The sequence below is a fragment of the Misgurnus anguillicaudatus genome, chromosome 8 (genome assembly GCF_027580225.2).
Source record: "Misgurnus anguillicaudatus chromosome 8, ASM2758022v2, whole genome shotgun sequence".
Classification (NCBI taxonomy): domain Eukaryota; kingdom Metazoa; phylum Chordata; class Actinopteri; order Cypriniformes; family Cobitidae; genus Misgurnus; species Misgurnus anguillicaudatus.
The window spans coordinates 24458078-24602256 of record NC_073344.2 but is presented as its reverse complement, the minus strand read 5'-3'; the positions used below and the strand labels follow the sequence as shown (position 1 = coordinate 24602256).

The following is a 144179-nucleotide window of genomic DNA, read 5'->3' as shown; positions in this document are numbered from 1 at the left end:
CTAAAAGCCCAACTCACAGCACACATGACAAGATGTTACAACAACACAATGCCTCCCTATGGACACGGAGCGTGAGGAAGCAGCGGGAAGTGTCAACAAACAAACGGAGAAAACGGCAAACATTATACAGATGAAATAACGTGTATAAGTAAAGAGAGAGTTAGATCAAGAGTAGTGCTAAAATATAATTGTTGCTCTGCATAAAAAGACTTTCTTACTTAGTATTTTTGTCTTGTTTTGAGTACAAATATTTAAAAATTCTTAAATCGAGATTTATTTTCTTGATGAGCAAAATTACCTAAAAGAATAATTGAAGAGTTTCATTGCAAAACGAGATAACTCCGTTTTTTTATTTTTCAGAAATCTTTTTTTTTTTTTTTTGGTTGTGCATTCCAATTAATATCAATTCAACTGCAGTTGGTTTGTTTTGATTTAAACTTTCATAACTTAAAAAATACAGCTAAGTAACACCATAAAACAAAAGAATAACATAATACTAAACATGTTTTGACAAAAAATGTTAAAAATTTATTTATCTCGTTTTGCAACGAAATTCTTCAAGTCTAGTTTTTAGACAAAAAATATACAATTTAGGACTACACTCTCAGAAATAAAGGTAGAAAAGTTGCACTGGGACTGTACCCTTTCAAAAAGGTACACCTTTGTACCCAAAGAGTGCATATTAGTACTTCAAATGTACATATTGGCAGTTCAATGATACATATTTGTACCTAAATGGTACATATTAGAAACTTTTTTAAAGGGTACTGCCCCAGTGAAAGCTTTGTACCTTTATTTAAAACAAGCAAAAAATATCTGCCAGTGGGGTGAGAAAAGTTTACTCTTTTCTTAAAAACTTAATTCAACAAAATTTTTCTTACCCCATTGGCAGATTTTCATTTATTTATTAATTTTTTTGCTTGTTTTAAGCACAAATTCACTTAAATTGTTAAATGTTTTATATTTGTTGTTTTATATTTATATTTGTTAGTAAGACAGTCATTTTTGGCAGTGTGTTATCCATCCATTTAAGTTAAGATAAAAAAGTATTGTACAGTCTTGCTACGCATGTAAAGCACTTTATTATTATATATTTTTTTCAGATGCCCAATTACAGTTACTTGCACTGCAAAAAATGATTTTCAAGAAAAAAAAAATAGTATTTTTGTCTTGTTTTCAGTAAAAAATAGCTAAAAAATTCTTAAATTAAGATGCTTTTTGTTGATGAGCAAAACAACCCAAGAAAATAAGTCTAGTTTTTAGACCAAAAATATGAAATGTAAGTGATTTTGTGCATAAAACAAGCAAAAAAAAAATCTTGAACATTTTTCTTAAACACTAAATTCAAGAAAAATTCAAGAAAAATTTGCTTACCCCATTGACAGATTTTTTGCTTGTTTTATGCACAAAATCACTTAAATTTGATATTTTTGGTCTAAAAACTAGACTTATTTTCTTTTGTCGTTTGGCTCATCAAGAAAAAGCTTCTTAATTTAAGATTTTTTTAGATATTTTTAATGAAAACAAGAAAAAGACTAAGATTTTTTTTCTTGCAAATCATTTTTTCCAATGTGCAGTCTTTTCTAGAAATATTTGAATGGTTGAATGTAATGTTGGTTTATTTCTGACTTCTGAGAAATAAATGTTTTGGTCCATTTTTTGGTATTAAAATGTGAATTCAGTTTGACATCCATCACTCCTGCACAAAATGGTAAAAAGTGGAGAACTCTCTGAAAAGAGTCCACATTAAAGCACATCATGATGCTGGATGATCGATTTGTGACCCAGTCTGTGAAAAACAGGCTAAAGTATCTGCATCAAAGTTTGATTTCAACCATCACTTTTAATCTGTGACATGACCTTACTTACTCAATAAAAAGTTTTGACTACAGAATATTCAACATTTAAACTGTGAAACAGGAATAACAGCTGTACTGTTATTTTATTATTAGTAGAAGATCTTTATTGTTAAGATTATTTTATTTGTATCACACTAATTGTACAACTTATCTCTGTTTTCAGAAACATTGTATTTAGCAGAATTACAGTCATTACAGGGTGAACAGAAGCTCTTCACATCCTCAGAAATGATTGGTTTCCATGGCAACATTCATAACGCCAAGGAGGAGAGGTGTTGAGTTTTCTGTATTTGGAGCACAACTCTGTGATTCTGGATCTTCATCATGAATGTATTTTAACACGAGGTGTGTGTAGAGATGCACATAGAAAGTCGGATGCAAATATTTGTTTACGCGATTGCCTGGGCTGACATTAATGCTGACATTTGTTCGACTTCTCAGCATTGTATTGTCTGTGCTGAAGCCCAGTTTTTTTATTGAATTTATAGCAGTGGGGAACATAATCAAACTCTTTTTATCATGCACTGTAAAAAATACTTGTTGCACTTAAATGTTTAAGTTTAAACAACTTGAATGAATAAGTTATTTCTACATTTTTTTCTAATTTAGAAGTTGCTTTAAATTATTAAAATAAAGTTGTAATATTTTTTCATTTATACCAACTCTTCAATAGTCAAGAAGTTTAAGTCAAGTTGTTTAAACTTAAAAGTGCAACAAAGATTTTTTTACTGTGTGTGTGTGTGTGTTTAGTGATTATGATCCAGTCTTTAGCCAAACCAAATCCCCAGGCACTAACAGCAAATATGTCGATCACCATTAAAAGGTGTGCATGCACCAGTCGTAGTGTCCAACCCTGCCTGTCAAATTTTATTCACTTTGTCAGCATCTTTATGAAGAATATATAAATAAACAACAAATGACTGTTTATCATTTCATATAATAACATCACAGATATGGATGACTTAATGCACATCTGGGAAAAAGCAATAAACTATTTTCTTATTGCATGATAGATGAAAAGCAACATAATTTCTTTGGAGAAGCCGCATGTATTAGCATAATATAATTATCATGATAATATGCTGCTGACATAAGTGCTAACATTAACTAATGACAACCCCCCCCCCTCCAACAATTATATTTACTCTCGATAATGCATTTCATTTACAGAAATAATCACATTAGCAGAACTCACATTAATTACAATGACTAACAGGCGAAAACCTTCCAACTAGATGTAATCTAAAGCTAGAGACACTTATAAAGATATTAGTCGAATTTATGTAACGCTACACACATAAATTGTGTCTCTGTCAGAGGATAACAAAGGAGGGAAAGTGTTAACGTGATGTAACTAATGAAGAGATGTCTGGTAATTAAGATGGAATCTTTTCTTATTGTCTCGTGGAGGTTTCAGGGCGATCTCATCCGCCGTTATTATGCGCTTCGTAGCGCGTGTTAATTTGTAATGCAGTCTGATCAATGCGCTGTTGTAATGGCCTGTAGGTCAGAGACCTTGGTTTTACTCTACACGTCAAGAGAAGTTGTTTTGCTCTGCGTTTGCACACCAAAAATTATTTTGAAGCATAAAGTGATCAACGTGACCACCATGAAGATACTTCAGAATTTCTCAAGTGGATTTGAAACATGAGTATAATGATAACAATAAATACAATCTCTTTTATTGGAATTAATTTATATTGGTCTCTAAATTTTATATACATTTAATGTGAAAATGTTTCTTCCTCAGCATCTCCACACGGTGAATATACAGTATCAGACTTTTCCCTGTGATGTTTATGAATGCTGTTGAATCCAGACAATGTTCTCCTGCAGACTCGTGTGTGAACCCTGGTTCAGATTAATATGAGATTCAATCTTCTTTGAGATCACAGGCTCGACCGGCTTTTCAATCACTTCATCTGATTCATAAACTTAATCATTCAAGTCTGGAAGACGACTAGCAGAAAGCTTTACTAGCTCACTATTTCTACTGATGAAGAGGGAAAAGTTTTCAGACAGGTCAAAGATTTTCAAAATCTTTCTTATACCCATTTATTGGCAAATAAGCAAGGATTTAACCACACTAGCTACGTGCAACCAAATAATCATTTGAAATGTATTGATGACACAATCATATTGAAAAGCCTTCATGTAAACTTTCAATACGACTCGAAGTTGATCGGATGAAAAAATTTACATGAAAATTTTGATTGTATTGAAAAGGGTGGTGTAGTCAATCAGATGCAAAAATACCTTGTGCACATACGCAGAACATTTGTGCTTAAGTTCACGTCTTATATTTACCTGTTATTTATGTATCACATGATTCTCGTCACAAAAACATGCAATAGCAAGGCAATGGCAACACACATTATTAAGGTAATGGAGTCACGCACTGTGCATTCTATATCTAAAACCAACTTTATCCAACCCAGCTTTGACTTTTATCCAGAGATAAAGTGTGAACTCAACAAGAGATGCAGTGCACAGCGTGGCGTTGCCAAGTCCTCTGCTTTTTTCGAGTTTTAGATTTAGGCTGTTTCAGCGAGTTGATTTTTTTCTGCAGGTTAAAGGATTTAGGCTGTAAATAGTCATTTGGAAGCTTTTGGAATAGTTTTGAATGTCCATTGGGCTGGTTTGGATATGCAAATCTGGCAACCCTGGCTGTGCACTGTGAAACAGAGTTTAATTGCTTAAATCAGTGGTCTCAAACTCCCGGCACCTTCAACAATATACCATAATCTGGCCCGCAGAAAGATTTTTATTCACTTTTAATTTAAATGTTTAAGGGTTCGTTCACATGTCACGTCAAACAACGCGTGTTAAAACGGTCAAGGCGTTTCTTCAGACATGGGGACTTATGACTTGGTGACTTGGACTCGAGTCGCTATTTTTGTGACTTGACTTGACAAAAAATAAAATACTTGAGACTTGACTCGGACTTGAAAGTTAAAGACTCGGGACTTGACTTCATTTCATTTTTTTTCATTCATTTTGTGTCACGTCCGCACTTGGATTCATTTCTTTGTTAATTCCTTACACTATATTCAGTAAACCTCCTTTAATATATATATATATATATATATATATATATATATATATATATATATATATATTGCACCGTGACCTACATGCATTGTCGTTCATCCAATTGTTCTTCTGTGCACTTGGAGGACTTTGCTGAAAATCAACACTGCAATGTGAAAATATTTAGCTGCCTTTTTTTGTTTAATCAACTCAGATTTGCAAGTCATTTTAACTTACTATTATTTATCTTGAATAGAGATTAGTTGTTATAATTCATAAAATATAGTTGAAATATAAAATGAAGTTGATATAAGTTGTAGCAACTCATCTCTTCAAAATAAATAAATCTGAGTAGATAAAAAAAATGATGACAATAATAATATGCGTTAAGTCAATGTAATTGTCTCATTTTTGATGGAGGTGGCATTAAACAGCTTTTGCATCTGAGCTTCTCATATATTAATTTTAAAATAGTACAATTTAGACTCAGTATTGCTTCATTTCATTTTTTTCTGTTATGAAAATTACATAAACTAACAATGTGTGACTTTATCACTGGCCTGTTAATAGTATTCAATGTCTTGGTATATAAATATAATCTGATTAAAACTGTGGGCAATGCAAACTTGTCTATGAGTGAAATGAGTCATGATTTTACACATCAATTAAACTCTGTAATTACACTGTGATGTGATTAATTACACATAGAAGGCAAAGAGTCAATGATCTTTATAATAAACCACCATGTATATAACCATTCATTGACAGCGGAGAGGACCATCAAAGGTTTTGAATTAGGCTAAATCAATTAATGTTATTACAATTGTTTAGCTAATATGTGAAATCAACAGCCTAAATAATCTAGTGCTCGTAAATAAACCAAGGGCTTTGTCAAGACTGATAATGTTTTTCTGTGCATGCATTTAAACAACAGCTCCCAACTAGATGTTTGTACAGTTATGTGGTGTACTGGTGAGACACGAACGGTCACCATTCATTTGGATCACCGACAGCTAGTACATTTAAATTAAAAAAGCAAAATTAGACGTAATTGTTATAAGCTATAATGTCACCAAATTGCTATCGTTAATACTTATAACACTGTTGGGTTGTTTAACCCATTGGTTGTGTTAAACATGGACAAACTAATAAATCTATGCTGGGTTGTTTCAACTCAAATGTTGTTTTTTTAACCGATAAAAACCCTAGATTTATTTATAATCCAATGGTTGGGTTTGTCCATATTTGATGCAAGCATGGGTAAAAATAACCTTTTTTTTTTAAATGCATTGTAAGTTTTTTTTCTCAAATACAAAAACTCAAAAATCGAATAAAAATTTGATTTAAACATTAGCCGTACTTTACAACTGCAGCTAGTTTGTTAATAAATTGAATTGTAATGTCATTTCCCGAAGGCCGTCTGGATTATCTGAGTCTATAAACTCGAGTAAACAGCGCTGCCCTCCAAAGTGAGTTACATTTTACACATCACTGCTTTCAGTTAATCAGTTTCTACATGCCAAACTGTTTTGCAATGCATTTCATAGTTCACCCTTTTGCTGATGAAAACTTTTCCTTTAACTTTTTTAGGACATTTAAGGCGATCTCAACATGGTACTGTAACTACCAACATGAAGGGACACCTGTGTTTTTTTGTGTAGTTTTCTGGAGTCTAGAAACTTCTTGTTGAACTTTCGCGTTCAATATTGTATATTCTTCATATTCATACCTGTCAACCTCTCGTTTTTCCCGGGTTCAGGAAATTTTCCTTATTTCAAATCCCAATGTTGACAGGTATGTTCATATTCATGAAAACACATTCATTTGTTAGGTGAGAATTGACAAGGTTGACTACACTGAATTAAAACGAACCAGCTATCGTGCAGTGCAGACCGGTCGAGTCACTGGCTCTCAGTATAAACACAAAAACATTGACTGAATTCTTCCGAAATAACGGGCGACTCATAGCCTCATGGGGAAAGAGATTTAGCCAGCAGGACTGACTTTGGGGAAAAATACTGTATTGGGTTCAACGCTCTTAAAAGCACCATCACACAGATATAAAGTTCTTTGTAAAACTTTAAAAGAGCTGTGAAACCTTTTTTGTTCAAATAGAAATGTTATTTTAAAGAAATAAGATTTAATCAAAGACTTTTTGGACTGTGAGAAGAATAAATAAGAATCGTACTTGTTTGCGAGCACTACTGTAGATTTGGGATATAAAAATAGCACTGCATGTTGTACATTTTAAATGCATGGACAGTCACATCAACCACAGTTAACACACAACATCAAACCCTTTCTTTTATCTTTTCTTGGTTTCTTTGCTCCATAAGTAATTGATGGTGCATGTTTTTAATGCATAATTTAACTTTATGTACATACAATAATGCACTGGTTGTCAACCATATATTTATCACTTAAAGACTAGACATAAACAACAAATGGTTAACAAAAGAACATAGGCTGCACAATGGCATGGCATGACATTGGAAGGTGTTGTCTTACCACACTAGGGCCAGATTTACAAAATGGGGCAAATTAGCACGAAAGCATACAGGTAATTCCAAAAAAGTGCCGATGGGAGTATTTGCGGGTTATTTATTAAAAAAGCGCAAAATAAATAACACAGGCGCAAAAGATGAATAACACAATGACCAACGCAATCTACTAAGAGCGATGTAAACTTGTTCAGGGTCGCAAATAAGCAGAGCTAATGAGGTGCGGGTGATCTACTAAAGCAAGATGAAGTTTTAAAACACTCCTATTGACTAATCTTTTACTCCTCCAGCAACTAAAAAAATAACATGGCTTGGTAAACGATAGTTTTGAATAATATGTTACTCTGGCATTCCAAATAAACTGTTATGCTGCGTTCAGACCAGTCGCGGTAGAGGCGTCAGGCGTGAGTGATTTCAATGTTAAGTCGATTTGGAGATGCATTGACGCACGTCTGGAGGTCTCGCGTCACGAATGAGGCATTTATTGTGGCACAGTACCCGCAATTCTGCCTCATTCGCATGTCTAGTTTGCGCGAATGGTGCAAATTGAGTGTTGCGGTGGGAAACACGCAAGTTGAAAAATTTTAACTTTGGGGGAAAAACACGCCACGTTAACCAATCAGTAGCTTGCTCTAGTAGTGACGTGATTACAGGAAGTGAGCGAAGTTGCAGAAGCCCCTCCCATGATGCGAATTTCCGCGTGAATGTCTCGATAACTAGAATTTCACGCACGTCTTTCACGCGTAAATGAAGCAAGTAAACTCAAAATGTTCAAGCGGCAAACTAGATGCGGTAGACGCAAATTTGACACCTCAAACCCGGCTGGTGTGAACCCACAGTTACGTGTAAAAAACTCCTCTGCCTTGTACCACTGTCACGGTTAATCCGTGTCATGTCTTGTCTCTGTTCTGATTGTTATCACCTGGACATTCATTGATTAATTACCTGCCTCATCACACCTGTTTGTCATTTAGTCTGTGTGTATATATACCTCTGTCTTCTGTTTGCTCACTGCTGGATCATTGTCATTGCTACCCCGTCTGTTCCCTGTCTTGGATGTTCCTGTGTTCATGTTCCTGAGTTTCTGTATTCATCTTGTCAGCCCTCGTGTGTTTATTATTAAATGTTATTTATTTGGAACCTTGCGTTTGCGTCCTGTCTCTCCCACCGTGTCGTGACAGAATGATCCAGCCAAACTGGACGCAGCAGGTTCACGGAGGGCGGCTCCCCCAGGAGTTTCGTCGAGGGGGAGTAGTGACATCGGGGTTCATTCCCCATCAGCCCCGATGTCTCTTGGGGACCACCGTGAGCGATCGCTCGCTCCTGTGGGTCTGCGGGAGGAGGATCGGCCCAGGCAGTCCCCCAACGGTTGAGTCGTCGTCGACGGTCCCTCGGAGGACCACCATCCTGCTCGCAGGGGGATCCGGAACGGACCACGCCCGATCATTTCCCCGGGGTGGCTACCGAACAAGGGTCTCCGTTTCCGCGAGGGGATGGGAGATGATTTCCGGGGGCATCTGATCGTCGACGATTCCCAGGAGGGGGGTAATTCGTCTGCCTCGGTTCTCAGAGCGATCGCTCCGGTTCTCTTGGCGCTGTCCGGCCAACCGTCCTGTTGGTCTCATCCCGGCGGCTGCCGGCTTCGCCAGGGTCCCCAAGCCCTCCACCCCTCCCTTGGACTCTCGCTACCAGACTTTGTTTTTGTTGTGTTTTATGTGAGTGTCTGGTAGCCACTCGTAGAGGGGAGGGTAATGTCACGGTTAATCCGTGTAATGTCTTGTCTCTGTTCCGATTGTTATCACCTGGACATTCATTGATTAATTACCTGCCTCATCACACCTGTTTGTCATTTAGTCTGTGTGTATATATACCTCTGTCTTCTGTTTGCTCACTGCTGGATCATTGTCATTGCTACCCCGTCTGTTCCCTGTCTTGGATGTTCCTGTGTTCATGTTCCTGAGTTTCTGTATTCACCTTGTCAGCCCTCGTGTGTTTATTATTAAATGTTATTTATTTGGAACCTTGCGTTTGCGTCCTGTCTCTCCCACCGTGTCGTGACAACCACACTCTCGCTGATCTATGCAATGCCTCTCTTATCAGCAACAATCGCAGCCATTTCAAATGCAAAATAATTTTAGAAATGCTTTTTCTGGCATTAAATTATGGTGCTACCAGTAATATAACACACAAACATTAATTAAATGAATAAATTAATAAACATTAATGCGTGAATCATTAATTCCCTGGGGTCAACGGCAGTGCCTACTCTCCTCTCATAAATTTTGGGTCTGAAAGGGAAACTCCTAGAAGGGCAGTTGCAAAAATAATAGGCCACACCTTTTCAGCGCTAATTAGCCTTCGCGTGTCTTTAGTTAATCTCGACAGACGTTATTTAATGCCAAAATGATGATTTGTGCTGGTGCAAGCTGTTAAATCTGGCACACATGTGACCCTGGACTACAAAACCATAAGGGTAATGTTTGTATAAAAAAATGTGTATACATATTCTAAAAAATTAAATAAGCTTTCCCATATATGTTTTGTTAGGATAGGACAATATTTGGCTGAGATACAACTATTTGAGTAAAAAAATATATATATATAATATTGGGAAAAGTGGTCAAAATGAAGTCCTTAGCAACACATATTAGTAATGATAAATGCATGTTTTAGATATTTACTCTAGGAAATTAACAAAATATCTTCATGGAATATGATCTTTACTTAATATACTAATATTTTTGGCAAAAAAAATATAATTTTGACCCATTCAATGTATTGTTAGTTATTGCTACAAATATAGTCGTGCACTGCAAAAAATGATTTTCAAGAAAAAAAATTCTTAGTATTTTTGTCTTGTTTTCAGTAAAAAATTCTAAAAATTCTTAAATTAAGATGATTTTTCTTGATGAGCAAAACGTCTAAATTTTTGACCAAAAATATAAAATTTAAGTAATTTTGTGCATAAAACAAGAAAAAAAAATCTGCCAATGGTGTAGGCAAAAAAATCGTGAACAATTTTCTTAAACATTAAATTCAAGAAAAATGTAAGAAAAATTTGCTTACCCCATTGGCGGATTTTTTATTTATTTATTTATTTATTTTTGCTTGTTTTATGGACAAAATCACTTAAATTTGATATTTTTGGTCTAAAAACTAGACTTATTTTCTTGGGTCGTTTTACTCATCAAGAAAATACATCTTAATTTAAATATTTTTAGATATGTTTACTGAAAACAAAACAAAAATACTAAGAATTTTTTTCTTGAAAATCATTTTTTACAGTGTGTGACCTTTGTGCGTTTTGTGGTCCAGGGTCACATATAGAAATGGCCTTCGAAATCAACAGTCATAATGAAATAAAAGATCAACTCAGACCTGCATGGATGATTTCAACTAGCAAGCCGAACCATCAGCAACGTCTTTCTGATGAAGTTGGATTTCCAGTAGGGTAAACCAGACAAAGACAAAAAGAAACATTTGGAGCAGACGGTGTTTAAACAATTGTGTGCCTCTGATACAGTATGTGGCACAAAGGTCTGTTAGTGAAAATGTCTCAATTTAATCTTATTCATGTCATTTCTCTAAGTAAACTGGAGTGAAAATAATTATTTGAGACTGTCTACGTCCCCTTTTGCTTTGCTGACAGCATGTTGGCATGACTCCACAGATTTGAGTAAACCCCGATGATTCATTTCACACCAGCATGGTTTGTCAAAGCTCCAAACTGCTTTCCAAGTAGCAGCATCTAAATATGTTGATAAATACACATTATATTGTTTTGAGAAAGTCCCCCGGTATCATGAGGTGGTGTGTAATGATCCGGCGAGTTCACACATATGTGCTGTAGCACACAGTAAACTGAGACAGCTGCGTTTATTTTAAGCTCTGCACGTCTCAGAGGTCCTAGTCACTTAAAGCAAAAGGTGTTCATGTTCCGATTAAATATACAGTGCATTTATACGGTAACAAACCATTGAGTGATCTAAACTAGGATACTATATTTCTCCAACAGAACACTCAACAAGGCACTTCGGTGTTCAAACACACAACTGTATTCGGAAAGTACTACGGATAATTCATCAGGGAGCGTAAAGAATCCCCAGACGGCCCGGTGTCTTCACACGCAGGCCCTCCGTATAACCAAAGCTCTTATCGGAGAGAATATGTGTGCGAGTCCAACCCGGTCCCATTGAGACCACTTAGGCCTGTGCTGAGCAGGGTGCACACGGGTGGTGCAAAGCTAAGCTTGCCTTTGCATGTTCCTCCGCTTGTACCAAAAAAGGCTTGAGTCACCACACAAAGAAAAAAATAGGTACCAACAGGTAGTTCACAATTTATGGCTATTTTGGGGAAGTCCTGGTGTCACTGAATGTTGTTAGTTTGAGACAATGACCACGCTTACATGCACCCTCATAATGCAATTATAATGGGATTTTGGCAATATTGTAATTATACTTTACTTCATAAAAACAAAACTTTGAGAAAATATTGCGATTAAGCTCATAATAGCAGCAATTATAATCGTATTGAAACGTGCCGTACGTCATTTTTTATCGCAGTATGCGGCCATGTAAACACTTTAATCACATTTATACCGCACTAACGTCCGCATGTGTTTTTGACACTCACCTCAAGCGCAAATTCTTTTTAACATTTTTCGATTCAAAAATTTGTTTGATATTAGTCTGCCTTCATCCACAAAACAGCTCAAATAACGCAACAGCAGCATAAAAAAACAGTACAGGCAGTGTGATAATATTTTTGTTTTCATCATGGCACCGAATAATTAAATACGTGTAAACAACTTACTGCGAACTTAGTCCTTTTCTGTTTTTTTTGGAAATAATCGCTGTTTGTCAAAACAAATGAAGTTAAATTTCAAGTTGGTTTTATAAGTTATGTCAACTTTTTAAGTCAAAACTTAAAATAGTAGGTTGAATTGACTTGCAAACCAAGTTTTTTAACTTTTAACTAGTGATAGGGATATTGTACAAGCATACTATAGAGCTCTTGCAGTTTGATGTCACACAGCCTAAACTCCGCCCCTTTTGGCAGGCAGAGCGCTTGATTGCTGTAGAATTGGTATCAATACACTGCAAAAAATGATTTTCAAGAAAAAAATTCTTAGAATTTTTGTCTTGTTTTCAGTAAAAATATCAAAAAATTCTTAAATTAAGATGCTTTTTCTTGATGAGCAAAACGACCCAAGAAAATAAGTCTAGTTTTTAGAGCAAAAATATCAAATTTAAGTGATTTTGTGCATAAAACAAGCAAAAAATATGCCAGTGGGGTAAGCAAAAAATATTGAAATTTTTTCTTAAACACTAAATTCAAGAAAAATTCAAGAGAAATTTGCTTACCCCATTGGCAGCTTTTTTTTTTGCTTGTTGTATGCACAAAATCACTTAAATTTGATATTTTTGCTCTAAAAACTAGACTTTTTTCTTGGGTCGTTTTGCTCATCAAGAAAAAGCACCTAATTTTTTAAATTTTTTTAGATATTTTTACTGAAAACAAGCCAAAAATACAAAAAAAAATTTTTCTTGAAAATCATTTTTTTGCAGTGTACTGGTTGAATAATAATTGTTTATACCTTACAAACCTTGTTGTATAAGCGTTTAATTATAGTAACCCTGAAATGACAAGTTCAAGAGTTCACACTTACAAATAAGTCAGATAGAATTAATGATATGCGTATTTGGCGTGCTGTCCGAGGAGAGGGCTCTGAGCTCGGCATTTGGACTTGGATTTGTTATCTTACACACCCAACTTAGAAACCGAAAAAACATATGATGAAAAAAATTTATTTACATGCCAACAAAACACTCGTTCGTCAGTAATTCTCTGGAAAAACATGATACATTTCCATAAATTTGCGGGAGATCGTCTTTTGGTAGCTTGAAAAAATACTGGAAAAACAAAACGCTTAAAAGACAATGTAAACAACAATGTCTGTGTTACAACAAACCCCGTGTTAGTTTTGCCCCGCGCCCCCCATATCTATATCTTTTGAATTAAAGTGCGCAGTGAACTCTGTTGCCATGAAACTCCTGCTGGTACCATTTATTTAATATTCACTTCCGGCTGTCCTTACCTGGCAGTATGGTAGCATAAATAGAATAGGTCACATGACATCTCTATAGCAGCATACTCTTGTTTAAATTTGCAGCTAAATCTGTGTTAAAATGAAAAATAAAATGCATTGTTTAACACTACTATTTAGGTTTATATTTTATTTCAGTTGACATTTTTGCGGTAGTGCAGCACTATCAGAAGATCTCAAATAATCCTGGAGCCCCTTGTGCTCTTGGAAGCACAAAAATCTTGTTTTGTTTCACACCGTGATCGGTGAACTGTATCGACCCAAAGGAGCGTTTCAATTATCTTTCAAAATGATTCCTCAGCGGTTTGCATATCAGCAGAGCCATCGATAGAGTCAAAGCGGGTTAAAAATGAAACGTTTGTTTCCTCTCATCCGCTTTCATTTGCTGTCAGGAGGGAACGGATGCTTTTATTGTGTTCTCCTTTTAAAAGTTCACCTAAAAACATCACAGCGGTGGAGCCAAGTATCATAATTCTCTCTCAAAGTTTTTTGTTATTATTATTCAATGCCATGCTGAATTATTAAAATGAAGTGATCTCTGTTTTGTGTCTTACGTACACATGGCAGCGTTGCTTATTTATCTTCAAGGTGAATGCATTAAGATTTTCTATTGAGAAATTAAATGGGATGGAGGCGAGCAGGGAATTCAAGCTCGTCTTATGTTGTCGCGACAGATAAACACATTTCCCGCTTTAGATTAGATAAATAAATTCATGTAAATTTGGCTGATTTATAGTCATCCCTGCTCTCGTCTAACCTTATGTTTTCCACTTCACCCGTCTGTGTGAAACTTTAGGCGTACTTTAAGGGACAGGTTTTAGATTAAGCCATTAAGACTAGGCCTTAGTTATATTAGGACATTTAGATTAAAGGCGAATTGACGCGTTTTAGACCATAAAACATTTTTTGTTACATACAGCAAACATCTCCTCACTATCTGCTTGCTGCCTGTCCGCTGATCAAACTGTAAAAAAACGCGATCTCTGTAGACAGCTCAGGCTCGACAAACGGCAATATCAACATAGTGGCCAAACCTAGCACAACAAAACATAACAAAGTGTTCCAGCCAATAAACAACAAGAAGGATTTGGGGGTGGGGGTTGGGCGCGTTCATGAAAGCACAGACGGGAGAGGGAGGGGGAGGCGTTAGCTACGCTCCGTTTGTTTGAAAACAGTTCAAACATCAACAGGAAGTGACATCGCACATTATTCGCTTAGAGAGCCTTTAAATCAATGCAGATCAAACATACATTTTAGTCTGGACTAGACTTAAGCTCTGTCTGCGAACCCTCCCCTAAAATGTAAGACCAAAGACAGTTTATTCCAACATTTTTTTTTAAATATATACTTTTAAAATTAAGCTATACTTATATGCTAAATACATACACTTGACTACAAAATCAAAATGATTACAGGTGGGGGGAAACACATTTGATTCTCAAAAAGAAATACTACAAATAATAAAACTTTCCTGTGGTGCAGGTGAAGCGGAAATTGTAGTACATTAAATAAACGAGTGAAAATTGAGTTTAATGTCTAGAAGTCCACAGGGCTGTAATCGAAGAAACCCCATTTATGATGTGTCTGCTGTGTGTGACATCCATTCATAAATAATACATGCCCTTAATCATTTAATCATTCAAGTGTAATTATACAAGTTTTGCCCTTTTCTCCTCTCTATCTAAAAAATCACTTTCATCTCAGGAACGTTCCTTTCCTTGGGGAGTCCATTCATTATAATTATAATTTCATTTCATAGTCATTTAATAGCAAGGTCTCCTCCTAAATGATCTTCATATAGAGCTATAGGCCTAATGTGTGCAGGTTATCATGCAGAACACATGAGATCTGATCATAGTCTCATAACAAAACTCAGTCAGATTTTTACTATCCTGTGCATAATATCCAAAGACAGATTTACAGTATTATTGTCTGATTTATATTATTCATATAATTCGGCAAAAACATTTTTCAAATATAATTTAAAATATATTTCAAAATATTAAAAAATTGCCAAAAAATATATCTGCTAAAATATATTTTTGGCCATTTTTTATATTTCGAAATATATTTAAAAAAAAATTATATTTTAAAGCATTTATATTCTACCGAGCCCCTAAGGTGACATTGGAGTAAAAAAATCTAAAGTTTAGTTTCATGTGCTCACGTGAAACTTTCGCGTGCGCACGTGAAACTTCCATTTTCACGTGCGCGCGCAATAGTTTTATTCTCATCTATAATGTTTTTGGAATTAATTTAGAGGTTCTCCTGCTCTCTCTATCTCTCATCTCTGCCATGTCTAATGGCATTGTTACGGTTCTGAGTGAGATTTGTGTTATGATGTGTTCAACTTCATGCAGGGTTGCATAGACCCATTGGTAGATTAACTGAGCGCATAGTGACATAAAACAATTGATGCATCGTGCAAATGAGCGGTAAAACCCCGTTGCATATTTAGTTTATTTCATGGGTGTCCCGTGCCGCCGCCCCACCGCAAAATGCTGCCCTTGGCAGCTGCCCATGTCACCCATGCCTTAATCCACCACTTATGGGCTCGCGATCTACTCGTCTTTTTACAACTAGAAGAAATTCCTATTTGCAGGTAGCACATGATTGTAAAAGTGCTTGCGCTGTCTTAGAAACTGGCCTTAAATTGTGTGTGCTCGCTTCGTTTAGGAGTATGTAGAGTGTCCCATCTGTCATTTTTACGCTCCGTAGTGTGCTCATCAACAGCCCTGTTGCACCCTTGATGTGGTCTTCAGCGAAGCCCGCACTACTGCAAGCTTTATGCACTTTACCAACCCAGAAGTCCTTGCGAAAGGGCAATCAGACCAATCAGATGACAGATGGGAGGAGTTCACACAGATTGGCAACTTCTCTTCCTATTTCCGGCCTGAAGCTCGAGTCTGTCCCAAAATCAATGGCGTCTCATGACTGCTCATCTGAGGGGCGCTAATAAAAGTGTTTGGAGTGTCATGTGTGTTGCTTGTGTTTTCATATGTGTTTGTTGCGTCATGTGCATCACGTGTTTTGTCAAAATAAGTGGCTGCTGCACACGTCACTCAACGCGCAGAACACATATTTTGAAATTAAAAACCACACACATGACGAGCTACATACATGTTGTGACAAACTTCGTATCAAGTGCCCTCGAAAAAAGAAGTCTCCAGCCGTCACTGCCTAAAATACAACTCTGGTGCACCCTTGTGGATTCGCGTCAAGGTTCCCTAAGGTCTGCACTACATTATGTCATCAACATGCGGACTCTGAGGAAGTCCTCAAGTCCGGAGTATGCCATTTGGGACATGGCCTTGGTCGCAGTCTGGAGCTCTTGGTGACCCCCTATTGGCTGGTGCCTTAGGGCAATCGCCCAATCCCATCGAGGAATAATCCGGACCTGCACGTGGGGAGACTTCCAATCGTATATGATCATTGCCCATTTCCCTTTGAAGAGCAAAGCTCTTGATGTGTTATCAATCCTAATTGGGCAACGTTTCTAATTTTAATCTTCATTATCTCAATATCACGACATGAAGCAATTAGACATGGGTTTCATTTAACACGCTTTAATTTTTAAATGATTCCCTCCAACAAACAGTGTAAAAAATTTCCATTCTTTCACGACGGCGTGAGATTAAAGAGTCCGTGTGGTGCATTTAACCGTGATTTGATGTAACAATTCCCATCTGGATAGAGAAATGTCTGTTAACTTCATTCACAGAGTAACATCAGGAAGAACAAAGCGCTTTCTAAGCAGTCTGAGTGTCGTGGGAGACGGTTTAAAAGAATCTGAAGGTAAATCTTTCACTTCTAAGTGGTTCAATAATGTGATCCCTCCCTCATTCAATAATGTATTCCCAGGAGGCTTTCACAGACACGCTAAAGCATTCAGATCGCGTAATGTCTTCTTTACTGTATTCAATAATGTAAATTTTCTTAATGGCCTCTGCAGAATGGGAGTGTCAGTAAATTCCTGCCTGACATGAAATCATAACTGCCCTCCTCTGGTCTGCTTCTATGTATAGCACCATCATGAATTTTGCATTATGTTGAATGACTCTCAAGGATATTGACTGACTGCAAGTGTAATTTGTCAGTACGGCGGATGTGAGCATACATCAGTCCGGTTGGACCGGTGATCTGTCTTAACTCTGGGGTTCTGATGGAACGACGCAGGTGTCGGATTGACCAGACGACAGATTCGGTTAAGATGGAATTAATGGGCTAGCATGGAGGCGGATGCTTTCCAACCAGTGCTAGATTTCACACAAAGAGCATGTTGAATAAATCTCTTGTAATGTTAAAATGACCTTGGATAGAGCAGTGGTATTCCTTTAAAACTTTAATAGGATCCTTTTTTTTTTGAGGCATGCAGTTATTACTCTTGTATGTCGTGTGATTAGCACCCCGCTAGTTTTAATCAGAAATATAGACTAGCAAACAAGAAAAATCTCATTTGTTTCAACAATATTGATTTTTATGAGGCTAGATGAACCTTTATTGGTAAAATGTAAAAATACCCATGCTTTCTTTTGATTCAAATTTACTTTCTGGTAACAAAAGTCGGTTTTGTTTTCCACAGAAACAACATGGAGGTGACTAAATTATTATTTTTAGATGAAACCTCTTGAAGGGCAATTATTATGCAAAATCTACTTTTACACAGGTGTTTGGACATAAATGTGTGTTGGCAGCCCAACCACCATAAAATAAGAAAAATCCACCCACTCCTCCTTTTTTAATCCTCATTAAATCAAAGCAGTCTCATTACACTGCAAGAAATGATTTTCAAGAAAAAAAATCTTAGTATTTTTGTCTTGTTTTCAGTAGAAATATCTAAAATTCTGATTAAGATGCTTTTTCTTGATGAGCAAAATAAGTCTAGTTTTTAGACCAATAATATCTAATTTAAGTGATTTTGTGCATAAAACAAAAAGCAAAATTGTCTTGATTTTTTTCTTGAATTTAGTGTTTAAGAAAAAAATTCAAGATTTTTTTTGCTTACCCCATTGGCAGATTTTTTACTAAGATTTGTTTTTATATATTTGGTGTCTTTCTAGCTTTTACAGAAGGATTTTTATCCAGCCCGAAACTTGTCCCTCTTTTCGGAGTTGTTCAGCAATGCATCCAAACTCTTACATCCTAGATGTATCCACTTGATGTCCATAATTTATCGATTTTTCTATCGGGTTTACCGCTAGCTAAATGCTACAATGTCCACTGATGCTTTCTGTTTGTGTGCGTCATCACGCATGTGCGCGTCATCACGCATGTGCGCGTCATCACGCATGTGGCTTGATAATAATAAATGTCATGAAAACGCCTGGACTTTTTTTGTAAAAATGTAAATAATTTTTGATCTGTATAATTTATAATGTTCATTGTCTCAAATACATGAGACAACTGTTTTACAGAGGAAAAATGCTTAGCTTTTATTATTTTGTGTGTGATTACAATAAATATATAATTGATTCAATTTCTGTTTTATTTTTTTATTTGTCTTTATGATCCCATAACTTATTTTACATGCATGTGACATCAATACAACACACATATTCTGACAGTCCAACTTGTCCTGAAAAAAAAGATGTTTGTAGATTGTCTGTGCACTACAGGGTTGATGTTTTACAAGCTTTTTAAGAAAATAAAACCAGACGGACAATACATTGTAAAAATGACCTTAGGGCTCTTAGGGTTAAAGGCGCATCAAAAATGGACATAGCGTAAGCCAGTCAACAACACAAAAATACTACAACAAATAAAACCCTCAACAATGTCGACTGCACATGTAACAGTCCCTGCAACACCAGCTCAACCGAACAATGCCAAAGCACCATATTGTAGAAAACAGCAGCATGTTAAGTCAATCATCACAATGAAATTCATTACCAAAAATATTCACTGCAAAAAATGATTTTCAAAAAAAAAATGTTCTTAGTATTTTTGTCTTGTTTTCAGTAAAAATATCCAAAAATTCTTAAATTGAGATGCTTTTTCTTGATGAGCAAAATGACGTAAGAAAATAAGTCTAGTTTTTAGACCAAAAATATTAAATGTAAGTGATTTTGTGCATAAACAAGCAAAAGAATTTGCCAATGGAGTAGTCAGAACAAAATCTTGAAAATTTTTCTTAAACACTAAATTCAAGAAAAATTCAAGAAACAATTTGCTTACCCCATTGGCAAATATTTTTGCTGGTTTTATGCACAAAATCACTTAAATTTGATATTTTTGGTCTAAAAACTAGATTTTTGCTCATCAAGAAAAGCATCTTAATTTAAGAATTTTTAGATATTTTTACTGAAAACAAGACAAAAATACTAAGATTTTTTTTCTTGAAAATCTGACTTTCTTACTTAGTATTTTTGTCTTTTTTTCAGTAGAAATATTTAAAAATTCTTAAATTAAGATGTATTTTCTTGATGAGCAAAATGACGTAAGAAAATAAGTCTAGTTTTTAGACAAAACTATACAATCTAAGTGAATCTGTGCTGAAAACAAGCAAAAAAAACCTGCCAATGGGGTGAAAAATTGTGCTTAAATTGTTTAAGAAAAAGAAATCTTATTTTTAGATTTTTTTCCTCACCCCATTGGCAAATATTTCTGCTTGTTTTAAGTCCAAATTCACTTAAATTGTATATTTTTTAGGTGTGTAACGATTAACCGTGCAAATGCGCGTTTTCTCAATGAATGAATTTGAATAAATTACGGTGAAATCCAGGCACATCCGAACGCCAGGGGGCGCTCCCGTGCAGAAACTTCCTTTGTGCCACAGAAGTAGCATTACGAATGCTTTTCCAGGAAATGTCTACAGGAATATTTATATCACTCTTCTTCAAATTATTTCTGGTATTTTCATGATAATATTGAATATTTTAAATGATTTTGTTTAACGAGTGTTGCTTTTTTAAATGCATGTTATAAACGAATCCGACTCGTTATGATTTTAGATTGATAAGGACTTCCTACTGACCAAATGCCGTAGTACACGCACAAGCTGTGCATGAAACAAAGAATCGCAGCCTTGCGATTCAGAATCGATTTCAGACAGGCATTTTTAATGGGACCCACGGTTGAATCGTTACATCCCTAATATTTTTTGTCTAAAAATTATAGACTTATTTTCTTGGGTCATTTTGCTCATCAAGAAAAAGCATCTTGATTTAAGAATTTTTAAATATTTCTACTGAAAACTAGACAAAAATACTAAGTAAGAAAGTATTTTTTGCAGTGTAAGTCGCACAGGTATTGTTTGATTTTTCAGAAAATTTTAACCAAATGCTTTCAAAAAGTGGTGGGGACATGTCCCCAGCGTCCCCAGTGTAAATGACACCTATGCCCGTATTCACAGGAAACAGATCTATTTTAATCGAAAACAGAAACTCATTTGCATTTAAAGGTACACACATCAAAACAGCACTTTTTTCTCCCGCAGAAATATGGGCATTTTGGACATGCTATAATAAATAATCTGTGGGATATTTTGAGCTGAAACTTCACAGACACATTCTAGCTCCACCTGAGATTAATATTACATCTTGTACAAATACGTATAATATTGGCCCTTTAAAGATGCAATCCCACATGTTCAGAGCTAGTACGTATTTGATAAATACAAAATAACCACAATTAATCACCCGCATTATCGTTCATGATCATTCTTAAAGCTCTTGCATTAAAGGATTGATTTAAACAGATGCAGGGTTGTTTCAACGGTCTCGGGACATAAGGAACCGGTGACAGCCCACCTGTCTTGTAGTCTGAGCGGATACAGCGTTCTGAGATGAGCTCTTGCTGTGACAGTAAGACAGCTATGAGAACACAGAGAGCTATAGAGCCGAAATCAGTCAAACAGAAGACATCCACGCCAGCACAGATCGGAATTCTGCTTCTGAACGGGAATGTCAGGCCTCAAAGCAATAACTGCACAGCAGAATGCTTGTGAAGCCCCCGGTGGGCGATGTTTCATATTCAGTTGCATGAAAGGGTTTGGTATCAGAGTAATGTTTGGATACACAGCGATAGACTGCAGACCACAGGGGCAAACTGAGTATTAAACCTCGGTTTCACACAAATGTTGCCAAGTTTTGTTTCCGAACAATCCTGATGCTTCATGCAACATTTGACATTTCAAAACAACAACTGTGTCATTCATTGAAATATATTGTTCTTAAAAACCATATCCTTCATTAAAAGAAGCTTTATTATTGGGGGGGGGGGGGTGTTCCCGGACAGGGCTTAACCTAGTCCCTGCCTTAATTTAAAAACAGCTTGCACTAACATATTTTAAAGGTCCTGTTCTTTCTATGTTTTTGAAGCTTTGATTGTGTTTACAGTGCTCAATACAACATGTGTTCATGTTTCACGTGTAAAAAAAACGCAGTATTTTTCCACACAATTGACTTATCTGTAGAGTGCTGTTTTCACTGTCCTAAACACGGGCTGATGTCTTCCTTGTCCTATGAAGTCCCTCCTTCAGATAAACGTATCGAGTTCTGATTGTGTAGTTTGTTTAGTGTGTTGTGATTCGATAGCAGCTTAGCTTGCCGTTAGCTTAGCTGGCGACTGACGTATTCCTGTGGGCGGAGTTTAGTCAAAAAAAACCATTACGTCATTAAAGCAGGAAGTAGAGGGCTGTAGTCCAAACCGGACGTTCGCTGTAGGCTTTGAAAGGCGAATTCTGTTAAAGAAACAGTGAACTTTCAGCTTTATCATTTTACAGTTATTATTAATGCTATTATAGCAACATTACACATTAGGGTTTAAAAAATGGGATCAGGAAGAACGTGACCTTTTTTCGTAAAAACTACTTAAATGTCCTAAACGGCCTAGTCCTGGATTAATTTAAACACTGTCTGGAAAACCGCCCCATAGAGTTAAAGGAGATCTCTTTATAGGGCATCTATTATGCAAAATCCACTTTTACAAGGTATTTGGACATACATGTGTGTTGGCAGTGTGTGAACACATGAAAAAAATCCACCAGCTTTGTTTTTTAACTCTTTCCCCGCCATTGACGAGATCATCAATTAAGAGAAAACGCTTCCCTGCCAATGACGAGAATTTCCGGCTTTCTGCAATACCGCTATTATCCACCAGGTGGCACTTCCGCAAATTATACAACCCAGAAGTAATACCTCACGTGAAAGAACTCCATGTATGTTTGAGGATCGCTTTGAATCTGATCTCTATCAAAAGTCCTTCAAAAAAATATAATTACCTCAGCTTTTTGCTCACAATTGGGTGTTTGTGAAGAAATCTACCCATATTTGAGAGGTGATTAAGAGAGAACTAATGAAGGTAGGATGAAACTTTTTTTTTTTAAAGCAGAGGGTCTGTTCTTTCATTTGATATATTGTTTGTTTATATATTTAAAAAGGAACATTTTCTGGAAGGCATTAAACTATTGTGAAAATCATGAAAAATGCTGGCGCTGGCTGGCACCTTTAAAAAAAAATGCTGGCGGGGAAAGAGTTAATCATTATTAAAACAAAGCAGTCTCATTAGACATGCCGTTTTGATTCTCTTATTAATGTGAGGTCAAAATGATAAAGCCCCGCCCACTTAAAGTCCTGCATTACCATAGTTTCCACCCTTAGCGAGTCGTACTCTGTCCACTAGATACTATTGTCTCAGACTGTATTAATCAGATCTCTTTGAACTGAAAGCGCTCACTGTCTGTTTTTTAAAGAAGGGAGGAGCTGTAGCTCATTTGCATTTAAAGGTACAGACATTAAAACGACGTGTTTTTGCTCCAAACCACCCAAATAGATGCATTTTGAAAATGCTATAATAAATGATCTGTGGGGTAACTTCACAGACACATTCTGGGCAAACCTGAGACTTATATTACATCTTTTAGAAAGGCCATAATAGGCACCCTTTAATATCTCTGTTGTTTCTCCTACAAAGCAGTGAGATGTAAACGTAAAGCAAATTTTTTTTCTCGACTTTATCTCCACAAAAACAGACATGAACATAATTTGGGTAGTTATAACAATTCCATTTCTCTATTTGCTTTTTCAGTTGGTACAAAAACAAGTCTTATGCTGAAAAACAGGTTAATGATAAAAGTACATTTATGCCTTTTAAAGTAATTATGGGTTTTAAACGTTATAAGTAAAAGTCTGATTATGGCAACAGTCCTTTCTATAAAACAACCAGCATCATGGTCCTGCTAAAAAACATGCTTGGTTTATAAAGTAAATCACAAAATATATGTTAAGATAACATGGAGAGCAGATGGTGACTTTTGCTTAATTCTTTCCTTCTTGTGTGTTTCTGAGTATCTTAGTAATCTTATACAGTATGTCTCCTCTAGAGATTTCAGCAGTAAAAACTCTCCTCAGATTTCCCACGACTCAGAGTCTGCCTTCTGAATAAAGTCTGCCTGCATAAGATCTGTAGTTTTATGTAAGTATGCATTTTTCTCATCAAATTCTCCCAAGACTGAATAGTTTGAGCTATGCATACTAATTTTATATCTCTGCACTCTTTCTGTATGTTAACGCTCGTCTTGTTTATTTTTATTTCCCTTTCATGTGCGCTCTTGATCGTATAATCATAGGGTGAAGAGGGTAAACAGATTTGGCTTGCTGTCTATAGCTGAAGGCTGAAGCATTGAATTGAGATTGACCGCTCATTTCCCCTCCTGCCGGAGAAATGATGGAGGATGGATGCAGGGTAAATGTCACGGGAGAGAGGTGAAGCAACTCCTTATATACTCTTAAAACCTGACTGAATTTAGGAGAAACATGTAAGACTTAAATGAAACAATATGTCACAAATAATTGATGCACTATATTGGTGACATTTTACATTTATATACATAAACAACAATAATTACTAATATGTATTTAGTATAATCATATTAAATACATGTTAAATATTTATTGCACAATGTTTGAAGTTGGTAGCTCATACCAAGTTGCCACAGTTTTACCATAATTATTAACTAACTGGAAAAACAGTATTTTGGTGTAAACTATGGTTACTAAAAATTGTTACAGACGGTTATTTACCGTATTTGGATTTATTTCAGTTTTGCTGTTTTATTATGCAAAATTGTTGAGTTAATTTAAGCCCAGACACAACAAATCTGAACATTTGACATTTATGCCATCTGCAGTCGGGCACATGTGCTAATGTCTGATATTAATCACACAAAACTCAACTGAATGCATTGTGGCTTTTGTGAAAGAGGCAGGTGCACGTTCCAGTGTGATATAATAGTTTTTGTTGTTATTTATTTGCTTGTTTGTTTTGGAAATCCTGATGTCTTGCACTCTGGAGAGCATTTCATCTTAAAGGAATGCATGGTGCTTATGCGTGAGTGTGTCTGCATTGAGTGCGGCCATGACAGTAAATCATTGCGGGAATGATTTATATTGGGTATGAATGCAGTGCTGTTGCTTTATAAATGTTACTCCAGACAGCTTTCTTTCACTTTACAGAGCGTTGCCTCCACCAAGTGGCCAAAACTGTACACTGACGCTTATAATAGGTTGACATGGTGCAGGGTGATGGTACTACTCTTACAAAATAAGCACTCTGGGTATGTCCAAAAAACACTGTAATACTAAACATGATAACGGAAAGTTGATTTTTTGCAAGTGATACAAAACTCTAATACTACAGTATTTTTCAACTAAATCATGCTATTACCATGGTAATTGTTGACACTCATTTTGTGGTAGGGGACACCACATCTAGTACTTATGGGAAACTTCATGGCTTCCAACTCGTCTGTTGGATCGGACCACACGGTGGCAAAAGGGGGGCCTACAAAATATTATGGCGTATTGGTCATAGTGGTCATAATGTTATGAATGATCAGTATATATCTGTAAGCTATATCTCAATAAGTCAGAATGTTCATACACAGCAAAGATTTCTGCTTAAAACAAGCAATGATATATCTGCCAGTGGTGTAAGAAAACGACTAAATAAAATAAAATTGAAACATAAATATTTATTATACTAATAGGCTTTATGCCCAGCTGCACTACTTCCTGAACTTCAGCCAGCTCCTTGTTTCCTGTCTGCCATTATTGGACAAACTGATTAATCCAGGTCTGTCTGATTAGTATTGTTGTGACTACTGAGGTCAGGCACACCTGGATTAATCAGTTTGTCCTATAATGGCAGACAGGAAACAAGGAGCTGGCTGAAGTTCAGGAAGTAGTGCAGCTGGGCATAAAGCCTATTCTCTTAAAAGCCATTTATTTCTCAAATAAATGTATATTATTTATTTAATCATTTTTAGTTTTTTTTTTTTTTTGCAGTGTACCATGTAATTTACACTGGAAAAATGATTTTTTAAATTTTTTTAATGTAAATGGTTGCAATCAATTTATATAAGCTACATTTAAACAAAAGTTTTATATTTTATTTTACTTTACTAATCTTTTTTGTTTAAATGTAGCTTAAATAAATTGATTGCAACCACTTATCTTAAAAAATTGAGTAAATTCAATGAATCATTTTTTTTCAGTGTATGATACTTTGTTATTTGTTAAGTGAATAAATTAATTAAAATAGTTTTCAACAGCAACAAATGTGAATAGAAGCAGCAATTTCTTGACCACTAGATGGTGCCCAAAACAAACATTAGACATCAGAGTCTCTCATCACATAACAGTATACAATAAACACTATACAACAAAAACAAAACGTTTCTCACCTACTTGAATTTATGATCTGACCATGCAGATGGTTTTAAAACATTAAACATGCATGTGTCATTGTTTGTCTTATAATCACTCATATATGATGTTTACCAGATAATTACTTAAAAGGCAGATCGGTGTGCATCAGATGTCTATATCTGTTCTAACATGTGAAAGACTACAGTATAAGTAGATTATCGTCTATGTGAAGACTTTAATTGTTTTTTTATCAGTTAATGAGAGAGTTAATTGTGTCTTTTGAGTCTGCATGCGATGCAAGTCTGCACCTGAAAGACTTCAAACATTATTGTGACATTTGTTTAAATTAAATTTCACACAAAAGCATTGAACGTTCTTTTCTTTATTTATTTCAGAATTGAAAGCAGAGCTTTAAAACTTGTGAATAGGCATTATTTTTATGAGTTTTGTGCTGTAGGCATTTGCCTCGTTTGACACCATCAGTTTTGAAAGTGAGGTTGGCCCACATGATCATTCAGAACAGAGGTCTTGTTGTGTCTATCTGCTGTGAACATTTATCAGTGCATATGTATTTTTTGTACTTTTGTTTAATAAACTTAAGTTTAATAAGTTTGATAAACGTATTGCTCTTCGTAACAAAATAAAAAAAAACATTGTCTTTAGTAAAAGGTTAATCTTTTGATTAAAATTTCCCTTCATTATTGGAGTCATTTTATAATGTATGTGATGTGGTTGTAAAGTGTGGCTTTGTAAGAGTTATAATAAAAATAGGATGGCATTGGAAGTTTTGGTTTGGAGGACAGACTTCATAAAATTGCATTATTTATTTGAACTATAAGTTTGAAAAGAGAAAGAAAATAGTAATGTATGATAATTCATCTTCAGTTTGTGAGAAACTTGCTGTAAATGTATTCGAACACATATGACTATGAATGGCAGTGCATTTTATAACAAAATGTATAAACCCAAAAAAATGTATTTTGATAAAAGCCAGCACACTTTATAAGCAAATCGTTTCACACATGATTTGGCAAATGTTTAGTAATATAGTCTTTAAGATTAACACACATTATTTTATTGTAAATGCAATGAATTGCATTAGTGCTTACATCCACTAAAATAACTTTAAAGTGAGGTAAGTGCAAAGATAAGCTTTAAGTTTCCAGATTTATGACCCTGTGAAACCCCAGTTAAAGTCATGTTATTGACTGTTTTAAATTCATCCTACATAATATAAATAACATTCTGTGAATATATATGACCATGGACCACAAAACCAATCATGAGGACCTTTTTATTGAGATTTAGTTGAATAAAAAACACTCTCCATTGATGTATGGTTTGTCGATGCAAAAAAAAATCAAAATATTAAGAAAATTGCGTTTAAAGTTGTCCAAATTAAGGCTTTATCAACACATTACTAATGATACATTTGTAATACCGATCAGATAGGAAACCGATTGCCTTAAACCATTTAAGTTTAAAAAACATACATATGTGAACTGTAAACTTAAATTAAATATATGACTCAATATAAGTTCACAGTACTCATATCTATGTTCAGTTTCATTAAATGGTTTAACTTATAATGTTCATCATATTTTGGGCTATTGCTACAAATATACCCATGCTACTTATGACTTCTTGTGGTCCAGGGTCACATATAATCTTGACATCTTTAATATTGACTGAGTAAGGTCACGTCGAAAAATGAAATCAATGAGAGAAATCAAACTTTGATGCTCCAGATCTCATCGTTAGATTATGAGAGTTTAACCTGGACAGGCTCGCATATTGATTTTAGTTTATTTTAACCAGAATTTCTAAGTACAGTTAATGCATGATTTACAAATGTGTGTACAGATGATCCTGAACTCCTTTTCAGATACGTGAGAACGTCTGTAACTCGGCTCTTCTTCTGCTATGAGTCCAGTTTGTTCACTAGAATTCCACAGAAACCTGTCCTGACAAGATTGAACAGCATAAATCAGACAACCATAACCTAGATAATGACCATCCTGTAAGTTTTTTGGCACAAGGAAATCAAAATGAAATCTAATTTCCTACTAGGACTTTTGAAATCTATATTGAAATCCATGAAGGATGTGACTCTAAAATGATAGACGGATCTAATCCGACACAGACACTGAGCAAAGGAAACCAACAAGCACTGCTGTCTTTTGGTTTTCCACAATTCGGACTTCACATAGACCAAACCTCTTCATAGACACCTCTTATAGGGACGTTTCTAGGAGCGATCGTCATTTACATCCAGGCCGAATGTATGCATGATGTCGATCAGTGTGGCCCGGGGCACGAGAGACCGTGCATGGCTCTTGTTTCTCTTCTCCATTTCTGCCCTTCGGAGAAGATCTGCAAGGGATTGTGTACATTTGCCTCGGTGTTGGACTTGAGATTGAAAACACATTGTATGTTGCATCATGGAAAACTGGATTTGGAAATACATGAGAATGTTGGTATACAAAGTGTCTGATGTAGACACACCCATTGCTAAACACATTGAAGGTATTGCATGAGATGATACATAAAAATCTTGACAAGAAAGATCAGCAGCTCAAGCGTTGGGTTCACATCCGTGTCTGTTTTTAGTTCAGATTGTCATTGAAGATTGAATGAAGTCATTTTAAAGCATCTACCAAATGTGTAAATGTAAATGATCTTCTATTAAAAAAGTGTGACCATTGTAAATTGTCTATAATATGTATAGATGAACTTGCTGGTATCACTGCATATGTTTAGCCCTATAATACGTTCATTATGAGTGCATAACTTTGAAAAGTAGAACTGCAAATCATCAAATTATTTTATTTTCATGGTAAAAATATCACAGATTCTTGTACTGAACCCCAAAATGATCTTTAAAGCATGCTCTTAAAACGTTACTTGTCTTCTAAAATGCTGTCTGCTAAATTAACATAATGCATCATTTCCGCTCTAAATGTCGAAATTTCTGCTTTTAGCCTTTTACCGCAGCTCTGTTTTAACCCACACAATATAAGCTGACCCTCTCAGACTATTTCTGTTCATAAAAATGGTCCGGTTGTGTTTTGGGTAGCAAATAAGGTCAGATTGACCAGATTGTGTTTACCGCAGAACAATGGCTTTTGCTTTTGATAGGAGGCTTTTGGGAAACAGATCCGTGGCACGGTCAACCCCCATCTTCATCCAGAATGACCCCTGGGCTCTGTCTCCGACACACTCTTAAAGTTCGGATGACCACAGACGCCAGTCTCGACCTGTGACTGGATAACGGTTCGCTTGTCTTTAGGTGGGATCTCACATTGCATGTGTTTGTGTTTAAGAGGAAGACTTTCTCAGAATAACATTCTCAAGTCTGTGGTTTATGTTAATGTGATATGTGTGTTATTTTACATTCCCTATTATTCCAAAGATGACGTAAGTAGGGTTTGTTCGTGCACAACACCTTAGCAACTACATCACAACATCCTGGCGACCACCTATAAGAGGCTTGCGTTATGATTGTGACGAGTGGTTGCCAGGAAGTTACAATGTAGTTGCTAAGGTGTTGTAATTCATTGCTACTGTATGTGGTTGCTAGTGTGTTCTGGGTGGTTGTAGAGTTTTTTTAGTACATATTTTTTTATTTTTAAATGGCTCATGACTTGCCTTTATTGTAAAATTAAGATTTTGTTGGTTTAGGTTATCACATTGTTTCCATCCACTAGGTCTGATTGCTTAAAAAACTGTAATAGCATTCTCAATTGCCTGAGGGACATTTAAGTATCGTCTTTGTATCAGATGTCTTGAGAGAAAAAAATAGAAACAATGTTTGACTTAAAATATCACTATAAAGTAATAAACTTCAAATAGATGGTATACCTTAGATAATTTCAAGAATGGGAATTCTTTATGTTTGCGCTCCAATAAAAATCCTATAACTTGAAAACTTCACCAATCTCGCAGTCCAGTCGACCACAAACTTCAGCAGAGCAAAGATTGTGTTGCCGTATTTTATCGCGAATGAAATAGATGCAACCGAAATACCAATAAATGCATTTATTTGATGATGTTTATAAGGAGAATCAACCCATTACTGGAAGAGGCTACTTGGTAAATGTTAGGATGTATAAATTTAAGTCTAGTGGTAATACAGATGAATATGAAACAGCTCACAGTACACCAATACAAATTACAAAAGATTAAATGATTTCATTAAAAAGTTAAATGTCATAAGTCAATAACAAGTTGAAAAAATATAAAAACTACTATAGGAAGTGGAGTTATAATTTAGAAGCAGGGCTTTGAACCAGATTTTTTCCCAATTGGCTCGTTCCGAACAGAAACAGTATTTTAACGTTTCCGGTCTTCGGTTCTACCCTAATATTGACGTTCCTGAACCAGTTAGAACAAAATATAAAGTTTCCGAACGGTTAATAACGCTCCATGTCAGCTGTTGGACATACAAATAAGTAGGCTGATCAATAGGACATTAAATTTAAATTATTAGTCTACATAATTTTCCTTAAGTCTCTATCTTGTCATCAAACATTAAAAAAGTCGCGTCTCTCTGTGTATGCACTTTTGAGTGCACTTAAACACGCACGCACACACAGACAGAGGACAAACTAATTAGTATTAAAAAAACATTGTGAGATACTTGGTAGCCTACAATATTTACCTCTTATGACTTGGGCTTGAGTAGGCTACTTGCTGGTGACAAGCTTCTCATTTCTCCGATGAGTCAATGACGGAGTCATATTGCACAAAAATCTTGTTAAAGAACAAAAAAAAGGCATTAACCGGTTACCATTATTTTAAATAAACGATTCTGTTCCGGAACAAATATTTTTTAAGTTTTTGATTTCATTTCTGTTCCATGCAAAACATCAAAAGTTTCTGGTTTTCGATTTCGTTCCATTAACCGGTTCAAAGCTGTTTTAAGAAGTAATCAGCTGACAACCTCAGGCCAATAAGCATTAAGCTGTGTCATCAGCAAGTCTTTTCCTATCGTGCATTTCGTCTGTGGAGAACAAATGCGTCCGACTGCAGAATCTGATAAGCCAGACTTGCCATCGCGAGAGTTTTTTGGCCACGTTAGCGTGACATCAGAGCAAGTCGATCGTAACTTGGACACTTTTCTAACCGGCATGCATCTCTGTGATCACCCTGATTGATTCTGCACAAAGATTTGCGCATTTTAAATGAGTCTATTAAGATATTCCAAAAAGTTCTGAGAACCATCAGATTTTGTTTGCGCCCTATTTACTTTTCCTTCTTGGTATCTGTTGGCCGCATCAGGCGCCTCTATATATCACATACATTCAGTCTGTCAGTGGGGTCTGAGACAAAATTGCTCCAATGGTCACAGGAATAAGATTTAAAGACTTGTGTGGCTGTGTTCAGAGAACGGTTATGAAACATAACTCATAACAGTCTCAACGGCATGCATCAAAAAAGGCTTCAGCAAAAACAATGTTGTCTTTGATATTTCTGTCTCTGGACCACAGAAAAGAAGAGGTTTTTCCATGTGAATGCTGTAGAAAAATGAACCCTAATGTGTGAATCGAAGATGCTTTAGAATGTGGGAATAAAGAAAAAGAGAAGAAAAAAATTTTCAACTTTGATGTCTTGGTGATGTCACTTTGAGTCTTGTTTTGTGACCATCGTGGTTGGTCTCTCTCTCTCTCTCTCTCTCTCTCTCTCTCTCTCTCTCTTTCTCTCAGCATCTCTCTCAGGAGAGTGTATTTTCGTCTTTTGAGAAATATACAAAGTTCAGTAACAAATGCAAAACTTTATTGTGCTCAGAGTACTTAACAACCTGAAATGGCTCATTCAGATTGCATCAAGCCAGTCATTTTGTCTATAAAGTCCCTTTCATAATCATAATCTGTTATTTTTACTACAATTGCAGCATTGAGGATAGATAAACACATTTCCAGAAGGTCAGCAATGATGACTTAGTTACTTCTTTATCATTTCAGCCTCCATCATTACAGTTTGTCCAAAAGAAAACAATCCCATGCATTTGCCCTTCCAGCAATCAGAGGTTGCATCCAACTTAAAAACACAATTGTTCCCTTTTAACTTCACCACAGTGTAATTCAATTTGCAATTCATTATGAGCATATAAAGTGCATTATTCTGCTACTTTACACATAAAAGACGAGCCCTCACACCATGACTGTAACATGTGAAATTAATTGTAAGAGAGAAGAGGATGGAAAAACCCTTCAAGTGTTCACGGTTCAACCCGAACCACAGATCTCTGTGAATAAAACATCTAGAATGACATTCAAATGACATATTGTTGTCTGGGACATTTACCCTCAGTGTCATTTGACTAAATTAGACAGCTGTGAATCTTTTGAAGAGCAGCCCGCCCTGCGTCTCTCCCATCCAGCAATCACGGTGGCATGGACATTCAACCTCTGTCCTGAGATCAACGGCTTCTTCAGTTATGATAGGAACCATGAGCCCTTTCCATTTGCATCCCTGGCTACCCGAGGACAACTGGGTCCTGGTATTTGTCAGCGAGACTCTGTTTTTTGCTGTGGGAAAAGGGACCGCAGAAAGCCCCAGAGGCCCGGCTGTGTTGTGCCTGTTGTGCGCACAGGCCAGTAAAACTCCATTCGGGGCAGGAAAGAGCGAAAGTTTAGTGAAAACATGTTTCTGTATACAACGCTGACATCTTTCAGAGCCGGCGGTAATTGGAAAAATGTGAGATGGAAATGGTAGATTTAACAATGAAGCCGTTTCTTTTACAGTACATAAGACCTGGAATCCCTCAGAAAATCCATTATTTCCTCGTGCGGCGCTTTTTGGTTTGCATTTAGGACGCCAAACAAATTTATGAACCTTCAACACAAATTGCTTGAGATGCCGCATGCAGGGAACAAAATAACTCTTCATCTTTTTCTTAAATTTAGGCCGTGGCGTGTGAAATTGGTGAGGCTTGTTCTTTGTCATTTAATGTTGTTGCTTTGAGCTGTAAAAACTTTGTGTAGTTGTCGTCCATCACATGTACAAGGTTCCCACACCTTTGTTAACTTCAAATTTAAGGACCTTTCAAGGACTTTTCAGGTCCAATACCCTCAAATTCAAGGACTAAATGTGGGGACACATTTCAAGCGAGAGCAAGGTTTCATCATGTTACCTTTTAAGATATATTATTACAGTTCTTTTTTTGAGGGAACTCGCGCTGCGTCACTGCGGTGACACTTTGGGGACGTAAGTGCATCTGAATGTGTATATCAAATTCAACCAATGGTGAGGCTTAACGACAAAGACAGGGTGATGCGAGAGCCAGGAAGTATATCGCTATATGAAATATTGCCAAAGACGGCGTTACAGGGACGCAGGATGTATGGCAAGGGAGACGCAGCGTCGCGTTCCCTTCTCAGGTTACATACGTAAACCGAGACGTTTTCATGTGTCAAACACAACTATGCAAAAAAGCATTTTGGTATAAATCAACATTCGCATACAGAACATATAAGCATTTAAAGTGAGCAGTTTAACACGTGTGCTTAAAAGGCTAGACATTTTATGGTATTATCCTACACTACACAGGGAATAATATGTATTTCTTCCCAGGAAACTTCTTGCATAAAATAGATTCAAGCACTTTCTGTATATGTATGTATATTTTAAAAAACTTCCCAGTGGCTTGAATTATTTCCCCCAAATTCACAAACTTTCAAGGATTTCAAGGACCCGTGGGAACCCTGCATGTACTAATAGTAGGTATTATCAGTATAAAAAAAGTAAAAAGGGCCAAAGAATGCATCGTAATACTCTGTTAAGTTGTATTCTGATATCTACAAAGAAGGTTTGTAGCTTTTTTAAGTGCAAAATGATCCAGAGTCAGTTTTACATGTCCATTTACAACTCTAGGATTTGTCTTTAGAATGAAATGGTATATAATTACCTTATTTGAAAGGGTCATGAATAATAATGTTGAGCTCTGCTCTGATTGGCTGTTTCTCAGAGCAGCTCCTTCAGTAGCTCTGTGTGTGTGCAAACAGACATTATGTTTGAGTATGTATCAGATGAAGATACAGATTTTGAGGAATAATCAATTGTTTGGAGATTGTTAATAGACGTTTCTGAGAGGTAAGTTTGTGTTTTTTCAGTATGGACCCTAACCTAACCTAACCTAACCTAACCCTAACCCTAAAAAACTTAACTTATGTCAATAGGAGAACTTCAGGCTAAATGTTAGCATAGCATTAACTAGCATATAGTTTTGTAACAACATTGTAATTATTTTATTGTGTACATACATGTACATCTCGACTATAATGTCATAGTTGGTGTTATGTTGAGATTGGTCTGTTTTCCAGCGGTCTTTTGCATCTACAAGGTTTACATAAGAAGGAGGAAACAATCGTGTTTAAGGCTCACGATATGTCATTACCATGTACACAACTCTTATTATTCATCTATGCCTAGATAACAACAGTTTTACATTCTACTACACCTTTAGGCACACTTTGTAATATTGTTGAGATCTCTAAATGGGACGCATATTTTGTGGTCTTTTTCTTAATTCGCTCTCTATTTAATCTCAATGGTGCGTAGAAGAAACAATTAGGATATGTAAGACGTCTCATTTGTGGTTCTTTCCTACAGCTTTGGCCGTCCAGTATTACAGTAATCAGGAAATATTGACTCTCGTTGGCTTACGGCGTTGCCGCAAGTGCTTTTATTTAAACCCAACTAAGTTAAAGTTGATTTATTCACCCTGGGATAATTGAAAACTTTAGTCAGCGAGGTCTTATGAGGTTATAAAGCCGCTCCATCATCAGCGTTCGCCCACTAATGGCTTTCAAATGTCCCGGCTGCCCCAACACTAATTTTCACATCAATTTATTGCATGTAAACAAGCTGACGAAGCAACGAACTGTGAAACAGGACCGTAAAGACGGCCAGAGCGGGGTGGAAAAAAGAAAGCGGCCCGTGTAAATGGAGACCAGGGTGAGGATTGAGGTTAGCCCAGTACATGCTCATTTTCTTGATGCACATGTGTTGCCGGGACCGTGGGACGGAGAGTAAGACTCTCTAACGAGTTAATTTGTATGTTTCTTAGTTTCTGGTAAAGAAATGACCAAAGTCCTGACCACATCTTAAAGTTTTCTCCGCAGTTAAATGATGTGTCGTTTCACTCAAAAGAAAATTCCCACTGTTTGTGAAGCTGTAGAAATGGCCACCTTAACAAAGCTAAGTAATACAAATAACTTTTGTTTAAATTAACTTACAGATTTCCCGCTAGCTAGCATCCCTTAATGTAAATTTAAACTTGATGCAACTTGTGCAAAGTTACAGTATTATCGCAACCAACCTCACCACTGTTTATTTACATGGCCTCAAACTCAAGTTTGCTAAGCATTTTGAAATGGTAAATTAATTTGACAAGACTACAATGCAATTATATGTTTACAAAGTTTTTTTGTGGTTTTGTAAATTAGCTAGAGGATATGTACATGCATATACTGTATATATAAATGCATTTCCTTTACAGTACAATCAGACTTGATTTCCAGATATGCAATTATTCTGTGCATATGTTTATTCTTGCTCATTTTAAGGTCACAGAGGTAGATCTGCACAACAAAGTGTTTCTGAAGTACGGTAGATAACTGTACATACCTTACAAGACGCTAAAGCTTTAAAGCCGACATATATGTCTATACTGTATATATGAAGAGAGGAAGGAGTATTTATTACATTTGAGTTTTTCTTTGTGCACATCAGTGAAAGCGTAAATTCTGCTGCAATCTTCCCATCACACCCCCCTCGCCCCTCATCGCCTCAGGAGGAAACCAGCTCAATTTCGTCTGATTTCGTGCCAGAGATCCACACCGGCAATTTGACCTGTCAGCTAAGTCATGAATCACACTGGAAAGGCGTGATTAGTCAAGTTGATTTATTAAGAACACATAACATGCATTTTCATACAGACACGAGGAAGAAGTGCAGGAAGATGAAGGTTTCTTAGAAGAAAGGTCTTAACACATTAGCACACTTAAATGAAAGCAAACGCAACAGTCTTTTTTACTAAACTATGCACAGAAGTTTTGATTGAGATTATTTGATGTTTTCAAAGTTTGATCCTGGTCATATCCACCCAGAGGAACATTTTATTTTTTGGAGGTGTGAATCCTAAAATTCTTTGAAAACCTAAAATTCTAGGAAAACCAATGGGACCCAACTGCAGCAGTGTTGAGATTGAGTCAAAGTACACAGCTATACAATTAATACAGACAGCAAAAGCTGAGAGAATTTGATGAGAAATCTTTGAGTTCATGTTGAAATCTCATTTCATATTAGAAATCCAAGCCTGGTCTCACTGTTAATACGTAGTATTAACGCGTAACTTTTAATGACACAAAACATACTTTATTTAAAAACTATATACTATATGTTTATATAAATGCTTAAGCATACAATGTAGACGTATTTGTAACATTTAATCGTAGCATTATTATGTTTTTACAGCGACAAACGGTGAAACATTTACAAATCTTTCATACCATAAAGAGCCAATGAGCGTTTCATATCATTGCCGTAAAACAATGTGTCATAAATCTTCTTGAGGCGCAATATTTGAAATCAAATTCATAACAAACGCAAAATTTGTCATTCACAGTCCAGTGACTAGTATGAGAACTGGGATCAAGATCGTTGGATAAAGAGCTGAATTTGGATCTGTTCCTCTCAATCGTATGAATTTTAAAGATGTGGATTATAGCGAATGAAAAAAATTAACATCTTTTTGTGAATTTATATTGTGTTTTGGTGTAATTATTGTTGCATAGGAGAAAATGCGCTCTTGTGTGTTATCCTAAACAAACTAAATATTTCAAAATAGTCAAATGATTACAGAAATGTTATTTATATTAAAGGGGACAAATCATGAAAATTTTACTTTTTCCATGTTTAAGTGCTATAAATAGGTCCCCAGTGTTTCTATCAACCTAGAGAATATGAAAAAGAAAAATCCAGTAAATGAGTTTATGTAAACCATTCTCTGCAATCATGTGAAAAAATAGCTCATTGAAATTTGTCTCCCCTTGTGATGTCAGAAAGGGATAATAGCGCCCCTTGATCTGCACTATCCGACCACGACACTGCAGTTTGGTGCGGGGATCAGCTCATTTGCATTTTAAGGGACACACCCAAGACGGCACATTTTTGTTCACAAAGTGTCAATTTTAACATGCTATAATAAATTATCTGTGGGGTATTTTGAGCTAGAACTTCACATATGCACTCTGGAGACACCAAAGATTTATTTGACATCTTAAAAGTCATGAACATTTCATTAGGTAAATGAGTAAACTGTCTTAAATAACTAAGTCAGGAAATATGACTGAAAACATGTCATTAGTATGAGTAAGAAATGCCCATGATTTTAATATGTACTGTATACATACAAATCTGTACAGTACGTCTGTAAAGCTGTACATACCTAAATAATTAATGTATAAGTCATGTCAACACATCCATATTATTTTTTCAATGTCTTTTAAAACATAGGTAAAAATACACACATTTTCTCATGATGTTGACATGAAACAAGAAAGTGCGTTGTGAAACAAAAAGTGAACACATTTTTTGAGCGAACAAATATTCATTCACTTTTTTAAAAGAACTACAGACAGCTTAAGTAAACAGTGCTCAATATTAACATTAATATAATAAGAAAGGCAGTATTCATATTCAATGCATTGTGCTAAACATCTCTCTCTTACACTGGTAAAGCCTGGTTGGACTACTGTGTGATTATAATTTGTGTGGTTCGGCTGTAACAAGAAACCACACAGTTACTCCATATGTAAATGAAAAACAATGAGCCTTTTGAATCAACAATGACATAGGCTGAAAACTTTTACATTTAAAGCATAAAAATAATCACAACATAATTGTTGGTGTTTTTATGCACAAAAGCATCACAAAGGAGTTGTATTACTCTTATATCCTAAATGTGTCTTGTAAATAATAGTACACAAAGTTTTTAATATATTTGTGCCACATTATATTTGCATACATTAGCATATAAAACATATTTATTCAATTCAATTTTATTTATATAGTGCTTTTCACAATTGTTAATTGTTTCAAAGCAGCTTTACGTGAGTAGATGTAGGAGAGAACACAGAATAATCAATAGATAATATAAGAAGTCAAATACAGCGGCTAAGAATAAACCGTACAAGCGAGCCTAGTAATAATATAATGTATACAGTAAAGTGCTATAATGTATACAGTAAAGTGCTTAGTTAAGCCATATATATATATATATATATATATATATATATATATATATATATATATATATATATATAAACACGATAGGGATAGGAAGCGGGTAAGCGGATTAAACTGGTTCATATTAATTTAATTATAATTTAGACCAAAGGCTCTCTGGATTACTTGATTCTGATTGGCTGATTAATGGATATCTGTGTTCAGTAATGAAACTTTACTCATATGATTGCAGTTTCTATTATTTCATATTATCGACAGAAGAATACAGTAATTCAGATTGACTCACAGCAGTTTGTAATAGTGTAGTAAAAATGTCAACTTCAATATCACTTAAAGGCATAAAACATTGCATAAATTGCATTATATATATATAGCATAAGAATGGAAACATTGATTCAAGTATTGTAATATTATTGCAGTATTTATTTTGTTGTAAAAGCTCTGGAATAATCTACACTTAGGAGAACATGGTACTGTCACTGGCCCCACGGTACTCTTTAAAAGGTCCTAATATCTACCATTTAGGTACAGAAGTGTGTACAATTGGTAGCAATATGTTCCTATGTGGTACTAATATGGTCTCTTTAGGTACGAAGGTGTAGGCTAGTTTTAAAAGGGTACCGCCCAGGTGACAACTTTTGTACCTGTTGAGTGTACTAGACTAGTAAGATAATACACCAATTTAAATGCAATATTTTAAGTCCATGTATTTATTTAGTCTGTTTGTTAAGCACGTGCAGTTAGTCATCAACACAAAATAAACGCCTTCAGGGTGACACAAGACCCTCTGCTTTGCATCGGAGTGATAATAACGTCCGTTTGGCCGTCCGTTCTCGCTTATTTGCTTGACAGTACAGAAAAGTTTTCATTGGCTGACAGATGTTTACTCTGTAGCACTTATATTGCCGCTTGGTCTTGTGAGGTGGAGCGTATTGTCCTTTAAGATAATGCGTGCATCAAAACAATAGCAATAAACCTTCAGGGTATTTGTCAGACATACTATATAGTTTTCCAAAGCTGTTAAAGGGAGCATTGGACTTTGTTTGAGTGAGATTAAACACCATTTGACAGTGTTGACACCCATATTGACATGCACACAGACACACACACTTCTAACCTCCCGTCCCGGAAAGCTTGTCGGGACAGCTCAGCTTTACAGAATCTAATGAGTGACACTCAGAATCGGCTCAACGTGAGCCAAGAAGCGAGATAATCACGCACCAATTACCTGCCACAACTGACAGCATCTTCTCTCCGAGTTCATAAAGGAGTTTAATTAAGTCAAAGAGTGACAGAAAGAAACTTTACAGACTCAGTAAACAACATTCTTCAAAGGACTGAAAGCTTTATAAAGTGCTAAAACAGAAATTAGGTTAAAAAGTACTGACTCATAGTTGTTTTAGGTGGGCAATTAATATTTGCATATTAATTGGATGGAAGGATGGATAGATGGATGGATGAATTAATGGATGGGTAGATAGATGGGAAGGTGGATAGATGGGAAGATGGATAGATGAATGAATGGGTAGATGGATGGATGGATAAATAAATGGATGGGTATATGGAAAGATGATAGATGGGTAGCTGGATGGATGAATGAATTGATGGCTAGACGGGTGGATGGATGGATGGATGGATGGATGGATGATAGATGGATAGATTGATAAATGGATAAATGGATATATAGAAAGATGAATGTATGGATGACTAAATGGGTGGGTAGATGGATAGATGATGGATGGGTAGCTGGATGGATGAATGAAAGGATGGATGGATGGATGGATGGATGGATAGATGATGGATGGGTAGATGGATAGATGATGGGTGGGTAGCTGGATGGATGAATGAATGGATGGGTAGCTGGATGGAGGAATGAATGGATGGGTAGATGGATGGATGGATGGATGGACGATAGATGGATAGACTGATAGATGGATGATGAATGAATGGGTAGGTGGATGGATGGATGGTAGATGGATGGTATATGGATGGATGGATGAATGGATGGGAAGATGGATGGGTAGTTGGACAGATGGATGGATGGATGGATGGATGGATGATAGATGGATAGACTGATAGATGGATGGATGGATGGATGGATGGATGGATGGATGGTAGATGGATGGTTTATGGATGGATGGATGAATGGATGGGAAGATGGATGGGTAGTTGGACAGATGGATGGATGGATGGATGGATGATAGATGGATAGATTGATAGATGGATGGATGGATGGATGGATGAATGGAAGAATGAATGGGTAGGTGGATGGATGGATGGTAGATGGATGGTTTATGGATGGATGGATGAATGGATGGGAAGATGGATGGGTAGTTGGACAGATGGACGGATGGATGGATGGATGGATGGATGGATGGATGATAGATGGATAGACTGATAGATGGATGGATGGATGGATGGTAGATGGATGGTATATGGATGGATGGATGAATGGATGGGAAGATGGATGGGTAGTTGGACAAATGGGTAGGTGGATGGATGGATGGATGAATGGATGGTATATGGATGGATGGATGAATGGATGGGAAGATGGATGGGTAGTTGGACAGATGGATGGATGATGGATGGATGGATGGATGATGGATGGATAGACTGATAGATGGATGGATGGTAGATGGATGGTATATGGATGGAAGGATGAATGGATGGGAAGATGGATGGGTAGTTGGACAGATGGATGGATGGTATATGGATGGATGGATGAATGGATGGGAAGATGGATGGGTAGTTGGACAGATGGATGGATGGTATATGGATGGATGGATGAATGGATGGGAAGATGGATGGGTAGTTGGACAGATGGATGGACGGATGGATGGATGGATGGATGGATGGATGGATGGATGGATGGATGGATGGGTAGATGGATGGGTAGATGGATGGATGGATGAATGGGTGGGTAGATGGATGGGTAGATGGACAGGTAGATGGATGGATGGATGGATGGATGGATTGATGGATACATGGATGAATGGATGATAGATGGATAGACTGATAGATAGATGGATAGATGGATGGATGGATAGATGAAAGAATGGGTAGATGGGTGGATGGATGGGTAGATTGATGGGTAGATGGATGGATGGATAGATAGATGGATGGATGTGTAGATGGATGGGTAGATGGATGATGGATGGATGGGTTGCCATAGAAGAACCATTTTTGGTTCCTCAAAGAACTATTAAGGTTCTTAGAAGAACAATTTATTTTATACTTTTTATAATCTGAAGAGCCATTTTTCACCACAAAGAACCTTTTGTTAAAAAAAGATTCTCCGGATGATTTAAACCCCCTTTCCAACAGAAAGCACCGAGTGCTAGTTTAGAGCTAGTGCTGTGGGTATACCCAATGCCATCTTATAAAGAAGTGGGCATACTCCATAAACCTGCATAAACACTGCACTACACGACACCACCCCAAACACATCATTAACAATGTTGGATGTTGCATTATTATTAATGGTCAATCGCTTTGCGTACCTGGCTACATTGGCATCCAAATGTGGCAAATCCAGCGCGTTCGTGCAGCTCAAACTAATCTATATAAACACAAATAATGATCATGACTTTACATATACATAAACATAGGTTGTAATTGAGAATAATGGTACGGCCATAGCATATTTTATCATTTACACAGAACAACATTAGCCTTAGCATGTAGCTACCCTCCTATCATGTCACAGTAACCCTGACCCCAGTCCCTGATGCAATTGGTTCTTTATTCTAGACCAGCAATGTTTCTCTGCTACTTAAGAATCACTTTTCCTGATGCTTTGGGGGTTGAAAAAGAAAGAACTGATTTGAAATTAGGCTCTGGCTCTGAAACAACACTCAAACTGCTTTGGTTGAAAAAGGGCACATAAAACGATTCAGCCAAAAATGGTTCTTCCATGGCATCGTAAAGCACCTTTATTTTTAAAAGTGAGGACCTATTGCTACTACTCAATGTAATGCATTGGTACAAGTTCAACTTTTCATTTGATTAATTTTATTTAATCTGAGTTCATTTGTTTAAAACATTAATTAAGTTGTAACTCAATTAAGTGATCAAGCTTATAACAGTACAGTTTTTCACACAAACCAAGTTTAAGTATCATGGTTCCCAGCATGCGTTGCATGTGATTGGATAATAAGAGGAAATGTAGAAATAAACTCATTTTATGCATTTTTAAAAAACATGAGAACGGAAAAAGACTTATTAATATAGTGTTGTGTTTTTTGGTATTTTAAAAAGTTTAAAGAGCGTTTGCTTAGCTTAAGGACAGGCTCGTTGTTCTCATGTTGTTTCCGTCAGAAGGTATTTTGCTGTAAATACTAGATGATGGTTATCTTTTTTGACAGCATTATTGCTTAATAAAAATGTGTTTAGTTGTTTTGTGTAATGTGTCCACACTAAATAAATAATATATAAATATTATAATAATATTACATAATAATAAATATATAAATAATAATTAATTAATTAATTAAAATAATGTGAAAAACAAGTTGGAACAACCAAATTTTTTTAGCACAACAAACTTATCAATTGTTAGTTTTAACATAAAAAAGTACATCTAACTCAATATAGTTTGTTGGTTAAACTTAATTTTAGAAGAACTTTTCTTAACTTTTGTTGACTTTTTTTTACTAAAAAAAAGAGATGCAAACGGTTAACTGATTTTTTTCTTTTTTTTTTGAGACCAAACAATTTTTAGAGTGTAGATTCCTTTAATTATATTTATTATATTTAATTTCAAATTTATTATCAAATGTGGTCTCTCTCTATCTGACTTTGTTTTAAACGCTGAACCTTCAGGCAAAAGCTCATTATGGTCAATATATATGTATGCAAAAACACTTTGACATACGAGCTTCGGTTTGTTTCACATGCAGATCAGAATCTTTACCTAACAAACCAACTCTTCAGTCAACTTCAAATGCTGTTATTTGACTCGACCAATAGATTTCTGGTTGTCACTTCATACACACCTAACTGCTGACAGAACTCGTCCCAATAAAATGACATATTACAAATTGACTCTCTTTTTAATGATTCTGTCTTTTGTGATTTAAAGGTGTGAAGCTGTTAATTTACATACTCCGGCGGTCTATTCAAATGATCACGGTCTTAATTAGTGAGATGTTAATAGCATGTTGCAAATGAGCATACAAGTATATATACATAGAGTATATCATTTTAAGTGCTGAAACGGATTACATTTGCAAACACCTTTGGCTGTTGAAATCATCCGATACTTATTTTACTGCATAATATCCGTACATTATCACATGCATTTGTGAGAGCAGTGACTTTAAACTCCCAAAAACCTGTAATACTTTGGGTTCAGATAGCACAGAGAAGCGTCCAAATGAAAGCAATATTCCTCATTCGTTTGAACATCTTACTGGCACTTGGGGTTGCAGGAGGCATGCGATGGTCGGCCTCGGGCTGTATGGGTGTAAATTCATCAGTGTCAACACAGCTGCACAGGGACGACTTTGAAGCTAACAGAAGCATGCTAATCATGTCAACACTAAAAGACATGATTTTCATTACTAAACACTGTTAGAACAAAATATGTCATGCATATCTGTTAAAATGCTACGCATTTATTAAAAAGTATTATTTGTTATGAGGAGTAATGTTGCTTTACTGTATTTTTAAATGCACATCCTCGTGGGTACACGGCTTTATAGAAACTGTAGTGTTCTTTGCACATTTCCAGAATATTTTCTTTAATTTGTGCAAATTAAAGTCAAGCAATAACTACAAATCAACATTTAGTGCCAGTTTAATTTAGCGTAATTCTAGCGTAGGGGAGAGCGAGGGCGAAAGTAACATTTTTCAGAAAAACTTAATTTTAAAAGATAATGTTATAGACAGAGATATATTTTTGCTGTGGTCAATAACTCACAAGTGTGGTCTATCAATACAAGGTGAAATTTAAAAAAAAAATGTAAAATGACTTCAGTATACTTTCTCTTTAAACATAGTGAATTGTTACTTTCGACCCCACCTGCAGGGACGAAAGTAACACAACAAAACAAGATAGATTTTTGTGTTACACATGTTTTTATTAAATATACATGACTATGACCTCATTAATATATAATTGCAAACATATTTTGTCATTTGTCTTTGTAAAAAATAATGAAATTACATTTTCATTTTAAATTTCAGTTTCTCAAATGTTTCAAAAGCAACCAACAATACAAACTAAAATTGTTGAGAATAAAATATTTTTTCAACATTTTGAACACTATGGGGGTGGTTTCCCGGACAGGGATTAGACTAGTCCTAGACTAAAATAAATGTAAGAGCTATCCAAACTGAAAACAACCTGCATTGGCATATCAGTGCCCTTTGTTTTGCCTCAAACTGAACAAAAGTAATGTTTTTAGTAAGGCATGTTTGTTAAAACTAGTTATATTTCCTAATTAAACTAAGGCCTAGTCCTGGCTTAAGCTAATCCTTGTCCGGGAAACCACCCCTATAAAAATAAAATTAAATCAAATTAGAATAATATACATTTTCAACATGTACAACAGTATTAGCAGCGGGACAAAAGTAACAAGTGTATATATTATATTACTTCCTAACTTTTTTATTGAAAATGAATAGAACTCATTACTGCTCATGCAGTATTTATTTTAAACTCTTAAAGTTGATGTTTTCCTGTAAGATGTAAGCTATCAGTTGGACAAAGAGGAATTAAAGTTTTTAATGCTTTAACTCACGACCTCACCTTTCCTCTTTTTGTCTTTTAAGCTCTTCCCATCATTTTTTTTTCAGTGAATGGATCCCTGACAGTAAGTTGATTTACACAGAGAAATGTAAAAATTTAATTACCCTACGCTTTAAAGGCCCTCCCACCCATAGGGGTGTTGTTGTTGAGGTGTGGCGCTGTTGCCTGAGGCATTGTGGGATAGAAAGGGTTTGGGGCGGGGTGGAAGCGCAATCATCCTGGTCAAGCACTTTAAAGACTGTCAGATAAACTCTTTTTTTAATTTATGCAAAGGCGGAGTGAATAAAGCCTGTTATAGATCAGGTCACTCTTAAAGTCTTTAATTGTTTCGTTCTTTTTTGATCTCTTTCCCACACACACACAAAAAAAACGTGGTTGCATAATCTCCCAAAGAAACGGCCTTCCTTTCATATCCTCCCTGCGTTCTTGGCAGAATTCGAATGTGTTTTTCTTTCCCAGATTTCTGCTGTCTATCATAGTTCATCCAATTCTTCCTCTTCATCGCCACCCCAGCTCGCATCAAGTTTTGACACGCCGAGCTTCTCTCTTAGATCTTTGGTGTCATATTGGGATGATCTGTAGGGAATCTGACCCCTGTTGTAGAAAGTGGTAGAGTCTTAATTGCGGTGAATGCATCGTGGCTGGAAGAGCCTGGGGCAAAAATTCATTTGCATCCTGTCGGTTCTCTATCTGCTCATCATTATGACACACCTGCCAAACTGCAATTACCAGTGATGTGGTTACCAGCCCTGTGTGTGTGTGTGTGTGTTTTTTTGCGCTTTATAAGAAAAGCCTTTTTTTTAAAAGGTGAGACTTTTTGCCCATTAATTAGAACGATGCATTCCTGAAGGACGCTTGCACCTTTAGTTTTAACATTTAGCTTTACTGTTTTTATATGTGAAGCAGTTGGAAGGAACCTTAACTAACAGCCTACGTTGTGACGTCATTTGTACTTTGCAAATGCATTGCTCCTTTTGTGTTTTATGTTACTTTAAATTTTCTTCATGCTAAAGTTTTCTTACACTTGCCAAGCTTAAACAAGGTGAAAACAATGTTAAATATTTTACATTTAAGATGGCAGTACAGCACTTGTGTGTGTGTGTTGGGGTTTTTTGTTTTGGGTCCTGCAGGAAGCAAATCTACAGGAAAGAAAAATCAAATGAGATTCCTTTTATCGCTCACCTTTATCTCCAATAGACACCAGTGAGATTAAATGGAGAGTGAATTGTCTGGTTAGCTGTTTCTCACAGGTTTCTACTGTAGCGTTTTATAAGAGATATCAACAAAGTCTCAAAATGTGTTTCTTTAAAGCCACAATATGTAGGATTTTCACCACTAGAGGTCGCTTTTACACAATAACAAAAGCAAAGCTTAATGAAATTATAGCACTTTTTACACAAAAATGCACAGAAAATGCGTCCGGGATTTTTCCGGGATCGTTTGATTTTTGGTTCATTCACACTGCCAATGATTTTCCGGAATGTGCGCGTGCATTCACACACATACCGTAAAGATCCCGTAAATACACGTGAGTATTTAAAATGCACTTGGTAGGTTTTTTCCACAGCATCTGAAGTTTGCTAATTGATTTCTCTCTCGAGAAACCATGCGTGTGCATTTTTGTTTATGAAGCGATCATAAGGAGCGTTTGATGCGTTGGTCTGTTATGCTGGTGAATAAAAAATCTCTGCTTCAATCCAGCTTGAAGACATTTCTCATCGTGAATGTTTATCTGCGTTTGTGTCAAAGAGCTGAACCATAACTTCTTGTTGCGATAACACGCGTGTCGTCTCTACAGCTCGCCCCTTAGGCATCTTGTTCACACAGTTTGCTTTCTGTGAGTGTTACGGAAATGATACTAGGTCCACTTTACGGAAACAATCCCTGAACATTTACGGGACGTGTTTGTGTTCACGCAGAAGCCAATTTTACGGAAATGTTCTGGGACCAAAGTGCGGTGGGAATGGGATTTATGAAGGTGAGTGAGACTATGTAGAGACTAATTCATTCGATAATTATGTTCACGGATGAGGTAATGAATTATTATTTGTTTAAATGTATGTTTGATCATATTATTGTATGCCATCATAATGCATATTAGGTGCTGCGTTACTGCCACTTTTGCATTTGTTCACTCGAGTTACCAAACAGAAACAAGCTATTTTGGGATACTAAGTACACAAATATATCACACTGCGCAAGTGGTTGTTGTATATTTTGTGGCTTTAAGTCTCTTGAACTATGAAAGCAAAACCTCAAAAGCAAAAAAATTAATGTCTTTGAGCTACCAATACCGTATATAAATAGGCCTGCAGTTTTATGTGTCTATGACTTGATAGATTGTGGTTGATATGCTTCATATATAGGTCAAGAATTTGTGGCATCCTCGGCTACGACCAGAGGCGATGCTGTCATTCTTAAAGAGTCAAGACAATTGAATCTAAGTTCCTTCTCGCAGGTTTCACAGAGCTCTAGATGACAACCAAATATGATCTGTCACTCACCGTTCAAAACTACAAAGTCAAAGTTGTCACGCTAAAACACAAACATACGCAATTTACTCAAACTTCACCTCACCTTTCTGAGGTTCATTATACTTTATGATAAAGCATCTTTATCGTTCTCCACAGCTGCCGGTTCGAGACACGCGAACAATAATCATCTCCAACCCCTTTGTTCGTTCGCATAACGTATTGTTTTAGGTATTGCTTAACTCAGGGGTAATTCAAGCGCCCGCGTTTGGCTCCAGCCCTCGGGCCACTATTCTCTTCATATGCTTATCTGCTTGTTTAGGGCTAAATAAACACTTAAAGGATGATATCTGACTGTTGCTTTTAGTCAAAGCTGACTGAATGTGGGGGCAGTATGAACGACAGCCAGGGATAGAAAGACAAAGTCCTCTTTGTCTCTGAACTGCTAAAAACAAGGATGATTAAAACATAATGGAGTCAAAATGTGGAACCGGCCCACCCCCTCTTCCACCGCTTTAAATAAATAAAAATAACAACAAAAAACTCTTACATGGATCCAAACAGGACAGAGGCTCTTTGTGAGACTTTTTCCATGCACAAAACTGTGTACTGAGCATTTTAAACCAATCCTCACCAGATGAGAGAGCTTGCACGAGAAGCTGCATGCATTTAAATCCAAAGCAAATGTCACTGTGTTTTGTTGCAGTCTTTTTATTCTTGAGGTGGTCTATCTATCTATCTATCTATCTATCTATCTATCTATCTATCTATCTATCTATCTATCTATCTATCTATCTATCTATCTATCTATCTATCTATCTATCTATCTATCTATCTATCTATCTATCACACATCTTCATAACATGGGCCTTCTGGCTATTGGCAAATTGCACGGAGGTGATGCGCATACACAAAGAGGAGGAACCTATGACTAATTTAATCCCCGTTTTGAGCCGAGGGCAAAAGTTGACAGAAGCCACTCTGACGTGCTTTTGCCTTGAACTGCAGTAGTCTTACCTCCACTTAGTTAATTACAGTCTTTGGACTCACCTGGCAACCGTCCTGAGGATGAAAGAAAGTGGTTTTATGTCTTATATAGAGTACAGTATATGAAAACCCACACAGGATGTGCCACAACTTTCATCCCGTGATCAAACATCTCTACACGACTTTCTGAAGAGCAAAAGCAAACATACCAGTAGCAAGCGTTCGTTGCACAACGTTTTGAAATGTGGACGGTCTGCAAAGTGACACCTTGAACAAAAGAGATTTCTCTCCTTATCGTGGCCAGATCTTGGCTTTAAAGGGACTTTGTAGCAGTTCCTCTAACTGCACCCCACCTGCTCTCATTCACAGTAATTATAAAGGCAAAAGGAACAGGTATGTTCCATTGTAAGACGAGTCATTATGTAGCTATGCGTTTAGTGTAGTTTGATTCTTTTGTGCGGGTACTCCCCCCACCTCACTGACTAAGGCTTGTGTGTAATTATCAAGAGATGCTGATCGAGGTGACCCGCCACACCCCACATTTAGTTTGGCATGTTGTATGCGCTCCCTGGGTCGTGCCTGCGCGTCTGTGCATGACAATAGGCCGGGCAATGGACCCGGTAATTACAGACCAGGGCGGCTATTCAACTGCCCAGCCAGAAACACTTTCTGAGGGACTGAAGTCATACTGCCGCTGACCCCGTCTCAATCATGCAAACAATCAGGTCTGGGTCAACCTTGGAATGCTATTCGGGTTGAACAGGCATTTGTATCGGCTATTGTTGTGTATATTGTTGCTCCTTAAATGTGTATTTTATGGTCCCTGTTAAAATTTTAGGACTGATTCATTAGGTCACCTATATATTAAGATTTTTACCATCTTTACCTTTGCATGGTATAATTATAAAGCCTATCAATTAATATAAGGTGGTATAAGCATGATTATTTAAAAAAAAGTCTTTAATATATTTCTCTATAGAAAAGATGTCAACTTTTTGATCATGTAAAGATAATTTAAATAAGCTAAATTTTTAAATGAATAAACTTAATAAACAACCAAAAATAATTAAATAACGTAATCCAGTCAAAATCGTTGCCATTGCTATAAACTCTGTGTGCTTGCACTTCAGTGCATTGTTAAAAATAATAAACACTAGAGGTAGCAATGAAGCTTGACTAAACAATGAGAGATTTTATTGTATGTGTGATTATGTTTTAACACTAGAGGACGCTGTTAGTCTCTGTGAGCAGCATTTTTAGTGGTTTTTAGACTTTATAAATGAACAGGAAATAAAAGGAAAATACAGTTCTGTCCTTGTCTGTTTTTCATTTTAACCACTGAAATTTCATTGTTTTACAAACTAATAACTACTCACTTAAATGGCCCATAAATGTTAAAACTTGATAAAGCACACAGACCAATAAACATTTGGTAGATCATTAAAAAAATAAGGCTTCTTATTAAAAATGTTTAGAATAACATAATAATATCATTGTTATTATTTTATTGTATTTTATTTATTAATGGCGTTAAATGACAGCATCAAGTGAACCTTTTCTCTGTTTAACATGAAATTATTTAGGATAAATAAAAAAACAACAGCATGAACAAAATGTAACATTCTGATACCTTTAAAGTAACATTACCATTTAATAACATTAGTAAAGCGTCTCTGCTTTGTTAAAGTTATAAACACAGTTAACGGAGTGTGTTTAAGTCTGCTTTGTGCCAAATGATGTTCAATCCAAAAGAATATGGAATTACGACCCTTACAAAATTAACCTTGGTTTACTGCACTAACCATAGTTTAATTATGGTATTTGTAGTAAAACCATATAACCACAGATTTACCACGGTCTCACTGTAATCATAGTTTAGTCTAGCTATGATATTTGTAGTAACTCTAGAAATACGAATCAGCTTGTGCCAAAAATATGCATGGTTACCATATTTTTACTTTAATAAAAACATGGTTAATTTTAATACATCTGATGCGCTTTTTACGAATGAGACTTATGCGCAATTTTACCTTTGCTGATGTGAGCGCGCAAAGATCTTTTAATTCATTAACACCGCGTCAGGCCTATGACGTAAATAAAACTTCTTATATTATTATTATTATTATTATTATTATACTTTGTATATTATTTTTACGTTTTTGATTAAAGGATGTCGTAGATTTAACTTGCAAACTTTATAAATTAAGCACCCGTTTTGGCAACATTATATTATTCATATATAGGCTAATTACAGAATGACTTAACTGATGCACTAAGTCGCTGCTGCGTTCAAGCATTATAAATGTCCAAAAATATTGATTGAGGTTTGTTTATACGTTGTTTGTTATTTAGATCTCCAGTTTATATGTATTCAGTTTAATATCTGTCGTTAAACTCGGTCAACAAGTTTCAGGTCCAATCACCTTCACATAAAATGTTGTGACAGTTTGACAGTTTAACAAATACTGTACTGAGATACAGTCTAGGCTACATCAAAGAGAGTATTGTGGTAATGCTCTTTATAGTGTTGCGTCGACCTTAATGTCTTTGTCATATAATTATTTTAATTATATGTCAAGTATAGCTTTATTTAAATGTGAACTGAACTGAACTGAAGTCTGCATGTGTTCGAAGTGCTAGCATGCGCGCGGGATTTGCGTTCTGCGGGGACGCAGGTGGGCGGAGTCGCGTCGTGTGAACGCGTCCGACGTGACGGGACGCGCTGGGAACTAACGACACCACAGTAAAGTTTGAGAGATGTTAGTGGGGCTCACCACACTTAAACACAAACCATCTCTCAGACACGTGTACTTATCTCTGCTGTGGGAATATAAATGTAATGAGACGTTGTATGTGATGCCATGTGTGGAAAATCTTTGAATAATTAGAACTAGAAAAAATTGAAATAAAGCTTTTTCAAAACACACAAAAATCATAAAAACAGAATAAAAGTGAACAAAAATGGATTCGTTTAGAAACACTCACTCATTATATTTCATAATAAAATTTTGGAAATTTGGAGAATTGTAGTGTTGTTAAAAAAATGAAAAATATAAAGTTCTGTGTAGTTTCTCAGTTTATTTGCTAACTCTGGATTTCTCTTTCACAATGTGATGTGACTCAAGTTCCCATGTGTGCTGGACACTAATCAGCTTGTCATTGTCATTTGGTTAAAAAAAAATATGTTTGTTTTGTAACTAATTGTGTGTATATATATAGGCACAATTCCCATTAATTTCAAGCATCTAAGCATATGCTTTCAGAAGAAAAAGGTTTTAAGATAATATGAAGATGAATGCAGTCAAGTGTGCCCAGGCTTTTGACAGGTAGTGTATATTTTGCAGAGATAACAACATAATTTACATGTAAATGATTTTCCAATGAACTGGCCATTATAGTCACTGTACATTATACATCTGTTACTCCTATCTGCTCAGGTTAAACAGCCCATCTGCAGGTCTCTTATGCATCTTTGTAAGTCACATAGAAATAAAGACACATATAAAAAGTAATTGGTTAAAATTCTCTTTGAAGTTCAAGTTCAGATCAGCCTGATAAAGAAATGTGACGCCTCCTTCACCTCAGGGCGAAAGCTTTTCATTCTCATCCATCTTCTTTGGCTGTTCTTAATCCTTCTTTAAAACAATTACTTATTAGTTGTTTTAGTCTTTTAAGTGTTATAAAGGTACATTTTAAACTTTAAACTCTGGGTATTGCTTAGTGGCTGCTATTTCATAGCTTGGTTTCATTTAATATCAACTTTGCCTTAAAGCATAATTTAATTGGAAAAAGTGTAGAAATCTTTCTAGAGGAGACACGTGTGAGATCTTTCGTTAGAAGTTAATAAAAGCAAACACAGGAGACTTAAGGGAAAATCTCAGTTCTTTCAAGGTAATATTAAAATATAAAAAATGGCAAAACAGGTGAAGTTTAAGACAACGGTTTTCTATTCTCATCTCTTGTATTATGGAAAGAAAGCAAGCAAGCCAATTTTATGATCAACATGTTTATTATTTTAATCTGTAGAATCTCAAGTCAAATATTTACAACAAAAGTATGTTATTTGTTCAAAACTTGCTGTCTCGCAAGATTTAGTTTCAAACACTGTTAGCTGTAACTTTAGGCCTAAAGGTTTTTTGTTTTGATAGAAACAGATCTGTTTTTAATCTGCCGTATACTGTCAAACATATCCAAACAGTTTATAACCCTGGTTACATTAGTTATCATTCATCTGCCTCTTAAAGATGAAATAATATGAACTTGAATGTTAGGTTTCCAAACAACTTCTCATTTATCGCAGACAAAAACATTTTGACTTTTTTTTAAAGCAAGCGACTTTTAATGGATTTGCAAGGGTTTAAAACATCAAATGTGCAGATACTGTATATGTAATATGTGCATCTGTTAATCATGCACAGGACCATAAATTAAAGATTTTTATGTTGACTGTAATTGTACATTTTGTAAGGGGTTAACCTCTAGCTCTCCGACTTTCGAAGTTTTTCCCACAGGCACATGAAGGCAGCAGGAAGCGTGGAGGATGGGTTGAGAAAATCACGATAGAATACAGAAACTGATAACACGCTTGAAAACATGACACTGATATTACTCACTGTTAACATGCTCAGAATTATGTTGAAGTGCAAACAGAAGCCGTTCATTTGATGGAGTTTAACTGTAAACTACACTGATGGTGAATGTTTCAGAAATAATCACAGCTGTAGATCAGTAAACAACTGCTGATCTTCTATCAGATGCTAGCTGTTTAATGAGAAAGAAAGCTGCAAGTGTGTGTGTTTGTGTGTGCATATGTGTATGCATGCTTGTGCGTGCGTATGTGTTTGAATGCGTGCTTGTGTGCATATGTTTATGCTTTGTGTGTGTGTGCACTTGCTTGTGTGTGCGTGTGTTTATATGTTCAAGCTTTGTGTGTGCGTATGCTTGTTTGTGTGTGTGCATGCATGTGTTGATGCTTGTGTGTGTGTGCATGCTTGAATGTATGTGTTTGTGCGCGCTTAAAATTTTGTGTGTGTGCATACATTTTTTGTGTGTGTGTGTGCATGCGTGCATTTTTTTGTTGTGTGTGTGTGTGTGTGTGTCTGTGCATGCATGCATTTTTCGTTTGTGTGTGTGCATGCATGTGTGTGTCTGTGCATGCGTGCATTTTTCGTTTGTGTGTGTGCATGCATGTGTGTGTGTTGGTGTGTGTGCGCATATGTTCATGCTTCATGTGTGTGCTTGTGTCTGTGTGCCCGTGCACATGTACAGTTGGGTATGAAAGTCAAAGACAACTTTAAGTTTTATTCAATTTAAATGCAGAAATTAGGTTTTAAATTTTGGTAAATGTCAAACAAATTGGAGTTATACTCAGAAATATATAATACTCTGTGTCATTTCTAAGAGACCAATCAAATGTTCTGATGTGAAATTCTGCTGGAAAAAATAAATCAGCAAGTTTTGTACTTGTCATTTAACACAAACATAGTAAGACATTTTTAAATTCATGTTAAAGTAACATGAAACACTGAGGTTTGTTATAAGTACTTTTGGATGTTATGTACTAGAATAAATCCATATGTTTGGAGAGGTTAAAGAGAACGAGGGATTTAGCTAAACAGAAGCATTTACATTTTAACAAACACAAGTCACATTTTTAGAGTTAAGGCAATGTTTATTCTTTACAATTTTTTAACGTAAAACGCTTTTAAATCTTTAGATTTTTATGATCTCTTTCAGACTCTCCCTCTTTTCTCTCTCTGGTCTCGCTGGGATGGAAACAATTAGCAGAGAACAAAGCAAAAAAATTAAGTCACGAGGAAATGTTGAAAACATGAGTTTGGTAAATGACCTCATAAACACCAGTCTCACTACCCCCCAAAACACACACACAAACACACACACACACACATACACAACTCCTGAATAGCAGTGTGTCTGCATTCAATATCTCTCTCTCTCTCTCCGAACCCCTGTACGTCTGTTTCATCTGGAATTCATATGGGCTTCAAATCGACCCCCCCTCGTGCAATCCTTCTCCAAACTATTTCCTTTTTCAATTTCCAGAGGAAGTTGTTAAATGGTTCCTGAACCAAACAACCTTTTTTCTTTTCTCCTCTTTCTAAACTCTGTTCTTTCTTTGCCCAAAATCATCAATGGTGCCCGAACCAACAGCAACTCCCACTGTTATATAGCTGCATTTATAAGTAACTGTTGTTACATTAATGACATGGGAAAGTTTATATATATATACACTTTACCTAAAAATAAAAATTGTGTCAGATCAGTTGCTTGTCTGAAGGAGTCAAACCTGTCGTCATGCTCTTCCTCCTCTTGACTTTAGTGTCTGTGGGACACAAAAAAGTTTGAAAGAGTTTTACACTTCCAAAACACTTTCAATTTTTGTAAGTCTATACAACTGTGTGAACAACAAAGAGAAGTTTAAAGAGGACACATCGTGAAAATCTGACTTTTTTCATGTTCAAGTGCTATAATTGGTCCCCGGTGCTTCTATCAACCTAGAAAATGTGAAAAAGATCAACCCAGCAACTTAGTTTTGGTAAACCATTCTCTGCAATCATGCAAAAAATAGCTTATTAAAATTTGGCTCCCCTTGTGATGTCAGAAGGGGATAATACCGCCCCGTAATCTGCACTAGCCAACCACGGCACTGCCATTTAGTGCAGAGATCATCTCATTTGCATTTTAAAGGACGCCCAAAAACATTTTGCTGACACCTACAAAGTGGAAATGTTAACATCTTATAATAAATTATCTATATGGTATTTTGAGCTAAAACTTTACATATGTACTCTGCGGACACCAAAGGTTTATGTGACATGTTAAAAAGGTGAAATGTCCCCTTTAAATCATTATTTGAATAGTTTTTATCATTTGCATACGTTTGAAAATGTGTCGTGCCAAGTTCAATGTAAATGCACGTGTGTAAGACCTGATAAAGTGTGATCTCTTTCATATGAAACCTAACACAACTCGTTTTGAGGCACTGTATTAAAATGTATGCAAACATGAATTATATGGTGGAAGGCAAGATTTTCAGCAAATAATGAAAACACATTCAGGCAGTTCCTTCTGAAACATACAGAACAAAAGTCATTGCATTTTTATTATTTTTTTTTTTTTTAGTTTATAGGGTCTATTTATATCCTCGCTGATAAAAATTTCTGTAGAAATTACTGTATAACTGGAAGCTGTTTGCTTACTGTAGATTTAAATGTATGTTATTTACTGTGAACAGTTTGTTTAAAGTTAAATGAACATTAACAATCTTTATCTTTACAGAATTAAACTATAAAATAACAGCCCCATGCAAAGCAATCTGGGAACCAAAATTTGAAGGAGAAAAAAATAGAAAAATTTTGATGAGGATTTCCCAGAATGCTTTGCATGAGGCTGTTTATTTTAAAGTGTACAGTATGTAATTTCTGTTGTGATGCAGACTTTTAATGTGTAAAAATATTTTGTCGCTCTCTCTGTAGCTTTAGTCTTTTTACACCGAAGGGAATGTTGTTTGAAGGACGTGGCGTGCTGTCATTCCGAAGGCAAACATTTGCTATCGAAGCCGTCCTGCTCTCCAGAGCGTGCCCGCTAACCCTGCTTGGAGATTGGATAAACCCAGGCCTTCTCATCCCTTTCCTTAATCTGCCTCCAGCCTCATCTCCCATCGGCCCAGCTGCGGTACGAGGGCGATGCTGGAGGTGTTAAGCGGCAGGTTTTAACTCTAAGTTAGGGTGACAGGTGTCAGTAGTGCACACGGTCACCGCTCTGATGAGCGTCCCTCTCGCTCATGATCGGATGTGCAGCACTTTTCACAAGTCATAGAAACACACACACATAGACGCTGAGATGGTAATGTAACCTGAGGCTTTGTCCTCCTGGTCTGGCACCCTACACACGCCTGCTGCCAAATCTGCTTGTGTTACGAAGCATGAGAAGGAGAGAAACAGTGTAGTAAATTAGAAATAGCTTTGTGTTTAACAGGCTGCTTTGTAGATAATAAAGGTAGCGACAAATGCTATACATCGGCTACGTGTGCTGGATACGTCTGGGTCCAGAGTTGCCCTGACACACCAAATGGATGGCAGCCAAGTAGCAAATCTATTCTGCGCCTGCGTGAGGTAAGATGACTTTCCGTACCAGCAGGTGGCAGTAGTTGGTGTTCATTGCTCAATAGCTGTAGACACCAGTGATGCAAAACATAAACACAGTAGCACTTGATTACCAATTTCAGACAAAACTTGTTTACAACAGATGGATACGTGATATATCTGTAATGTCTTAGGAGCCGTATCTTTATAAAATTTTCACATATTTATATTGGATGAGCCTTCTGTGCATTCCCTCTTGACTTCATCATTTGCTTCTATTTGGCTACGTCGAACAACCAATCAGAATGATCCGACTACATTATGAGCACCCCCACCGATTCACCATCATCATGGTGAATTGGCCAAAGAAAAGCAACACTTCATTTTCATTACAATTTAAATTGCGCAGACTGAAATTGACATTCACATTTCATGTAAGTCACATTAGAGTACTCAACGGACTCAGGTCGGGTCGGACTTCGGGCTTAATCTTTTCTGCTCAGTGATTTTTTTTATTAATCGACCCTGTCCCAAATGGCGCACTTCATGTGGACTTTCAGTCTCGTGGCCTTAAATTGCATGTGCTCGCTTAGTCTACGAGTCCATAGGGTGTCCCATCTGTCATTTTAAGCTTCGAAGTGTGCTCACCAGCGCCCCCATAGCCCCATTGATGCGTTCTTCGGCGAAGCTCGCACTGCAGCAGGCTTCGCGCACTTTACCAACCCAGAAGTCCTTGCGAAAGAGTAATCAGACCAATCAGACGATGGAAGGGAGGAGTTCACACTGACGGGCAACTTCTCTTCCTATTTTCGGGTGACACTCGAGTCTGTCCCAAAATACGACTCTGGTGCACCCACGTGGACTCGCATCAAGGGTCCCTAAAGTCTGCATTACATGATGTCATCAAAGTGTGGACTCTGAGGAGGACCACAAGTCCGGAGTTGGTGAAAAGTAAACTTGCCGCGGGTGAATTCACCCTCGCTTTTACAGGAGGGGTAGCCGCTGACTGGGTACATGTTTGAGTTATTTTTATTTATTATTATGTGATTTTTATTTAAGGCATATTCATATAGCCTATTTATATATTTAAAGTTTATTGTTTCAGTTGTTTGTATTGTTAAAAGGTGTGAATATTAAAGGTTGATTTGAATTCCCGTCTGCTGGTCATGATAATACGTGTATGAGAAGAAAATAAGAGGGGGTCCGCGGCATAGGTTGTAATTTTCAGGCCCGTTGAAAACTCTAAGTCACATCATTTTTATTTGAAGATGATGCGGTATGAACTTAAACCTCCCAGAAACACCTCAATACGTGTCTATTATTGGCTTTGCCAATAATATTTGGATAACACTCCTACACATCTCTTTTGATTTAAAATAATGTACTATTACCTCCTAAGCTCCTAAGTATAAGGGTCTTTTCTTGGTATCAATGTTAAGATAAAACTCTTATGTCTCCTCAGGTTAAAAAAAAGGCTAGTGCAGTGCATGCGATATTAGTAAACAAACCAACATCAGTCGATGTGATGTTTGCATTGATTTATCACGAGAGGAAAAACAATGTTTCAGTCACATATCATCAGTTAATAAAAACGTAATTTTAGTTGGTTACTATGGTGTTCTGGGTGGTTGCTAAGGTGTTTTGAGCAGTTTTTAGCATGTTCCTGGGATGTTGCTAAAGTGTTCTGGATGGTTGTGTAGTGTTTGGGTCCTGGTCCAAGCCCCTCAAGTCGCTGTGATATATTCCCTTACGAAAATTAAACAGTTTATTATAGTAAAGTGTAGTAACCTTTTTGCATATTGCGTACTAATTGTAAAACCATGATTAAACTATGGTTATAGTATCAAAACGATTAATTATCCCTGTAGTTATAGTAACCATGTTTTTTTTGTGTATTATGTAAGGGTTGGTCTTTAGCTACTTGTTGAGTTCCTCCTTTAATGGTTTTTTTTTTTCACATTTTCTCATCTGAAACTCTCTAGATCTCTTCTCTCACCTCTCCTAAGCTAATTGAAAAGTTAATAAATTAAATGCACTGTCAGAAAAAAGGTCTAGCTGACATAGGGGCGGTACCCTTTCAAAAAGTACACCTTTGCACGTAAAGAGTTCATATTAGTACAAACTGGTGCCAAAAATGGCATATTAGTACCTCAGAGGTACATATTCATACCAAATGTAAGTTCAACCGACTAAAAAAGGTAAAAAGCTTATATTGGAGAACCCAATTTTTTTCTATGACATCAATGCCAAGAAATTTTAGGAAAGATGTAGTTTTGAAAGCCAGCTGTCTATGTAGGCAGCAGGGTGCATATTGGGTTTTGGAACAACATCTCAGACTGTCTGTTTCTATCTTTTCATCTGCTCTCCATTCATCAGTTTTCCTCGTGTGTGTATATCACAGGACGGGGTGTGTAGAGGGTGTGTGTGTGTGTTTTAAGGGTCACAGTGGGGGTTTGGGTTTGGCTCCGTTCATGTGGAGCCGACATCAGATCATGATAATTAGCTATTGGATCTCAGTAGGGGATCAAATGCTTCTCAGGACCCACACACACAAGTAATGAACACAACCTCTTGATTTCTATTCTCCTCATCATCTCATTCACACACTCGCTTTAAACTGACGGTCCTTGGTGCACCTTTTCATATGGCTGAATGCTCTTAAAGAGGCGGCGTTAAGATACAAAAGCACAGTGTTTATTTAACATTCCTTTGGAACCCCGACTTCTCGGTTAGGACCCAGAATTTAAGTGTCCATCCCTTTTCCGTGGGTCTCTATGTATGTTGGAAAATAAATCAAATTAAATTGCAGTATTGTTTAAAAGTGGGCCATCTTTAATTATTTTTGAATCTATTTATTAACCAGATGCTTTTTAAACCAACTTATTCATGACACATAATTGTTTTTTATACATTAATTTAAACAAATTTAAATTTCTTACATATTTCAGGTGATTTAAGGATTGTTTTGCGTTTTTGGCCCATAGGTTGCTTAAATCTTTCTGTGATTGCGTACAATTACACAGCCACACTGCTATAGAGACAGATTAATCTCTTTAATAATTCACTCAAAAAACATGATTCACACATGCGTAGACAATTTCACATGCATGAAATCTAATTCACACACACAAAAATATATATTCGCAAAAAAACGATGTACATATACAAAATAAAAATACATATTCATAAAATACGTTTCACAAACGAAAAAAAAAACAATTCACAAATGTAGAACTGTGTACGAAAAGTTTTAAATTTTAAGTTTATCATAACTGTGAATGTACGAATCGTCTTTTTCGTGTGCGAATTGCTTGTGTTTTTTGAGACTTTGGTAGCAGCGCGCTTCTCCAACGTGGGTCACTCGTACTCTTTAGCCAATCAGATGCAAGATTACCATTCAACCGATCATAACCCGCCAAGAGAGCAGCACTCATGGAATTCAGCATTGTACACCTTTTGCGCAATCCACTGAAATTAAGCTTCACGTCATCAACCAAGCATGGCGAACGAATGCGGGATATACGTGTAAGTTATTACTTTATTTCATATTGTTTCATAATTTAATATTGCTAAAATAACACACATTGGAAGATTAATCTATCTCCATACACTGCACTGTAAAAAATACTTTGCTGCCTTAAAATTTTTTGTTGAATCAACTCGGATTAACAAGTAATTTCAATTTACTATTATTTATCTTGACTAGAGATGAGTTGTTATAACTACAGGTAAGTTGTTTTAACTTATAAAATTTAGTTGACTTTTCTCAACTATATTTTATAAGTTGTGACAACTCATCTCTGTTGACATGACTTGTAAATCTGAGTTGATTTAACAAAAAATGTTAAGGCAGCAAAGTATTTTTACAGTGTCATAAACTGTATTGCACTTTTGTTAATATCGCTGTACATAAAAGTTTATTGATTTATTTATTTATAAACATGTGTGAACCACATTCATGGCCTGTACAAGGAGAATTATATAACGCATGAAACGTCTACATAAGAATATTTCTTTCTTCAATTGTCGAAGTAACTGCTAGATGAGTTTTGAATTGCCGTGTTTTGTTTATTTATTTGCGCAAACAAATTCAATGTAAATAGCACGGCCTGTTTTGTATTTTTTTCTTGAGACAAAGCAGATTTGTTGTTCTCTTGCACAACGTGAGAAAATCAGCCGCAGTCCATAAGGATAATTTGTATTAATGCATTCATATTCTTTGTTGATGAGATTGTAGAAGCGTTCTTTTAATTAAGACTCTTCGTGTCCCACTTATTGGCATCGTCAAATATTGCGTCAGAAGAGAAAAGTTGATTTTAATATTCGTGAGAAAAACTGCAGCAACGTTTTGACAAGTTACTTTCTCACCCGACAAGTTTTTTTTGCAGAGAAAGATATTAAATTACGTTTGACGTTTTCATGAGCTGAGCAAAGCTAATCCCAACAATCTCATTTGCATTTATGCAGATTAATCTTCTAATCTGCATATGCTGTTAATGACCAGGACAGAAATCGTGTGTTTGTGTGTGTGTGTGTGTGTGTGTGTGTGTGTGTGTGTGATAGAAAGAGAGAGAGAGAGAGAGAGAGAGAGAGAGAGAGAGAGAGAGAGAGAGAGAGCTTGGTTAATTAGCAAATCTTTGCTCTTGGATTCCTAAAGGTCAAAGTGCTGGAGGCTCATAAACACTCAGCCTTTAACATGACATGCTTGAAGTGACAAGTGCGCAAAAATTCTTTCTTTCTATCTTTCTTTTTTCTTTCTTTCTTTTGCTGATTTACATACATGAATGTTGGGTGTTGGTTTAGTGTCCCGCAATGTAACATGTTACTATTTTAAACGCATTTATTAGCACGGGTAGCAACACCAAAAATACATTGTACAGGTTGAAATTATCGATTTTTGTTTTAAGCAAAAAATCATTAGGATATTATGTATAGATCATGCTCCTTGAAGATATTTTTAAATAACCTACCGTAAAAATATCAAAACACTTCATTTGGACAACATCATAGGTGATTTTCTCAATATTTCGATTTTTGCACCCTCCACTTCCAGATTGACTACAAAAAAAACTACACAGAATATTTTTATTTCATGCTTCAGGACTGTTTTATAATGGTGACATTTATAAAATTATAAACGGTGACCTTAATATTACCATAAACCAAACACTAATGTGTACCATTTTGGTACAGATGTGTATACCTTTGGTACCAATATATATCTTTGAGGTATTAATATGAACTCTTTTGGTACAAAGGTGTACTTTTTGAAAGGGATTTGGATTTAAAGGTGCAGTGTGTCATTTTTAGAAGGATCTCTTGACAGAAATGCTAAATAATATACAAAACTATATAATCAGGGGTGTATAAAACCCTTTCATAATGAACCCTTAGGTTTTTATTACCTTAGAATGAGACGTTTTTATCTACATACCGAGGGTCCCCTTACATGGAAGCTGCCATTTTGTGCCGCCATGTTTCTACAGAAGCCCTTAACGGACAAACTTTTTTTACGAAGCTGTCTCCGAAGATGACATGTTTGTCTGGTGGGGGCTATCGTAGCTTCTCTATCCATTTTAAAAGCGATGGGTGAGCAGTTAACTGAGCCATTGGTTGCAATTCGCAACCTCACCACTAGATGCCACTAAAATTTACACACTGCCCCTTTAAGTTGGGTGAATTTACAGTACTGTGCAAAAGTCTTACTGTGGGTTTACACCAGATGCGAGTTCAACGATTTGCGCGAGTAGATTACATACAAAGACACGATCAGACGCGTCATCGCGTGGGGCGATGCGAATGACGGGATATTGGCGGCACGTTTGCCGCGAAAACATGCGCTATTCGCCTCAAACGTGTTTTCGCCCAAGTTGAAAATATTCAACTCGAGCGAAAAATTCATATGACACGAAGTTAAATCCCGCGAGTAATCTAGAGCGAGCAACGCTTGGTGTAAACCCACAGTTAGGCCACCATGCAAGCATTAGATTTGTTGTTTTTGCAATGTTATAGTGATCATATATAATTGTTTCTCAGTCTCTTTATTAGAAAGCTTCAAGTATTTAGGGTAAACTCCCCTTCACTTGAGCAATAGCAGGAAACTGCAGGATCTCTTAAACCTAAATGAAGTTATATCATAATTTCTAATTCTAATCGAATTACTTCAGGACTTCAGTCTCCTCAAAAAAGCTCAAGATGTGTTTCGTGCCAAGAGAGGGCCACTAAATACTGACTGATGCCTGAAGAAGACATTTAGTTCTAAAATTTGTTTTGTTTTTAATTTTGTGTACATATTTCCTGTATTTTCTGTTTGTATCTTGAAAAAGAATAAAAATAAATATGGATGGGCATTAAAACTTTGCTAAAACAACTAAGCTGGTGATGGTGGCCTAAGACTTTTGCACAATACTGTATGTAAATACGACACTGCCTAATTATGTCTCGGTTTACCATATTTTATTGTTTTATATGATTCAATAAAACACATGTTCAACATAATTTCTGAAGTCATGCATTTGATTTGCTAGATGGTAAGTTTCACAGCTAACAGGCCGGTCAAATGTTTTGAAGGATTGTGTGTGGTGGTGTCGTGCAGGAGGATGCGCTCTGTAATGATATCCAGCTGAAGCGAACATTTCCAGAGTAATTCCATGATTACGCCTGACTCCAAACACACAGCGCTCATTTTCCCTGTCCTTAAACAACCTTCCTGAAAATTTCAAGCCTTGAAGTTTAGAGTTTATTTCCAAGCGATGTTTAACACAGTGTTTGTGTCACAGTTGCTTTTCTCCATTGTTTCATCGATGCGTTTTCGTCACGTTTATTTATTTATTTATAAACCTCCTTATTGCTTTTTATATTTGTTTAATTTTCCAGTGGTATGTTTGGAGTAAGTTCCTCCTCTTACAAAACACTATTGTTTGTGCTACGGTATCAGATAGTAATACCATGGGACTTTGATATAGGGGAGACAGGGACAGTCTCCTAAAAGTCTTGGCTACAGAAAAGCTTGTAAACATTTCCACACTAATGCCCCTTAAAAAAACTTTGATCACTTGTGACAATGTGCCCCGGCAGCTTCTATACAGTACTACCTGATATGCCATGGTACATATCCATTTTCATTTGCATTAAATTAAATATGGGATCCAATCATGCATTTTCTTTTAACTTGTAAACAAATGCATTAAGTCTGTGATGACTTTAGTTAGTCGAAACTAAACATCGGTATCTGGTCTCTGAAACACATCAAAGAGCTCATAGCGTCATTCTCGTGCTTTCACTCTCAGAGGAATGTTGTGTTTCTGATATGATTGACAGCTCTGACAGACGCTGGTGGCAGCCGCTGGAACATTGGGCAGAGAGGGCAGGGCCAGAGAAAGAGAGAGAGAGAGAGAGAGAGAGAGAGAGAGAGAGAGAGAGAGAGAGAGAGAGAGATCCCTTAAGGCCCTTTAGAGACATTCGGTGAGTGTGTCTGGATGGAGAACTGTCAAAAGTGAGTTGCTCCAATTGCTTAATAGACAGTTGACAATAGAAATCACATTAACGAATAATGATGTGCTGTGTTGTCCTATTATTGTTACACAATGACTAAATAAAAGTTGTGTAAACCAAACTGAAAGTGAAAAAATTATATTACAGTGTTTATTTTAAAAGGCACACTCTAAAAATGCAGCATGAAGTTAAAACAACTTAGTTTTGCATGTCAATTCAACTAACGCTATCTCATGGCAATTCGTACTTATTTTACGAGCTGGCTAGTTTGTATTAATTTGTACAACCACACATTTTTGCACAATTTGCCTTGACCCCTGTGACGTTGGGGTAAAGGGCAGGGTTTCATTACTTTTTTATGATAATCGTATGTTTTTGCACAATTAACTTCGTATGAATTCATCCGAATAAGCCAAATTGTAAAACATACGAATTCTCGTGAAATCAGGCTTATTCAACATACTGTAGTATTTTAAGTTTTGACCTGTGATAAGTTGACATAACTTATAAAAACTTGTTGAAATGGTTAAAGTAACAAGAATATGTTTATTTGGCAAAAATGCTGCATTTTTTATTTGGAAGAAGACCGAAAGCACTCTGAAGTCGTCATGACTAGTTGTCTGTTTAGTGTAGTCAGAGTCAAGTGTATATTCTGCTATCTTTTCTAGATTATTGATCTTCATTAGCCTGCAGGCATGTAAAGGCTTAGTACACTGAAGCCGAAGCATTCAAATGGAGACAGAAGTAAAGTGGGACAATGGGACACACGAACATGCAACACAAAAGTCAGATTTTGAGAGTACTAATGGTCTTTAAAAATTGATTTTGTTGAAATTTAATAAACATCAAATCCATCATGAAGGGGTATTCCTCTAATCCAGCATTAGTAGTCTTTTAAAAAGTCTATTACCCGTAACCTCCAAAGAAATCCAAAATATTTGATGATTTGTGATCAAGGAAGTAAGATATAATTACAAAGAGGAATGTCATTTCTGTAAACAATATAGAAAAACAACAGAAGTGAAAATGAGGTTTAAGACAACTGCGTAAAATACTTTGAAAATGTGATATTTAAATTTCCAGGACAATGACGTTAATAAAGTCTGGTGTGTTTTGACATGCATGCATTCACGTATATGCATCTTAATGTTTGTGTGAGCGTGCATGCGTGGAGAGATGGAAAAAAGTTTCTCTCACTCTGTCTGTTAAAGGTGAGTTGTATCGGTGCTGATGACTTCAAAGAAAACAACCACCCTAGAAATGACAGGATGGATTTCATAAAGCAACAGATACGATTCAGCATACAACTTCTGTCTACACCTCGGGATTTCAGAGTTTACAAAGTGACAAAAGCCACCCACTGCCAACAGCACTGCCGACAACATTACCCAGAATACACCGGAGCTCAGTATGTGACCTGCGAACGCCCAGCGGTCCGATCTAAACTCTGTCGCTGCAATGCTTCTCAAAGGCAGCTCGGATAAATGGCATATTTAAATCAAAACTTCAATTGAAAGCCTTTAACGAGCGGTATTTTGAGTGACGTGCTGCGTGTGGTATGCGAGAAGGTGAGCTGTGGAAAGTTGAGTTCTCCTGGAGGGTGCGAGTCTCATGCCTGTGGTGAACGGGACATGTTGCTGCAGGCTCTGCTGTGTTCATGCAACACAGAAGTCAAACACGCTATTATCAGTAAAACTGCACTCGAAGAAGTTTAGCCGCACTTTATAACCTGCGCGTCTGTGTATTCTGGATGGAAAAGGTGACTAAACTTGGCATTGATTATTTTGAGGCGGTGAGGATTGCAGAAAGTGTTTATTTCTCATGTGTGAGGAAAAAACATGCAAGCAATCCAGTCTGTCAAGCTGCTCTCGTAAAACTTTTAACAGGTTGACTCACTGGCTTCATCCTTGCGAACAGGCTTCTTGATGCTTGCTTTGTTTCCCATAACGTACTCATACATACTCTCAACATATACTGTATGTATATAAAATGTAGGTCATGTTGGTTCTGCAAAGTTTTTTTCACATTTACTGTTTTATATGAATTTAATATAACCAGCGTAAAGAGGAGTAACAGGACTGCAATTTTTATTTGAAAGTTTTAAAAAATAGGTACTTGCAAATAGGTTAAATTGTGCAAGAATGTAAATTCTGTTATGATAAAATAAACTACTAATCCCATGATAAATCATTGCTGATGATGCAATCAAATGTGATATGATGCCGCAATATAAAACTATTGATTAACTATCATTCAAACCAAATCAATGTTCACAAGTTGGAATTGTTGCAAAGCAGAAATAAAGAAAAAAAAATAATTTTAAAAATTAAAGTTTTCATACAGCAGACGATTCCAGGCCAGATCTGCAGCGGAACTGCTGACTACGGCACGGATCTGGTGCAGATCCGGCCCGCAGTCATCTGCTGTCGTTTTTTTTTTTTTTTTTGTTAATTTTTCATTATCGATTACATTATCAGTCCTAACAGTAAAAAATAATTATAAACTACACTCTAAAAATGCTGAGTTTTCTTTCAACCCATCATTGGGTAAATATTAGACAAAACACAATGCTGGGTGCATTGCTTCAACTCAACTGCTGGTTTATTATAACTCATGGCTAACAACAACACAGCATTATTTACCTTTTAACCCATCTGTTAGTTCTGTCCAATATTAATTAACACTGGGTTGAAAATAACTTACCCAGAGTGTAAAGTTTAGTAATATGGGTAGTGTCATTCTTTTTTTTAAGTGTTTTTTAAGATTAAATTATCTACAGGTTATTTTAGATGCCTAATAAGTTATTAAAAACAAATTTTTCTATGGCCAGCATGAACAGGTTTTTCCTCAGAGAACCCTACTGTTGTGCTCTATTATCTTGTGATCTTGCCAGCACAAACCCACAAAACATCCATCCACCCCCTTCTCCTCAGCATGTCCTTTGATGAAGAAAAAACTGGCAGTAAATTCCAGCTCTTTCTGCATGCTCCTTCTGCGATTAGCGAGGTTAACAAGCTTCCCCGCTTAAGCTAATGAGAAGCGTCTATATGCAGGGGTCACTGCAGGGCCCCTAAAACTAAGAGCCAAACCCTTCACCAGCTCCTCCATTATGTGCTCTCTCTCTCTCTCTCTCTCTCTCTCTCTCTCTCTCTCTCTCTTTTTCTCTCCCTCTCTCTCTCCTGCTGGGACATATGTTAGGCTCTCATTAAGACAGGATGTATCAGTGTGCTGTAAACGGCTTTTTCCTCTTCTTTCCTTTTTTGCTTTCTCTCCCTGAGAATCTTTGCTCTGGTTGAGATCATTTGCAGATGTAGAAGGCAGAAAGCAGACACACTGTCGGCCATCGCAGACAGAGTCTTGGAGATCACCGCAGAGGGGAACAAACATCTAAATTTACATCACACTGTGTGCCACTGGACAGTTGGAGAGCTCATCTGTTGTGTTTTGAGTCCTGTGTTTATTTTTGAGTTATCTCTTAAAATACAGAACTTCTTAGAATCATAAAGTTTTAGATTATGTAATAGTTTTTTTTTTTTTTAAGTTGATGTGTTGGTTTCTGGGTTCTTTAAAACATAGATGTTTTCAAATTACTATAAAACATAAACGTATGGTTTAAGACATGGTGCTCTTTTAAACAGGTCTAGAAAGACTCAAAACACGCTAGCATGAGGGAAGCAAGTTTTGCAAGCAGCATTCAAACGTAAAGTATGTAAAAAATGTAAAAATTTAGGTATTTTTAGTTCACACCTGACACATGATCCATGATATATCAGCATGATCTCATGAGAATACGAGTGTATTTTTACTTCAAGTGGGGTTGTGCCACACGTACATTTACTTACTTTTTAATACACACTGAAACCTATAATATGGACGTGATGACAGGGCTAATACGTTAATTATTTACTTATTAACAGCTTAACAGACATACAAATTTGTAGGTATTCCTATTCATAAATATTAAAATTATACAGCAATCTTTATGGTATGAAAGATTTGTAAATGTTTTACGTTTAGTAGCTGTAAAAACATTTTTTTAAGCGGTTATTTCGTTTAATTGAATCACAAGAGCCATTAAAAAAAACACAAAACTTTACATCTCACCAGTAAAGTGGGCTAGCAAGCACATGTGCACCCAAATAAACACTCCTGATTATTATTGCTTTCATGAAATCTGGTGTTCATTCTTCAGTAGTTTACCCACTACTGAAAAACACCTCAGTCTAGCAGCTGTCAATCAACGCAATACTGACTCAAAACAGAAGACTTCAGATTGAGTAAGAACATGCCTCATCTTGCATCTGTGTGTGTGTGTCATATATTTACATAAAATGAATGCTGACGTTCCACATTGAGCAACTGAAGCCCATAAACAATGAGCTTTGATGACTTTTAAGTAACTGAATGTAAACTATTATAGCTTCGACGTGCATTTATGCATGAATCAAAGAACACACATTATGATGCACGTACAGTATGCATGGCATGTACTGAAAGTTGCAATGCAAATGTTACTTTTATCACTGCATATGTACATGCATATAATAGAAATTAGAATCCCACATTTTCAAAGTGCCTTTACAAATATTTTTGTTATTATTCTGCTATTGATATAGGTGCACATAGCTTTACACCCAGTCATATCTCAGATCATGGCCTGTATTTGTGTCTCCCTCTCATCTCACATTACGCTCGTGAGCTGTCGCTCATGGCAGAACGTCTAACACGATGGACGACAATGTGATGAGAATAATCAGGACAGGGCGTAATGATAATTCAATTAAAAGACCCCAGCACCTCCCCCTCATCCACCCAGAGGAACTTAAAAAAGCTTCTGTTTAGATCTCATTGAGTGCTCGTCCTGCGGCTGGGGGCGTGGCTTAAATCCTCAGCGAGACTCAATTAGTTTACTAATTAATCTTCACGAGCTTCATCTGCATGGCCACAGGCAAATAGAGAGACAGACAAAAAATAAACACTACCGTTGAAATCATTATGACCTTTCCGTTTCTTATCTTCTAAACCTGAGCCGCCAATCTAGACAGCATTTGTAATATGTAAGCACTTTAAAACGAAGATAGCAACATTCTTAGATTGTCAATCTGTTAACACCAATTTTGCAATAGAAACATCATAAAGGATGCAATGGGCTTTTCTTGCCACAATTACCTCATAACAAATGCATGGCGTACAACCCTAACAACTGTTTAGCAACACCAACGCAACCGCAGAGCCTAACCTGCAGACACACATAAGGACATTTTAAGATTGAACACAACACACTTAAGGATTGCTTTTTGTGACTAAATTGCATCCATAATCTGTGTAAAAATCCTTTAGCAACATGTTAATATAAAACTATGTTCAAACAAAATCTTTTAAAGGAAGTCGCATCACTGCGCCGTCATGTTTGCAAAGATATTTAATATTGTCAAGATGCCTTTCTGGTATTGATATGAATGGGGGAGATTGCAAGAGTCAATATAGCCGCTCTAGTCATACCTTCCAGTAAAGCTGTGTTTTTTAAAACTTTTTCTGCTATTACCCACTTTGAAGGTAGGTAAGGGTTCTCCCGTCAACCGTTCCCCAATCGCCCCAACAAAATGGTAATCAACTAGGCTTTAAGTTTAACTGTTGAAATGTATTTAATCACATCAAAACATAACAACATTAAACACTTTCAAAAGAAAAAATAAACATGCAAACGTGTTATCACTTTGAACGAATAATACTTATTTTAGCTGGCTTTTTGGGTGATTAGGTCCACTGTCTGTCTTGGTTTTCTCTACTGGTGTCGAATCTCCAGTTTTCTTTTCATTCTGTGTCAAAAACGTATCAATTGTTAGCTTTTATACCCACTACCGCCTATACCGCCTCTTCACATTAAAGTTTTTCTTCCACTTCAATAAAAATTCTGACGATAATTCATTCTTGTAGGCTATGGTTCCTCTTCACAGTCTGATGTTGTTTTAAGTTAGGCTTATATTTAAATGTGTCATTTTGAGTATATGTTTATTAAATAAATGAGTAATAATAGAGATCACCAAATTTCCACCCAATTGGCTCTGTTTTATAGGAATGCGGGGCTTAATTTTCTAGAGCGGCCATATTGATCTTTGCAATCTCCCACATTTAAAGCAATAGGGTGATTCTCACGAAATCCAGAATTTAGAAGGTGTCCAGCATCAGTTTGTTTTAAAGCCCTTGAAGCCAATTTTTTTGCACATATAAGTGAAGGTCTGAACTTACTATAACCATTATTTTTAGAGGATTTAAAAAATATTTCCTATAGAATTATTTACATTTTTTAGATTATCATTATTAAAAATTATCATTACCGCAATATGATATTACATTAAATATATGCATTTACAAACTCATGTTTCGGTAATGAGATCTTAAAAGTTGTCCAGGTACTTTGACAAACAAAATGTTAACTTTTATCTGAGGAGAAAAAACAAGAACTGCTTACCTGGTAGCCATCTTGAGTGTCAATTATGTCCCTTCCAACTATTTTTTATGTATTTTTTTGAAAATGTTAGTTCATTAAGGGCTTAAACAATGATTGTAAAATTGTTGCGGAGGATGAGAAAATTGGTCTTGGACACATTTATATTCCTTATTATTGTCTCTACATTTACCAATGATCACCAAATACCACATGTTTCTTTACTGTAAATGTTTATAGTATATAGATTTTTTAATTGTAAATATTTCCATGACAAAGAACCAAAGTCCAGTCATGGACACATTGCGGTAATGAAAATGTTCCCCTTAAATGTGGAAAAAACAACAAAATTGGATTGTATGATGTCATTTGAAATCATGTGCAAAATAGTACATGAAGAGATGTTTGTAACTGTATGCTTCTTATTTTGATACTCTTACTTTGCATTTACTTTTTTTTATCAAAATGTTTTATGACACCTCGCGAGAATCACCCAATAGCAGTTTGTATCTTTGGTAAAATATATTTGGTTCAAATCAATGATGAGTCAAAGCTCTATGTATTGTGTTTCAAATCAGTCACTTTTAAGGATCCTCATTTCACATAGTATGCACAGGTAGCTTACAATGTATTTTTACTATACTCTAAAAAAGTTTTATCCCATTGTCGTTTCAATTGTAAACATTTTCTGGGTTAATTTGACCCAACTCTGGGTTGAAAATAATCCAGCTTTTTTAAGCGTTAGATAGTTCTGGTTTAAGTCTCATTGGTGATTGTGTGATATTAAAATGATCCCAGTCTTCATTATGTTATTCTTCATTGAATGTTACCAGCCTGTCTTACTCTATTACTATACGACACAAGGAGTTTATCTTCTGTATAAGGATTGTGTGTGTTATTATGTGTATTTTGAGGTTACACTGAGCTCTGGGGAAGGACAGCAGTGTGTGTGACAATGTGATGCTCATAGAAAGAGACAGCGGTGTAATTTGCCCTTCCAACACCACGGGCTCTTGCATAATGTGCCTTTCTTCACTGACAGTGTTAGCTGCAAACACTACAGAGAAACACAACCATTTAAAGAAACTGGGCACCCTAAAACCGAAAATCTTTCCTTTTTTTATTGCTTTTTAACTGACTTTCTTCTGAGAAAGAGATAAATCAAACAAATAATCACTCATCTGCTTACTCCTATGTTGTCTTAGTTTCTTCCATTCTGTCACTTTAGCTCCAGTGAAACCGTGCGTGTTTCAGCACGTCTCTTTCCAGCACATCGAGTGGCAGTACAGTAGACCTACAACATATTCACACAGTACAGTAAGTGCTGTTTCCCATGCAGGAATCTTCAACACAAACCATTAAACTTCTATAAAGTGATGCCTCCAAGTGAAAACCATTTCAAGAAATCAGGCAATGTTGTGACATTCAAGCCATTTCAGAAAGACACGAAATTGCAATAACAATTTCAATGCTTTTATACAATTACACTGTGACAAAAATCTTTTGATTTAAGACTCATCAATACAGTACATGTTTCTCTTTTGAGTGATTCTTGCAAAATTAGACTTATGAGGTGTCATGAAACATTTTGATAAAAAAGTAAATTTAAAGTAAGAGTATCAAAATAAGAAGCATACAGTTACAAACATCTCTTCATGTACTATTTTACACACGATTTCAAATGACATCATACAAACCAATTTAGTTTTTTTCCCACATTTAAGGGGAACCTTTTAATTACGACAATGTGTCCATGACTGGATTTTGGTTCTTTGACATGGAAGATAAAAAAAATTAATATTCAGTGCATGTTATACTATAAACATTTACAGTAAAGAAACACGTGGTATTTGGTGATCATTGGTAAATGTAGAGACAATAATAAGGAATATAAATGTGTCCAAGACCAATGTTCTCATCCTCCGCAACAATCACTGTTTAAGCCCTCAATGAACTTACTTTTTTTTTTTAAATTGTTGGAAGGACATAATTGACTGTGACATTCAAGATGGCTACCAGGTAAGCAGTTCTTATTTTTTCTCTCTAGATAAAAGTTTAAATTTTGTTTGTCATAGTACCTAGACAACTTTTTAGTTCTTATTACCGAAACATGAGTTTGTAAATGCATATATTTAATGTAATATCATGTTGCGGTAATGATATTTTTTATAATGATAATCTAAAAAAATTCAATAATTATATAGGAATTTTTTAAAATCCTCTAAAAATAATGCTTATAGTAAGTTCAGACCTTAATCTTATATGTGCAAAAAAAATTACTTTAATGGCTTTTTAAAAAATCTGATGCTGGACACTTTTTAAGTCTGGATTTGGGAAAATCACCCTTTTGGACTTTGGCAGAACTACATTTCATCAGTTTTTGACACAAAGTCTGCCGTGTGTGTGTTTCTGACCGTATAACATGCCACTCAAACACAACAATACAGTTTTAAATCTACTCATCTATACCTTTGTTTACATTTACATGTTTGCAATTGGCTTTACATGCATGACACTTTCATCACAACGCATTTAAGCTATACAACTGTTTATCAGCATGGCAGTATTTGTGTTACCTGGAAATTAAACCCACAACCTTTTGCGCTGCTAATGCAATTTATTCCGGCTATATTTTGGCATTTTGATATTGGTCATCCTAGTCTGTAAACATTTGCATTACTTAAAAAAAAAAATATCTTTTGACTATCAGAAAATGCAGTGTTGTATAGCACAAAGTGTGTAAACATGAGTATCATTACTTGTGACCCTGGACCACAAAACCAATAAGAAGTCATAATATATACTATATACAATATAATATATATACAATATGGGTCAAAATTATTTTTCTTTTATGCCAAAAATCATTCGGATATCAAGTAAAGACCATATTCCATAAAGATATTTTGTAACTTTCCTACTGTAAATATATAAAAAAAAATGTACCATTAGTAGCATGTGTTGCTAAGGACTTCATTTGGCCAACTTTAAAGGTGATTTTTCTCAATATTTCGATGTTTGTGCACCCTCAGATTCCAGATTTTTTAAATAGTTGTAGCTCAGCCAAATATTGTCCTATACATCAATGCAAAGCTTATTCATTTTAAATAATTGTCCGTATGTGTTAGATCAGAATGCATTGTGTAATTTTTCAGTGTAAAGAAGAGCTACACCACAGGCCCTGCCATTACAGATATACATACACCTAACATGGTATGTAAAATATATGCATGCTTTAATATGTCATGATCTCTGCTATCACATGTTTTTGTGTTGCCATTCCAACTACAGTAAATACATATATGCTCATCCAGATGTTATATATGTTGTGATTTTTTGCATTTGTGTGGTACATAAAAACATGGATGTTAGATAAAATGCAACCATGCAATGTTCTGAGATGAACCTACACAAGCATTCACACATACACACATAATGTGCTGCCCTGGGTTGCTTTCTTCACCTCACAAACACCCCAGCGCTTCTCCATTCTGCCCTCCAGCTCCTATGTTGCCTCAACCTCCCTCCTCCTCCTCTTCTTCTTCCCCACCCTGAAGCTTCACCTCCCAGATACCCAACCAGCATTTTCTGTCCTCATGCATTTATCCTCTTCTTCTTCTCTGTATTGTCCTCGTCCTCTCTTTGTCTCATGCCCTCTTGAATAGTTCAGCATCTATCACCATCATTTAAGAAGTCGTGTGGATGGTAAGTGAGGTGTTGGATGTGACATCATGTAAAAATACTGAATTTATGATGAAGTTAATGTACATTTTGTATCTTTGTTTCTAGCATACATCATACATTTTTAAATCATGCTTCAAATAAGAAAATCTGCTGTGATCACACAACAAAACTCCTGAGTCAACATCTGCATTTATCAACTCGTGTAATTGGTTTATTGAATGCTATTTGTTAAACCATGGTTTTATTACAGAAACATGATTAAATTATTCTGTAATAAAACCATAGTTAATGATCAACTTATTAAGGGATCTCTTAGTATCAGACACATCCCTTCCGCCAGATGTTTTGTTTAGCATTAGACAGGAGTGGTGGGGACTAAATGGCAATGGCAAAAGATGCCCATGATACATGTCACCTCTGTCATTTGCCCATTACTGCACACACATACACACACTTTCTCTCTCTCCCGTTGCTTTCCTTTCCTCTGTATCTCACTTGCCCCTCCAATACCTTTAGATTTTGTGAAAATTGCTGAGGGCCAGATGAAGGGTTTGGCTGCCTCTTTGTGTTACCAGCTAAAATAAATAATTCTCAGGATGACTCCTGTTGGCCGCAGGATGTTTACGCCCTCCCCCCCATTGGCCTTGCTTGGCGTCTTTTTATCCACAGATACACATCGGACAGATCACCTTCACACACTTTCAGCTTAAACTGCTTGTGATACACCGGATTTCAGCTTGTAGGCCAGGGACACAAAACAAGCTTTGTTTGTTAAAATAGCACAGCATTGCATGCCGGAGCCTTTCAGATGACAACAAACACAAAGATGCTAAGATACTTATGACATCTAATAAACAACATACAGCACTAGATCAACAGCAGACTGATGTAAGAATGAAAGGTATAGGGTAGAGCGGGACACAAAGTAACGCTTTTTGGCTTTGGCTCTATCATTCAATTACACTAAAAGTGAGTGAAAATGTGACAACTTACCCCATAGATGGGGTTCATTGTAACAAACAGAGGGTTTGTTGTAACACCTGCTAGAAAATTTAGTTTAAACACAAATAATTCAATCAAATTCTGTCTATATGCTAAAGGCGGATATTGTTTATATATCTGCCTATTATAGATAGATATCCACACATTCATCTATCCTTCATCTAACCATCCTTATGTTATGCATCAATGCATAGAAATAGATTTTTGGAAAGGGCCTGATATTGTATTAACAGTTATCATTTTGATGAATAGCATTTACATTGTTTTCATTTTCATTGTATACCTGAGGCTTCATTGTAACACTGTGTGACAACTAACCCCGCTGTGTAAAAATGTTTTCAATCCCAGCTATCAGTTACTAAAAGTTGCTGACATGTTTCAAAATTGTGTTATGTTTTAGATAACAAGACAGTGATTAAAATAATATAAGGTTGGATTTGGTGACTTACACAAACAACTCAGAAATCGAAAAAAAAACCTCTTTGTTCAATATCTTAACCAAAACACTTCAAAACTTTTCACAAATTCACAGGAGATCTTCTGACAGTAAGAGAAACAGATTGCTCGGCCCTGTTGAAATATGTAAAGTAGCCGTGTTACAATTAACCCGACGTTAGTTTTTGTCCCACTCACCCCATATGTTAATATAAATCCCAGACTGTATCGTCTACAAAGTGTCACTTTTATGTTTGTCAAAACTGTTTACGGATGTCTAACCTTGCAGATAAGATAATGGAAAAAAATGTATCATAGTGTTAAGGAAGTTCTGCATTCCTAATGAAATGGATGAGAGTTAAAAACATGTGATAATATCTTGACAGTCATCGTGATGTATAAAAGGCTGGTTCAAAATAAATGTGGTCACACAACATACTATTTTGGGAACAATACATTCAACTATAGAACTACACAGATTTGGTGATTTAATCTCCAAAGTTCATGATATGAAATGCATCTTCAGTTAATCTATTATACAGCAGTGATATCTCAGTGATGTGTCAGTCAGTCAGTGTATAAAACAAATAGCTCCAACATTCAGATTGCCATAAGTAAATGTAAATGCAATGGAATGGAAAACTGGCATCTTTAAAGTCAGTTTGTCACACCTCACCAAATGCCTTTTTATTTTGGAAACATCCGGCAACATTTGTATTCTCATTCAGTAAATCCTTTTGATTACTGTGTGAGATTAAAGAGCTTTGCTTTTATCGTGTTGCCTGTGAAGGGTTACACATCAAGCCTTATTAAACGTACCGTTGTGAATTCTGTAGACAACAGCAAAACGTGTCACAGCTTGACGTCTCGTCCGACTCGCAGACTGCATACTTGCGCTTCTGTTGAAAATGCTAATCAAGTACCAGAGACACAGGTTTGTTTTTAAATGCTAATAATTATGAAAGAGCTGAAGCTCTGCTCGTGTGTTGACACTACACTCTTAAAAATAAAGGTTACTGGAATGGTCTTTATCAGGCTGTATGGTATTATGAAGAAACTCCTTTATGTTACACCAACGTTTCTTTGTAGTGGAATAAGGTTTTACAAACTATAAAAAAGTAAGAAAGAAATGGCTCTTTGGAAACCTAAAAATGTTCTTCAATAGTTGCGTTTCCATTACCTTCTAAATCGCGAATTTAAATTACGTCCAACATTAATTTAACAAAAACGTTTATAGTCTCGCATAAGGTGGTTTTTAAGGCAATTCAAAAACTAATAAATAAATAAAAAATGCTATTATTTTTTTTTTAAGCATTTACAGGTCACCTGAACAAAGTAAAAGTCACATGATCGTTCCTCCCAGAAATTTGTGGCTGCCCCCAAGTATAAGGTATAAGGGCCTTTCCTTGCCAATAATGTTTGGTGCATCTTCTTCGATAAATAATAATGTTAGCTACGATGTTGCCATGTTCATTATTTTTTGCGTTAACGGAAATGGCGTCAATTCACAATATTTTAAATGGACATTTAACAAATAGCGCAAACGTTTTTTGCACTAAATCTGTAATAGAAAGCAGGCTTCATTTGTCTCTTAGACGCGTAGACAGACATTAAACGCATGCGCATTTTGACAAATTGCAAAACCTCTCCTTGCCTACATACTACATACTTCTGTATGCACATGTATGATCTGCACATACAAAGTACGCACGGTCACAAAAATCTGGCGGTCAGCTTATGGGACAATGGTACTGTTCTGGTTACGAAATTTGCATCATCGCGAACAAAAAGGAAGTATGTTCAGACCTTAAAGCTCAGAAAACGCTCCCTACTGATTCAGTGTAAATCTATTTGGGTTACACAATGCACCATATAAAAATCATAAGTTTAATCTTTAGGAAAAGTAACAGCATTTCTGTAGTACAACACAGTGGGTCAAGTTACCCATCACACCAAAGTTTATACTTTAGGTTAAGGTTTGTTCAGATTATTAATTATGAGCAATTAACAAACAGCACTAATAAGGTACATTATCTTTGTCATGCAAATGTAATTATATCAAACTATTTTTTTCCCTAGTAGTAGCTTTAATTGTTCGCAGAAACGCATAAAAAATAATTTGCCTTTCCTCGTAGTTTGTCACCACCCAGAAATACTGTATGATTTCCCAACACCTGATCTGTTGCTTTCACCGAAACATCTGCCAAGAACCAGCACACCTTGTTCCCGAGTGCTTATGTGTGTCTCAACCCATGATGTCTCTGAATAAATGAGTGAGTCATTGCAGTTGGACAGTTTGATTTTTTTCTCACACCCAAGACAATGAGAAACGAGCGCAACATGAAAGAAGTCAAATTTACCTGCGATAGAGAGCGTGCGCACACACACCTGTGTAAGATGCATTGGGAGGGACTCCAGACTTCTCCAAACCTGAATTTCTGGTCCTTTTGCCTGCCACGGTAGCTGTTATATTCATAGTAACTGTCTTAACTTTATACAGCAGTACTGTGACAGTGACACACAAAAGGAGAGAAAACCTCTCTGACAGCTGATGTGAGCTTTTTTACGCTGCCTGATAAGACGTTGACAAATGTGTTAAACACATTTCCTTTGAATGATCAATCTAAAAGAAACAATTCACCTCGAAATTAAAAATCTGTCATCTTTCACTCACTCTTGAACTGTCAAATGCTCAATTCACAATTACACAACAACGTCTTATGAAGAAGAACTTGATGACTTTGTGGAGACCACGGGTGTCTATTTTTTAAGAAAAAAACATTAACTTTAGGTCTTAATTTGCTTTGTGTGTAAACTCATAGTTGCCAAGTAAAAAAGTAAGACATTATAGATCTGTATCGGGTGTCTGTCCTGTCTGTATGTCATGTATTCATGCTGTGCACATGTTGTTGTACATGCACAATATAATCATCATCTGCTCATTTCTTTCTCTTGTATCTGTATACTTGTTTTGATATCGTGGAATATTCCTCTCTCTCTCTCTCTCTCTCTCTCTCTCTCTCTCTCTCTCTCTCTCTCTCTCTCTCTCTCTCTCTTTCTCTCTCTCTCCACGAGTGTCGGCTCTGTGCACAACAGTCACACTTGTTCAGTCTTCTGTGGTTGTGATAGGACAGGTGCATGCTGGTCCATTCACATACAGTCATGCAAAATAAGCGTAACCAGCATAACAGTGTGTTATAGTGCATTAACTGTACAGTGCATCTCTTTTGCTCTTCTGTCTATCACGGTGCGTTTCACATATCTTGGATTTCTTTATCAGGAGTAACATTTCAAAACATTTTGATTTGTGGAAATGTAACTAAACCACAGACATCGACTCGCCTTTTATAGTGGTTCACTCGAAAACGAAAATCATTTAGCAACCCTCTTGTCATATCTAACCTGTATTCACTTTTATCTTTTTGCACCAAAATCATACAGAGATCAAAGGTTTCTCATTGATACTTGTGTGTCGTCTGATCACAATGCAGCTAGATTAATACGGTGGTATATATCCAGCATACTTTACAAGCCATATGATTATTAGAAAACAAACAAACAATGAAAACTCCCCTAACCTCAATGTTAAAAGGGGAAAAGCAAATCGTACAAAAACGTCCATATGTGGTCACGTATGAATTAGCCACCTCATAAATATGTACAGTGTCATGAGATTGTGTTTTATAACCCTTATTTGCATATACGGATACACAACATATTACTCACTTCAATCTCACTGGTATTTAAAAATGGGAACCATCTGACAAGGTGACATGAAGACTTTTCAACAGCATTGAGCTTCTACTGCCAAAAAAACTTTACTGAGGAATGTGGTCTGATACAATGTCAAACAGCACCTAAACAAAAGGCAAACAAAGCCAGAGTAAACACGGTACAACTATGGTATAGTTCACCTCTAGCAAACACATTTAATAGCACCATCCTCATGATACACCTACATGCTAAATATCATTTTAATTATTGTCCACTGTCTACAAATATACTTTAAGTAGTTTAATGTGTAGACAGTAGTTGAATAAACAGAATTGAAAATGAGGGCAGGTGAGATTTGCTTTGAAAAAACTGGAATTTGTTGCATGTCAGTACGTAACAAGTTTGACAACAAAGCTTGTCCGGTTTGATGTTTAATGTATACATTTGTTGTTTACGGTGTCAACAAAGCCTTTCTCTGCTAGATTAAAATGTAAACTAGATGGTATTTTGAAACAACCTGTGCATTGAAAGGAACAGTTTGCCAGTGATGAAAGGCGAGTAAACTACGACCAACATTTTGGGTGAATTATTTCATTAAACTTTTAAAAGTGATGTAATCAGTTTCGGTTTAAAATCCCATTTTGTAACTAATCCTCTATCCGTCTCTTCAAAATAAACCGGGACTAAACGTATCCCTCCCTCTTTCCATGCAGTTTTGTGCCGCAAACAAGCCCGGACAGCTTGCACCCCGGACAGCCCAACACACCCCCAGATAAACACATACAGGAAATGAGTGCGGTTCAGCTATGATTCACTCACGACTGGAAACGCTTAATGTCTGAAAGATTCATTCCAGGTTTTCGACAAAGTGTGGCATGTTTACTGCACCAGATGGCATTTTTTACTGCTTATTTGTTGTTTTTGTTTATTGTGAGACCTTAAAAGAGACAGCGTTACTTTTAAGTCACTGCTAATTTTAGTTTTCACATGACTGATTTATACGCCGCCGTTCTCCAATGAAACTCTCCAATTGTTCCCAGCAGAAAACAGAGAAACGCACTGAATATTACTTGACGTTTGTGGCACGGATGAATGAGATTTACTGACAAATTAAAGAAACGTTCTTTGTGTGCGAGCGTACGAGTGAAAAATCATTGGATCTCTTCAGCGTCTCAGAATTCAACATTGAATAGACGATGTTGAAAACGTTTGGTTTTGAGATCTTGACAATGACTCAAAAGACATACCAAAGACATTTCCAAAAGATCAATAAAATAATTACGTCATCCATAAACCTAATGTTGTTGGCAGCATCCAAATGTAAGTCATTCAAAGAATGATACACATGCTAATTTCAATTTAATCTATTTTGGATCACCGTGTCTTTCCTCTACTTAACCACTTCCAAAACTGTGCGCGTTATCAGCAGAAATACGGAAGCCCTCGAGACCTTTTTAGCCATGCAAGACAGCTGGATGGAGATGGCAGGGCGAGTAATGAGTTTTACCTTTAGGTGAACCATAAAGGCTAGTCTGTGCCTTTAGGCACTGTCGTCTCTCTCTCTATATCTCTCTCTCTTTCTTAACCTTTTTCTCTTCTGAAACCGCCTTTCTTTTGTCACTTACTGAGGAATCTTCCCCTTGTTCTTGGCTTAGAGAGTTAGCTTAGTAATCCAGGCCATCTTAACACACTTTAAAAATGGCAGGGTTATTTTTGACTTATGTTGGGTAAATATTGGACAAAATACACAAAAGTAACCCAATGTTGGGTTGTTGTTATGAAACCATGGTTATAATAACCCAGCACTTGGGTAAATTTTACTCCAGCGGTGTGTCCAATGTTTACCCAACATGGGTCAAAAATAACCCAGCTATTTTTAGAGGGCACGCATTTGGATTTTGGGCGGTTGGAAGAAAACCATTTATTAACCAATACAGTTTTACAATTATTTCTGCACTGATTCATATAATAAGCATTAACAATGCACTGTGTATATCAAAATAAGGGAAAGAAAAAAGTAGTTTCACAGCGGTAGTTATCAATACGTTGTAAGGTTTAATCAAACAGAGCTATTTTGTCTTTACCGTCCCAAAACGTATGTATTATGTCTAAAAAAAGGCTAGACAGTTCACTAGGTTAACTAAGCTATGTATTGAAGGTTAAAGTTTAAACACAATTTAAAGTCAACCAGTTGCATTCAAAGATATGATTTACACCTTTAAATATGGTTGGTTGCATACAGCATGCAATGGCAGACATTATTCATTAGTGTTTTAATTATTAATAACATTCGAAATAAAGACACGGTTAGCCGTTACGCTTTCACGTCTGTTTCTGTTATTGTAAATAAAGCACAATGCTCAGTTCTGTATAACTCAAATATTTGGGAATAATATTAGATTCACGTCTTACATTTAAAACACAGGTAAAAAAGGTCATAAATAAAATTAAATTAAATTTGGCAAATTTTAGACACATTAGGAATAATTTAACTACAGAGGCTTCAAAGTTATATATTAATGCTATGATTTTATCACATATGAACTACTGTCTTACCAGTTGGACACAGATAGGTCGAACCACATTACGACCAGTTGAAATACTTTATAAACGAGCCTTGAAAACATTGGATAAAAAATTAAATTCATATCACCATTGTAAAATCTTAGTTAAATATGAAATGTTAAATTGGGAAAACATGATTAAGTTTGCAGATATATTACTTGTATATAAAATTTGTCATGGTATGGCCCCCCCTCCGCTCAATAAATTTATCCAACAAAATTTAAATACATCCACTAGAGCGTCTGTAAGAGGGGATTGTAAAATACCATGTAGAAAAAGTAGTTTTGGACAGTCAGCTTTCTCTTTTCGAGCAGCTCATACATGGAATACTATACCCACAGAACTAAGGAATAATAGATCTATTAAATCATACTCTAAAACCATAATACATTGGTTATTATCAAATCAATTATGCTGCCATGATACTGAATAATATATTTGCATTTCTTACTTAGTGGTGTCTCTGGTATGCATATATGTTGTTGATGTATTCAAATATATGTGTTTATGCTGTGATCTGTGTCAACTGTGTATGATATTTGTGAATAGTAGTGTTATTCTTACTTATTTTTATCTAAGGCTTTCTTATTGATATGTATTTATTGTATTGTTGTAATGTATTTACTGTTTTCTTTTAACCATCAACCTGCTAGGGACTGCAGATGAAAATTAGCCTGTATGGCTAAATCTGGCACATTTACATTCTGGACTTTGTCCTTTTGTTGATTAATGTGCGTTGTCCCTTTTAAATAAATAAATCAACAAAAAAAAATCAAAAAACTCGGTCCCGATGACAAACGTGTCTTTACTAGGTTTGCCTTGAAAGCTGTCAGGATGCACATTATGTGAAATTCTACCTTATCAATGCGAAACTAATTTTAAATAGAAAATAACAACTTTTAGACACGCCCAAATGTTTGTATTAAGCACTGTACTCGTTTAAGATTACCAGTCTGCTGGAATACTGTTATACCAAGTTATATCTCTTTCATTTCTAATTGTTTATACCGTACCTCACAGTAATGAGAAAATGGCCACTTTGGCTTACATCTCCTCACTGTAAAATATTCTTTGCTGCCTCAAATTGTTTTGTTGAATCAACTCAGATTTACAAATCATGTCAACTTATTATTATTTATCTTGACGAGAGATGAGCTACAACTTATAAAATGAAGTTGACTTTTTTCAACTATATTTTATAAGTTATAACAACCCATTTGTAGTTATAACAACTCATCTCTTGTCAAGATAAATAATAATAAGTTAAAATTACTTGCACATCTGAGTTGATTCAACAAAATATTTTAAGGCAAATATTTTTTACAGTGCTCCATCTCAGATTTTCTCCAAAAATATTGAATGGAAAACACGTCTGTCATAACATTTCTCAAAAACTAATTTAGCAATTAAAAAGATCATCAAACTGCAATATGACATAAAAATGTCTTAAACTGTAAAAAAAACATTTTTGTCAAATTAACATATATTTTACTTTAACTTAACAATTTAAGTTAAACCATTTAAACTTGTTTTTATAACTTATGTCAACTAATCACAGGTCAAAACCTAAAAAAGTAAATAATTTTAACTTTATGCTGCATTATTTTTTTAATCTGAGCTATGATATGCTGTTACATAGCCCTCGGGACTTATTGACTGACACGTGTGTCATTTGTATTTCTCCAAATTAATTTTAAAATAAACAAAGACATCAAAAACCTCCAGGCCACAGAAATATCTGACTATCTGAAATGCCAGAAGACAACAAACAAGTTTGAATGATCTGGAAAAGGCTTTCTAATGCATTTAATGCCCTTTCGTGATTGATGAAGTTGGAAAATAATGTTGATAGTGGTACAATTATAGTTAATAACAACCTGCTTGGCTTTAGTTATTTCACTCGAAGCCTATCTGATTTTGAAACGCGTGTGGAAAAAGGAATTTGCGTTAGAGATCATATGATAATCTGCGATGTTGTGTGACAATTAATATGAAAAAAGTCACTGTCTGCTAAACTCACACGATCAACAACATGTCAAAACGAAAGATGAATGAGTCTTAATAAGTGAACATACAGCTTTAATCTAGATTTTTTTATCAGGAGCGTTTTAAACTTTTGAACTATTTTGAGGACCCAACACCTGCCATTAAACAGACAAGTTTGAGAAGGTATTTATAGCTAAATGTGTTTGACATGTATGCACTGATGATCACCGAAAATGAATGTTGAGATACAATCCAGCAAAACTTCTAATCTGATCGGTCAACAAATTCAATAATTATTCATCAAAGACACTTTATATCACAGGTAAAACAAATCATTACAGTAGATTCAACAAGCATTATGGGATGGCAGGTGTTTCACTAACAGTCATTCTCATCAGACTGTCTGTAAAACAACCGTCTCTGTCTATGGCCGCGAGAATCTGCCATATGGTCTACATGAGCGTGTGGGATTAAAACTGACCACTGCTGGAGCATCAACATCAATAGAGGATCACAAACAAATAACACTTAAGTGCACCAATCTTCAATGGAAAAACCTTTATTTGAATCTAATTTTCCAGCAAAAACATTTAAGTATCTTCTCTGAAAAGTCACAATTTCGCTTCTCAAGTCAAGACAGAAATGTTAATTAAAAAAAATTTCTTGACTGTAGACTGGGACATTTGTTGTAAACGTGAACCGAACAAAGGCGATTCATACGGTGATGCCTTCAGTACAGGCAAAGAATCTGGCCAGGTTGTTTTGATTATTGCTGTTTAGTGCCTTATAGATGAATAAACAGGACTTGCTCTGTGTTTCGGTTTGAACAGAGAGAGAGACAGAAACAGATGATGTTCATTAAGTCTGGTGAGCTCTACGGTAATATCTTGCTCAGGGTCGTATGCAATGTAATTTCTCAGAAAGCGAGAGAGATCTTTATGTTGTCTTTAGTGGACGTTCCCTCAGAAATATTGACATCTGTCGTCTGCTGTTAAGGGGTTAAGAGGCTGTGGTTTGGTTAGAAATAGCGTAAAGTTAATTGGGGAGGGGTGAGGGAGTGTTTGGGTGTCTGACACTAGCGGTGAACACAGACCCCCATATTCCCACAGAACTGCTGAAGAAAGACAAGAGACGGATATAAGACAGTAGATTACTTAATACGCGATTCGGTGTCATCCTCAAAAAACACGACTACAATCTTTTAATACCATTTAGATACATTAGACTAATTTTTTATAAGTTTAGCCAAAATAACCTCAGCTCAGCTATTTAAGCATACTAACCCTAACCTGAATGATGCTTCTACATTTTACTTTTAATTCACCAGAAGTCATCTATTTAAATTATAAGAAGTTAAGCGTAAAGCAACAGGGTTCAAATGAAGTTTAGGAGAATAACTAGCAAGTTTTTATTCAAAATTTGAGGTACCAAACAAGATACTAAAGGTTTTCACAGTGCATTGCCGAGACGTGTGACGCTGCTTTAGGAGATATTTTAGTAACAGCCATCACATTGGGAGATCCTCTCTGACGCTTCATAAAAAGCTTAAGGATACAGCAGTGAAACACGATGAATGCTGCTTTACACGTTACAGTGGTTTACAGTTTCTGTTTCTATCGGAGTCGCTGCAGATGACTGCTAATGCAAACCAGACTGACAAAATACTCCAGTCATGTGTTTTGAAAAGACAGCAAAAAAGTGTCACAAACTAAACAGGTTACTATCTGTGGTTACGTCAGTGACAACAAAACCATAAAGTTCTCCGTTACATATCGATAGCCCCAGGGGTTTCTAAAGAAAAGATTGACAGTTAAAACAACAATGATAGCGTAAATACAAACTAAACAATATGAAGAGTCAGAAGTGTAGCGTTTATTTACCAATCTTTGCATCAGAAAAGTTTATTGTGCTTGAAAAAAATTTAATGAGAAGTTTTCTGCATTGTCGGTTCAACTTAAAAATATTTGTTAACTCAAAGTTGCGTTAAAATGTTGTGTCAAATAATATTGTTAAGTTGAATTAACTTAACTACTTTTTTAAGTTGAACCTACTTTGTTTACGGTGTGGAGACATCAGAATTAAATATATTTGCTATTGCCTTTATCTGTGGGTTATTTTCAACCCAGCATTGGGTCAAAAAGGGAAAATTTCATATTTAACCTAACAATGGGTTTAAAAACTCCCAACATTTTGCGTTTAAAAATACCCAACATTTTGGGTTGAAACAACCCAGCATAAGTTAAATTACAACCTAGCAGTTTGCCTTTTTTATCCTACAGTGGGTTGAAAATAACCCAAGACTTTTAAAGTTGTTTAAACAACAGATACAACAAGCAACTTGCACGTATTAAACATCATGTATGCAAAACTACAAAATAAGCGATGCTACTGTTAGCTTAGCAGCATGCAAATTCATCTGGCAAATTTTAATGAATTAGCTCTCAGGCATATTAATTCACTCAGATTAGAGATATTAGTGTTTGTTAATAAACTAATTACTTTGTATAATTTGAATCTTTGAAAGATTAATTTGGATTTAATTTAAAGACAAATCTTTTTAGCGAAGCATCATTGTTCTGTTCATAACTTGCAAGTGTCCACATGAATTTGGACTTTCGGTTTAAAATTTTTACCGCCTGGCAGATGTGAAACAAACAGGCAAAAAATCCCACAGATTTAAACTGAAAGTAGGACCTGAGCCAGAGAGCAGATTATCATACTGTACATAACATGGGCATGAATCTGCATGGAAAACATCTCTCACGCTATCTTTAGAAATGTAAAGATGTAATTATGATATTCATACATGAATGTCGATTTTCAGACTGTAATTCAAATTCTGATGGTCTGCATGACACATTAATAACTGTCTGTTTGTCTTCACATGTTTTTAATTAAGTTAGCTTGAGCACCATTTTCAGAGTTGGGTTGCAGCCAAAGTAAACAAACATCTTCTGCATGCAGCTCCTCAAAGAGACATGGCTATCATTTATTGACCTTTCGTGAGGACCGTACATTACGGGACCGTCCGAAGAGCTCGATGACGTAGGCTTGTATCTATTTGCAGGTGGGTCTCACCTTTCAGGTGCAGGAGGAAATGTCGTAAATTGCTACGGGAGCTACTGTGCCTGAGTTTACATCTGCGCGCGGCGGACGATCCCGAGGACGCGCAGGCGGTTATAGGTAACTGTGGGCCATTGCCAAGTGACACATCTGGTTCAACAGGTTTTAAGGGAGATGCTTGCACTTGCGCGGCTGTCAGTTAAGTTGCATGAGTCAGTCACTCAACGCACACCTGCGATTTAATCTCGAATGCTATTTTCAGGGCCGTGGGATGTGTGTGTTGTGAGAACGGGTTAGAGGAGAGTCGATGGTTTTGATAAGGAGACGAGATAGCCGTGCATCTGTAAACCGGTGAGGAGATATCAGCCAGCTGAGTCTGTTGGGAAACACATGCTTACTTTACCAGCAACTATTGGTTTTGCAAGCGACCACATGTTGCATTAATAATGAAGCGTGATGCTAACGTTGGGCCTGTATTCTCTCACAGCCAAATGTTTATCTTTAACTCAACAGTGCTGTCACTTCATTCAAAACCACATTGATAATTTCGCAGTGAAACATTTAAATATGAAAAGCGCCATGCGGAAACTGACGCATCTTTACGGTCATGCTGTCACGCTAATTTGAGACGAGCATTGTATTGGAAAGAGGGGAACGAACAGCCTGTGTAAAACAACTAACAAAAAACAAAGATTGTAATCCAGGTACGACGGCTGTTTGCTTGATCGTTCAAGAAACGTTAGGGGATCAAAACCTTCATTCTCCGTTTGGTTGTTGTTTACTTGAATGATTGTCGTCAAGGGAGGGCCTACTTTTTTAACACATCTTATATTTAGCATAATGACGAACATTTGTAAGCATGAGAATTTCTGCCATTTATTTCTGAAAGGGATCTTTGTACACATGAATTGGCACTGCAGTGTTCAACATGAGCACGCGTGCAGTGAAGTGAACAACTCACAAATGGGGACTCTTGGCAATGAAAATAAAGACTGTTGTGTTTTATTCTGCATGTCATCTACAGCTTTTAACCAACATTACACATATCTATAAAGAATATCATTCCCGTAGCCTAACCACTATATGATAAAAAAACAAACCCCTTTATAAAAGCTTAACACGCCTTTTTTTAAAAGTTAAACCAAACACCAGAATTGTACCAATATTTACAATTATCCCATTAAATTACAACATAAATTAGAAAATATTTACATTAGGAGAAAGAGACATTTAAGGGACATTTAACTTCTAGTCGGACTTAGAGGCATGAAAAAGACAAAACACGCAAACAAGGTCAAACTCTCGTACACATGCACACGCACACCCAACAGCGTGATATCCGATGCGCTCACGTTGCTCGTAAATGTCTCAAATTGAAGGATTAACGTATGTGAAGATTTTAGGGCAAACTCAAAGGATCCTCCAGTAAACGGCAAAAATCCCAGATGCTTTGTTGATCGGTGGAAGTGGGTTTGTTTATCGCAGACACCCATGCACACAGAGCTATCATTCACGCCAACAACACTCTCACAGACAGAAACTATAACACTGCATCCAATGAAGTCAAGCTTAGAACAAGTTATAATGTCTCAAACGTAATCACATCCTTGGTAAGTCCGATAGGAGGTGCAGCACCACGGAAAAAATCAGACTTCCTCCTCCCAGACTTGTAGGAAAACACGGTTAAAATCCACATAAACTCTTGAAATGGTGTCTTTGGGAAACTCAACAGCTTCCTCTTTGCGGTTCCCCTCTGAGAAAACAACTTCCTGATGCTCATCAGAAACATTGCTCATGCTGCGGCCCGCAGGGATCGCTCGAGAAGGAACTTCGGCGTACGCCTCTCACGGAGGCTGAATATTGAAATGTGTTTACATCTTTGCGGAGAAGAAAGTGCTGGAAGACGCGAAAGAGGGCACTGAGTTTAAGCTTAACCTCGACGTTCGACAAACGAAGCGAAACGGAATCAACATCTACAATAACGACGAGTCAATTCTGGTAAATACGTAAATCCGCAATAAAAACGGTTATTGCTTTCAAACGGTCCCGTCCGGTTCCAAGTCTTACTTTCTATGTTTGTCCATCTTGTCTACTTTGTTGGTGCCGTCGGAGGAGGCCTGCGAGGGGTCTCCGCTTGAACTCACGTACATTTTGTCCACCTGCTTGAGCGCCTCGTTGAGGTAGTTCTGCAGCGAGGTCATGGCCGCGCAGATGGCCGGGGAGCCGAAGCCGTGGGTGATGAGGCTGAAGTGAGTCAGGCAGCTCTGGATCCCGGGTTCAAGAATGGGAGCCGGCCGGGAGTTTCCCAGTGGGGAACGGTCCTGAGTCAGCAAATCCGTGAACTCCTTACAGATTTGCCTGAGAGATTAAGTGAGCGAGTATTAGAATACAGCATTTTTTTTCTCACAGGAGGCATCATACAACTAGAGGACTTGTTGCTAGACGAAATAAGCTTCTGGTTTTGTGATTTGGGACAACGGATGGTTACTTACTTGGCCGCTAACAGCATGGTTTTGCGAGAGTTGATCTCATTTCGTTCCAAGTGCGGTCGACCGAGGTATTCGGCGATGGCCTTCGCGGGAAACTCTGTCTCGCAGACGTACCCAAAGTCTCTGGCCAGGTGCACTGCCTCACCTGCAGACAGAATCAGATGTGAATCACATGACTCACGAAGCACATGACTAAGCAACCGAGATGACTCAAAACAGTATCATACAAAAGTCTAGATGTTAAGAGGGTCACAGAGATAATTTGGATAAATAGATTCTCTTTTGCGGTCACACTGCACGTCTTTAATGAGACTCCGTAGCCGAGAGCGTCTAATGGCCCGACAGACTCTTATTGATAGACTACCACATTATTCACAGTTGTCTTTTTTAAGGTCAGTCTCTCCTCTTGGCTAGCGAACATGTGATAACAAGCCCCGATTCAGCTTTGAAGGTCTGTAAATAACACAGCCTTCCAGCCATGTTCCTGTTAGTGTGACATTAAGAGAAAGCTGAAAATATTCAACATGGCTTCTGGTGCTATTTCACTCGTGATCTTTGGGTTAATGACTCTGTGACTCATCCTTTACTGTACTTATGTTAAAGGTAAATCTGGAGATAAAATGTAAAGCATGCTTTCGCTGTCTGCGCTCTCTTTAAATCTCTTTTAAGACTCTTTAAGTACACTACATGGCCAAAACTATGTGTACAACCCCCCTTCTCTTTAACTGGTTTGTCTAGGTTGACTAATTCCAGTAAAGACAAATCTTAATGCTACAGCATACAATGAGAATCAAGAGTATTGTGCGATTTCAACTTTGTGGTGAACAGTTTAGGGAAGGCTGTTTGCTTCTGACAATCCCTCTGTGCACAAGACAAAGTGAATATTATTCAATGACTAACGGAAAGCTAACATGTAACAGATTAGAGCGAAACACCAATCCTATTGAATAATCAATCCAAAACACATTTTTTATCAGTTAGCACAGTGATTTAATGCAAAGAGAATTGTGGGATTGGTTTGCAGTGGAAATTGAACCGAGTCGCTGTGTTTATTAAAATTAAGTCAAGTTGTCGTTAAGATTTTTGAGTCTTACCTTCCACCAGAGCTGTTAGTAAGGTGACATTAGCAGCCTTTCTACGACCGGCCGGCAGGTTTAGTCCAATTTTATCTAGTTTCTCCCTCAGGGATCGGCCGCCATTCTTCGACTTTGCCCTGTACAACAACATTAACAACACGTTATAAGCCAACCGAATGCATGAACTGCACTAATTATTTTTCGCTAAGCCCCACCTAAAAAAATTACAGGGTTTCGATCTCTGAAGTTTTTAATCTCGCTATTGTAATATGTAATAATTTCTTTAAAAAAGATTTTAAAAAAGATGAAAATTGTGCAATAACGCAAAGTTCTGCAAAGCTTCAGTTTATTGTAAGTACAATCAAATAAACATGACGGTATTTTTGAAGTATTTAAAATGATTTAGGTTTACTTTTGGATTTTTACAGTATTTATGCATCACTGTTGTGCCTGCATCACTGCCTTCATAGACCACCCAAAAAGTACAATAAAATAAAAAACAGTATTTTTAATGAAATATATAACATATAATATCTTATAGTAAAACACCCCGGAAAATAATGTAATTAAAAATAGAAAATACCCTATGGTGATGCCTTATTTAATTTATTTTCTTCTTTATTTGTCACTTTTATGATCTTTAATGTTTTTGTGAGGTTCCTCCAGGTGGTCCAGATAATTTGTGAATATAATAAGAACGTTTTTCTTTTTTTTTTAATTTCTTTTTATTTTGGGTGAAATGTGACCTGGACATGCAACCATAACCGAGGGGGCGGAGCTTAGCGAAGGGTCTGCCATAGCAGGTAAAACATGTGGATTTTATTGTTTTTATTTGTGTACAGAGGTCTTGAATAAACATGAATAAACAAGCACACGAAACAGAACAATATCAAAGCTCAAGTGTTTGAAATACAGCTAAACAAACATGCTTATATATGCAGACGAAATCCTAACTTGTCTTTTTGGCCTTCGTCACATGCATGACTTGAGTTGTGTTCTGACATCACCCTTTACTTGTGGAGTAAAAATTGCTAGCAGAAGGCACAAATAAATGCACCCCCCACCCTTCGACACCCCCCTATCCCCCCTCAACGCTTGTGGTAGATGACCTACTTAACTAATATCTGTGTTTGCGTCAGACACATGGAAAATTCTAAATATTCCCAGTAAAAGGGGGACGGAGATGACATCACCAAGTCCCATCTTTACACTATAATGTGCAATATAAGGTCATGAATCTGCTGGATTACACACACACATCATCTAATTCGCTTTCATGATGCATGCTGCAAATGCATTTTAAGAAAACATGTCCAGGTCACATATCATGCAAAATAAATAAAAAATAATAAATAATCCAGAGGTTTTTATTATCCACAAATTATATTCAGTAATTTATTATGCATTACTCATAAAAGTAATAAATAAATAAATAAAGCATAATCCATAAAGTATTTTCTATTTTTAAACACATCAATTTCAAAAGTGTTTTACTATAAGATATTATCTGTATTACATTAAAAATATGAATAATGTTTATTTTATTGTACTTTTTTCATGATCTAATGCAAACACAATAATAATGCATAAATACTGTAAAAATCTAAAAGTAAATCTTCATTTTTTGCTTTTTTATTACAGTATTAACAATAAAACTTTAGGATATAGCGTCAAACATGTAAAACTGTTTTTTGCCTACACTGTAAAAAAATTCTGTAGAAATTACTGTATTACTGGTAGCTGGTTGCCAGTAACTTACTGTAGATTTTACATTTATGTTATTTACTGGAAACAGTTTGTTCAAAGTTAAATGAACATGAAACATTTTTCGTCATTATCTTTTACAGTAAGTTACTGGCAACCAGCTGCATAATTACAGCATAATTAAAGCAAGTCTCTGTTTCAAATATACAAGTAATATATTTCTTTCTTTTGACCTTAGGGAGAAATCTGAAGCGGATACGGTATGTTCTTGACAGGTTGTCAATAAAGACTAATATTTTTATTTGCTCGAGCCTTTGCTCCTCACCTTTTTATTTTCACTGTATGTACAGTATACTACCATATTTCTGATTTGCCAAGTGTGCACGTTTGTGTGTGAGCTTGCTCACCTGCGCAATACTCCTCCAAGTAGAGAAGCGTTGAGACACTCGGGTGGAGATAAACGTCTCTGAACTTCTGCTACGGTCACTTTGTACTTAGAGGTGGAGCTGAGAAGAGAGAGACGACCAGGAACGGAGCAGAAGACCTCGGCGGGATTGGACACCATTCCCAGCAGAGGCTCCTTCTGAAAGGGCATTCCGAACCCACTTCCCTTCGGCAGGGACACTAAAACAGAAATTAAGATACATTTTAACAAACATAAAGTTTACTTAACAACAGAAAAAACACTGTTAGATCCAATAGAAACATCAAATATGTATGTTTAAGTATTTAAGAGTGTGTTTACTAAAAGATTGAATATTATCCGTCTCTTTACAAACTGAAGGCTGACATGGCATAAATGGAAATGCTTCACAAATAAATTATGGGATAAATGTGAGCCAAGCATCTGACATAAATTTTGATCTAAACCAGAACGGCCAGCACACCATGCATGCTATAATCATGTCTACTAAAATATTGACAGAGACATTCATTCACAAAGACGTTCTGGTGACTCGAAAGAAAATCTTAATTACTGACTGACTAAAATGCTTGCCAGAAACTGTCAATCTGTTCCTCGGAGAAACCCACGCTACAGATAGCAAACAAACAAACCTAATTATACTGCGAAAGACCACCAAGCAATCACAAAAATACATAATGTAAAATACGTAGTCCATGGAAAACTACACATTTGCATTCATTTCATATTTAATGCGTGCGTGCATGTACACAGAAGCACCTCTCCTTTGCATTATGTTGTATTTATTTTCTGCTAGTTTGCTCTGCAGAAATGCCCCATCTTAAAAGTTACAAGAGCAGAACTAGTAGTGATAAAAGTACGCTTTGCATGCTTTTGGTATAAAGTAGTGGTGTGTCACGGGTTTGTTCAAACTGTGACAGAGACAACGCTGAATGCAAATAATACCATGCAACAACCCTTATAATCATACACAGTTAGGATAATGAAATAAATTTTAAATACAAGCAAATGCAACCCATATCTTATTTTGTTTAAAAGCAATGCATCTAAATAATGACTCATCACAGGTTGCGTGACAAGCCTACATCCTAATTGACCATGAACAAAACTATGCAAGGTAAAAAAAGGTTTGTTTTACCAAACATTGTAATGATACTGTTGCAAATGCAATGACATTTTTGTCACTTTTAAATATTGTGTTGGGTCCCCAATTGATGTCCAAAGTAAAACCTGGACCCTGAAGCCGAAGCAGTTGAGAAGATCTGATATAAAGCATTCACTTCAACTATAGTGCCATCACAAAACCAACAGACTTACAAACTGTCTCTCCATTTTGCTTATTCAAGACGCTTCATGTCACAGCATATGACTAAAGCAGACACACCCTGACTACAGTTCATTCTTGTTTCCCTTCGTTTGTGTGTGTGTGTGTGTGTGTCTGTCCAACTCTAAACTGACAGTGTTCACTGCTGTTTCAAAAGAACGGAGCTCTCTGAGCAAACACGCCGTTTAAAGATTGCCCAACATCCACGACTCCAGCTACAACATCGACAATTCCTGCCTTGGCTTTCCATTCATGCTGAAAGAGCGACAGAATGCGCAGCGGATCACAGCCAGATTAGCAAAACGGACCACATGACCTAAAGGATTAGAGATATATGTATGAACCATGAACCTCAGCCCCGCCCACCACGAACCGTCGTCTCAAAGAATCCACATAAACTTCTCTTTGTACACATCTAACATGACTGTAGCAACATTAAAACACTAATTCATAACTATCACATAAAACTACATATAGAAATAGACCACATGCACACTGGCAGGACAATACTTCAAAATGTACAGCATGGTCACCACTGCATTTCAAATGAACCATACTTTAATTAAAAAAAACAAATGTGAGAGTGAAAAATATTAATCACAACAGACACCAATGTATAGATAAATATAGGCCAAATAAATTCCTACTATAGCCTAATGAAACTTTAGAGACAAATAGGGATGTGTGTTTATAACATCTCTAAACATTTTAATAATAGGAACTCTGAACTGAGATTAACAAATCTAAATGTCATGTTTATTCTTTGTTTTGGACTCTAAAATACCTTAATTGGTTTGTTCAGATTTGGTGAATTTCTAAAAGATCTTTTGTTGTGGTTACTCGACTGAATGATAAACGCCTTTGTGAATGCATGCTTCAGTGATATCAAGTGGATTTCGATTAATCACAGTCACATTTAAAGTGATTTAGATCAGTTTTGACACTTCTATTATATTCACACATAGAGCATTCGAGTCTTCAAGACCCCGAACAAACACATTAACAATGTGAATTTCCATTAAACAATACACAGCATTTTTGTCAAATCAACATATAGTTTTATGTTACTTTAACTTTAAAAATTAGGTTAAACAATTTCAACTTGATTTTATGCGTTATGTCAACTTTTTACAAGCAAAAACTTAAAATAGTAGGTTGAAGGGACTTGCAAAACCAAGTTTTTTTAAAGTGTGGGAGTGACATGATATGCAATTTCAATAATCAATATTCATGTCTTTCATAACAAATACATTTTTTACTAAAATTAACAAATACTTTGTAATAATTTGACCATGTCATCAATCAAGCATTTGTAAAAGTAGCGAAAAGTAGTAGTTATTTGATCAATTTCAAACACATATCCAACTAACCTTTCTTGATGACTGTATGATCAGGAATGGCAACATTATGATCACCTTCGTGCTGTAAGGAAATAAATGGATTAGCATATGCATTGAACTGTAAATAAATAATGATTTCATAGGTATGCGCTCACCTGCACCTCATCTAACCCGTGGCCTAACTCGTGCAACCCAATGTTATCTGCTATAGACTCGATCCCGTGATGTGAGAGCAGCTCCGGTCTCCTGAAACCATCGCGCCGCATCCCGGACGAGCCGCCCTCGAGGCCCAGTATTGGACTGCCAAGTCCGCTGCGTCCGTGGGTTCCGAGGACCTCTTGACCTTGTCGCCCGGGCCATGACTGCTGCTGGTTAGATGCTGATTGGTGTATCGAGTTGATATTAAACGGGTCACCCAGGTGGGAGTAAGGGTCGCTGGACTGGGCGTAAGGCAGGGGCTGGTAAGGGGGAGGGAAGTACGGTGGTTGGAAGTCCGAGCTGGCCGTGTGCGACAGGGATGGAGGCGGGCTGTAGAGGTGCTGGCTCACCGCAGGGATGTGAGGTAACCGGGAGTTCCCGTTGCTGCTAACATCATGTCTTTCTTGCTAAAACACAGAGAAAACACGTCATGTTAACATAACTCAAAATAAACACTTTTTATTGAGTAGCCTACTAAAGGTTATTTGATTGGTTTGAGGAGCGCGCATGAAGCGATGTGAATAATTCGTGAATTAATTTATTTTAGCCAATTACCAAATGCTTAAATGTCAGTTTTGCCAAATGTAAATGTATAAATAGTCCTTCATCAGAAAAGCATAGTTTTGTGTGATCCAAAACTGCTAAATAATAAAGTCTTGCATTTATTTGATTCGCTTTTACTGTCAAGTTTTAAGTTAACTTTGCACGATTGCAAAGAATGCAAATAATTTGGTTATGGCATTTCACACAAATTCCTGATAATAAAATTCCTAAAATATCAAAAGTCTGGCATGCAAATGAAAATACACACGTGGACAAAGATAATATTACATACAGGCCTTAATAAACAATACACTTAATAATACACCACAATAAACAGCGTGAAAAAAATAATTCACAAGAAATGCTGCTCTTTCAAATAAAGCTGCACAATTTCTAAAGCAATGCTATTTTTTATGCTGTTCAGGTAAGTGACATCAATGTCGGGGTGTCTGCTATTGTCTGACTGAAAGTCTGAAAGTAGGCCCATTGTCAGTAAAAACAAAAAATGAATGTCAATGACGGCCCATTTATATACAGTTAAACAGAGGCCACGTGAATCAGACACATTGAAAACGATTAGCCTATGTGAAATTATATAAAATAATATTGTGCCTTAATAAAGATGAAGTAGTTTTAGGAATAATTTTGCACAGCTTTATTTAACACAATAAACGTCCATTTAATATCGAATTTTAACATTTTTACTAATTTCATATGATGAACATTATTAATGTGGCTGTAATTTTATATAGGCTATGTATACATTTTAAAGTAGCTTAGCAAATTATTTGTACAATTATTATTGAAAGAAAATGTTTTTTGGTTATCATTAATTGTTTTGCTCAGTTGTAGGCATATGTCATTCCCATTGAAAATCTTAAACTATTAAATCGCTAAAATTAAAGCGCGGCGCATTTTCTCTTGAGTAAAAAGTTTCGTGCATCCCATGCGCTTCGCTCCAAAACTCCATGTGTGTGCTCTTTAAACAGCAAAAACGTTTGAAAATTAATTCCTGATGTGTTTTATATAATAAAAAGACTACACGTGCGTGTTTAATTCTCCAGTAAAGCAAGCGAAAATTCCAACGGAGATTTCTGGTAGTCGAAAGCGCATTTTCTTTTCGTTTCTCTCACTTACCTCGCACTCATCCTCATACTTTACGTTATCTGCTAATTTCCACAACATTGTGCCTTTCACACGTGTGAATCGTGAATGTGTGGATCTGCTGAGATGTTTGCCTGTAGTTTAGGATTTAATCCAGAGAGCGCGACGCGTGTTGAGCAGAAGTGAAGCATCAACTCTGTTGTGAAGCAGCGGGACAGATGAAGAGAATCTACAACAGTGCCAATACTCGACTCCCTCTGACGGACAAAAGTGTTGCTCTGTCCCTACTCGCCAATACTCTCTGCAGGTCTCACTACTATATTTGCATGAGCCACAGATGGGCGTGGACCTATTGTGATGGCTACGTCAGAGTCAAGCGGTACCCGCTGCTGATTGGCCAATGTCAGATAGCCGGACCAATCGCAGAGCTGTCCGTCTGTTAAGAGGGTAAACTGTTTTTGAACGAATTTTGTTTTGACATCGATTAAAAACAAACATGTAAAACACATTTCGATTATAATTATATTAAATTTATTTTTAATATTATTTTATGTTAAATATTTTGGGGGTTTTACTTAAAGTAATCTCTCTAAAAATATTGTTTCAGCCCATAGTTGGGTCAAATATGGAACTTTTCTAGGTTAATTAAACCCAGCGGGTTTGTCCATATTTTATCCGCCTATCGGGTAAAACAACCCACAATTTATAGAATGATAGCAATGTTATTAATTTAATAATTGAGATTTACCATGTTTTCCTCAATTGGATTTTTTTGCTTCCACTGAAGTATATGAATTATTATTTTTACATCGTACTGGATAACATCAGATTTGGGGATTCCTGCTTAATTAAGTGTAATTTATAAATTTAGATGTAATATTTATAACACTGTGTGTAAAATAATAATAATAATAATAATAATAATAATAATAATAATAATAGCCTTATAATAATAATAATAACAATCATCATATTGGATTTCATTAAATATAGCCCTATAATACCTTAACATTTTTTTTATCTGAATACCATCAAATACCCAATGATAAAATTTTCCTAAAATCCCATGACTCTGTCAAATATAGACATTTTCTGGTTTAATTTAAACCCACAGCTGGGTTTGTCCATACTTGGGTTGAAACAACGCAGCATTTAATAGTGTAAATACTACACAACAAACAAATTAAAAAACAACAAACGAATTAAAAACAGAAAAGAAAAACAATGAAAGACAGAAATAAAGACTGATACGTAATAAGCGGTAATCCTATAGGTAAAACTCACCTGCCTGTTAATCCCATTAATACTAGTGAATTAAATTGAATCCTGCGGCCATAGCGCTCGTGGCTATTTTCACGCTTGACTCGAGCTCATGAAAGGGATGTCGCCCTTTATTATATTTATTGTATCCTAACGGTATGCAGGTAAAGCCTATCGGGAGATTAAACGCCTGTTTTCCAGTTAAACCGCATAAGCGGATGGGTTTCTTTTCTGTTTTTGGCGATGCTATTTTCGTTCGGTGCAAATACAGCAACCCTGAGGGACATTTTGGGTGGAGAAATATCTACTTATGTAACCCGGTGCAATCGTGCGTAAAACATCCACTGATGACATAAAGAGATTTGAGTGAATTTTTACAATTATTTACTCTGCAAAAAACACAAATTTTAAAAATACGGATCTGTAATAATTGATAGATATTTTTGATTTGGAAAAAAATTGAATTATCCATTGCAATGCAATTTAACCACTGTTTCGATAATTTCTCGATCAATCATTATAATCAGCATTTATTTTTGAGTAACTTATTCTCCTTAACTGTTATAATTATTAAAAAATATTTTTATTTATTTATATAATTAAAACAATTATTAAAATTATGCGCAAAGTTAAACTTTAGTAATTGAATAGGATAATTTCTGTTAAATAATTTTCTGCAAAATATTAATAATTTCACCAATACAAATCTAAAATGTCAGAGTTTTTTTTCTCTAGGCCTTTACACGAGCGCATTTGAAACTTTAAACACTTTTGTAAAAAGCGCTGGGCAAATTCATCCATTTGAATGCATACATATGTGACACTGCCTATGAAAACCCAGCTCAAGTCATTTAATACTGTTTTCTACATAAAATCATCTTATATAAAGAACAGTCTGCTTAAATATAATTTTAATATATTGACTGAGTAAGATTTGAAATCAATGATTGAAGTCAAACTTTGATGCTCCAAATCTCATCATAAAGATTGTTAGACTTAAACCTGAATTTTACAGACAGCCTTGCGTATAAACATATAAAATACAGCCTATTATGTCGGTAGGTATGAAAATGTTTTCGATTACCGTGGCTGAATATCGCCCAAGTATTGTAATGTGCTGTAACGTAGATTTTCCTAATTTGTAATAAACCATTGGATAAAACATTGTCTGCTATGTACTGTAAAGTTTCTTAGAATTTGTATGTAATAATTACATGTAAATGTTTACACATGCATCCGTGGCATTCAGTAATTATACCACGAAGAAAGCAAACAGGTGGTTAACTAGTTAAAAGTTTTTCCACACCCAGCGATACAGGAAATACGCAGTTATTATGCGATTATTATTAGGCTATTATTATTATTATTACCACCATATATTTATTTTCTTTAGGCTACACGTTCTAGAAAAAAACTACTGATGGTCCATGAGGTTTAATTTAATAGATTTGTTGTCCAGTTGCATCGAGATCAGACTCACCCAAAGGGTTCAACGATTAAGATTTAAACACGGAATAAAGCTAATCGATGAAAATCTACAGAGAAGGTCTTTGTACAGATGTGTACAAGGTGTGTTTGTGAATGTGATGCAGTAAGTGTTAGATTTAATCATTTCAATATAATCAGTTAGTCGAAATCAATTTCTCTGCATTAACCAATAAAGATTAAAATAAAGTTAAAAAACCTACCCGCCAATCTAGCCTATCCAGCAACGACATCTGCTTTGGTAGCTGTTGACTCCCCACCGTGAAGCAGTGAATGCTCACATCACAAGCACTTTGAATAGCTGGATACACCTGGACGAGGACGCCTGGCAGTGCGCATGCGCGGAATGGTGTAACACCTGAGGGGGGTTTGCAAGCATTCCTATCGATCAAAATGATTAGACAAAGGTCAAAATTCAAGACAAGACGATATACAGGTTTCCATGTGGACCAATGGAATTCGCAGCTTTTCGTGTGATAATCAATAGATACAATTTAAACTAGTACAAAAATATTACTTCAAATATTACAGTCCCTGCAACATTTTCCAGGACTTTTGACCGTGGGAACCCTGAACCTAAATGTAAATTAATGTAAATGTTTAAATGTTTAATTAATGTAAAGGCAGGAACAAAACAAAAATATCAAAAGGACATTTTGAAATAGTTTTGCATTTCACAACTTATCTTGGAACTAGGAAAAAATGCATTTTTACCAAAAATCCTATAAACATTTTGGTAAAAAAGTATAATAACCATCTAAAACAATGACATTTTATAATCCACAGAATACATTTCTGTGGATTACACAAAACCCCAAATGATGAGAAATTAAAGAAGTTTCAACAGTATTGCAAACATATTTTACGTTAGCTTCTCAAGCATTGATGAAACAATCACACCAATAAAGATACTTAGCTGAAGATGTTTATTTCTCAAACTGTCAATGCTACACCATTCATAACATTGGAAGAAAGGCAAAAAGTAAAGAAATAACTACAAAAGTTTGAGTCGTGTTTCAGTGGTGAACTGTGGAGCTCTACTGCCACCATGTGGTCAAAGATATGAAGGAAGCATTTATTCTACAAGTACACAGAAATAGTTACAGATCAGGTGTGGCCATAAACTGCAAGACTATGTCTAAACCTGAAATAAAGCATCAACAGATGTTTAAAAACAAGACACTGCAAGCACTTTACCATGAGAGTACAATATAGTTATTTAAAATAATGACAAAAACATTTACCTTACCCAGTTTTGTAACAACTATTAAACCAGATTAGCAAGCATATAATTGATTAAACTATCAATTATATGCCATCCAGATGTGCAAAAAAAAAATTAAGCTGAAAATGCAATGCAAAAAAGAAACAAGTTCTAAAATAAAATGAAGCAACACTGCCTCTATCAATTATGTTGCATTCACAGCATGACCACTAGAGAGCGCTGTCACTGTTATATAAAGTGAGCTCTTCTCTGAAGGGTGTACTTAAAAGTGGTATGGAGTGTGGGTGACCCAGTTAGATATCTGGTCTTTGGTACGTTTGGCAGAGCTGTGAGAAGTGAAGAGGGATTTGTAGGTCTCAGATTTATCCTTCATGTCCTGAATTGACCTCTTGCTACCCGTGGCAGGTCCAGTCAGGGTCTTTACTGCCTTTGAACTTTCACCCGAGGTCGAGGGCCCTGCTGATGAGCAGAAAAATATTCTGGATTATTCACTAGCGAAGTGTGCATCTGTTGGGTTAACAAATTAAAGGACACTGCTTAAAAATTATGCCTAGTTTTTAAGAATTCATTTTTAAGAGTCATTTGTTACCCTTCTGATAAATTGGAAAAGCACAAGTCTGCACGGCCCTTATACTGAATAAAAAAGGCCATAGACAGAAAGTCATATTGTTACATTTTAACGTATTGATGATAACACTACTTACAATAAATCATATATGAGACCCTGAACCTCAATACCAGTCATAAGTAGCACAGGTATATTTGTAGCAATGGCCAACAATTCATTGCATGTGTAAAAATAAAAAAATAGTAATAATTTTTACGCCAAAATTGATTAGGATATTAACCCTCAAATGCTGCTTGTTTTCTGTTTACACTTCTGGCCCCTGGGGTCTATATGACTCCAAAATTGAAAGCATAATTGTAAGAAAAATATACATTTTCAATAAAACAAATATTATTTTTTTGTTTACTTCTCATCTATACAATAAAGCTGTGTTTTGAGAGATTTGAAGTACTTTTGTACCTGATTACCACTAAATTCCTCAACTACACCATTGGCTTGCCTGAAAAATATAATTTTTAATGAAAATTCAAATAAATTATGATTTAAATTTGATTTAAATTTTTTTTAGATATTGATATAGGTGTTGAATTCAGCCATCGGTTTTTAGAAAAAAATCTAAAAGAATGACTGTTTAGGAATTCAATCATTTCCACCAGCAGATGCCCATAGAGACCCATTCATTTTACTGGATATGGACAACTGCTCAAATCATTACTTTAGTGATACATTTTGTGAATTTATGTTTATATATACACATTACAAAGGACATTAAAATTAAAAATTATTTAAAACAGCAATTTTTCATAGTTTTTGATGCATTTTGAAGTCTGTTTTTACAAAATGCCACAGAAATTTGACTGAGTGTAAGTGTGTGTCTTTGTGTGTGCACTGTGCATGTGTGTGTATGTGTTGGTGTGTGCGTTTGTATGTGTGTGTGCGCGTGCGTTTGTGTGTTTGTGTGTGTGTTTGATAGAGAGAGAGAGAGAGAGAGAGAGTCTACATGGGCGTGCATTAGGTCAGTGGTTCTCAAACTTTTTCAGCGTACGGCCCCCTTTGTGTACGGTGCATTCCTTCGCGGCCCCCCAAAGAAAATTTATGACAAAAACAGTTCTAAAACATCACATTTTAATTAAACAAAACATTAAATTATACAAAGTAGTGCTGCCTTATTTATTTATTTTTAGGTTTAATTTGACAGAATTCATGATAAATTAGTGTATTTTATAAAAATGTCATAAAACTGGGGCCCGCCTGACACCATCTCGCGGCCCCCCTGGGGGCCCCGGACCCCAGTTTGAGAACCACTGCATTAGGTCACACCCCTTTATATCTTTTTTCTGCATTTGTGGCGGATTTTATTTGCCAAATTCTATAAAAATGCTCTCTATGGCAGTCATGCGTGTGTGTGTGTCTGTTTGTATGCGTTTGTGTGTGCATGTGTGCGTATGTGTGTGTGTGCGTTTGTGTGCATGTGTGTGTATGTGTTTGTGTGTGTGTTTGTGTGTGTGTGTGCGTTTGTGTGCGTTTGTGTGCGCTTGTGTGTGTGTGTGTGTGTGTGTGTGTGTGTGAGAGAGATAGAGAGAGATAGAGAGAGAGAGAGAGAGAGAGAGAGAGAGTGTGAGTGTACATGTGCGTGAATTAGGTCACACCCCTTTCTATCTTTTTTCTGCATTTGTGGCAGATTTTATTTGCCAAAATCTATAAAAATGCTCTCTATGGCAGTCATGCGCGTGCGTGTGTGTGTTTGTGAGTGTACATGTGCGTGCATTAGATCACACCCCTTTATATCTTATTTTCTGCATTTGTGACTGATTTTATTTGCAAAATTCCATACAAATGTTCTCTGTGGCAGTCATGCCTGTGTGTGTTTGTGTTTATTTAGGAAAAGTCACAAAGTTTTATATCTCTGAGATGAAGGGAACCTTTTTTTTTAACTTATTAAATGTCGTTTGGTGTCATAGACCCCAAGGACCGATTAAGGGGTTAAAGGGGCCACAGAGAGAAAGTCATGTTGTTACATATTATATTTTAACGCATTGATGATAATGCTCATTTTATAATACTACAGACAATAAATCATATACGAGATGCTAAACAAAACCAGTCATAAGTAGCACAGGTATATTTGTAGCAATGGCCAACAATACATTGCATGGGTAAAAAAAATCTATTTTTATGCCAAAATTCATTAGGATATTCAGTAAAGTTCAATTTCATCAAATTTATTCATCATTAGTAATGCGTGTTGCTATTGACTTTATTTGGACAATTTTAAAAGGTGATTTTCTCAATATTTCAGTGTTTTTCAGTGTGTCAGATTCCAGATATTCAAATAGTTGTATCTCGGCTAAATATTGTCCTATCCTAACAAACCATACATCAATGAAAAGCTGATTTATTATAGCTTTTAGATGATTTAGAAATCTAAATTTAAAGGTGCAGTGTGTAAATTCTAGCGGCATCTAGTAATGAGGTTGCGAATTGCAACCAACGTCTCAGTCCACGGCTAACTCCTCGCTTTTGAGAAACAGGGAACAGCTACGGTAGCCGCCACAGGACAAACATGGATGACAGTATTCAAACTTATTAGCAATGCTTAACAAATTATCTTGAAACCTTGACCATTTTGTGCAAAGAAATTATCTTTATTTCTCATGTCTTGAGACATTTGTATACCATGTGGTGCTATTCTGTCACCATTACATGGGAGTGAATTTCCATTTTAAATAACACTCTCAATTGCCACTTATTCTGTGGCCACCTGTGTGATGATTATTTATATTCATAATTTACAAGTGAATTCCTGTTAATTACACTTTATTTATTTATTTTTGCTAACATATTCATCAGGGTGTACTCATTTTTGCATCACCCCATTTGAATTAAATTAGTTATTTTTGTGTCCTAAAGATGATCAGTGACTTTTACTCTTTTGTTAATAAAAATAAATGTTTAACAAAACTATTTTGCAAAAAAGAAAGCAAATTGGTCTCACATTTACCGACAAATGAAGAAAAATCTTATATATATATATATATATATATATATATATATATATGAAGAGTTTGGTTCCAAAACGCAATGAACGCCATTTTTGAAAAAAATGAGTTACTGCCAAAATCAGTATTATATCAGGTTAGTAGTTAAAAGTAAATTCTTAATTTTACGCAAAATCCAATACCCGCCGTGATATTCTGTCATCTTTTCTCCCTTTTTTCCCAAAATGCGACAATGCCACTCCTCCTTTTTTACAGAACGCAATAAATCCATTTCTGATATTACAGCCCACCAGTCACGCAATGTAAACAAACAGTGGCGGCGCGCTGAGTACACGGAGTCCTAGTTTTCCTCGTCTACTTTGTACTTCGTGATCAACAAACAAAACAAAATAATACTTTAATTGCATCGCTAAACCTGTGATGGGAAAGAAACGTAAGCCATCAACATCTAATAATTTCCGCGAGAGGCACTCGGTTGCTTGTTCTCCAGACAGCATCAAGCTTCTCATGCTAAAACATTGACCCCAGAGGATCTTATGAAAACTTTACATTATTTTATTCAAAGTCAACGAAAATCGAGCGGGACCAAAACATTTTACAGCTGATCGCTGTGAAAATGTAAAGAGACGACGTCAAGTATAACTGCAGCAATGTGTTCTTAATATAACAAAGTAAGTGTTTTGGATAATGCTGTTAATGTTTATTTTTCAATCATTGTATACCACTAGTCAACTTAATACATATAAAATGGTAAAGATGAATGCACATTTATACATTGATTTAATAGATTTATAGCATTTTGAAATAAAAAACTGTAATGGATTTATTGCATTTTGTGGAAAAAAGAATTCGTTTTTATAATAAATCTTTGAAAATCAAGTTATGGATTTGAATTTTTTATGTTTTTATAACCTATAGATGCTATGTGAAAGTTTGTAACAGAAAATAGTGGTTTTCATCTTGTCACTTTCTTGGTATAGAAAACAAGTTTTTACCAAAATTTGTCAAAATGAATTTATTGCGTTTTGGAATCAAACTCTTCATATATATATATATATATATATATATATATATATATATATATTTTACATTGTATGCCGCATGTGCATATGCAAAATGTATGCATATTTTCTGTAGGCTTTAGATACACGTTTATGGTTTATGATTTACTGCATTTGCATTATACAACCAGACCACGATGCATGGAGCGCTGTCCATACAGTTTTCCTTTTATGTCTGTTGTTGCAAATAAAGCGAAAGCGATATTCTTACTTCTTATTCATGATTTAATCAAACCGTCAAAAGTCAGTATCTGTGGTTACCCACACAATGACTTTACTTGGGCGGGCCATCCAGGCATAGTATTTTTGGCAACAAATTTTTCCGTGAAGATGACATTTTGTGTTCAAGCACATTGTGTCTCTCTCTTTATCAGTGAACTGGGTGTGATCTCAGTATCGCATTGTATCCTTCCTTATATAAATATATATGCCATTGGTAGAGTAACATATCACACAGAGTCGCCTACATACACTACCTCAATCAAATCTTGTTTTTTTCAAATTGTATTTAGCTTGCGCTATAAAATTGAGTTGAATAGTCATGTTTTTAGACTGTATCAGGTTTACATCTTGAAATGCACATAAATGCAATAAAATAAATTCTCTTCTATGTTGTTCACACATCTAGTCCTACGTGTAAACATGGCTTTGTGAACTGTACTAGCTTTATGTTGACAAAATCTTGAATGCTCTGATAAAACCATCTGCTAAATAAATGTAAATGTATACAATGATATAAGATCAAATTGGGTTATGTTTAAGTTTCAGGAACTGCAAAAACTGAACTGCTAGATAAGATAAAAACGTGAAGTGCTATTGCTAAAAACAGCCAAGCTGTTGACACTTGAGCATGTGTCGCATACACGCTGCATAATAGAGATGAAAGACGGCTATAAGCCATTTACTTTATATAAATCTCTTTAAAATATAAAGCAGACTTCAATGCCACACTTTTTGTTTGAGATACCTGCATCACTGTGGTTTCCATTTGTGCTCGCTGCGTTGGATGCAGGTTTGGTCTCTGGGTTTTTCAGTAAGTTTCCTGATAATTGAAGAGAAATAGGAAACATTATAAAGTGGGAAATATGACTGGTAACGGCTTTAGCAGTAACTGGAGGTGTTCAAACACATAAACAGAACAGGTTAACCTGGTTTCTGAGAAACAGACGACTCAACAGAGCTTATCACCATCACAGCACAAAACATCACAGCACTATGAAACAACACATCTTTACAAAAAGTCGCGGTAAGAAATCTTTTCTTTAAATCTTCTCATACTGCGTCAGATATAAAAAAAATATATATATATATAACTGTTGAATCATCGGTCTTGGAGGATTTTGCATCTTTACTTTTCTTTGATTTATGATAGAGAAATTTATTAAAATTAACAAAAAGCATTTACAACCACATCCGCTGGAAAACGACTTTTCAGATAACCGCTTGATGTACAACACGACGGAAAGTGTTTTGTGGTCTCTTTACCTTGGCTGATTTGGCTTTTAATCTGCGCTCATCCAAAGCTTTCTGCAGCTTCTCCACTTCCTCCTTAGATCCATTCAACACCACAATGTCGTCTTCTTGGAAAGGATCACCACACTATAAACAACCACAAGAACATCAGGAACTGACAAAGAACGAAACAACAGAAGCGAAAGGCTTTTCTTATTTCACTTTATGCGCTCAACTTGCTTTAATATATATTACTTGAACAGAATTTAAATGTGCGTTTTACATTTTTTGTAATTTACAAAAATGTCTTTGCTGTTAAACTAGGTCAGGGTTTCCCAAACTGGGGTTTGCGATCCACCTTGCAGTGAGTTTATAAAAAAACAATTAAATCATAAAATGTAAATCAATATAAAAAAATCTAAATAACAATGTTAAAAATAAAAAAATGCAGTTTGACAATCATTTTAAAAGAACATTAAACAAAATCCTGCTTATTCAATGCAAAGCCAATGCAATGTCAGAGAGTATAGTAAAAAAAATTAAGCGTCTAACACGAGAGATATTTTTATTTTGTTCATTTGTTTTCTTGCTGAAGTATCCTACGATTGTGTGTAGATGAAATAAAAGGAAGTGGTATTATGCTGTGCCAAACCCTAGCTTAAAAAAAAACACAAAGCACACAGCTCTTATAAACTTACATGAACCGAGAGACGATATCAAATATTTGTAAGCTACTTTAAAAAAAGGTCACACTGCAGGATCGTTTACCTTCATTACAAAAAGACAATCAAAAATTTTAAGGAAATAAATGCATAAGCGATACCTAAACTTTTCTGCGCATTCAGACTCTCAAACAAATTTCACAAAAGTTTAATGCCTACCACAAAATCTTCTTCTTTAAATATATAAGCATACAATATATCCAAAGAAGAAAACAGACCCTCTGCTTTAAAAAAAAAAAAAAAAAGTTTCATCCAATAATTTGTTATTTCAAAAAAAGCTGTGATAATTGCATTTTTGTAAAGGACTCTTGTTTGAGATCAGATTCAGAGTGATGATCAAAACATACACTGAGTTTTTACTGTTTTTGGATCAGTGGATGCTTCTGCGTTTTATAAGTTGGGTCACCTAGTGGATAATAGTGGAAATAAAATCTCATCATTGGCAGGAAAGCGTTTTCTCCCAATTGACAAGATAAATCGTCAGTGGCGGTAAAAGAGTCAAAAGGAAGACTTGAGCTATAAACAACCAGGGGTGCGCTCCCAAAAGCATCATTGGCCAACTACTGTCGTAAGTTTCGTCGAGTTCAACGATTTGGCGTTTCCCGAAACCATACTTCAAACGAACATTTGAAAGCTGCATCGCAAACTTGTGTGGTTTGAACGTTAGCTCTTCACCTTATCATATATAGACTTACGTTGATCATGCTTTTGAACAAAATAAGCAAAAAACGTGTAGTACAGTCTATATCCATCATTCTAAATATATAAACATTTTATTTTATTTTAAGTTTGTAAACAGAATTTAAGCACTGCATTTGAAAACTGCGCATGTGTGCAGTCCTATGAGCTTTAAGACCGTGGGGAATCCATGGGAGGAGTGACGTAAGAGGGAACTTGCCCATGAATTAAATATCTTGAAAATAAACAACCTCCCACGTGACATCGTCAACTATGTTGTTAAACCAACATGGTTCAAATGACAAATGTTCGACAAAGTTACTATGTTTTTGGGAAACAGTCTTGACAAGCTAGTTAGTTTCTAGCCTGGCTGCGCCCTCCTACGCACTTCCGCTCAATTTCATTTTCCTTCAGTACTACGTCTGGGATTTCGGTCTATTCTAACGTTTTGAGAAATAAAATTTTGTAGGACCATTTAGCAAACAGAGGGAGTGGCCGAAAACGATGACGTTGATGCTGTGCGTCAGTTTGAGTTGTAGTTCAGTAATGACAGCGGAGAAAAGCTATTCGGTCCGTTGTTGCAAAACTGACGAATATACAGAAGTTAAAGGCGGAGCAAGAACAATGTTTGCTAAGTTTTGTTGGTCTGATCATTCAGACTTGTAATTTCCGGACGGTTTCGGCGCATGATATACGTCACGACCACACGTTAGCGATTGCTATGGCAGATCCTGAGTGACTCTGGGCTAAGGGTGTCACGATTTCTATTTTAAATCTATTTTTACACCCTCGAACTTCGAATTAAAAAATGGGATCGTCGATGCTGCCACGCCCCCATGACGCGCTGGATTTATGTTAGGAGTCCAAGACGCGCGCAAGAACGTGCAAGAAGGAATCCTACAAGCTTTCTTGGGTAAAGTGAAGCCCACAAACCCACATGCGAGGAAAAGCAAGCAATGTCCAAGATATGAATAATAATGACATCGCACTTTTATCTTTCAAAAAAAAAAAACGAGAATCGAAAATGTAATCGGATCGAGGATTTGGAGAATCATGACACCCCTACTCTGGGCAGATCCAATAGTGTTGAACTTTAACAGAGAACCCGCCTACAAGGAAGTAAACATTTCTTAATGGAGAGAGGCCAGACTCTCTGTACAAATGAAATGTACGAGAGTCTGGTAGAACCAGGCTAGTTAGTTTCTCCAACTATGCGTCATACTATGGTTGTTCAGCAGCGAGTTACGTCGTTGTTCGGGAAACGCACCCCAGAACATCATATGTGACCCTGGACCACAAAATCAGTCGTAAGGGTATTTTTTTTATTGAGATTTATACATCATCCGAATGCTAAATAAATAAGCTTTACATTGATGTATAGTTTGTATAGCCTTTAAAGTTCAAAGTACAAATGAAGTCCGTAGCAAAGCATATTACTAATGAAAAGATTTGGTTTAGCGATCTCTACTGGCTTACCGCTGTAATGACTCACAAAAATTACGTTTTGATATATTTTTGGTGGGAAATTTACAAAATATCTTCATGCAACATGATCTTTACATAGGGTGACCAAACGTGCCATTCTTCCCGGACGCATCCCGTCCAGGATTTCGGTGCGTCTTCCGGAAGTCGTATTTGTTGACCGCATACGCCATTGAGTTAAAAACTTAAGATATACAATCATAGTTTCATTGTTACCTTAAAATGTAACGGTTGCTTTTCTGTAATAATAATAATAATCCTCTATGACGTATGCGGTCGACAAATGATTTTGGCATAAAAGAAAAATCAATAATTCTGACCAATGCAATGTTTTTTTTTTTTTTGCTTTTATACAAATATATATGTGCGACTTACGACTAATTTCATGGGTCTCATAGACTTATGTGTGGGCTCCCATTCACTCCATTACCCGCCTAGCAATATGTAACCCTAGCAACAGCATATCAACACCCTAACAACGCTCTAAAACAACCTAGCAAATGAACGGTATTGCATTTAAAATGACTCAAGTAACCTATGCAATCCTGTAACATTGTGGTGAAGATTTCTGAATTTCCTTACATTTCCAATTGAAAGGTTGTGGTGCTTTTCCATTCGTTCACTTCCCCTTTAAACTGGTTTATCAGAGATCATTAATGTCAGTAAACATTACTTGAGATTATCTATTAACTATCATACGCTTGAATGCCTGAAACCTAAGCGTGCAAACAAGAGGAGAATTTGGTGACTGATAAGTAGAAAAGACACACAGACGAGTCTCAGAGCCAAACACACACAAAATCACAACAGAAGCTATTTATCAACAGAAACAGTCCTGCAAATACACAAGAGTGTTAATCTGACTTACTGATCAAAAACAGCAAATACGGAAATCACAGGAGGATACTGATCTGAGATGATAATCATCTACATAACATGTTCGACATTAAGGAAACGGTTCACAACAAGGTGTATATGACTTTCTTTCTTTATGTATATTTTAAATCATATCCTATTATTAAAGCGATACTTCAGCCAAATATCAAAATTACCATGATGTGCCGAGATCCATCATCTTTTAGAATTAGTTTGGTAAATGTGCTTGCTTTTCCAAGCTTATAATGGGAGAACATGGATCAGGGAACATTACAAGCTTGGAAATGCAAGATATTTACTAAAATAATTCAAAATGTCTTCACCTGAAAGATGATGGACATGTGCATCCATCATCCCTTAAAAACTAATTCCAGTAAATAAATGTCTTCTGATGGTTTGTATAGACCGTTTTATCGCACGTGCGGTGACGCGATACGCGTCTGGTCCGAACTTTACTTCTGGTTTGTTTTTTTAATTTTCGAACTAGTTGCTAAACTGAACTCTTGAACAAATACCTCATTGAAAATAACAAATGTTTTGGTTTCCTAGGTAATCTACGCGTTGTTTATTTTGCTTGCAATATAAATAAACTATGTTTAAAGTACTTTGTTGTTATTTATTCTTAGCGGAGTTCACCGGAAGTTACGTGTTGACCATGAAAGCCGCTTGTTTATGTTGTTACTGCTGAAACTGTCTATAATGTTGGGTCAGAGGTCAGTCAGCCTAGGGCTGTAGGGTTATGACAAAAATCATAATTGTCGATTATTCCCCTTGAATTGTAACTGCGATTATTAACTCTTTCGCTGCGAGATGGCTCGTCAATAAAGAGAAAACGCTTCCCTGCCAATGACGAGAACTTCTGTCTTTCCGCAATACCGCTATTATCCACTTCCGCAACTTATACAACCGGAAGTAGCACCTCACATGAAAGAGAACGAACTCCGTGTATGTTTTGAGGATCGCTCTGCATCTGATCTCTGTCAGGGGTCCTTCGCAAAAATTGAATTATCTCAGCTTTTTTCTTAAAATTGGGTGTTTTTGAAGAAACCTACCCATATTTGAGAGGTGATAAAAGAGAACTAATGAAGGTAGGATGAAACGGTTTGTTTTGTTTCATATAGTCTGTTCTTTTATTTGATATATTGTTTGGTTATATATTTAAAGAAGAACTAGAAGGCAATTTCTGGAAGGCATTAAACTTTTGTGAAAATCATGAAAAATGCTCGCGCTGGGTGGCAACTTTTTTTTTTAAATGCTGGCGGGGAAAGAGTTAAAGACACTAAGTAAGTAACTTAGAATTGACAACTGTACTTGCATTTTTTTTGACAGTATTTTTAGCTTTTCCACTGAACGGCAGGAATAAATGCTACATTGCTGTTTGGTGCATGCTGTTTTAGTAATAGCATGCTCACCAGCGGTTTCATTTATCATCTCATGTATTGCTTTGAAAAGAGGAACTCATTCTATTATTCAAATCCAATGACCATAAACATTCGTTGAAAATCATTATGTAAATCTTTATATTACACAACCAACAGTGTTGGCCAGTAATGGGTTACAGTAACAAGACCCCTTTTTCCAAGTAACTAGTTGTAAAATAAAAAACGATGACTTAATCAGTAATTATTATTACTTATTATTAAAAAAATTGATTGTTACAATGTTACATTTGCAGTGTCAAATCAATCACCCAGATTCATCTTCGTAACGTAATCTTCATGTTGTGCACGTGATGTGATGTCAGCAGCAAGCTATAGCATAAAAGATGAAGATGTTCAGTGTGTTTGAATTCATTTAGCACAGCGCAAACCAATCATCAAAGTATCGCTGGATGATACAGCTTTTAAATCGCTCTCGTGATGCTCTAATGCTGATCGGTCTGTGCAGCACTGCATCATATCCAACACATTGATTAGGTAACAGAAGGTGTGTCTTGTCATCAGTGAAATTAATGGAAACGTAATATATCGAGAAGTGTAACGAATTACTATTGCATTGGGGCCGGCAAGGCATTTTAAAACAGATATGGATCGGCTGTGTGTATCGGCCCGATCCTTTATTTACATCGGCTGTCACGCAGTGTCGTTAACATAGAACGCACATCGTCGCGGTTAAACTGTCTGTTTTGTGTAAAACCGAAAGCATCACAATAGACGCTTGTAATGTATGCAATGCAAGCATTTTATAATGCAGTATAGCAAGCAACAAAACAGCATCGAGCACCTAAGCAATAAAAACCTCGAAACGGAAACACCCGATGGAAAAAGCGCGTTTACTCTGGCATCTCAAAATAAAGCACCTGTCGTAGGGACATAGAGCTCCGGACATCGCATGACCCAATCTCCTTACGTCGCCACAGCCGGGAGCGAATATGAAAGGAACAGCCCCAGCATGAGTTTCAAAGCAACTGCGCACTTTAATTCAAAAGACAAAGACATGTATGTAACGAAACTTAATAGATTAAGCATAACAGATCCCTATAATGCCCCCGGGGTGCTTTTAGCGTGTATCAATAAGGGAACAGATAGCTGCCCTGACCTGCAGAATCTTAATATCAAATTTCCCTCGCCAACTCCAGAGACTCTTTAAAAGCATACAAAAGCATGGAGAGGTACAAATGGACGCAATCTAATTTTGTAAAGAATATTCAACTTTGGAGTCTGTAGGCTAAAACCTGCTTTGTCGTCATTGGAAGGGTAAGTCAACCGTGTTGATAGCTTGTAATCGACCCTAGCTGTCCTTGTTTGTAGGTAGGTAATGATAAATCGGCCAGTGATGCTTGCTATGCTTCTCAATGAATTATGGTGGGTTGCCGCTACATCCAAAAGCCAGAGGGCGCTCTCGTGCAGAAACTCAATATGCACCGCAGAAGAAGAACCATTACACACGCAACTCTAGGAAATGTCTAAGCATATTTACATTGTTGTTCTTCAAAACCTTTTCAGATCAATGAGGTCTTCATACTGATCAAAGAGCCGTAGTACATGAAAGATCGATATCTGCGATATCTGACAGGCTTTATTTGTGTGTATCTGAATTTACGCTTACAGCCCCAGGAGTCAGACACCAGGGTTTCCCGCAGCGCTTTGCAGTTCGTGAGGCCCGCCTAATCTGGGAAACCCTACCGCCTTAACTTGGTTGTCCAAAAAAAAACTTAGCTGCACAAAAGGCCGGCCGTCAAGTGCATCTCGAAGAATAGCGCGGATACGCCTTACAACGCAAGCGGGCACGCGCGCCACATTGTTGTACAAACACCACATCAGTAATTTTATCTAATGCCTTTTCCACTCCGACCACTTAGCAATCATACTCTTTAACAAATATTGTTTTAGTATCATTTTTCTTTTTGGAGGGTATTTGTGCACAGGGGTTATCTGGTAGATAATAGCAGAAACATGGACTGCCGGGAAAACTCGTCATTGGCAGGGAAGTGAGTTTACTCGTCAAAAGCTGGGAAAGAGTTAATCCCAAACGTACAGTGACATAAAACTATCCAAATGAGGTGTCATTACTTGCCACGTAAAATAACATTTACTTATTTATTTATGGAAAAGTTAAAATTTTGGGGATAATGTGTATGCTGAAAATTCTTATGTAGTCTATATCAGCCCAGATATTTAACACATTTTAAATTCTTTTTTTAAACTCCACTAAGCTGAACTGTAAAACAATGATATAGGCTACATGTAAGCAATAAGGTACAAGAGCCTTCGCGTCGTGCCTAACAACGCCCTTCAGCCGTTACTTATTCACGATACAGCACTTGCCTCGAGTACCTTATTGCTTTTATAATCGGTTACCACACAATATTAAAGTAAAAAAAATATTAGTGCAACTTTCATGAAGTTAAATCAATAAAAGCATTCCTTCCGCTAGAAAAAATAGTCCCTGACTGCGAACAACAACATGAAAGCTCAAATAAAAACAACAAACTGTTCTCAAACTTTGTCTCATTATATGTTTATGTGTTGCTAAGGGTGTTGCTAAGGGCGCAGTGATATTAAATAGAGCCGGTTGGGTGAAGCGGTCATAGCAGTGTTTTATCGTGAATAAAGCACACCTATTGACCAATCAGAATCAAGGATTGGAACTAACCGTTTTATAAAATCAAATAAAAATAAGAGAAAGTATATTTTTGTTTGTTTATCAAAAAATACATCAAACTAAAAAGAACATCATTTGATTCATGCTAAAACTTTGTTCTCAATGCATTGCAACACTTTTTAAGTTATCAAGCATACACTGGGTTATTTTATTTTAATTTTAATCATCTTAAATCCAAGTATCGGATTGGGACTCTGTATCGGCAGATCCTCAAATGTAAATAATGTGGATCAATAGGGAGCACAAAAAATGTGATCGTAATAATATTACTGTTGATAATATTACTGTTAATAATATTACTGTTAACAATATTACTGTTAATAATATTACTGTTAACAATATTACTGTTAAATACAGTAAAATTTTGATTTACTAACCCAACACTACTAATGCACTACAATTAAACAGACCAACAAACAAATCATATCAGTTTTTTAAAAACAACTGGTTACAGTACTGGTTTGATGTTTATAACGCTAATAAAGAAATGCAAAGTAAATATTTCAGAACAGGGTTGGCTTCAGTGTTGAACAGCAAAAGAGGTGGAAATACAGGCATGAGTTGGATCAAACCATTATAAACTCCTCCTCTCATGGGAAGGGTAGCTGAGTAACCGAGTCCCCACGAGAGCTGCGCACATGACAATAGAAACCACTGCTTCTCACACAGCACAGTTTCTCTGACAGCGAACGCTAACGGTCCTGCTGAGGCTGTGTTGAAAGTGACATTCCACGGGTGCGTTTGTGAATGATTAATCTCATCCCTATAGGCACGAGTGGACACGGCTTCAACTAAAAGGTAGGCGCACTTTAATGGATTTATCTGGAAGCATCTAACTGCATTCGAGTGCTCATGCCAGTTACCACTTTGTGTGCGTGTGTCTGAGCAAACCGAAAGTCATAAGAGAGCTAGGCATGGGGTTTCCGTTTGATTTTAATTCATGCATTTGAATATTTAATAATGTTAATAACGCAATATAGCTGTGACAATGTAGCATGTACAGAAAACAATAAGTTATGTCATCTACCAAATCTTTCTGTTGTGCTCATTCAATACCTAAAAACCTTTCCATTATTAGCAAAGTTAAAGCATGAATAATACAGCCATAATCTGACTTCCATCTAACAGAAAGAAAAATGTAACATAACACTATTATAATAGATGAACGACTGTTTGGGAACGGTCATACAAACACTACATCAATTTTATCGAATGCCTTTCCCACTCCGACCACTTAGCAATCATACTCTTCAATAAATATTGTTTTGGTATCAATTTCCTTTTTATGAGGGGATTTGTGCAAAAGGGTAAAAGGAAGGAAAGATGTCAAGTGTAGTATGACTTTGGTCTGTTCCTCACGCAACGCTATCTTACATCTATAGATAACATGAAATGTAGCTTAAGCTAAAGTATAACCAACAATTCAGGCAGAAAACTTCAGACACCAACAGAACAGCATGTGCTTTTCCATGTTCAAAGAGACAATAGACAAAGTAAGGAACTACGTGAACCCTTGCGGCTCATTAAAAAAAAAAAAACTTTAATTGTAAACACAAAACTGACTCCCAAAGCTCTTCTGTGTCTCACGACCAGCATCCAAAACTTCTATCACGGTGATCGAATCTCTCTAGTGTGCTATTAAGAAGAGCCCTGAAATGTGTCCAAAGGGAAAAGACATTTATCACCTTATAGACATATGAAAACAAGTGTCATCACTTGTTGGTTATCATCATGCCGGCCACATAGGATATGCAAATGGCCCCTGAGTAATCGAGACAACCGAAAATAGTGAAGATGTTTGTCCATGTACTTTCTAATTTCACAAAACAGTAGGTTTGATTTATCTATATCTCAAAAGCTAAATGACTAACATAAAAGTAGGGCTGCAACTCACATTTATTTTCATAGAAAATATGTCGTTTTTATACGATTAGTCGGGAAAATAATATTTAGATTAATTGACTTATCGGATAAAAAGCATTTTCAGAATTTTCATTTATTAAAGCTAAAACTAAATTAGTGTATTTACCTGTAGAAATGCCATTTACAAAGTGCAAAAGCCACGCACAGAGTTTTACTAAAATAATCTTTTTAATTTTGACCTTGATTTTAAGCTTTAAATAAAAACGGTTGTGCAGCTTTTAAAAAGTAAAACATCTTTAAATGCCAAAATAATAATAAACAAAATGTATTGAGTATACAGGGATGTACTGGTGAATAAATTTAGCCACCGATTATTAAACGTAGGCGTATTGGCGCTAGGGCTGGGCAAAAAAATATATATATTTTTTCGATTAATCGTTTTTTGAAACGTGGTCGAAAATTGAATTGAGAAACGATTTCGATAGCTTGTGAATCGAAATCGAATCGATCTGGAACATCTGAATCGATACCCAGCCCTAATTGGCACATATCCACAGATGCGATCAGTAACACTCGACTAAAGCAAGCAGGAATTTACACTGAACAAAACGTTTTTATTTAGCTGTTTAAATTTAAAGGCATAGTTTATAAAATTTTAATGTATTAAATAATTAAAATCTTATTAAATTATATTTATATTCAAATTTATTCATCTTAATATTCTTAAAAGTTTAAGTTGTGTTCTTAGAAAGGATGTACTTGCATTATTATGCTATTTTATTGTCATATATAATCAGTGACATAAAAAGACTATACTATCGACTATCGCCATTATTTCTGGGGCAATTAACCGAAAAGTAGCTATCATGACAGGCCTAAATAAACTCATTTTAATCTTCAACATTAGACCTTGATGAGTATTAATATTTTTCATTATTAACAAAATAAATAAGCCATATGACATAAAAGTGATATAGCCTACATTGTTACGTTAATACTTGTGGTTATTTGCGCAAAAAGTCTTTAATTATTGTTAAATGAATAGTTATTTGATAAAAATGTACTTTATGTTAATAATTTTGATGTTTTTGTGTTTCAGGAGATCTATAAGTTGCTCTACTAATGCTGGACTATTATGGTCCAGCTTGAGAGTGCCAAGTGCAGTTTCCTTCTCTGCCTTGGAATCTGTATCCTTATCTGTTTCACCATCTACCTAAAGGCCAATATATCTAACGCACCCCAAGCTTCTCCCTCTCCAAACGACTTTATGTGCCAAGCCCCGGAGGAAGACTGTCCGATTCTTCCTTCGCCAAGGCCGGGCTTCAGATGGGAACGAAAAGACTGTACGAGGATGACGAGCTATGTCGCCGACCCCGATGCGAACTGCACTGAATTGCAATCGAAACTTCACTTTATTATGGTGCCATTAAGCAAAGAAGAAGACGACTTTCCTTTAGCATTCATCATTACTATACACAAAGAGCTTGAAACATTTCTTCGACTTCTGAGAGCCATCTACGCTCCGCAGAACGTCTACTGCATACATGTGGACGCTAAAGCGTCAGAGGACTACAAGGCGAGCGTTCGGAACCTCGCCAGGTGCTTTCCGAATGTCTTTCTGGCTAGCGTCAGCGAAAGGGTGACCTACGCCGGTTTCTCCCGTCTAAAGGCGGACATCAACTGTATGGAAGACCTTGTGAGGTCTCCCACGAACTGGAAAAGAGTTATCAATTTGTGCGGCCAGGACTTTCCCATTCAGACCAACCTGGAGTTGGTTCGGTACATGCAGGAATCTAAGTGGAAAGATAAGAACATGACACCGGGAATCAAGCAGCCATCTCACATCCAGTACAGAACTCAGTTTCAATACAAGGAAGTCAAGGACTCCCACGTGGCACCAGTAGGCAAACGCTTCACGAAGGGGCCACCTCCACATAACCTGACCATCTACTTCGGGACTGCCTATTACTCCTTGACAAGGCAGTTTGTACAGTATATACTCAACAGCCCCGTAGCCAAAGACCTGTTGAGTTGGTCTAGAGACACCTTTAGTCCAGATGAACATTATTGGGTGACGCTAAATCATGTGGCAGGTAAGACAAAACCGCAGAATGTTGTTAATGAAAACTTGGGGAGGTTCTTGTAATGTGACTCATTGTTCTCCTTAATACTTTCATGTTTAGTAAATAAGTTGGTGACTCAGTATGCGTTTTTTCATGTTCATTTATTTAGAAGCCCCTGGCAGTTATATTGAGGGTGGATGGGAAGGCAACGTTCGTGCTATCAAATGGAAGGACCAGGAGGGAATATCACACCAGGGTTGTAAAGGTATGAGAGCACCTAATTACTGATTCTGGCAGTAAATTTCTATAACATTACAAATGTAATAACAGATTGCATAATATCACATGGGACTAATTGTGCAATATCTCACATAAGATAATGCAATCTTAGTATTCTTGAGAGTCATCACAGAGATCACATGTGTTTGTTTCCACAGGACAATACGTCAGGGATATCTGCATATACGGGACTAACGACTTGCTGTGGGTTGTGGAAAGATACAGCATGTTTGCTAATAAATTTGAGACTGCGGGCTTCCCTAAAGCTTTGGACTGTCTGGAATTGTGGCACAGACACAAACTTTTACAGCAAACGATGGTTCCTATACAACCATCATGGCATCTTATCACAGAAGTCCTTGAAGGCAGTTCAAATTCAACAGCAGGGGGGTGAACGTAAAGACAAACATTACGGCACGATATCGTTTCCCTAAATCGAGTCTCTCTTGGATCGCAGAAAAATGACAAGACATTTGCTGCTCATGCTACATTGCAGCTGTAAAGACTTCATAACTGCTGTATTATTAATAGAAATGTTAGCCAACTTTATATGTTACAATGAATATATAATGTATTGGTCAAGCATCTGCCACATAAATCTAACAAATACTGCTACAGAAAACAACCAAGATTTTATTGTGTCGTATATTAACGTGCATTGTAGTAGACAAATTATATTTTAAGTAATATATATGAAACATGTGATTGAATCCTATGGTTTTACATAATGTTGTTTTGCTTTTTTATTAAATATTTGTGTTGAATCTGGGTATTGCATTGCAATTTCAGTGCCGCCCTGCTTAGCTACTATCGCTAATACCGTTTCCATTACAGATTTGTGCAAATCGTCTGCGTTATTTTCTTAAACTCAATAATCTTTTTGTGAAATGATGGCGCAAATACACTTTTTTGAATTGCCTGAAAAGCACCTCATGTGAGCTAAAAAACTTTTTTGCAATATATGGGAGTTTTTGCGAATTAACACGTACAATTATGTGTTTCCATTAGCTGTAATTTCTAGGGCTGCAAAACGTTTAATCACAACTAATTGCTTGCAGAAACAAGGTTTTTGTTTGCAAAATATATGTGGGTGTACTGTGTACATTAATTATGTATGTATATATATAAATACACACACACACACGTGCATGTACAATTTTAAGAAAAAAATCTATTTAAGTATTAAAGGCGCTCTAAGCGAATCTGTGTGACGTCACTTTTTGTTGACGTTCGAAGTGTTGCCAAACAAAACCGAGCGTAGCTAACTCCTCCGCCTCCCTTCTATGCTTTCTGAAAGTGTCCCAACCCACACTCCCAAATCCTTCTTGTCGTTTATTGGCTGATACACTTTGTTATGTTTCGTGGTGGTAGGTTTGACCACTTTGTATTTGTTGCAGTTTGTGGAGCCTGGGCTCTTTACAGAGACCGCGTTTTTTTTTTAAAGTGTGTTCAGGGGACAGGCAGCTAGCAGATAGTGAAGAGATGTTTACTGTATGAAACCAAAAAATGTTTTATGGCCTAAAATGCGTGAATTTGCTTAGAGCGTCTTTAAGTATTTATAATTATATACAATATAAATTATATACAAATATAAAAATCTATATAAAGGCAAATATTTTCTAAATACATACTTGCGTCTGTGTGTATTTTTATATATACATAATTGTTATACACAGTACATACACATATATGGTGTGGACAGAGACCTTTATTCTGCAAATGATTAGTTGTGATTAATCATTTTGCAGCCCTAGTATTTTAATGTCAATACAGTATATGTCGAACGTCACCTGACCAAACCGGAAAACTGGGTTGATCGCTTCCGGTTGCCGGTATTGCTATCGTAGCTTGTTATTGTTATTCATATTATTTGTGTCATGTTACTTTTTATTCTAATATCTAAATGTATGTGAGAAGAAAATGCCTTTGTCAAAAACTATAAAGTATAAAAAGTTAGTAAATGTTCTTTTACTTTGGTTTAAGATGTTAACGAGCATATCCACTGGACATTGGTTATTCTCATCTTAAGTAGCTCCTAAAGGCTGAAAATAGCACCACGTCACCGTAGAGCATACAGAACCGGAAGCGATTTACTATGTTTAACAGGAATGCGAAAGTCATGGTAAAGGGTAATGGAAGCTACTGTCAATCTTTTTCGCTAATCCTTCTAGCACTTTTAAACTTGAAGACTGTTATGCTGCGTTCAGACCAGCCGCAGTAGAGGCGTCAAGCGCAAGTGATTTCATCCCCAAGTCGTGTTGACGCGCGTCTGGAGGTCTCGCGGCGCGACTGAGGCGTTTAGCACGGCGCGAATGAGGCGTTAAGCGCGGTGTGGTAGACGCGATTCAGAGTTGAAACATTTGAACTTTGGCGGAAAAACGCAACACATTAACCAATCAGGATCTTGCTCTAGTAGTGACGTGATTACAGAAAGCGAGCGGAGTTGCAGAAGCCCCTCCCATGATGCGATTTCCGCGTGAATTCTCGATATCTATAATTTCACATGTGAATGAAGCGAGTAAACTCAAAATGTTCAAGTGGCAAACTAGACACGGTACGCGTGAATTTGACGCCTCAAACACGACTGGTGTGAACCCCCGGTTAGATTGAATGAATTTTACTCTAGATTTAAAGAAAACACTTATCACAGTCAACTAAAAAATGTCAAGAAAGATATGTATTTTTTTTTACAATATATTTGTTATTATTAAATAAATTAATAAATAAAAACTTTCAAGGCACACAGACAGACTGATGTGTGAGTCACTTTGGGCAAATGCCTTCTGAACACACACATTTAAATATAACCACTACTGCATGATGTAAGATTGACCTTAATTTATCACTTCCTACTACCATTTTCCAACCTCATATTTTTAATATGTAAATCCAAATGCAAAACAAACATCTGCTATGAAGAGGTTAATGATTTGACTTCATTTTATAATGTTTGTCTTCTATGCTTCACTTTATAATGCCCAGTTGTGCCCATAAATGAAACCTCAGCCAAAGCTAATGCAAGGCCTGAGCACTTAGGCTCTGAGATAAGATTAGGTTGATTGGTTTAACCAGAAAACCCAATAGAGGAAGACATTACATCCATTAATAATTATAAATCACAACCACGCTCAGAGTCAAATGCATCACCACAAAGTAGCACAGCTTTAATATTTTGAGTGTCTCTCCTCCACTTACAGTTGTGAACCAAAATATTGGCACCCTTGGAAATTATGAGCTATGATTTATAAAATATTTCTCCTTTTTATCTTTAATAAAATAAAAAATAAAAATCACAATTTTTTTTTTCTCAAATACATGTTGGCCACAATTACCCCCCCCCCCCTCCTTCATTTGCTTCCTCCATTTGCAAAGATAACAGCAGAGTCTTCTATTATAATGACTGATGTTTGTTTTGAACCAATTTCTTGATGTTAGATTAACCACAACCCATTATAAGATTTCTAGCAGAGCAGAGCAATCTTTTTATTATCAGTTTGTATAATCTAATATATGGCGCCATGTATCTGAATAAGATGTCCAGGACCTCTGGTATAAAAGTAGGTTCAAAACAATAAAGATTCAGCTGTACCTGTAGACATGGAGCACATTTTAGATTTTTATGGAATATGTTGAGTATCTGTAGGGCTTTAACAATTAATCGTGTGTCCCACTGAAAATGCCTGTCTGAAATCGATTTTTAATCGCAAGGCTGCGATTCTGTGTTTCATGCACAGCTTGTGCGTCTACTACGGTATTTGATCAGTAAGAAGTCCTTATCAATCTAAAATCATTATGAGTCAAAGTCGTTTGCAACGTGCATTTAAAAAAAAATCAACACTCGTTAAACAAAATCATTCAAAATATTATTTATTATCATGAAAATACCTGAAACAATTTGAAGAACAGCGATATAAATATTCCTGTAGACATTTACACCTGTAATTGCGTTTGTAATGCTGCTACTTCTGTGGCACAAAGGGAGTTTCTGCACGAGAGCGCGCCCTGGCTTTGGGATGTGCCGGGATTTCACCGTAATTCATTAAAATTAATTCATTGAGAAAACGCGCATTTGCAAGATTAATCGTTACAGCCCTAAGTATCTGTATCTTAAACCGTGTCCCAACTTTGGTTCTTTTATCTTTATTTATACGTTTTCTGACCACAAAATTTAACCGATTTCAGAAGTTCTCTATCTGTGATTTACATTTAATTTTATTTAATATTTAAGTACAATATACTTAAAACTACTTTTTGTATACAATACTTAAAACTACTTTTTACCGTTTATTTTTATTCACAAGTTACAGAAACAGATTATGTGACTCATGAAATTAAAACCGGTAAAAGTGTTAAGAGACTGAGCTCAGTGCTGACTTTTGCAGATTTTTTTATATGATAAAACAACACATATCTCAAAACGGTGAACTCATTGAACACACATAAAACCTTTAAGTTTTATAAACCTTTATAAACTTTTTCACAGGTTTGAGTACAGTTTACTCATTTTAAATAAGTGCATTGTACTGTTCAGGTTTACACTGTATTTTGTGTAGTTCAACATCAGAACTATAGTCTTGGTTTCACCCATTGTGATGAATGATTAAGGGGATTTGGGGTTTATGTTACTTAAAGGTGCCAAAGAATGCATTAATCCAATATGTTACATTGTTTCTGTATCTACATAAAAGGTATGTGGCTTTATTAAAGGAGGCCCAATGATATCACGCAGTGCCCAAAAATAGTCCCCTGTTATTGAAAGTTACTAAGGGGACTATTTTCGGCTGCTGCATGATATCATTGCACCTGCTGCACTCATGTTACGGCAGCAAAGTCCTTGATTGAGAGTATAGTTCCTCACCATATCTGCCTAGAAAATCTAAACTTTAATTTTCCGTTGGTCTTAGTACACGATGTATCTACAGAAGAGTCAAGTTTTAAATAGGAAAAATATCAAAACTTTTTCAGAGTTTCCCGCAGCACTTTGCAGTTCGGGCGGCCCGCCTAAGCTGGGAAACCCTATCGCCTTAACTAGCTCGTCTAAAAAAACATAATAATAATAATTTTCTGCCCAAAAGACCATCAAGTGCATTTTGGAGAATAGCGTGGACGCGCTTCACATGGGCAAATGAGAGAAAGACGTAGTCCATCACTGTCTGGAGGATAACTAGTAGCTAAATGTTAAAACATCTCGGAGAATAGCACGGACGAGCTTTAGCTGCACTACAGAGTTTAGCTCCAACCCTGATCAAACTCACCCACTTGTGTACAACTTTAAAGAGAAAAATAACATAGACGACCTTCATAGCAGGAACTGAGCCACATCTAAAGACCAAATCATTAGTTTTCAAATCAAGATATTGCAAGAGAAAAGGCTTTTCTTGTCCAGTCATGAGTTCTGTGAAATGAAACGCAGACTTGGCTGATCGATCAAAAACCAAAAAAGCGTGTAACACAATACATAACCACAGGTTATGATTAACAGCACCAAGAATAGTTCAAATTTGCTTCTGGAATGAATAGCCTACAGGTGCTTATAAACTGTATTCAAATTTTGCAGAGTGTTTGTCCAAGCGCAGTGCACACAGAGCAGTACCTTCAATCTCGACATGTTTATACAGACTAGGAAAGATGACGACTCTGAGATGCAATTTCCTTATTTCCGTCTCAATATTTGTATTAATTAAGACAAATGCCATAAAAAAAAAATCTGCTCGTTCAGCCTGAAACCAATTAGAATGAAGCAGGGCACAGAGAGGTTAATGATTCACTACTGAGAGCACACTACAGAGTCGACACTTATTAGCCACGGTTCAAATACAACCACACACAATCCACACAGCAGAATGTACACACATTAAGGGCGTGCACACGGATGTTCGATCGCAGCTGGAATCTCATCTTCAAGTTTATCATAGTCCAATAATGATCACAGACTAGGGCTGCAACTACTAATCGATAAAATCCCTGATAAAAAATCCATAATAAAATTTGTTGGTCTGTGATGTCACATGCTCACGCACCACCAGCGGACAGTGTGGACATGGTCTGCACGAACTGTGCGCTTATAATTAAAGACAGGCACTGTTTATTCACACAGGGTGAGGTGCGTGCTTAAAGTCAGGGATGTTTTCTTCATACAACGCAAGCTGCACGTTTATCAGGCACTGCTGATTCTCACCGTGCAACCGGCTTGTATAAAAGCAAGGCAGCGTTGCCAGATCCTCTGCCTTTGGGCGGAGTTCTGAATTGGTCTACTTTTAAACTGTTTCTGCAGGTTGATGTTTGTCTGAGGGTAAGAGATGAAAGGATTTGGTTCGTTAGTTGTTGGTATTTGGGCTGGGAATAGTTATGGGATGCCTTTGGACTAATATTGAATAGCAATTTGGCTGGTTTTGTTAAGTGGATCTGGCAACCCTGACAGGACAATGACGAAAGCAAAAGCACAAATGAACACTGGTTAATAAAGGTTTAATTTCGTCCATTAATACAAGCGAGTTTGTATTCGTTTATTTGTTGTACGTTTTTCATAAAAATAGTATTGAACCACAAACAAGCGTCTGTTATAAAGTAAGAGAAAAATCAAGGTTTTTATTACTGTAACAACGCATGTATATAACTTTCATATCATACAGCTTATTTATTTATTTAATGAATAATGTTATTTCTCATCAAGGTCTAAAGTTGAAGATTAAAATGAGTTTATTAATCTATGGCAAAATTTCCTCACCAGCACTTTCCTGAAGACTCAAATTGTTTTGTTTGTTTATGTTTTGACATTTAAAGTTATTTTACTGTTTAAAAGCTATTTAAACTTTTTTTTATTTAAGGCTTAAACATCAAAATCAAAAATATTATATTAGTAAATCTCTGTAATAGTGTGTGGCTTTTGCATTTTAAGTACACTTAAATACCTTAATTATGTGTATTTTTTACCTATAATAATTGACAAATTAAATTGAGTAATATTTATATTTTTCCGATTAGTCGATTAATCGAGAAAATAATCGCCCGATTAATCAATTATGAAAATATATATTAGTTGCAGCCCTATCACAGACAAAATAATTCAATGTAAATGATCAAACACCCTTAAGAGTAAATGTGCCAATAAGCCAAAACTAAAGACTGAAACACATATGAAACAAACTTCTAAAAACGTGTACGATGTACAAAATAACATGCATCTAACTCAAAACACAGTTTTTGGCCTCAAAAACAGCATCTACACAGGAAACAATTTTTTTTTTTTTTTTTGATTTTATCTCACCTTGTGGCAGATCTCTGTCTTAACCTCTTTGAGCGCTCGTTCTGAGAAAACACATCCACACGTCTGCAAGTAACAAAACCTGACAAACACAAAACAACACACATATCAACATTAAAACAACATGTAAAGTAACACTCATATCAACACAAATGTTTTAGGAGCAGAAGAAACTGAAGACACATTGAAAATAATTATTTATGGATAAATGATATGTTTTAATACCGAATCATTTTGACTGGTGCATGATTTTATATAAATAAAAAGAAAATATCTGAAAACAGTAATGAAGTGACGCAGAGGTTTAAAAGCAGAAATGTGAAGCTTATATTTTTGATAAAGCATATGTGTTTATTTTCACATGAACAGTGCTATAACATCCTGATAATCTCACATACAGTGAGCAAATAAGTATTTGAACACCCTGCTATTTTGCAAGTTCTCCCAAAATTGTACACCTCCACAAGGCTGGAAAGCGCTACGGGGAAATTGCCAAGCAGCTTGGTGAAAAAAGGTCCACTGTTGGAGCAATCATTACAAAATGGAAGAAGCTAAACATGACTGTCAATCTTCCTCGGACTGGGGCTCCATGCAAGATGATAGTAAGAAAGGTGAGAAATGAGCCCAGAACTATACGAGAGGAGCTGGTCAATGACCTGAAAAGAGCTGGGACCACCATTTCCAAGGTTACTGTTGGTAATACACTAAGACGTCATGGTTTGAAATCATGCATGGCACGAAGGTTCCCCTGCTTAAACCAGCACATGTCTAGGCCCGTCTTAAGTTTGCCAATGACCATTTAGATGATTCAGAGGAGTCATGGGAGAAAGTCATGTGGTCAGATGAGACCAAAATATAACTTTTTGGTCATAATTCCACTAAACGTGTTTGGAGGAAGAAGAATGATGAGTATGTGAAGCATGGGGGTGTTAGCATCATGCTTTGGGGGTGTTTTTCTGCACATGGGACAGGGCGACTGCACTGAATTAAGGAGAGGATGACGGGGCCATGTATTGCAAGATTTTGGGGGAACAACCTCCTTCCCTCAGTTAGAGCATTGAAGATGGGTCGAAGCTGGGTCTTCCAACATGACAATGACCCGAAGCACACACCCAGGATAACCAAGGAGTGGCTCTGTAAGAAGCATATCAAGGTTCTGGCGTGCCCTAGCCAGTCTCCAGACCTAAACCCAATAGAGAATCTTTGGAGGGAGCTCAAACTCCGTGTTTCTCAGTGACAGGCCAGAAACCTGACTGATCTAGAGAACATCTTTGTGGAGGAGTGGGCCAAAATCCCTCCTGCAGTGTGTGCAAACCTGATGAAAAACTACAGGAAACGTTTGGCATTGCAAACAAAAGCTACTGTACCAAATATTAACATTGATTTTCTCAGGTGTTCAAATATTTACTTGCAGCTGTATCACACAAATAAATAGTTTAAAAAAATCATACATTGTGATTTCTGGAGTTTTTTTTTAGATTATGTCTCTCACATTGGACATGCACCTACGAAGACAATTTCAGACCCCTCCATGATTTCTAAGTAGGAGAACTTGCAAAATAGCACAGTGTTCAAATACTTATTTTCCTCATTGTAAATATCAAACCAATGCAGCTGAATTTGTGTTATGTGTCACACACATTACGATAACATGTAATAAAGTGCCGCAGGGATGACATATTTTTGTAAACCAACCCGGAAGTTAGCGGGACACAAGTTACCTCACCATTCATTTTTCCCATAAGCTTTTGGATTATCACAAATAACAAGTTCAGGTTTAACAAAAGTTTACGATGTTTACACGTTTTGTCCAACAAGATAATCTTTACAGATGAACACAACTTTCATGAATTTTGAAGTCTAAATGCGCTTACTAGAAATAAAAAGCTAACCTCAGGCTACAAGCGAGTACACCACAATCTCTTGACATCACTTTATCACCACCAAGCATCTGACAGCTCTTTCAAACTTTATTAAAAACATGTTTCCTGATAAGGAAATACTCTGTAGATGAACTTTTGTTTGGAATTGTGCCCATATTGCATTGCATTGAGATGTTTATTCATGATGACTTTTTTAGTCTCGACAACGCCTGTAGTCCCATGTAGCAACTGCCCATTTAAAGACATGATAAAGCTTTAAAAAGTCACAAGTAAGGGTAGTACTAGTGTGTTTTATGTCACAAAATAAAACTCTCGGGCTTATGTTACCTAAAAACTTATTTAAGAAGTTAAACCTTATTTGAAAACCCGAGATGATAAAACCAGGCAACCTAAAATGCTATCTCGCTTCCAAAAATACATTAACCCTGCTGCACTGTTTTACATTTTGTGGAAAAGTTGCTTAAGTTGTTTATGGGTTTAAATATGTTTGTTTTTTCAAATATGGTGATGTACACTCACCTAAAGGATTATTAGAAACACCATACTTATACTGTGTTTGACCCCATTTCGCCTTCAGAACTGCTTTAATTCTACATGGCATTGATTCAACAAGGTGCTGAAAGCATTCTTTAGAAATGTTGGCCCATATTGATAGGATAGCATCTTGCAGTTGATGGAGATTTGTGGGATGCACATCCAGGGCACAAAGCTCCCGTTCCACCACATCCCAAATATGCTCTATTGGGTTGAGATCTGGTGACTGTGGGGGCCATTTTAGTACAGTGAACTCATTGTCATGTTCAAGAAACTAATTTGTAATGATTACATTGTTACATGGTGCATTTTCCTGCTGAAAATAGCCATCAGAGGATGGATACATGGTCAGAAACAATGCTCACGTAGGCCGTGGCATTTAAACGATGCGCAATTGGCATTAAGGGGCCTAAAGTGTGCCAAGAAAACACACCATTACACCGCCACCACCAGCTTGCACAGTGGTAACAAGGCATGATGGATCCATGTTCTCATTCTGTTTACGCCAAATTCTGACTCTACCATCTGAATGTCTCAACAGAAATCGAGACTCATCATACCAGGTAACATTTTTCTATTCTTCAACTGTCCAATTTTCTGTTCTATCAGCTTGAATCAGTCGGCTCATTCTCCTCTGACCTATAGCATTAACAAGACATTTTCGCCCACAGGACTGCAGCATATTGGAAGTTTTTCCCTTTTCACACCATTCTTTGTAAACCCTAGAAATGGTTGTGCATGAAAATCCCAGTAACTGAGCAGATTGTGAAATACTCAGACCGGCCGGTCTGGCACCAACAACTATGCCACTCTCAAAATTGCTTAAATCACCTTTCTTTCCCATTCTGACATTCAGTTTGGAGTTCAGAAGATTGTCTTGACCAGGACCACACCCATAAATGCATTGAAGCAACTGCCATGTGATTGGTTGATTAGATCATTGCATTAATGAGAAATTGAACAGGTGTTCCTAATAATCCTTTAGGTGAGTGTATTTTACCCATATATTTCATGCATTCTAGAATGCCCTTCAGAAAAATAAGGGAACGCAGAGCCAGTATATAGACAAAGCCTGGTTACTCTGAAGAAACTCAAATAAAAAATGTCTGGATTCAATGATTTATTATAATTCTTAGACGTGAAAAATAAAGAAAAGGATGTCATCTCATCTTAGCCATTGTATGCATATGTTAATATTATATCTGAAGTTCATAACAGTGCACGAAGACATTGTTTTTACTTGTGCTTTCCATTCATCTCCAGACCAACGACAGGACAGATGAACATGGCGCAGTGCATGTCTTCATAACAATCACCCTTAATGTTGTGACTTTCACCTTCCCATGCTGGATTATCAGTCAGATTCAGCTCCTTCACATCCTAAAAACCAAATCAAAACACACAAACATTATGAAGCAGTTTCCCAGAAAGGGCTTATCCTAGTTTGAGCTGCCTTCAATTAAAAACACCTTGTACTGACATATCTTAACATATATCTGTGGTCATTCTTGTGTCTTAAGATGTTTTTTGTAAACGTGTAAAAGATCTAATATATCATTATGTAGCTTGCTATGCAATTACAATTAGAACTTTAAATTGATGCATTTCTGTGTCCAACTATCTTATGTAACATTAAATAGCCTACTACCATTTAAAAGTTTTAGGGTCACTTTCACTTACGCTATTTATTCATTTTTGTTTAATCAAATTGATCAAAACTATGAAAATTAATACTGTGACTGAATAATTAGTTATTAGAATTATCCATTAGTTTGAAAGCCCTGCATTACAGCATTTATCACTGACTGACGTTCAAGTGAACTTTATTAATATTAATATTATTCCTGCCTTAAAGCCTGCTTATTTGACAGCGAGTTTACATTTAATTTTGTATGAAGGCTAAATACAAATTAAAGATTTATAGGATATGTTTTATAGGAGGAGGTTTCATAGACTTGGCAAATTCAGTTGTTCAAAAGTTTGTAGGTACAGACATTCAGTGTGGACATTCTTTGCAGTTTATTCCAAGGCTTTTTTAAAGTCCATACTGTTATCGGATTGATACCGTATCAACCAAAATTTTGAGTATACCGGTGATATAAATTTTGGCCATATCGTCCAGCCCTAGTCCTGGATTAAACTAAACATGCTCCTATGTAAACATCTTTAATGTTGTGAAATGCATTTGCAGTAGTTTCTTTTCGCTCCATGTTGGTAAGATCTACACTGTGAAATCAAAAGCAAATGCTGATCATTTGTCAGGATTGTGTGCTTACCTTGATGCTACGGATGTGAGCCACAACCTCAGTGTTTGGTCTCTCTGCAGATTTGTCCAGCAGATATTCAATGATGGCATCTTTATTATACAGTCTGATAGAAAGAAAATAACACAGATGCTTTAAACAAAAGCTAAAAAAAAAGCTTTTACACTCTAGTAACACTGACCATAATAATTATCATTCAATTCCAGGAATTTTCAAGGCTGGAAACATTCCATCGGAATAAACAGGGAATTAAAAAAAAATGCAAAGTTTATAACAGGGAACTGAAATGTAATTAAAAATATTTTTAACCTGCACATTTCTCAGTCACATGCACACAGCACAATGTTTACTTAAGGGCCATTGAGACCAGACCCTCTTCCATAACATTGACATATCATTTCTTAAATCCTGCACACAAAATGATGTCATAATCTCGATCTTTGAATGCATTCACGTTAATGACATAACTTTGCTTAAAACTTCCTTCAGGGTTTCCACACCTTAGTTAACTTCAAATTCAAAGACTAAATGTGGGGACACATTTCAAGTGAGAGCAAGGTTACATCGTGTTACCTTTTAAGATACATTGTTACAGTTCCCTTTCGAGGGAACTCGCGCTGCGTCACTGCGGTGACACTTTGGGGACGCCTCCGGGGGTTAAGTGCATCTGTATGTGTATATCAAATTCAACCAATGATGAGGCTTAATGACAAAAACAGGGTGACGCGGGAGCCAGGAAGTGTATCGCTATCTGAAATACTGCTAAAGACGGCGTTACAGGGACGCAGGAAGTATGGCAAGGGAGACGCAGCGTCTCGTTCCCTTCCCAGGGAATAATAGTTACATACGTAACCCGAGACGTTTTCAAGTGTCAAACACAACTATGCAAAAAAGCATTTTGGTATGAATCAACATTCACATATAGAAGATATAAGCATTTAAAGCGAACAGTTTAGCACGTGTGCTTAAAAAGTCTAGAAATGTTATATAATCCTACACTACACAGGAAATAATGTGATTTTTTTCCAGAAAACTTGCATAAAATAGACTCAAGCACTTTCAATGACCTGTATCCATGTATGTATATTTTCAAAACTTCCAAGGGCCTTGACTTTTTTCCCCAGATTCACAAACTTTCAAGGATTTCAAGGAGCCGTGGGAACCCTGTTCCTTGAGATGTGTGTTTATATTGAATGATTTCTAAAGGGTTTTTGATCAAATAAATCCAGAATTGATGAGCGTAAAATTTGTATTACGTTGCATGCATGTCTGCCTATGACCAAACAAAATGTTAATTTATGTTTGTATATGATATAGTTTACATACATTCCAAATAATTCCCATAAAGTTTCCAATTTTGAATATTTCCAAAATTCCCCAGATTAAGTTCCCATGGAAAGTTTCCAGAAATGGACAAACCAGCTCACCTGCCCAGTTCACAGGCAACAATGGGTCGTTTTAATTTCTCTTGACTCAGTGCACAATATTTCCATTTGGCAGCTAACTCGGCATTTTTATCAACCTGTAAAGCAAAAAGTCTTATTAATAACAAAAACTTTCTCTAAGCAATGATTTTTATCTGGCTAGTTGGTGTCCCAAACTGAAGATTGCTTTTTTTCTTTTTAATATTAATTGTAACGTTAAATCTCTCATGTTTGATGCAGTAACTGTATAAATTGGCAATGCATTAACATATTTAATAAATAATACGACAATAATGTGTTTAATTACATCACTTACAAAAAAAAAATTATTATTATCTGTCTCGTTTTCTACTAAACATGATGGTGTTGTACAAAGTAACGTTACGTCAAAGTACCACAAAAATACCATGGCACCAGCACAGTACCATCCTAGAAACAGAGTAAGTTAATGCCATGGTACATTTGTGTGCCAACTAAACTAAACATAACAACTAAGTTAAACCAAGCCATTGCGTTTGAAGCGAGCTTTGCATTATCTAGTCAATTCATGAGATAATATGTATGTAAAACATATAACACTAAAAGATTTTACAATTCCATTACAGTTTGACAAAGGAAAATATAACATTTATTGGGATCATTGAGCTAAACTCGCGCTAAGACGCTACAAGCTAACTTCCGGTGTGACAAACGATACATAAACATCCACGTTGCATTACCTTCTCCACTTTCTTCGGTCCTTTGACAAGTTCGTGTCTTTTCGGTATGGTTCCACCATCACATCCCATGTTGAAAATACGATTTAAAGGGTTTAGCTCTGAGAGAAAATCTGGCCGAAGCTAAAGGAGAAAATCTGTAAACAACCAAAGAGTTTGAGTAAAGAGCGTCAGCGGTGAGTGTGATGGTTCAGATGGCGCCGCCTAGCGAACGATTGAAGAATTACAACTCATCTACACACCACAAGATGGCGCCACAGTATTTAAAAATAAGAAATTACGTGAAATGTAAAGGAATAATATAAACAAACTCAACAGATCATATTAATTATATTTCAGTGAGATTTAATAATAGATCACTAAGGAAAAGTATACAAAATATAACTTTTTTTGAACAACAAGGTACTAGTCACCCAAATGTTTATAATACGGTATAAATGGATAGTTCATCTATAACCACAAGAACGCGCCACAGTCTTTGAAAATAAGAAATTACATGAAAGTTTAAAGGAATATTAGAGTTATAAACAAACTTAACAGATCTGAAAATTAATTATATTTCAGTTGGGATTTAATAATAGATCACTAAGGAAAAGTATACAAAATATTACTTTTTTTGAACAACAAGGTACTAGTCACCCAAATGTTAATAATACAGTATAAATGGATAGTTCATCTACAACCACAAGATGGCGCCACATTCTTTGAAAATAAGAAATTACATTAAAGTTTAAAGGAATGTTATAGTTATAAACAAGCTTAACAGATCTGAAAATGTATTATATTTCAGTGGGATTTAATAATAGATCACTAAGGAAAAGTATACAAAATATGACAAGGTACTAGTCACCCAAATGTTTATCATACAGTATAAATGGATAGTTCATCTACAACCACAAGAGGGCGCCACAGTCTTTGAAAATAAGAAATTACATGAAAGTTTAAAGAAATATTTGAGTTATAAACAAACTTAACAGATCTGAAAATTAATTATATTTTTAGTGGGATTTAATAATAGATCACTAAGGAAAAGTATACAAAATATGACAAGGTACTAGTCACCCAAATGTTTATAATACAGTATAAATGGATAGTTCATCTACAACCACAAGATGGCGCCACAGTCTTTGAAAATAAGAAATTACATGAAAGTTTAAAGGAATATTATAGTTACAAACAAACTTAACAGATCTGAAAATTAATTATATTTCAGTGGGATTTAATAATAGATCACTAAGGAAAAGTATACAAAATATTACTTGTTTTGAAAAACAAGGTACTAGTCACCCAAATGTTTATAATACGGTATAAATGGATAGTTCATCTACAACCACAAGATGGCGCCACAGTCTTTGAAAATAAGAAATTACATGAAAGTTTAAAGGAATATTATAGTTATAAACAAACTTAACAGATCTGAAAATAAATTATATTTCAGTGGCATTTAATAATAGATCACTAAGGAAAAGTATACAAAATATTACTTGTTTTGAAAAACAAGGTACTAGTCACCCAAATGTTTATAATACAGTATAAAGGGATAGTTCACCCCAAAATTTACTCACTCTCATTTTGTTACAAGCATGTATGTCTTTGTTCTGATGAACACGAAGTAAGATATTTTAAAGAATGCTTGTAACTGTTCATGAGCCCCATTCACTTCCATAGTATTATTTTTTCCTTCTATGGAAGTGAATGCGGCTCACAATCAGTTTGGTTACAAACTTTCTCAAAATATCTTCCTACATGTTCTTCAAAATAAATAAATGTATACATGCGTAACAACATGAAAGTCAGAAAATAATGGCAAAATTTTCATTTTTGGGTAAACTATACAGTAAATAAATATAGTAATGATCTAGCAGAATAATCATTCAGTAAGGGATTGGACATGAAATATTGATCTGAAATTATTTATTAGCCTGTTAAATTCAAACCTGGCATGAGTTAAAAGTGGAGTGATCATTGGACATATAAGTAGTACTGGTCGCAGTACCCCGGATGAGAGGTGTTATCAGTTCTAGTGGTTGTTATATAAAGATACACACCTTGCAATGTCACGACTGACCAATCAGAATCAAGTACTCCAGAGAGGCGTGTGATAGGCCTACAGTAAATCACCGTATTATCATCTGCCACATTCTGTTTAGAAAGTCATATTACAACAAGCTGACAATAAGAGGCGAGCATCAATTCATGTTAAGTCTATCTTTTGACCCTTCTTGGCCCTTGATCTAATTTGCGTCTTTTGGGAAGGACTCCATCAACACCTGATATTCTGAGGTCACTGTACAGTCAGGCCCATCAATGCTGGAGATATTCAGCGCTTTCATGGTAATTCTGACGCCATCGACGATGAATAAGAATCACAACTGTTAGTGACAGGCCACTTAGTCTAATTCTTTAGGTGAGAGCTGAAAGTTGTCTTAGGAGATGAGGTGAGTGCTGCTAAAGTCGATTTGCTCTGCCTTCAGGAACAACTGATTGATTTAACATTGATGCGAACGTCAGAGAGGCCATTATGTAAAGAAGGACTGCAGCTAGATCATTTATTATAGTCTATTCGTGCTTATGTGCTGCTCTTAAAAAAAGGAAAAAGGTATTATGGCAGCTGTGAGTTTCTTAAGCATCTTTTTTATTATTGTTCGACATGATCACAGACAACTATATAGCTCATCTCCATTATCTGTTTGCTCTATACCAGTAATTCAGAAATTGTGTTATGCATCTTATTAGATTACGAATGGCTCTCTCATGGCTAAATGTTTTGCAATATGGATTTTCATTAGATCAAGAAGTGCTCTAAAATGTTAGTACACTCTTTCAAATACTTAAAGTGTCTTTCAACACACGGTTGCAGGTCTTTGAATCCATAAGTGTTTTCTTTCTCTCTGATAAACACCATCTCACCGTCAGCTTTGAAGCCATTTATCTGAATTGTAATTGAGTTCAGCTTTAATGCACATTCCTGCTGTTATTTTGTGTGCTGCATGTTATTTCAAATAAAAATTCGGTCACTTTGGTGTAGTTAAGTTGTGTACCACCAGGGGCTAACAATGACCGAAGGGACAAAACCCATGACCCCCTGTTTCCCTCCAGCCACCTGGATTCATTCAATCCAATCAATTCCTGATGCATAAAATCAAATCCCGCCCTAATTTTTAGTTCTCATTCAATATCCGGAAATCCGACACAGTAATATGTGTGGAAAGCTGTTTCGTGTTGTCACATTCATAAAAGTAAAACAACCTTCAGGGTACCGAGCCGTCCCATTCGTGCATTAGGTTCATCTGGAGCGCGTAGATGAGGCGTGCTTTAATTGAACACATCGGGTTCACAAGGCAATGAATCAAATGAATTTAGCATGTCTAATTGGCCAGGCATCTTTGTGTTTGTACTGGCTGGGTCCCATCCCAACTAGACAAGCCTTCTGCTACTTAAAGCAGGCCAAATCTTGGAAACCAAAGGAATGTTGATTTTTTTCGTGCCGAAGCAGGAAGCATAGCATACCGAGGAAATTTTGGCTGGCAGACATGGTTTAGACATCATACGGCGCATTCGGGGTTAAAATAATAATGTTAATAATGCGTTCGGGGACGGGAAAGCACATCTTGATTAGGTTTTAAAAAGCAGTCCGTCAAAATATGGAAAGCCATGTGCATTGAGAGTCAGACACTTTGAAAGCGAGAAGCTTTTGTGCCTGATTTCTTCTGAACGCACCTGGATAATTTAAGATCTGAGCCAATACAACAGTGATTAAGGCAATTTTTTGAATATTTGTGGATTTCAAAGAGGATCATTAAACTGTAGTGACTGCGATTTGCGCCAGAAAGGGATCTTTACTAAGTTCTTTCCTTGAACTCTTTAATCATTACTGTTATCTCGACTTTGTGACATTAAACCTGAGAGATGGGGAGGTGAACTCCTTTGACTCATTTGTCATTTTATAACATCAAAGCAACACATTAAAAACACTCAGATCACATTTGAATGAGATTTATTTGCTCAACATTTTTAGCCAATGAACACACACTGTTCATTCAGGGTTTAAATTTTATTAGTTTGTGTGTTCTTTGAGAATCAAACGTATGACTTCGGCATTGCAAACATGTGCTACCAGTTCAGCAACAGGAATTGCTCATCATATATTGCTATGTTTACATGACAACAATTTAGTAAAAAAAACCTAGGGCTGTCAATCTATTAATCGCGATTAATGTCATATAAAATAAATGTTTGTTTTTGCATAATATATGTGTGTGCACTGTGTGTAATATTGTTTATATATAAATGCACAAACATGCATGTATGTATTTAAGAAACATTTACATGTTGTCGGATTGTGTAGTTGGCAGCGCGCCGACGTGGTGCTTTCGCATTTTCGGTGACATGAGTTCGATTACCGACTCGTGTTCATTTGCTGATCCCATACCCCTCTCTCCTCCTTGTATTTTCCTGTCCTTTTCTTACTCACTGCAAAATTTAAAAGGCAAAACTGGCAAAAAAATATATAAATATATGTTTATATATATACACATTATATATATAATTTCGTTTTTTTTTTAGATTTTTATATTTATTTATATTATATATAAATAAATAAAAATACATTAATAATATTTTCCTACATTTGTGTGTATTTATATATACTTAATAATTACACACACATATATTATGCAAACACAAACGTTTATTTTTTATCACAATTTTTTTTTTGACAGCCCTAAATAAAATGTCGTCTTTGAAAAAACACAACAATTTTATGAAAAGATCTGCGTTTACACAGATCCGTGAAAACAAATAAAAGCGCTGTATTATGCTTGCTAGTCCAGTAGTTGGCGATGTTAACACTACACACATGCGCACATACACATTATTTTACAGATTAAATACAAACAATCAAGACAGGGAAAGTATTGTGCAAATTTGTTAAAATGTACAATGAGGTAGGTTTATTACAGCAAAATTTTTAAACTTTGTTGATAAACATATTGAGTAGCACAAACACAGTCCTGTAGGCTGCCGTTATTGTTATACTTGTATACTGAATACACAATGTGCATGCCCATGACATCATTTTTACATAAAAGCATTATTTAAAAAAACGTGTAAATGTAATCTACATATAACCGGTGTTGGAGGTAACCCATTACAAGTAACGTGCTACCAGGTCTCACGTGGTTTTGTGATATAGTCACATAATTTTTTGATTGATTTGCGTGATTTTTCACGAATGTACGTGTTTTTCTTGATCGTAATTCCTGTTTTTGTGTGATTATCATGGATTGGTTACTCAACTGCTTTTTCTTATTTTTAAACCATTGTCGCTTCGGTTTAGGGTAAGATTTGGTGCTTGCATTAGAATGTCACTTTATGTATTGGTTTATACTACTTTTTCTGTTTTTTTTTCATATGTCGCCTGGTTTGGGGAGGGATGTCATTTTATGTAAAACTAACCATAAACCGAAGCAAAAATGGTAAGAAAACAGGACAAAACAGTTGAGTAACCAATACGTGATAATCACACGAATACAGGAATTCGTTATACAATCCCAAAAAAAACGCGGAAATTTGTGATAATATCATGAAAAAAGAATAAAAAAATGATGTGACTATATAACGAAATTATATGAGACTGGGCTGGTAACGTCCATTACGTAATAATATTACTTTTCTTAAGTAACGAGTAAAGTAACGCATTACTTATTAAATGTACACATTAATATTTGAATTACTTTTTAAAAAAGTAATGCAAATTACTTTTTAGTTTAATTAACTCAATTTAAAAAATTTACTGCATTAAACTAATCATAGTCATATTATGCAATCTATGCGTACACGCCTGTGTGGGAACAGTCAGAGTCAGAAACCGAAATGGCAGGCCAGAGCTCAACATTTTTGTGATTAAATATACAATTTATGAATGCAGAACTTTTTAGTCAAAAAAAAGGCCTGAAAGAGATCAAGCCTCGGCCAAGAAAAAGTAACGCAAAAGTAACTAAAAAGTAACGTAAGCATTACTTTCCATGAAAAGTAACTAAGTAACGCAATTAGTTACTTTTTTAGGAGTAACTTAATATTGTAATGCATTACTTTTAAAAGTAACTTTCCCCAACACTGCACATAACTACCTTAGCAACCACATAGCCACGCCTCCTGGCAACCACTTATCATGAAGGTAAGTTTTGTCAAAAGCTATAAGTATACAGTAGATTATCGGACTTAAAGGTACAGTGTGTAATTTTTAGAAGGACCATAAATGCAAAATATTATACAAAACTATGATCAGGGGTGTATAAAGACCTTTCATAACGAACCGTTATGTCTTTATTACCTTAGAATAAGACGTTTTTAGCTACATACATCAAGGGTCCCCTTACATGGAAGTCACCATTTTGTGCCGCCATGTTTCTACAGAAGCCTTTAACTGACAATTTTTTTTACTAAGTTGGCTCTGACGATTACATGTTTGTCCGGTGGCGGGTAACATAACTTCGTTCAGCGTTGCATTTCAAAAGCAAGGGGTGAGCAGTGGACGGAGCCGATGGTTGCAATGCATAACCTTACCACTAGATGCCGCAAAAATTTACACACTGCACCTTTAATGTTATATTTACACAAAAATCATTGTGCTAGAATGAAAGAAAAGTGCACAGTGGAGTAGATAATAAAGTGGAAATCATCACAATGAATCACTTTACAAAACGACAAGAGCTTTGAATTAACAGGACAAGAGTAAAAAGTGTCTACTTCTATAATCTGGAGTTATCCTCAAAGCTTCATATTTTCTCTGGGGCTAAAGTAACTTCCCCAGCATCTTAGTATGTGTCTGTTTGGTCCATGAGCTTTCCAAGCCTGGTGTGTTCTGGGTAATGTAGTTTCGTAGCAAATTGGGAACAACCAACCGGAGCATTCCGACAAATATTTTCGATCGATGCACGCTTTTTCAAATTACTCGCCATCGAGACGTCTGTTATAATTATTTAGTCTGTCTTTGCAAATGTACTCTAGACTGTTTCCACCATGGCAAAGAACCCATCATTGGCAGAGTCGATGTTCCTAATAAAGGATGCCTGAAGCCTGGAATACTGAGGGAAAACCCAAAACTCTTAAAAGTGCATCATTGCGCAACCCCCAACTCCACCAAACTCATCACCGGCTGCTTGGGCCTTTTCGACTCTTGTTAGGCTGATGTGAGAGACGACGGCTCCTGACAGCTCGTTGGCTGGGCACGGCTTACCCACCGGGCCGAGGACATACCTGTGGCTGGGGTGAGTGTGTACGTGTTTGTGTGCTGCGCAGGCATGCGCAGAGACGCTGGCGTGCATGCGGAGGCCTGAGCCAGACCGCCTCTCGCTGTACCCCAATAATAACAGAACCGACGGCCGCTCTGCCTGCCTCTGCATATCAATGAGATGAAATACTTACAACACTCTCAGTCTAAAAGGAAAACAGCTTGATATTCAGATTCTGTGTGCGCCTACAAGTTTGGCAGATGGATGGACATAGAAAACATTTACACTTGTGGTTTTGAAAGGTGCTAATGTGGTTTACTTTTGGTGTAAAACACAGAGCTACATATACAAAACATACACTGAAAGATCTTTCTTTCTTCTTTATGCTCATTGCACAATCACTCTCAGAGCAAAGATAGGAAAAGGGGGCGGGGCCAGAGAGAAAGTGAACAGAAGTTAAAAGCTCTGGGGTTTGACAAATGATCTAATGAATGGTCAGGAGGATTATGAGCCAGGCGCCTGGAGGAAGTGTAGGGGTAAATATTTTTTAAAAGCTGTCAATAAATTTGCCAGCTGAGTTGAGAGTAGCTCACATGAGAAAGATTACCAGCAGCCAGGGGAGCTGCTAAGGATTTTGGGCCCCATGAAAAGAATCTTGACAGGGCCCCCAACACAGCTGAGACTTTTTATATTAATTTACATAAAATCATGCGCTTTTATGGTATTCTGACTACCAATGGGGTGAGAAATTTTTAATTTAATTTTGAATTAGGTGTAAATTAAGATGCAATTTCTCGATGAGCAAAACGACCCAAGAAAATTAGTCTAGTTTTTAGACCAAAAATATTACATTTAAGACATTTTGTGCATAAAACAAGCAAAAAAAATCTGCCAATGGGGTAAGCAAATTTTTCTTGAATTTAGTGTTTAAGAAAAATGTTCAAGATTTTTTTGCTTACTCCATTGGCAGATTTTTTTGCTTGTTTTATGCACAAAATCCCTTAAATGTAATATTTTTGGTCTAAAAACTAGACTTATTTTCTTGGGTCGTTTTGCTCATCATGAAAAAGCATCTTTATTTAAGAAATTTTAGATATTTTTACTGAAAACAAGATAAAAATACTAAGAATTTTTTCTTGAAAATATTTTTTTGCAGTGTGGTAATTATCTTTAACACTAGAACGAACAAGGGGTCATTTTGGCCGTTTGAAATTTGCATAGTCAATAACTTTCTCCAAATAAATCACGTGCATAAATAAATGTGCTTACTTGTCGAAAAATGCTACCGTAGAGACCTGGGGCCTCGTGTACAAAGCGTGCGCGTTAGCACAGAAAAGTGCCGTAAGCTACGATCATTGTCACAGACGGGCGGTCCACTAACAATTTAGGCCTACTAACAAACCCACCTTTTCTTGTGAAAAATTGGGTAACATAATTTCGACCCTTTGCCTCTTTCACTTCTTATTTTTTTCTCTTTACGTTTTTGACTTCCAGATTTTTGAGGCATTTTCACTTCCTTGTCAGTCAAGTTGATATTCTGCCGGCACTATAAGTGAAGTCAAGCTGTGTTGCCTGGATTATACAATTTGGGCGGACTGAACTATTTTATGACAATTGAGAGGGGAGAAAGGGGCCCACAGACGTTTGTGTTTCCTAAACAAATATATATTTTTTTTGATACCAGGAAACAGCAAATAGAATAATTTAAAGATAATAATTTTTACTATTAAATATTTTTTAGCACCACAATTTTGGGGGCTTCTCTGGGCCCCCTCTTACTCGTGGGCCCCGAGAATCATCATTGTTTACCCCCCCTTTACAGCACCCCTGCCAGCAGCTGAAGATCTAACTAAAACCAAATCGAGCAGCACTTTCATTTCATTTTTAAATTTCAAAGAATGCAATCTTGCAAAACTGCATAAACAAGACATTTAAAAGTCTATCAAACAAACTGATCTTTCTGTTAGAAGAACAAGGACTACCACTGTAAAAAAAAATTATGTGCCTTTGTAAATTTAACTTAAAAAGAAAATCTGAAATTACTTATAAGTACATACTCAATTTATAAATTATAAGTACACTCAACTTAAAAAAATATATTGTGTGTATCTTCTTGCTATATTCTTGCTATATTAAAATTAGGTAAAGTCAATAACTGTTTTTATTCTTTTTATTCTATAACTTACTAATTTGCCCTATTTATATTTTTTCTTTTATTTGCACAACTTGTACGCAGCCCTGCTGCAAATGCTTTGGCAATACAAATGTATTTGTCATGCCAATAAAGCACAAAATTGAGAAACAGAGAGCGACAGACATAAGCCCTTTTCGCACAGAGATTATGGAAAATACACGGAAAATGCCTCCGGAATATGTCTTGGGATCGTTTGATTGTTGGTTCATTAACACTGCCAATGATTTTCCAGAACCGTGGCATTCACACACATACTGTAAAGATCCCATAAAGACACATGACGTATTTAACCCTTTAACTGGCGCAGCCCTTTTTGAGTGGGGGGTTGGTGAAAAGGTGATATACACCTTTAAATTAATATAACTCTGGCATTTTTTTTTTGGGTCTAGAAGGCTAATTTTGGTTTTAATTTTGGTAATTTTTGGTTTTAAAGAAGACACTTCAACGTTTTTTAGGGAAGTGTCTGGAGGTGAAAATATTATTTTTTTTAAAGCAGTTTACATTTATTTGTAATAAATAAAAATGCAATATAGTATAATTTTTAATAATTGTCAAAAAACTGAGGTTTGTGCTGGTTTGCTTTGATGTTTGCTGCATACTTGTGTCACAAATGAATAAATTACAGTTACTGCATTATTATTACTGCTAAAAGGTTTTGAAATATGAAAACTACATTCTTAGACCTTTCCAACAATATATAGTTTGTCGTGATAGATTAACATTTACGTAGAAAATATTGAAATAAACGTAGGTGTCCCGCTCACGGGACAGCGCCAATTAACGTGTTAAAGTTTTGCACATCGTTAGGTTTTTTCCACAGCGTCTGAAGTTGTCGCGGATAATGACGAGCCTCCTAATCTATATATTTATCTTTATTTATATTATATATAAATAAATAAAAATACATAAATAATATTTTCCTAAACTTGTGTGTATTTATATATACATAATAATTACACACAATACACACAAATATATTATGCAAAAACACAAACTTTTATTTTGTATTGCAATTAATTTTTTGACAGCCCTAAATAAAATGTCTTTTTGAAAAAACAAGACAACTTTATAAAAAGATCTATGTTTATAAAACTAAACAACTAAAAGCGCTGTATTATGCTAATAATAAATAAAATGTTATTAACGTAATTAACTAGCTTCCGGTAGCGCCGCCATCTTAGACTCAGGAGAGAGTATTAGCGTAGTGTACGCACTTTTCTTAGTGACGTATGACAAATTCGGAGGG

The 144179-nt window shown here is 36.1% G+C and overlaps 3 protein-coding genes across 6 annotated transcripts; 1 reads left to right on the top strand and 2 right to left on the bottom strand.

Annotated features, from left to right (window-relative positions):
* Nucleotides 1–88078: 88078 nt before the first annotated feature.
* On the bottom strand, nucleotides 88079–100442 carry tfap2c (transcription factor AP-2 gamma (activating enhancer binding protein 2 gamma)). Of its 2 annotated transcripts, none has more exons than XM_055213086.2 (7): nucleotides 100251–100442; nucleotides 95613–96062; nucleotides 95488–95539; nucleotides 92777–92993; nucleotides 90684–90802; nucleotides 89593–89734; nucleotides 88079–89458 (listed from the first exon to the last, which is right to left on the bottom strand). In XM_055213086.2, the coding sequence occupies exons 1-7, from the start codon at nucleotides 100278–100280 to the stop codon at nucleotides 89164–89166; spliced, it is 1305 nt and encodes a 434-aa protein (XP_055069061.1). In that variant the 5' UTR covers nucleotides 100281–100442; the 3' UTR covers nucleotides 88079–89163. The 2 variants fall into 2 exon arrangements, with proteins under 2 accessions (XP_055069061.1, XP_055069060.1); XM_055213085.2 differs by lacking the exon at nucleotides 100251–100442 and adding an exon at nucleotides 97336–97611.
* Nucleotides 100443–100961: 519 nt separating this feature from the next.
* rtf2 (replication termination factor 2) lies at nucleotides 100962–133694 on the bottom strand. Of its 2 annotated transcripts, none has more exons than XM_073870528.1 (9): nucleotides 133508–133694; nucleotides 132792–132886; nucleotides 131377–131470; nucleotides 130341–130480; nucleotides 126687–126765; nucleotides 107386–107499; nucleotides 107217–107265; nucleotides 106868–106945; nucleotides 100962–101728 (listed from the first exon to the last, which is right to left on the bottom strand). In XM_073870528.1, exons 1-9 carry the CDS (start codon nucleotides 133574–133576, stop codon nucleotides 101535–101537), a joined length of 912 nt encoding a protein of 303 aa, XP_073726629.1. In that variant the 5' UTR covers nucleotides 133577–133694; the 3' UTR covers nucleotides 100962–101534. The 2 variants fall into 2 exon arrangements, with proteins under 2 accessions (XP_073726629.1, XP_073726628.1); XM_073870527.1 differs by having other exon boundaries at nucleotides 100962–101731; nucleotides 133508–133692.
* gcnt7 (glucosaminyl (N-acetyl) transferase family member 7) lies at nucleotides 106962–122674 on the top strand. 2 transcript variants are annotated; one of them, XM_055213088.2, is made up of 4 exons: nucleotides 106962–107146; nucleotides 118177–119170; nucleotides 119310–119405; nucleotides 119578–122674. In XM_055213088.2, exons 2-4 carry the CDS (start codon nucleotides 118213–118215, stop codon nucleotides 119811–119813), a joined length of 1290 nt encoding a protein of 429 aa, XP_055069063.2. In that variant the 5' UTR covers nucleotides 106962–107146; nucleotides 118177–118212; the 3' UTR covers nucleotides 119814–122674. The 2 variants fall into 2 exon arrangements, with proteins under 2 accessions (XP_055069063.2, XP_055069062.2); XM_055213087.2 differs by lacking the exon at nucleotides 106962–107146 and adding an exon at nucleotides 115398–116012 and having other exon boundaries at nucleotides 119578–122673.
* Nucleotides 133695–144179: the final 10485 nt, after the last annotated feature.

What these genes read in the sequence shown, in the direction of transcription:
- gcnt7 (XM_055213088.2), top strand. Translation starts at nt 118,213, where the DNA reads ATGGTCCAGCTTGAGAGTGCCAAGTGCAGTTTCCTTCTCTGCCTTGGA. An exon ending in GACGCTAAATCATGTGGCAG is followed by an intron (nt 119,171 to 119,309) that starts GTAAGACAAAAC and finishes TCATTTATTTAG; the next exon opens with AAGCCCCTGGCAGTTATATT. An exon ending in ATCACACCAGGGTTGTAAAG is followed by an intron (nt 119,406 to 119,577) that starts GTATGAGAGCAC and finishes TTGTTTCCACAG; the next exon opens with GACAATACGTCAGGGATATC.
- rtf2 (XM_073870527.1), bottom strand. Translation starts at nt 133,576, where the DNA reads ATGGGATGTGATGGTGGAACCATACCGAAAAGACACGAACTTGTCAAA. An exon ending in CTCACATCCGTAGCATCAAG is followed by an intron (nt 130,481 to 131,376) that starts GTAAGCACACAA and finishes TTTGGTTTTTAG; the next exon opens with GATGTGAAGGAGCTGAATCT. An exon ending in AGACAGAGATCTGCCACAAG is followed by an intron (nt 107,500 to 126,686) that starts GTGAGATAAAAT and finishes GGTTGTTTATAG; the next exon opens with TGTGGTGATCCTTTCCAAGA.
- tfap2c (XM_055213085.2), bottom strand. Translation starts at nt 97,383, where the DNA reads ATGTTGTGGAAATTAGCAGATAACGTAAAGTATGAGGATGAGTGCGAG. An exon ending in ACGGGTTAGATGAGGTGCAG is followed by an intron (nt 95,540 to 95,612) that starts GTGAGCGCATAC and finishes ATTTCCTTACAG; the next exon opens with CACGAAGGTGATCATAATGT. An exon ending in ACCATGCTGTTAGCGGCCAA is followed by an intron (nt 89,459 to 89,592) that starts GTAAGTAACCAT and finishes TTAATCTCTCAG; the next exon opens with GCAAATCTGTAAGGAGTTCA.